Below are 141,054 nucleotides of genomic sequence, written 5' to 3'. Positions count from 1 at the left end.
CTTCAGTGTTCCCCAGGATTTTGAAAATATGAATAATGTGCCGCGGCTCAAAAAAGGTTGGGAAACACTGAAAAAAGCAATGAAGAAGCAATATTAATAAAAATCTTAGGATATAAGCATTTTGTTCAGTCATAACCAGCTAATCCACCTTAAGCACTATATTTGCCAAAATATAGTCATTATTTATATAATTTCTGTTATATGTGGTCAACAAGATTTACTTGACAATTCAGGGATCAAATAGGAAATCTACTTCCTGTAATTTAGAAACTGTATTTCCATTAAAGCAGCTTAAAATTGTAATTGCTTTCTGTTGAATCACTGCACCAGAGACTTCAGTTGAATCATAACACGTTTATTCAGAGGAAAGACAAGAGCAAGTGTTCTCCAGCAATGCAACTCCCAACAAGGGCAACGGCTAACCCGTTTCCCTATTTATACTATTTCCAAAGCGTGGGCTTTTCTAACTGATAACCGTTTAACTTTGGCGGCTTTTTCCAACTAGCCGCGTTTTAACCAATCAGTGAATTTCTCGAATTATTTCAAGCGAACACAACACTTTCTGTTGTCTCAGAGTCTGTTTAATTAGAATTCAATCCACCCCTCTTTTAAAGTACTATTACTGCTCTAGGTATTTTATAAACCCATACTTACGCATCTGAATTATCTTTGGTTGCATACAGTTGTATTTAAATGTGTTAATTTTTCATTTTCTGCTATTTTTGCATTCTATTAAATTTTTATGAATCCGGTTTATGTTTTCTAAGTATGAATTATCCTACCCAGTCTTGAGATATCTGTAAATTTGTTAAAACATTCTTCATATAACTTATTAATTAAGTTGTTGAAGAATACAGGATTCACAACTGAATACTGTATTTGATGAATGATTATCACTCTTTGAGGATAATTTTTAAGTCAGCAGTGCGCTCAATTAAACTTCACATAACCAGGGATAGGTTCTTGTCACTGGTTCACTTGTCACTTCTTCCCAAGCCACGTGACTGCATGTACATTGTGTGCTGCATGGCTGCACCATGTGGATGTGGATCCTTTTTTCAATCATGTGCAATGCTGAAAACTCAGCTTCTGAATACCCAGCAAAATATAGGGGGGGGGGGGGGGAAGCCAAAAACAAGATAGCAGCATATGCGCAGTGCCAAAAACTCAGCTTCTGCACATGAATAGAAGTATAAAAAGAGCAAAAAATAAAAAAATAACAACAAGATGGCAGCATCCATGGACTTGAACTGACAGAACTGGCTCTGTGAGATCACCACCAGTTTACTACAGGTTCTGTAGAACCGGTGCGAACCGGGAAGATCCCACTTCTGTACATAACCTATACACTAATGTCCTGCTGTACAAAATAAAATACACTGTCAACTGCTTTTTAAAGAAAGCAAGATATATTAACTTCACAAAATTCCTACAGTCCACTTACTAAGAAGGAAAGTATCTAAAAAAATATTAACTAAAGCAAGACAGATTTCTAGTAATTCTTTTCAAAGTGTTGAATGATAAATCCTTTTATGATAACAGTACGAACTCTTAAATTTTTAGGAGTATCAACATAAGAGTAACTAGTCAGTATCTTGCTGTGTTTTCCTTTTCCTTCTTTTTGAATATTAGAATAACATTTGGTCTTATTCAGTCATCTGCCAGTTCACCCGGATCTCTCAAACATAATTCAGAAGGGATCAGGAAAAAAAAATCATGTAACGGTTGCAATTTAATCTGATATTAGAAGTTTAAATACATTGAAGAAATAAATGTTTTCATCCCATCTTAATCTTGCCCTGACATTTTGTTATAAAAAAGTTCCTGATGGAATGCAACCACTACACATATAATAGCTATTTATACACTTATATTATCCGCAGAGATTGTTAATGTTATATAATTATTTATCTTTGTTATGTGCATCAAAGCGTTGTCTAAGAGCATGCAATAGGCTTCCTGGGATTTTCTGGTGCTTGTCCCGTAAATCTTCTATTGCCCTTCGAGTCTGTTGGAGCAGTGGAGTGGCAAGAGGTGGGATGGAATGGAAAAGAAAAAAAATATTTAATTTAGATTTATGGTTCAGGAACTATTGAGAGAACATTCTGGAACTAAATACACCGTATACGGACTCTATAGAACATACCATATATTTAATATATATAGTGGAACCTCGGTTAATGAACGCCTTGCACAGCAAACATTTCGGATAACAACCAAAAATGTTGTTAAAACTTTGCACCGGGTACTGAACAAAAATTCGGATATCAAACAGAAATTTTTGATTGTTATTCGAACTGTTACACCCATTGTCTCTCACTCCCCTGGCTCTCTTTACCTCTTTACCTCTTGCCTCTCTGCGTTCGTGTCCTCGCCAGGGGAACAGCAAAGTGTTGCTTTGGCTATGACAAGGCAGGCACTGAGTTTGCTGGTTCTGGGGGTGGTGGTGGCAGCAACTGCTGAGGCAGCTCTAGCAGCTTCCTTTCGAGGAGTAGCAGTGCCGGGGACATCACATCCATGCCCAGGCCCCCAGACCCTCGCCCCCGCCGGTGCTACTGTCCTAGAAAAGAAGCCATTGGAGCTGCCGCCAGAGCCGCCACCGCTGGCCTCAAAGAAAAGCCCCCCTGGGACCAGCAAACTCAGCGCCTGCCGAGGAGACAAAGGCAGAGAGACAAGAGGTAAAGAGGTAAGGGGGGCGAGTGAAGGACAAAAGGTGTGTGTGGGGAGAGATAAAACCTTTATCATGGGTGCTCCTGGAATGGAACACCCGGGATAAACAAGGTATCAGTTTTTCCCATAAGAAATAAATGCTGGGAACCAATTAAATCCATTTCCTTTATTTCTTATGGGGAAAATTGTTTCATATACCGAACATTTCGGCTAATGACCAACATTCCAGAATGGATTATAGTAATTAGCCGAGGTTCCACTGTATATAGGATTTTAACTTGCTATTTGCCTCTTATACTCCTAAAAATATGGTAGTTGATTGATATTTACTTGTTTTTAAGTTTATTTCTTCATTTTTACAGAATACAAAAAAATGATATACATCTCAATTGTCCTTTACAGATCATAGACTGTTTTGTTGTATTTCTTATTTACAAATCTTATTTACAAATTCAAAGATTGGAATAATAAATAAGAGAGATATGTGGTAAATATTTGCATTTATAAACATATAGAAATATCAGTATCATTCTAGCTTATTTCTATCTTGGTCCATTTATACCAGATTATCCCATATCTTGTCAAATTCTTTGTCATTTGTTCCCTTAATTTCTAGGGTCATTTTATTCATCTCTACACATTTATAGATTTTATTCATAATGGGATTTTTTCATTTTTCCAAAAATGGGCATATGATATTCTAGCTGCAGTTATTATAATTGGATAATGGGTTTGCTTAGAATATTTTTTCCTCCAAATTCCTAACAACATGCCTTCAGGAGTGAGCTCAATTTCCTCCTTTGTGATTTCTGATGGACTCATATGTATTGTATTCCAAAAACCTTTAACTTTGGGACAGGACCACCATAAATGAAAGAATGTGCTGGTCTCTTTGTTACATTTTCAACAATTTGCATTTCATTTTGGGTACATTTTAGCTAATATTGAGGAGGAAGGTACCATCTGTAAAATAATTTGTAATAATTTTCTTTATATGCTGCGGATTTTGTTATTTTACAGTTGGTGTTCCAAGATTTTCCCCAATCAGCTAGGTGGATATCATGTCCGACATTTTTTGCCCATGCCACCATGGGCCCTTTTACAATTTCTTCCATCTTATCAAATTCTAACAAATATTTATATAACTTCGTGATTATTTTATCATCTGGTGCTATCAAGATTTTTTTCTAATAGGTTTGTGGCTGTATCAGTACATATACCTTCTTTATCTTTGTTATATCTTGATTTGATTTGCATGTAAGTCCACCAATTAATCTTATAGTTTTGGTTTTATTTGATTGATATTTTTATTTATGCATGCTGTTAATCAGATTGTGTAGTTTGAATAACTGCTGCTTAAATAGTATGGGATGGATGATAATCTTACATTTATGTACCAAACAATATTTTTGCACATCTACTAAATGTATTTCAATAGCTGTTTACAAATAGTGAGTATAATGTTTATAATTTCATAAAGAATGAATGGATATTTGAATTTGAATGGATATTTACACCTTACAATAAAAATACACTTACTTGTTCAACTAATTTTTCAGGAGTTATATCTGGATCATATGGAATTGGTTTTCCAATATGAGTTATAAGTTTGACTGGAAACAATCCACATAATGGAAAGATTAACCATCGGTTTCGTTCATATAACCATCTCATTGGTCCTAGGTACAAATTTTAGAAAATCTCAGATGTGCATATTAGCAGATTGCCAAGAGTTTAAGACTTTGTTAGAAGCCTTATTTAAATGCAATAATTAATACCAGTGCTGGAATCAATTAATGTAAAGTTTTTGCAATATACCAAGAAAAGAAAATAAGCCATCATGTTTGAAGCCTTACAGTTTGCAAAATGCAACTTAGATTTAAAAGTTATGAAAAAAATAGAATTAGGAGAACAAGCTAATCCTGACACATAAATAGACATACAAATACTGTACAAGTTGCCTGACAGGTAGAAGACTGATATATAAGTAGATAGATAAACAGATAAGCCAGGCAGTCTTTTGAGGATAAATACCAATTCATTTAAAGAATATGGATAACTTTGCTAAATTTCCATAATTTCCGGGTCATCCCTGTGCCTTGTAATTCCATGACATCACGTCAGTTATGGGAAAGGTATTAAATTAGTTTTTCCACCAAATCTCTGGAATTCTGGAGTATGTACATATGCATGTATATTTACAGTATATGTGTATATAACTGTATATGTGTATGTCTTTGTATATGTCTATAGAGCTATAGACTTATAGGTAGGTAGGTAGGTAGGTAGGTAGATAGATAGATAGATAGATAGATAGATAGATAGATATAGACATACAGACAGACAGACAGACAGATAGTTATAGCTAGCTATCTAGTTAGATATCTGAAGTGAGACCATATACAGTATTTTCTCATTCTAGGAGAAAACTCATATATACCACCCCTTAAACAGTTTTCCTAGCAATAAAAAATAAGCTCAAATTAATCTATCCTAATTATATTTTTAGTTTATTCTTGCTTGAATCATTCAAATTAAACATGGTAAGCAAAGATGCAGCTGTACAAACGTATAGTCTTAAATAAATAACATTCCCAAGAATAAATAAAGTTTTACATACTTATATTTAAATATGACATATATCCTTCTCTAATATTTTGTGTAAACATAGGAATGATTGGCTAGAAGAAATAAAGGAAACAGATAATGAAATTATTTTAGTTACAGTACATGAAAGAAATGAAATGTATTGCTTAGAGATAAAAAAACACTAATTAAAAGGTTATTTTGATACATTAATATGAATAATATATTGTATAAGATAATTATACTTTTATAACTCCTATCTGTTATTTTCAGCAGAGGGTTGTGTTTAACCACAAGGGGCAGGAGTTGATATGGTCAGTTTGATGTCATTCATGTCACGGACACCTGTGGTGGTCTGAGTGCTTTGCTGGAGAAAACGGGCCCCCAAACATAGTTTTTAGCTGCTACAGCCTCCTGCAACCTTCTGTTAGTGAAAGCGGAGTTCAGGAAACAGCACACGGCCTTCTCAAGGTCCATTTTCACTGACAGAGGCACCGTGGTAAAGTCTTTTGCTTTTTTCAGGGCAGCTATGTTGGTCAGATCTAAGCAGCCTCTGGGCCAGATCCGGGCCCTAGACTTTGAGTTTGACACCCCTGACCTTTGGGGGAAGGTGATGATTAAGAAATCTTCCAGTGACCGGTTACAGCAAACCACCTTCCCAAGCTGAAGGAGATCAGCAATTGGCAGATGACCTGAATGTGTTTGACTGCAGGTTTGATAAGAAACCACAGCCACTTATCTGCACAACCTCCACCCCAGACACACCAACAACAGCCAAATCTTCTACAACTGAACCCATCCCACTGGGTTTACAACCCATAGTGATCACAGAAAAGGAAGTGAAAGATTTATTATACAAACAGAAGCCTGGAAAAGCACCAGGCCCAGACAAGATTACTCCTTCTTGCTTAAAAGTCTGTGCTGACCAATTGGCCCCCATCTTCACCCAAATCTTCAACAAATCACTAGAGTTGTGTTATGTTCCTTCTTGCTTCAAATACTCTTCCCAGTGCTGAAGAAGCCCCCCATCAAGGAACTGAATGACTAAAGACCAGTTGCTCTAACATCTGTAGTTATGAAAACATTTGAAAGGCTAATGATGTTTGAAAACCATCACAGATCCACTGTTAGATCTCCTGCAATTTGCATAACGAGCAAATAGATCAACAGATGATGCTGTTTATATTGCTCTACACTACATCCTTCAACATCTTGAATCTCCAATGACCTACATTAGGGTCCTCTTTGTAGACTTCAGTTCAGCATTCAATACCATCATGTCAGACATTCTCTTAACCAAACTAAATCAGCTAGCGGTACCTGAACACACTTGTAAGTGGATCACAAACTTCCTAACAGGAAGCAGCAGGTGAAGCTAGGAACAATCACATCAGATACATGTACAATTAGCACAGGTGCCCCCCAAGGCTGTGTACTCTCACCACTTCTCTTCTCTCTATACACTAATGACTGCATCTCAAATGATCCATTTGTTAAACTACTGCAGTTTGCAGATGATACAGCAGTCATCGGACTCATTCGAGACAATGATGAATCTGCATGCAGGCGGGAGGTTGAACAACTATCCTTGTGGTGTGATCAGAACAATCTAGAACTGAACACACTGAAAAGTGTAGAAATGGTAGTAGACTTTAGGAGAAACCCTTACACCTTTCCGCCTCTCACAATACTAGACAACACAGTATCAACAGTAGAGTCCTTCAAATTTCTAGGTTCTATCATATCTCAAGACCTAAAATGGTCACCTAACATCAAAAACATCATCAAAAAAGCACAACAAAGAATGTTCTTTCTGCGCCAGCTCTGGAACCTCAAACTGCCCACAGAGCTGCTGATACATTTCTACAGAGGAATCATTGAGTCTGTCATCTGCACCTCTATAACCGTCTTCAGAGGATAATCAGAACTGCAGAAAAAAACAATTGCTGCCAACCTGCCTTCCATTGCGGACCTGTATACTGCATGAGTCAAAAAGAGGGTGGGGAAAATATCTTCTGACCCCTCACATCCTGGACACAAACTGTTTCAACTCCTACCCTCAAAACGTGGCTACAGAGCACTGCACATCAAGACAACTAGACAGAAGAACAGTTTTTTCCCAAACATCATCACTCTACTAAACAAATAATTCCCTTAACACTGTCAGACTTTTTACTAAATCTGCACTTCTATATCTACTAGTTTTTCTCATGATTCTTATCATCCTTTTCCTCCCACTTAGGACTGTATGACTATAACTTGTTGTTTGTATCCTAAGATTTTTATTAATATTGATTGCTTCTTCATTGCTTATTTGACCCCTATGACAATCATTAAGCGTTTTACCACATGATTCTTGACAAATGTATCTTTTTCTTTTATATACGCTGGCAGCATATGCACCAAGACAAATTTCTTGTGGGTCCAATCATACTTGGCCAATAAAAATTCTATTCTATTTTATTCTAAAAATGAACTAGAACTTTCATTTTTTCCTGCATTTCAGATACATTATGGTTGAAAATGTAGCTAGATGTAAGAGTTGGACAGCCAAAACTCTGTCCGGAATTGCGATCTGGAATTTGCCCAAATGTACACCCTAAAGCTAATTTTTTGGAGTAGATGGGAAGAATTGTCAATTTTATAGGCACTTGCAATCAACTGGGAGTCATTGGTTCCCTAGCGGTGGAACCTCTTCTTTTTAACCATTTTGGAGTTTTACTTTTTATTGTTTCTTGAAGACTGAAAATTCTTCAGCACTTCAAGTTTACCATTTGCTAAATGCGTTAAACTTTAAGATGTTTAAGAAGAAAAACATATTTCTTTCCAGCTTTGTGAGATCTTTATTTGTTTGCATCCCCCCTATATACAGTAAATATGTGATTTTTTTTTGAAACTTTTAAAAATGCTAAGACTTTGTAAAATTGATTCAAAGAAAGAATTTAAAATTAATCACATCTTCCAGTGTGGGAAAAGAAGTGCTATTTTCAAGACTACAGAGCAGTGATGGCGAACCTATGGCACGGATGCCATAGATGGCATGCGGAGCCATATCTGCTGGCACACGAGCCGTTGCCCTAGGTTAGCTCCAATGTGAATGTGTGTGCTATCCAGCTAATTTTTGGCTCACACAGAGGCTCTGGGGGTGCATTTTTGGCTTACAGAGAGCCTCCGGAGGGATGGGGGGGGCTTTTTACTCTCCCTGGCTCCAGGAAAGCCTTTGGAGCCTGGGGAGGGAGAAACATGAGCCTACTGGGCCCACCAGAAGTTGGGAAACAGGCTGTTTTTGGCCTCCAGAAGGCCTCTGGGAGGTGGGGGAAGCTGTTTCTATCTTCCCCAGACATTGAATTATGGGTCTGGGCTCTTGTGCAAGTGTGATAGCACGCACACACGCTCTTTCGTCACCCGAGGAAAAAAAGGTTCACCATCACTGCTATAGAGATTCACAGTCATACAGGTCACGATTCTCCCAAATGTGCTTTTTCAAGAGGCAATTGGAATTTCTTGTTTTTATTTGAAAACATTTTGCTTCTCAAAAGAAACAAAACATCTTCAAAGACAATCTAGAAAGTCCAGTTTTTTTGGGGGGGGGGAGTGCAGGGGAGAAGCATAATTTTTAAGATTTATAGGGCAATGATTTTATTTCTAATTTTATGACACTTGTATTACTTATCGTTTTATTTTCTTCATTTTTTTCAGGAGAGGTGGCAAGTGAAGGATACTTTCTATTACAATCAAGTTTGGCATAGATGGATAAGTCGTAAGCTCTGTTTTCCTATGCACTTCCTATCTAATAGTTGATGCCATTGTGTGTGGATTGTATGGATTGCTAATGGTTGGATAGACACATTTTACTAGAGCAAAAAGGAAGGTACGGTCTTCCTTCCTATTTTAATTATTACTTTTATTTTCACTACTTCTGAAGTTACGCTATTTGTATGCATGGCTACATAATGTTTAATGTATGCATTTATATTTTCAGTGTTTTAAATAGTTTAGCATAATAAAATGATAAAAATAGAAAAGGGATTTGAATTATGTGAATTGAAAACCATAAGATTTTCTATTTCCTGGCCTGGCAAATCTGATTTTTGGTTGTACGCACCCTCCTGTGCATTAGCAAATAGCTTAAAAGTAAATAGTGGTATTCACAAATGCATATTCCACTTTAAAAGCATTACAAAAAATATAAAGAGAAATGGCTTACCACTTTGGCATCAATAGCCAAATGAGCAAATCCTTTACGTGCTTTCCATATTAATTTATACTGGTTATTTCCATAGTTTTGCTCTCTTAGTCCTCCTGGTGCAAGTCCAAGTAAGTGCCCTTGCTTCAGAATATTTAAACAGCTTTCTCTTGTAGGACAATCACACTGATTAACGGAACTGAATTGTTTTAGTCCTGCAAAAGCAGACCTAAGAAATCATTCTGTTCTTGCTTGTAAGATAAAACAGAATACTTGTACTTCCATCATGACATAAATCCAAACAAGAACTTTAAAGAAGAAAGATTGGACTTCATAGGTTAGTGAATCAATTTTATTAAAGACCCCCCCCCCCCCCCAAACCCCTAAACATAGTAATTCTTTTACCTGGTAATTGCAAGATACACTTTTCTACCACGGAATAGCAGTGTCTCCCAGTGAGTCTATACAACCTCATTACAAAACAGTAATAGTCCAATGGAAGGGCTCCATGATAATAGACAATAATTGCTGGTCCTTTAGGTATGTTTTCTATTCCAGAAATCTCATAACCTGTTAATGGGAGGTTAAAAGTCTTTAAAGGAAAAAAGTTTCCTATAGAAGATCACATAAAAATGGCATATTTTTCATATCATGATAACATTTTAAATCAAATGTGTTTTTGGAACTATCACTGATCCTCAAAATAAAAAATGAAAAGAAATAGAATCTGCTGAGAAATCAGTGTTACTGCTTTTTTGACCTCACATTTGGTCTATTTCCTATAAGTTACTTAGATTCATGTTACTTAGCGACATCAAACCTTTCTCACAAATGTCCATGTCTTTAGAGATTTTGTCCATTCTAAAGTCTCATTTTTAAAAAGACATTCTGGGCTTCAGATAGCTTCTTCCAGCTTTAGCGAAAGGTATAGTTAATGATAATGTTTAACAGCCTAAGTCCGTGGGGGTGAACCAATGGCACGTGAGACTTTGCCCTGTTTCAGCTCTAGTGTGTATCTACACTGGCTAATTGATTGTTGGCCTTCGGAAAGGCCATTTCAGCCTCCAAACACTTCAGGGACACTTCTGTGAAACCCCGGAGGCAGGGGTGGGCTGCTGCCCAGACGGGAGGGAATGCAGTGGGGAGCAAAAATGGAGTTCCACCCCAGAACACCAAATTTGTATTGAAAGCTGAAAGAAATTACAGGGCATCCTGTATAAACCACCCACATTGTGGCAGTAAGGCAAAAGAAATCCCCTAACAGACAAACGGGAATTTCAGAAAAACACACTTCTAGTTTGCTGTTATGCTGTTTTTTGCACTCCAATGGGTCATGGAAGCTTCCCGGAAGCTCTGTAGTGCAACAAACCTCTGCAACCTCATATAAATATATTACAACTGTCCAGCCATATATATAGCTAGTAACAAATAGCATTCAATGGGCAAAAGTAAAGCAGAGCCAGGCCTCCACCCCCTTCCCTGTTAAAGGCTTTTTCTTGTTCGCCGCTCACCCAGCCTACAAGCCAGCCAGCCTCCCTCCCTCCCTCCCTTGGTGCACTCTTTGGGTTCAGTGACCGCAACAGTCCTGCATTCCAGAGAAAGGGGAGCTGCTTTGCCAACAATGACCCTTTTCTGCATTCACACGAGATATGAAAGCAAAGCCTAATGCCAAAATCCGGGTTGCTACATCACACCGCAATCAAAGGGGCTTCCCCAAATCCATTTTTTCCTGAACAAAACAGGCATCTGGGGAAAAGGTTCCAAGGTGGGGTCCCACGAAGGAAGTCTCTCTGCCCTCTCTCTTTCTGATTTTCTCTTTCTCTTTTCTTCTCTTTCTCTTTCTTCCTCCTTCCCTCCCCTTCCCCTCCCCTCCAAGAAATCAGTGCCGGACTGCCCAGGCTGGGAGGAACATGATCCCTCAGTCCACAGAGTGGGGGGGGGGGGAGAGAAGAGAGGTGTGAAGTGCATGTGGTTGTCTTCAAACAACTTCTAGCCGTGGACCCCTTTGTCTAAGGGACGAAGCTGAGCAGGGTCTCTGGAGATAGAGAAGGGGCAGCTCAGCAGTGACCGCATGCTCCCCCACTGAAGTTAATTCTGCATGACAGCCCAGAAAAGCAAGAAGAGCCACTAGGCCTTTTTTTTCCCTTTGTTCCCCTTACATTCACCTTCAACATAATCCATTGTGCAAAATTTACCAGCCGAATAACAGGGAGGGGCTGTAATATCCCCGCCACCACTTAGGCGGAGTCACCAAAGCTTTTCCTAAAAACAGGGAACATCAGCTTGGGGTCAATTTTGATCCTGAGGGGTAGTTGAGTGCTTGCAAACTGTGGCTGAGGCATGATCCTAGGAGAGAGCGATCCTGCCGCTGAACATTTGCTGCTTTGCTGCCCTAACTTTTAACCCAGAATATTTGTGTTTGTGGCAGCTTTACCTTGCAGCTAATACCGCCTGCCATTGGCTTGCTCCCTATTTTTAGAAAAAGCTTCAGCAAACTTCATGCAAGGGAGGTTGTCAAAGGGAAGCAGCTAAGTTTTAGGTAGGATGCCTGTCTCGCTGCCTGCCAAGTCCCTGCCCAGCCCCCACCCAGCCCCTGCTCCACTTCACCTGACCTGACCTGTCACCCCCCAAAACACACATCCTACCTGACCCTTGTAGCTCTGTTGCATTCCTGGTGCATTCCTGGGCAGCCCATTCTAAAAGAAAACGTCTAGCGAATTCGAGAACTTTGATTATCTTTTCAAGAAACATATGATCACATATAAGGATTGGCCCCAAGAATGATGTCTATGAGTGAAAATAAATTCCTTAACTCTGGTTTAAAGAATGAACGAAGAATATCTTACTTACTGTGCAGTATCTTTCCAATCAAGTCTGACATCAGTGCATACGTTTTCTTTGGCATATCCCATTGTTTGCAATTGACATCCTCTGGCAAATTACCAATTTTTTTCCATACTGTATATACTAGATTAGTGGCATAGAAGATAGAAAAGGCAAAAAGGAGTGGATAATATAACAGTATCAATATCACTAACGCTGTTATGGGATATACCATAAAGCCTGCACATTCTTCCAAAATGTAAGTTGACCAGATGGAATATTCTTTTCCAGAGGCATAGGATATATTTTCTGCAGTCATGTTTAAAGTCATGAATAAATGTACAAAAATGCTCTCTACCTGAGGAAAAAAAATACAAACATGCTTTAATATGTTTTCATGTTTAATGTCATTTACAACCCCTCACTATTGTTAAGGAATGTGCAGAACCCTTGAGTTGTCAAGGTCACGCACAGAGGAAAAGATGGGATTCCAGCACATATCAGACATACATTACAGCTTACTTCTTCATGCTTTCTGGCTCCCCCCTACAGCAATTTGCATTATCTCTTCAAGCTATAGTACTTCAACACAAACAAACATTCATTGTTAGCTTCTTTATATATTGCAAACCCAACTGTTAGTATGCGGTACTAACAACTATCCAACTGTTCTGCGATGAAAATATCACACTGAGAAAGAAAAGTTGTACATTTATTAAAAAATCAGAACATTCTGATTAAAAATAGAAGAGATTAACCCCTCTCGGTATTGAAAAAAAGGAGATAAATTTCACCTACATGCACAGTCATTACCTCTGTCACACAGCTTGCTTGGAAGATCAATTTTACACTGATGAAATATGGTATTAAACGAACAAAGGATACCTTCTCCTCCCTCAGTGGGTGGAGTGAGAGCAAACTCAAGCTTGGAGAGAGAAGAATGACAGAGAACCCTAATCCTACCGGGCAGGCAGGGCCGCCGATAAGCCAGTATTACTGCTACTGGCGTCAGGGGCCTGGCCAAATTGAAAAATGGGGGGGGGCATTTTGGCCCGCCACCGTGTGCCGGCCCCCTGGCGCCCGCAGCAGTCATTGTGCCCAGTGAGCAGTGCCGAGCTCCAGCTTCTCTCACAGGCACAGTACTACCCGTATTGAAGCCAGCGAGCGGGTAGTACTGCACGGTGCAATTGGCAAGAGCGCGGAGCTCAGGACTTCTTGCCGTGGGAGGTGCGTTGGAGGACACCAGGCTCACCGGAGAAGGAATGTTAGAGGCAGCCCAGCGGGGAAGAGAACAGGAAAGGATATGGCGGCGCGTGTGAACCGGGACTCAATGCTGAGGAGAGTCCGGTGGGAGGAGCTCCGTGAAAGGCCGAGAAGACGAGGCGGTGGTGGAGCGGGAGAAAGGAGGAGTGGAGCAAAGGGGGTGGGGTGAAGTATCCACTGGCAGCAGGCTGGAGGAGTTTTCTCCCCCTTCAGCTGGACGGCGCAGTGTGGAGGTGCTGCTCGTCCATGCGCGGTTGCGCTTTTGGGTAAAGCTGGAACTTTATGGCAGGGTTTTAATTTTTTTGTGAAAGGTAAATTTAATACATAACTGGTATGTTGCAAAATAAAGTAGTTTTAAAATGGTGGTGGGGGACAGACACTTAGGCTGTATGGGGCTCCAAAATTCCTGATGGCGGCCCAGCAGGCAGGGAGGGGGAGAGAGATAAAAGGGGCGAGTACAAGTGCACTAGAGCGCCTCCCGTCCCCTGTCCTAGTGCTTTCCTATATCTCCTATACCTTTTCTTCTATTCCTTTATCTTTTCCTCTATTCTTTCATTGATATGTTCTATTACTATACCTTCTTTTCTATTATTTCTTAGATATATTTTACTATGAGTATCTCCTCTATAACCTTCATCATGTATTTTACTATGTGTATATAGATATATACCCACTAAAACCCTCATTGTGTATTGGACTAAATAAATAAATAAATAAACAAACAAACAAACAAACAAACAAACAAACAAACAAACAAACAAACAAACAAACAAACAAACAAACAAACAAACAAACAAACAAACAAACAAACAAACAAACTTTGGAAGCCTTTCTAGCTTTTTCCTTGGCTTGCCAAGAGGACGGCCTGGGTGGGTCTTCCCCTCCCCTTCTGCCCACTTCAGCCAGGAGAGCCAAAAGATGGCTATGACCACCTCCAGCCCCAGTCTCTGCATCACAGAAGCGTGAAGAATCTGAGTCGTGTCTCTCAGCTCCGCTTCATGCAAAGATGAAGAGTCTGGGAGCCTTTTCCAAAACAATCCATAGTGCAGACTTGCTACCTTCATTTCTCTGTTATTTCCTTCTTCCCCCCTCCTTCTCTCTCTCTCTCCTTTTTAAAAAAAGTTTATTTAAGCTTTTATTATTTTAAAGAAAAAGTCAAATCGTTGTTCTTACAGATCCAATACTGTTTCTGTTATCACATCATTATTACATTATTACAATTTTATTTTATTTATTCCTTTCATTGTGTCATGAGCAAACCAAATACAGTACAAATAAAATCCTGATATCAATATCATATGCTGCAATGTCCTGCCTGTGTGCGACTACTTCAGCTTCACACAAGAGCACACAACAGATTTAAACTTAATATTAACCGCTCCAAACTTGACTGTAAAAAATATGACTTCAGTAACCGAGTTGTCGAAGCGTGGAACTCATTACCGGACTCCATAGTGTCATCCCCAAACCCCCAACACTTTACCCTTAGATTATCCACGGTTGACCTATCCAGATTCCTAAGAGGTCAGTAAGGGGCGAGTACAAGTGCACTAGAGTGCCTTCCATCCCCTGTCCTATTGCTCTCCTATATCTCCTATTCCTTTCTTCTATTCCTATATCTCTTCTTCTATTCATTCATTGATATGTTCTAATATTATATCTTCTTTTCTATTTTTTCATAGATATATTTTATTATGAGTATCTCCTCTATAACCTTCATCATGTATTCTACTATATGTGTGTGTGTGTGTATATATACAGTGGTACCTCATGATACGAACCCCTCGTCATACGAACTTTTCAAGATATGAACCCAGGGTTCGGAATTTTTTTGCCTCTTCTTACGAACTTTTTTCACCTTATGAACCTGCCGCCGGCCGCTGGGATGCCCCACCTCCAGACTTGAGTTCCTCCCATTTTTTCCCCACCCTTGTTCCCCCCCATTTTCCCCTCTGGATCTCCACGGGTTTCCTCCGTTTTTCATTACCCTGTCCTGCACCATTCTCCCCTCTGGATCTCCATGGGTTTCCCCCGTTTTTCTCCACTCTGTCCTGCCCCATTCTCCCCTCCGGATCTCCATGGGTTTCCTCCGTTTTTCTCCACTCTGTCCTGCCCCATTCTCCCCTCTGGATCTCCATGTGTTTCCTCCGTTTTTCTCCACTCTTTCCTGCACCATTCTCCCCTCTGGATCTCCATGGGTTTCCTCCATTTTTCTCCACCCTGCCCTGCCCCATTCTCCCCTCTGGATCTCCATGGGTTTCCCCCGTTTTTCTCCACTCTGTCCTGCCCCATTCTCCCCTCTGGCTTTCCTGCCTCATTCTCCCCTCTGGATATCCATGGGTTTTCCCCGTTTCTCTCCACTCTTTCCTGCCCCATTCTCCCCTCTGGATCTCCATGGGTTTCCCCCGTTTTTCTCCACTCTTTCCTGCCCCATTCTCCCCTCTGGATCTCCATGGGTTTTCCCGTTTTTCTCCACTCTTTCCTGCCCCATTCTCCCCTCTGGATCTCCATGGGTTTCCCCCATTTTTCTCCACTCTTTCCTGCCCCATTCTCCCCTCTGGATCTCCATGGGTTCCCCCCGTTTTTCTCCACTCTTTCCTGCCCCATTCTCCCCTCTGGATCTCCATGGGTTTCCTCCATTTTTCTCCACTCTGTCCTGCCCCATTCTCCCCTCTGGATCTCCATGGGTTTCCCCCGTTTTTCTCCACTCTGTCCTGCCCCATTCTCTCCTCTGGATCTCCATGGGTTTCCTCCATTTTTCTCCACTCTGTCCTGCCCCATTCTCCCCTCTGGATCTCCATGGGTTTCCTCCATTTTTCTCCAGTCTTTCCTGCCTCATTCTCCCCTCTGGATCTCCATGGGTTTCCTCCATTTTCCTCCAGTCTTTCCTGCCTCATTCTCCCCTCTGGATCTCCATGGGTTTCCCCCGTTTTTCTCCACTCTTTCATGCCCCATTCTCCCCTCTGGATCTCCATGGGTTTCCCCCATTTTTCTCCACTCTTTCCTGCCCCATTCTCCCCTCTGGATCTCCATGGGTTTCCCCCGTTTTTCTCCACTCTTTCCTGCCTCATTCTCCCCTCTGGATCTCCATGGGTTTCCCCCGTTTTTCTCCACTCTTTCCTGCCCCATTCTCCCCTCTGGATCTCCATGGGTTTCCCCCGTTTTTCTCCACTCTTTCCTGCCCATTCTCCCCTCTGGATCTCCATGGGTTTCCCCCGTTTTTCTCCACTCTTTCCTGCCCCATTCTCCCCTCTGGATCTCCATGGGTTTCCCCCGTTTTTCTCCACCCTGTCCTGCCCCATTCTGCCCTCTGGATCTCCATGGGTTTCCTCCATTTTTCTCCACTCTGTCCTGCCCCATTCTCCCCTCTGGATCTCCATGGGTTTCCTCCATTTTTCTCCACTCTTTCCTGCCTCATTCTCCCCTCTGGATCTCCATGGGTTTCCCCCGTTTTTCTCCACTCTTTCCTGCCCCATTCTCCCCTCTGGATCTCCATGGGTTTCCCCCGTTTTTCTCCACTCTTTCCTGCCCCATTCTCCCCTCTGGATCTCCATGGGTTTCCCCCGTTTTTCTCCACTCTTTCCTGCCTCATTTTCCCCTCTGGATATCCATGGGTTTTCCCCGTTTCTCTCCACTCTTTCCTACCCCATTCTCCCCTCTGGATCTCCATGGGTTTCCCCCGTTTTTCTCCACTCTTTCCTGCCCCATTCTCCCCTCTGGATCACCATGGGTTTCCCCCGTTTTTCTCCACTCTTTCCTGCCCCATTCTCCCCTCTGGATCTCCATGGGTTCCCCCCGTTTTTCTCCACTCTTTCCTGCCCCATTCTCCCCTCTGGATCTCCATGGGTTTCCTCCGATTTTCTCCACTCTGTCCTGCCCCATTCTTCCCTCTGGATCTCCATGGGTTTCCTCCGTTTTTCTCCACTCTTTCCTGCCCCATTCTCCCCTCTGGATCTCCATGGGTTTCCTCCATTTTTCTCCACCCTGCCCTGCCCCATTCTCCCCTCTGGATCTCCATGGGTTTCCCCCGTTTTTCTCCACTCTGTCCTGCCCCATTCTCCCCTCTGGATCTCCATGGGTTTCCTCCATTTTTCTCCACTCTGTCCTGCCTCATTCTCCCCTCTGGATCTCCATGGGTTTCCTCCATTTTTCTCCACTCTTTCCTGCCTCATTCTCCCCTCTGGATATCCATGGGTTTTCCCCGTTTCTCTCCACTCTTTCCTGCCCCATTCTCCCCTCTGGATCTCCATGGGTTTCCCCCATTTTTCTCCACTCTTTCCTGCCCCATTCTCCCCTCTGGATCTCCATGGGTTTCCCCCGTTTTTCTCCACTCTTTCCTGCCCCATTCTCCCCTCTGGATCTCCATGGGTTTCCCCCGTTTTTCTCCACTCTTTCCTGCCCCATTCTCCCCTCTGGATCTCCATGGGTTCCCCCTGTTTTTCTCCACTCTTTCCTGCCCCATTCTCCCCTCTGGATCTCCATGGGTTTCCTCCGTTTTTCTCCACCCTGTCCTGCACCATTCTCCCCTCTGGATCTCCATGGGTTTCCTCCGTTTTTCCCCACCCTGTCCTGCCCCATTCTCCCCTCTGGATCTCCATGGGTTCCTCCCGTTTTTCCCCACCCTGTCCTGCCCCCTACAGGTATGACGGTCTTGGTATATTCGGGTTTCTTCCCGTGTAGGATTTGGAAATTTCTGGCGACGTTTCAACGAGGTCTCACTCGTCATCTTCAGGCTCGTGTTTCTGTCCTTGTTGTCAGGCGAACACATAGTTTTCAGGTCCAATCTGCCGGTCCCATTCTCACGTTTGAAAACTTCCCATTCCTTTGGGGGCATTAGGTTTTTCCCTCCTAGCTATTCCTGGAGATCAATCTTTCGGCATTTAATAAGCTATTTCTTGAGATGGATACTGTTGCTAACTGTTACTTTACAATAGGAGAGGGTGGACCTCAAAACTATATTCTACATTGTTAATTCTCCTTGCCCCACAGTCCCTTCCCCCCTCCAAGACTTTCTCCTGTCCTGGGAGAAAGTTTGATCTCCAGGGATAATGTAACATCCCCAAAAGAATGGGAAGTTTTCAAATGGGAGAATAGGACTGGCAGATTGTTCCCATTCCTTTGGGGGCGTTATTTTTTTAATTTTTTCCCCTAGTTATTCCTGGATATCAATCTTTTTTGGGATATTAGAAAAAAATTCTCTTTCAAAGGCAAGGGGAAACTTAGCGTGGGTGGGAAATTTTCCGCACGGCTTTGCAAATGGGATAATAAGAAGTTTTCAAATGGAATAATAATGAAATGGTCATAAGTGTGAAAAATGGTCATAAGTAACCTTTTTCAGTGCCATTGTAACTTTAATAGTGTTAAAGTTGTAACAGTAACTATTGTAAGTCGAGGATTACCTATATTCTGTCAAATGTGGCCGGCATCTTCAGAGCCAAGTTGCTCTGTTCCTGGCATCTAACTCAGTTGCCTGTGGTTTGTTGCCCAACATTGCTCAACCGATGCTGAATGCGAACGCCTATACCAGCAAAGTTACGTGATGCTGGAAAAGGATTATGTGTATTTCAGCACTGATTTGTCAGTAAATATATTAAGATGTGGCCTTCCTATTGCTTTGATCTTTGATCTATTAGAAAATCTTTAATGAGGACATTGTTTATTTGATAGAACGAAATGTTCATGTGTTCTTGTTCCACATTTAGAAATGATCACTTTTCTTGCTTTTTTACCTAACCATATATATTTTAATATTACCTTGTCTAATTCTTTAAAGAAATTTTTACCTGGGTTTATTGGAATTGTCTGGAAAGGGAAGAGGAGCTTGGGAAGGACACTCATTTTAATCGAATTAATTCTACCTATTAATGAGAGTTGTAAATTTTGCCAGTTTTTAAAATCTACTTTGATTTGATTTATTAAACTTGTATAATTATCTTCTTTTAATGTTGATGTTTTGGCTGTAAGCCATATTCCTAAATATTTCACTTTTTTGACTACTTGCATATTGGTAATTTGTTCTAGATATTTTATTTGGTTTTTTTGTGCAATTTTTGGTGATTATTTTTGTTTTTTGATTGTTTATTTTGAGTCCTGCTACTTGACCAAAATCTTTTTCAGTGCTGTTGTAACTTCAAGCGGCCACTAAATGAACTGTTGTGAGTCAAGGTTTACGTTGGTAAATACTTTCAGTGCATAATTTAGTAGGATACAGGTGGGGCAGGGCATGTTGCAAGTATCCAGCATAAACCTGGAGTCATTAATCTCCAGGTTTATGCAATATCCAGGGTTGTAGCTGAAATGACTCTTGCTCCATAAAATCCTATTTTCATTACATTTATGGCACATTGCATAAATAGTCAAATAAGTTTTGCCCAGCTAATTCAGAAGTATTCTAATTCATTGTTGTCAAAGCTTTGTGAACCTTATTTGGTCGTTTTAGACATTCTTATATACCGAAATTATCAAGGTCATATCTTTCTAGAAATGATGAATGAGGAGGTGAATAATTTTGTTACGTGAGTAATTAGGATATTGCACGAGGGGCTTCCAATAACTCAGAGTCAGTACTGTGAGGGCTCTCATTTCAAGCAATTCCATCTTTCAAGAACATCAACCCAATTTCAGGCCCCATTGTGGTATTTCTCCTAAAGTAACTAAATAGACGTTTCCAGCAGGAGCAGTAAGAAGACAAGGCCAGAAGAAGCAAGTTGTCATTTAGAATAGAATAGAATAGAATAGAATAGAATTTTATTGGCCAAGTGTGATTGGACACACAAGGAATTTGTCTTGGTGCATATGCTCTCAGCGTACATAAAATAAAATATACATTTGTCAAGAATCATGTGATACGACACTTAATGATTGTCATAGGGGTCAAATAAGCAATGAAAAAGCAATATTAATAAAAGTCTTAGGATATAAGCAAGAAGTTACAGTCATAACCAGCTAATCCACCTTAAGCACTATATTTGCCAAAGTATAGTCATTATTTATATAATTTCTGTTATATGTGGTCAACAAGATTTACTTGACAATTCAGGGATCAAAGAGGAAATCTACTTCCTGTAATTTAGAAACTGTATTTCCATTAAAGCAGCTTAAAATTGTAATTGCTTTCTGTTGTCTCAGAGTCTGTTTAATTAGAATTCAAACCACCCCTCTTTTAAATTACTATTACTGCTCTAGGTATTTTATAAACCCATACTTACGCATCTGAATTATCTTTGGTTGCATACAGTTGTATTTAAATGTGCTAATTTTTCATTTTCTGCTATTTTTGCATTCTATTAAATTTTTATGAATCCGGTTTATGTTTTCTAAGTATGAATTATCCTACCCAGTCTTGAGATATCTGTAAATTTGTTAAAACATTCTTCATATAACTTATTAATTAAGTTGTTGAAGAATACAGGATTCACAATTGAATATTATGTGATGCTCGGTATTTGATGAATGATGATCCCTCTTTGAGGATAATTTTGAAGTCAGCAGTGCACTCAATTAAATTTCACATAACCAGGGATAGGTTCTTGTCACTGGTTCACTTGTCACTTCTTCCCAAGCCACGTGACTGCACACACATTGTGTGCTGCATGGCTGCACAATGTGGATGTGGATGCTTTTTGCAAGCATGTGCAATGCTGAAAACTCAGCTTCTGAATACCCAGAAAAATATAGGGGGGGGGGGAGCCAAAAACAAGATGGCAGCATATGCGCAGTGCCAAAAACTCAGCTTCTGCACATGAATAAAAGTATAAAAAGAGCAAAAAATTAAAAAAAAGAACAAGATGGACTTGCACTGACAGAACTGGCTCTGTGACATCACCACCAGTTTACTACAGGTTCTGTAGAACCAGTGCGAACCGGGAAGATCCCACTTCTGCACATAACCTATACACTAATATCCTGCTTTACAGAATAAATACTCTGTCAACTGCTTTTTAAAGAAATCAAGATATATTAACTTCACAAAATTAGGTTTAGGTTTAGGTTTATTGGATTTATATGCCGCCCCTCTCCGCAAACTCGGGGCGGCTCACAACAATAATAAAAAACAGTACAGTACACAATACCAAATCCAATGCTACAGTCCACTTACTAAGTCCAAATTCCTACAGTCCACTTACTAAGGAAACTATCTAAAAAAAATATTAGCTAAAGCAAGACAGGTTTCTAGTAATTCTTTTCAAAGTGTTGAATGATAAATCCTTTTATGATAGCAGTATGCACTCTTACATATTTAGGAGTATCAACATAAGAGTAACTAGTCAGTATCTTGCTGTGTTTTCCTTTTCCTCCTGTTTGAATATTAGAATAACATTTGGTCTTATTCAGTCATCGGCCAGTTCACCCGGATCTCTCAAACATAATTCAGAAGGGATCAGAAAAGAAAAATCATGTAATGCTTTTGGCATTTTAGGAAGCAATTTAATCTGATATTGGAAGTTTAAATACATTGAAGAAAGAAATGTTTTCATCCCATCTTAATCTTGCCCTGACATTTTGTTCTAAAAAAGTTCCTGATGGAATGCAATCACTACACATATAATAGCTATTTATACACATATTTTATCCACAGAGATTGTTAATGTTATATAATTATTTATCTTTGTTATGTGCATCAAAGCGTTGTCTAAGAGCATGCAATAGGCTTCCTGGGATTTTCTGGTGCTTGTCCCGTAAATCTTCTATTGCCCTTCGAGTCTGTTGGAGCAGTGGAGTGGCAAGAGGTGGGATGGAATGGAAAAGAAAAAAGAAAAAAATATTTAATTTAGATTTATGGTTCAGGAACTATTGAGAGAACATTCTGGAACTAAATACACTATATACAGACTCTATAGAACATACCATATTTTTTAATATATATAGTGGAACCTCAGTTAACGAATGCCTTGCACAGCAAACATTTCAGATAACAACCAAAAATGTTGTTAAAACTTTGCACTGGGTACCGAACAAAAATTCGGATACCGAAAAGAAATTTTTGTTTGTTATTCGAAGTGTTACACCCATTGTCCCTCACTCTGCCGGCTCTCCTTACCTCTTTACCTCTTGCCTCTGTGCGTTCGTCTCTCTCTTTTTTTTTAAAAAAAAATAATTTTTATTAATTTACAAAGAGTTATATACAAAGGGAGGAAGATACATCTTAATTGACATCATTATGGTAACATGTACTTGCGAGTATAATATGATTGTTCTATTCATTTACATTTTGTCTAGTCAATATACATATCAAAATCATACCCTATTATGACTAAAGTACTATATTTCTATAGTTCAATTTCCTTTAAATCATCTGGGTCTTCCTCCCAACCCCTTCCCCCCACTGAACTATAATAGTTCTAAAAGATTTAGGTTGTTAATTGGGCGGCATATAGTTGCCGCGGTTTTGCTATCATTTTATTTTTATCAATTTATTTCTAAGTTATACTTGAGAAGAAATCATGTTGGATTGATCAGAGTATTCATAGTAATCCGATATAACCATTCAGAGCTTTATGTTTTTGTCATTATAACCATTTCTACCCTATCCATTAATGTATTTTGATCTACATTTTATATTGTTTCGTTGTTTTTCTTTCCTTTCTCTATTTGTTTTTTATTTTTTACCCAGTCATAAATTTTTCCCCAATTCTTGTAGAATCTCGAATCTTCTTTATTTTTAAGTTTTTGGGTGAGCTTCTCCATTTCTGCACAGTCATAATTTTTTTAAATGATTTCTCTTTCATTTGGTGTAATGTCTCTTTTCCAATTTTGTGCTATTGTGATCCTTGTAGCTGTAATTATATGATGTATTAGGTATGTGTCTTCTTTTTTATTTTTCGAATCTATTATGCTCAGGAGGAATATTTCTGGTGTAAGTTTTAATGAGATTGCTGTGATTTGTTGTATCCATGTTTGAATTTTTCTCCACAGTTTTTTTATGGGAGGGCATGTCCACCATAGATGAAAGAAGGATCCGGTTTTGCTATTGCATCTCCAACAGTTTGGTTTTAAGTTGGGGTAGATCTTAGCCAATCTCGTTGGGGGTAAGTGCCATCTGTAAAACATTTTTTGTAGATTTTCTTTATACGGAACTGATTTAGTGATTTTCAAGTTCTTCCACATTTGTTCCCATTGTTCAATATAAATGCTATGACCTATGTTTTTGGCCCAGGTAATCATATTTTCTTTAACTATTTCAGTTTCCATAGTGTGCCCCATTATATAATTATACATTTTAGTTATAAATTTTTTCCCATATCCTAATAATATTTTATCAATTATACTATCTTTTTCTTGGATTCCTTCTTTCTTTTTGTCTTTAGTCCATTTCATCAAAATTTGGGCGTAGGACCACCAATCAATATCGATATTTTGGTTTCGTAGTTGTTGTCTAGATTTTATACCCCCTTTCTCATCTAATGTGTGATTATAATTCAGTACTTTTTGTGTTTGAAATAGGTTGGGATGTCTAAGTGCTTCAAGGCTGGAGTACCATCTTGGGATTTTGAAGTAATGTTCTTTTTTAATTCTTAACCATACATTTATTAAGGAGTCCCTAATCAAGTGGTTTCTAAAATATACTGGAATTTTTTCTTTCTCGCTCCATAGGAAGCTATGCCATCCTTGGAGAATATTATGTCCCTCCAAAGCCAGGAGTCTCTGGTCTTGGAGGGTTATCCATTCTTTTGCCCATAAAAGAACCGATGCTTCGTAGTAAACTTGAAAGTTTGGTAGTCCAAATCCGCCTTGTGTTACCCTGTCTTGTAGAGCTTTAAATCTCACCCTTGGTTTTTTCCCCGCCCAGATAAATTTTGAAGTAGTTGTGTTTATTTTGGTGAAAATTTTTGTGTTTAATTTTATTGGAATCGTCTGGAATAAATATAAAAATTTAGGTAATATAGACATTTTGATTGTGGCTATCCTCCCTGATAATGAGATGTGAATTTTGTTCCACCTGATTAGCTGTTGTTCTGTTTTTTTAATAAGGTGGTCATAATTATCCTTTTGTATTGTACCACACCTTTTAGTTAGTGTTATACCCAAATATTTTACTTTTTGGACAATTTGGATTCCTAAGATTTTTTCTAATTCCTGTTCTTGTTTACTGTCCATGTTTTTGGTTATGATTTTAGTTTTTTGTTTATTGATTTTTAGACCAGCTACCTCTCCATATCGTTGTACTTCTCTCATTAGGTGTTCCCCTGCTTCTATTGGGTCTTCCAGGATAAATGCTAGATCATCTGCATAAGCCTGGACTTTAAATTCCTGGTTTTTTGTCGTGAGACCTGTAATTCTCACGTTGGTTCTTATTTGGTTTAAAAGTGTTTCTACTGCTAAGATGTATAGAAGCGGAGATAGGGGACATCCTTGTTGGACTCCTTTTAGAATTTGAAAAGACCTTGTTAATTCACCATTCAATATAATTTGAGCCGATTGGGTATTATATATAGTTTGAATCATTTTTATCATTTTTGGGCCGAATTGCATTTTTCTAATTAATTCAAGAATAAATTCCCATCTTAAGTTATCAAAGGCCTTTTGGGCATCCAAAAATATTAGAGCTAGTTGTTTTTCTGAGTGTGTCTCATAGTATTCTAAAGTATTGAGAATTATTCTTGTGTTGTTTCTTATGTATCTACCTGGGAGGAAGCCATTTTGATCTTCCTTTATTGTTTTGTTTAGGATTGGTTTAAGTCTTTCAGCTATTATTGTCATGAAAATTTTATAGTCCACATTGAGGAGGGATATTGGCCGGTAGTTTTGTATGTGGTTTTTTTCCCCGGGGTCTTTCGGGATTAAACTTATTAAGGCTTGTGTCCAAGATGTCAGTAACAAACCTTTTTCTAATACTTCATTAAATATTATTACTAGAATTTCTAGTAAGGAATCCTTTAGTTCTTTATAGAATTCGGCCGGTATCCCATCTGTACCTGGGGTTTTACTATTCTTTTGTTTGGTTATTGCATATTCTACTTTTGATATAGTTATTTCTTTATTTAGTATGGTTTCATCTGATTCTGGTATCTTCTGTATTTTCGCTTCCTCTAAGTATTTATTTAATTGGGTTTGATTTGTTTCTTCCTTTTGATATAAATGGGCATAATATTCAACTGCTATATTCTCCCCCCCCCCAGTATATGTTGTGGTTCCCCATTTTTATCTTCTAAGGTTTGTATGTGTCGTTCTTCTTCCTGTTTTTTCAGTTTGCAAGCAAGCCATCTACCTATTTTGTTCGCATTTTCAAATTGGTATTGGTTGGTCTTCCTTAATTTTATGACAATTTCGTCTTGTATTATTAGATTAATGTTGTGTTTTATTGTATCTATCTCTTCTCTTATTTTTTCATTTTGGAGGTCTTTTTGAGCTTCTATTTCTAAGTGTTTTAGTTTGCTCTTAAGTTCGTTTAGTTTCCTATCTTTATGTTTCTTTTTTTTGCTAGGTAAGCTATAGTTATGCCTCTCATAAATGCTTTTGTCGTATCCCAGATGTTCTGAATGGTGGTGTCAGTGTTCCAATTGTCTCTTAGAAATAAGTTGAGTTCTTGTTTGATATGTTTAATATAATCCTGATCTTGAAATAGCAGTTGGTTTATGGACCACCGGTGTTGTCCTGGAGTCGGTATTTTAATTTTCATCAATATTGGTTGATGGTCTGCCCATATATTGGGGCCTATTTCAATCTCATGGATTAACTTCCCAAAATTTTGGTCTGTCCAGATCATATCTATTCGGGACCACGACTTTTGGGGTGGTGAATAAAAGGTATATTCCCGGGCAGATGGGTGTCTTTCTCTCCAGATATCTACCAATCTATATTCCCTTGCTATTTCCTGGAATTCTGATGGTAGTGTTTTTCTATCTTTCAGTTTTTTCTTCATAGATTTAAAATCTTTTTTGATGTCACTCACTGCATTATAGTCTCCAATGATACAGATGTCCCCTTTTTGTATCTGTGCTAGCTGTTCAGCTAATTTTTTGTAGAATTGTTTCTGTTTTGTGTTTGTAGCGTAGATCGCCACTATCACTATTTCTCTGTATCCTATTTTAATTTTTACGATTAGTATTCTTCCATCTTCATCTGAATAGATTTTTTCCGGTTGGTATGTGTCCCTAATGTATAAAGCAATCCCTCTCTTTTTTGAGTCTGTTAAAGCTGTAAATAGTTTACCTAGTTTTTTATTTTCTAAAAGTTTACAATCCTGCTTTCTAATGTGTACTTCTTGAAGACATGATATATCTGAATTTTGTTTTAATAATTTTGTCATTGTCTGGTTTCTTTTTATCGGAGAATTCAATCCATTGATGTTTACAGAGATCAACTCAAGTGTCTTTCGCGTCATTTTCCTCCCTCTCCTCTCCGGTTACTTTCTTTTCCTTTATTGACATTTAGCCGCCGCTCTTGTTGTAACCCTTTGTTCTTTTTGTTGTTCTTCCTTGCCTTGTTCCTCCTCTCCTCTATCCTCCGTCCGTCTCTCCTCCTGTGATAACTCCTCTATAGTTTGACGAATCTCTGTGTCTTGCTCTAAATTTTTTTGAATAAAATAATCTGCTTTCTCGAACGAATCTATTTTGATTTTTTTCCCATTCCATGTTACCAGGAGACCGTCCGGAATTAGCCATCGGAATGGGATTCCCCTTCTCAGTAGCTTTGCTGTAAAGAAGTGGAATTCTCTCCTTTTCTCCCTTATTCTTTTCGGAATTTGTTTGAGGATTATAATTTCCTTTTCTTGATACATAATTTTCCCACTTCTTGTTGATTTATATATTTCGTCCCTAATGGACTTTTTAGTAAATTTTACGTGGACCTCTCTGGGTAATCTGTGGTTCTTAGCATAGTTTGTTTGTATTCTATAGATTTCATCAATATGGTCTTTGACCTCATCTAATTCGATTTGTGTATTATCAGTGATCAGCTGGGCTAATTTATTAAATAGATCTTCGTCTGTATTTTCCGGGATGTTTTGAAAGCGGAGAAAGTAAGCTGCTTTCTCCATCTCCAGGATTGCGATTGAGTTTTCGAGCTCATTATTGGCCGCAATTAATCTTCTTTCTGCTTCAATTCTTCTTTCATCGATTCTTTTTGTGTCTGTTTCAATATTTTGTATCCTCTGCTCGTGGTTAATTATAATTTCTTGTATACCTTCCAGTTGGTTTTCCAAACCTTCAATCTTTCCAGACATCTTTTCAAAGTTTTGTTTCGTTTCCTCATGGTTTTGTCTTATGGTTTCTTGGGTAACTGTGGCTGCCTCTTGGCTGCGAACCATAAACTCTTGAATCAAGTTTAGCGAGGCCTGAATTGATTGCAGAGAAGTTTTGTCAGTGGTTGCCATTTCTGTATTTGGTTTTGCAGTTTGCATCGTCGGAGTTCCTGGTGCAGTTTTTTTTTAATATTTAGAGAAGTTAGTTGTCATACTCCTTATCCAGACAAAAGTGGTTAACAAATTGTCCAAAGTAATGTCCTTTCCACGTATTCAATTAGTTCGTAAAGGAGGAGATGTTATTTAAATCACAGTTCAAGGATAGTCTCGTTTGGGAAGTTGGAATAGTTAAGTTCGTTCTGGCGTAGCTGAATTCTCCGATATTAGTAAAGAGAAAAGTCAAATATAAAATTTCTGATTTCTACTATCTAATTAATTATGTCTATATCTGTCACTTGACTATTCACTTATTACCAGTTAATCAATTAAATAAATAGTATACAACAGTGTTCAATGGAAATATAAGTAAGGTATGGATAGAAATAAAATTTAAATAGACAATTTGAGATAGTTAATCGTTCTTAAAATATACTCTAATATTAATAATAGTCAGAATTATGTAAGTTAGTTAATTCTTAGTTAACAATTAGTGGAAAGTAATAAATAGTATAAATATTATAAATAGTATAAATCTACCTTAAGTTACTCCTAGGCTAGTCTTAAAAATCCTTACAACGTTCTATAAGCACTGTTATAAGCACTATACCTAATAATTAATAGTTAATCCTTAATAGTATTATTTAATATCAATTGTCAAATGTCAATTAATTTAAGGTTCTTGGTGTAACCACTAAGCAAATAATCAATTAATCACTTTTAATTCTTAAATAGAGGGGAATGGGGAAAGAAATGGGATTTCTTAATCTTAATTAGACGAGGGGGGGAGAAAAGAGAGAGGGGAAAAAGGAGATTAGTAAACTAGGGAGAGCAAGTATAAGAGAAGAGATAAAGAAAAAAAATAAAAAAATAAAAAAGAAAGGGAAGAGAAAGAAACGAAAATAATAGTTGCAATAGTAATATTAATAAAGTAGACTAAGAAATAAACAATTAACATAAGTAACGTAAGTAATTATAAATAATTAAGTGAGTAAATACAACACATTTCAGTCGGCTCAAAATTCGCAGCGTTGATTTCAAGTAAGCGTCAGCAGTTCAGTCACTAATTTTCGCCAACACTCGAGGTATCTTGAATGTCGGCAACGGTTTTCCAATTCTCCCACTAGGCACACAAAAGAGAGGGACGTCTTCTCTCCTTCTCTGTCCTTCTCTTTCCTTCAAACACCTTAAATTGTACAACCCCCACAGACCATACCGAAGCAACAAGCTTTTAGCCCTCCTTCACCCTCTTTCGCTTCCTCTCTGTCGTCTCCCAGCCAAGTTTCTTTCTTCTCCGTAGTAATGGTGGCTGGGTATCTGGGGTCGATGGAGGGGAGGAGGGACAAATAACGCAGAGAACAAGCGGCGGTTGTCTCAGCTCTCAAAACTCTCAAAACTCTCAAAACTCCTGTCGCCGATCCTACTTGTCTCCTTCGGGCTGGTGTACGGCTGTAGAGGGGTCTTCTCAATCCGGCTTCGCTGCGTTCCAATCAATCCAAGCCTCCCGTCTCGTTAACCATTCCCCGGTCTCCGCTTTCGCTCGTTGCAACACTTGTACACATTCACGTTCCGCTGGTTTCTATGGCTGCTCTCGCCTCTGGTCTTTCTCCTCTTATCACCAACCACGCCGACCATACAACTCCAGGCCCTCCGTCAATCTATCTTCCTTCGCACAGAACTTAAACTCTCTAGCCAGCTGCAACCACTTCCGCCCACCATCAGCAACTTACTTTTCCCTCAAAACAATGAAACGCTCCGCTCTCTTCAATTGCCGCTTCTTAGTTACAGGAGACTGTATAAACTCGTACAAAACCATTGTTTTCCACCTCTAGATACTGGGTAAGTATTATTAATATTATTATATATATATATTTTTTTTTTTCCCCAAACCGCTGCTGCTGCCGCTCTATTTTTTTACTTCCTTGATGACAACTTAGTAAGCCAGGCCTTCGGGCTGAGGACAAACCCCGGCTTTCCCCCCCGCCAAAATACGGGGTTTTCCCACCCGCTAAGGGGGGAGTTGCGAACCCCCGATAGCTGGGTGCTTCCCCTAACTATAACTCTTCTCACCAAGAAGAATTAACACCACTAATTGGTTTTTTAACGGGAAATCTCGAGTACAAACCAGGAGCTCCTGACTTGCACGTCGCTTCAGTCTGGCTCCACCCCGGAAGTATCCTCTTTTTTTAAAAAAAATAATAAGTTTTTTTATTAAATTTTTCCACAACAAACAAACAAACAAGAACAACAACAAAAAAAACTTAAAGAAAAAGTGCCCAACACCTCCACCATTAGGGGGTTCAGTTATTTACAGTAAATTTCAATTCCTTCCTTGGCCCCGGTTTACATTCCTTTACATACGAAGAGTGATTGAAGTTTATTTTTCACATTGTCGTCAAATATTCTACGTAAAATATCATCTTTCACCTTATTCCATCGTGCCATCAGCTTCTCCAATTTATTTTCATCACAGTTAATTATTCTTGATTCCGTAATTTCAAAGTGAATGTGGTCCACCATGTACCAGTACCAATTTTAGATTGTCCATTTATTGCTGTCCTTCCACCCTAATACCACTACTGCTTGTGCACTTTCCAAGGCTGCTGTTTTGATTTCTCTAAATTCTCGTAATTCCCCATGTTTAACTAGTATTGCTAATTCTTTCGTGATTATCCAATTAATGTTTAACATATTGTTAATTTCATTCTGTACTTCCTTCCAAAATTTTTGAACTTCAGCACATTCCCAGAGCATGTGCATAAAAACTCCTTTTATTTGGCAACCATGCCAACAGTTTCCTTTTCCTTTCCTCTGGAAGTGTGCTAGTTTTACTGGCGTGAAGTACTATTTGTGTAAGATTTTCCTTCTCATTTCTCTAATTCTTGTGTTCTTTATCTTATATATATTTTCTACTACTTCTTCCATCTCGTTTTCATTGATCTGTAATTCGTTTTGCCAGTATCTTGTTAGGCCTTTAATCACTTCCTCTTCCACTTGTAATAACATACTATAAATCTTACTAGCCTGTCCTTTTGAATCATTACTCTTTTCTTTCAGTATTTTCTCTAGACAGTTTTCTTCTCTTAAAAATGCCTCTTTAATCTCCGTTTTATTCAAATATTTGCATATTGCATTAATCTGCAACCATTTTTGTTGGCCCAACCACCATTCGAGGTGAGTTCTGTTAACTCTTCCGTCTGTTTCATATAATTGTTCTATTCTCATTATGCCTTTATCGTTTAATTCCTTTATAACCCTATCTAGGTTAATGTCATTATTTATATTCAAAACATGCAACGTTGATAATTTTGAGTTCCTATTTGCTAATTTCCCTTGCCATTTTGACCAAATATCTACAGCTGCTTTCAAAGGATCGGCTAATCTATTGATTTCAATTTTGCTCCATTTTTTAAATAATATCTCTTTGTTTTTAACATTGTTAATCTCCTTTTCAAGTTTCACCCACTTCTTTTCTGTCAATAATTGTAATTCCATTAATATTTCTATTTGAAATGCCTCTCTATATAATTCTAAATTTGGGTACCCCCATCCTCCATCTTTTTCTCTGGCAATCAGCCATTGTTTCCTTGTTCTAGGTTTTTTATTTCCTTCAATCCAATAATTCATTTTAGTGTCCCATTCCCTTAGTTTTACTCCTGGGAAGGTACCTGGTAAAACTTGGAATAAATACATCATTTTTGGAATAATCATCATTTTAAGAGGTCTTACTTTGGCCATTTTTCTCAAACTTTTATCTTTCCACTTTTTAATTTGCTTTTGCATTTTTTTCCATATTAAGTTATAATTTGCCTCAGCAATTTTATTTGGGTTTTTAAATAACCAAATTCCTAAGTATTTCATTTTTTTACATCCTAATTTCAATCCTGAGTTTTTTCGTATCTCGATTTGCTCTTTGGGACCTATATTCAAACAGAATATTTCTGATTTCTCAGTATTAATTGAGAGACCTGATTGGTCTTTAAATTCCTGAAGTACCACTATTAATTTTCGCATCATTTCAATGGGGGTTTCAGACATTATTATGGCATCATCTGCAAAGAGATTTAATTTCAATTCGAGTTTCCCAATTTGGTAACCCTTCCAATCCCTATCATCTCTAATTTTATTTGCTAGAACCTCAATTGCCATTGCAAACAAAGTGGGGGAGAGTGGACACCCCTGCTTAGTTCCATTTTGGATATTAATTTTCTCTGTTCTATTTCCATTTACCCTAATATAGGCCATATTATCCTTATAAATTTCTTTTATAATTTGACAGAAGTTTTCTCCCATATTTAATTCCTTACAAAGTTGAAACAGGTAATTATGATTAACTTTGTCGAATGCTTTGTACACATCTAATTTCAGAACACATAATTTCTTTTTGGTAGTGGTAGCATGGTGTAACACATTAACAACATTTCTAATTGGTTCGTGAATCTTTCTTCCTTTAACAAATCCATATTGGTCTTCACCAATAATTTTTGGTAAGATACTCTCTATCCTATTTTCATAATTTTCATAAATATTTTATAGTCCTGGTTTAATAAACTGATGGGGCGATAGGATCCCGGATCTAACAAATCACGATCTGGTTTTGGAATAGTGATAATCTTGGATGTCTTCCATGACTGTGGAATGTTGAAGGTTTGAAGTATGTTATTAAATAGTTTCCCCAAATGAGGTAATAATTGAGTCCCAAAAGTCTTATAATATTCCCCCGTAAGTCCGTCTGGGCCTGGAGTTTTGGCAGGTTTCAGTCAATTAACAACTCTAATAATTTCATCATTTGTTATTGTCCCGTTTAGCATTTGTTTATCTTCATCAGTTAGTTTCTCCTTAGTCTCTATCTTTTGCAAAATAATCTGATCTTTTTTATATAACTCTTCATAAAACTCTTTCATTATTTTTTGCAATTCATCATTACTACGTTTTGTAACACCTTTCTTGTCCCTTAAAGATTTTTCTTTTCTTTTTTAAAAATAATTTGCCATTTGTTTCATTGATTTATTGCCCCATCCCAAAATTTTCTGCTTTACAATCAATCTCATATTATTCCATATTTGTTGATCCATAAGTCTCAGTTGTTGTTTTTTAATTTTTAGTAAATTGTTCCACTCCCCATTTCTTGTACTTTTCAATCTTTCTTGAGTTAATTCAATATCTTTAATTGCTTTGGCTATGACAAGGCAGGCGCTGAGTTTGCTGGTATTGGGGGTGGCGGTGGCAGCAACTGCTGAGGCAGCTCTAGCAGCTTCCTTTTGAGGAGTAGCAGTGCCGGGAACATCATATCCTAGCCCCGGCAACCAGGCCTTCTCCCCCACCGGTGCCACTGTCCTAGAAAAGAAGCCGATGGAGCCGCTGCCGGAGCCGCCACCGCTGGCCTCAAAGAAAAGCCCCCCTGGGACCAGCAAACTCAGTGCCTGCCTGTCGAGGAGACAAAGGCTGAGAGACAAGTGGTAAAGAGGTAAGGAGTGGGGGAGTGAAGGACAAAAGGTTTGTGGAGGGTGAGATAAAACCTTTATCATGGGTGGTCCTGGAATGGAACACCCGCGATAAACGAGGGATCAGTTTTCCCCATAGGAAATAAAGGCCGGGAACCAATTAAATCCATTGCCTTTATTTCTTATGGGGAAAATTGTTTCATATACCGAACATTTCGGCTAACGACCAGCATTCCAGAATGGATTATGGTCATTAGCCGAGGCTCCACTGTACAGTGATCCCCCGTTTATTGCGTCCCCAACCATTGCGAACAGGGTACTTCGCTATTTTTCAACCCGGAAGTCAAAATACCATCTACGCATGCGTGTATGGGCACGCATGCGTAGATGGCAACCGGGAGATCAGCTGCTGGGCGGCTTCCCTGAGTCTTCCCCCTCTTGCTGGCGTCAGCGAGGAGTTTCCCCACCGCCCACGCAAACTCCTCGCTGCCGCCCGCCCTTCGCCCGCCCACGCCGTTCATTCTCGCCGCTTTTGAGCTGAGTCCGGGAGCGAATTCGCTCCCGGACTCAGCTCAAAAGCGCCGATAGCAAGCGGCAAGGAACGGCTTGTCTCGGCGCTTTCGAGCTGAGTCCGGTCAGCTCGAAAGCGCCGAGACAAGCCGTTCCTTGCCGCTTGCTATCGGCGGTTTTGAGCTGAGTCCGGAAGCGAATTCGCTTCCGGACTCACCTCAAAACCGCCGATAGCAAGCGGCAAGGAACGGCTTGTCTCGGCGCTTTCGAGCTGAGTCCGGGATCGAATTCGCTCCCGGACTCAGCTCGAAAGCGCCGACAGCCAGCGCCCCCCGGACCCCCAACCCGGGTTTGGGGGGCTGCTAGGAAGCCCTCCATGCCGGCGGCAAACAGCCGCCCCGCCCCCAATCTTCGGCTCCTCGCTAGCGCTGTGGGAGTAAAAACACCATCTGCACATGCGCAGATGGTGTTTTTACTTCCGCAGCGCTACTTCGCGAAAACCCGCTCGTTGCGGGGGGTCCTGGAACGGAACCCTCGCAACGAGCGGGGGTCTACTGTATATAGAATTTTAACTTGCTATTCGTTACAGTTTTTAACATATATTTTAAAATCAATGTTATCTTTGATTTTATCTTATGACAAAGATTTTTCTGTCTTCCTACTCATGCTATACAATTCATAATAAAATAAATCACATTTTCCTATAAATATATAAATATATAGTGTACAACCATCTGTCTCTTTTTGTATACTGTAACCAAGAGTAAATTCATATGGGAATTCTACAGAATGGCTTGAGATATTCCTCTACAGCCTCTTATCCTGACCTAGGCTAAACGGTCTGCTGCACACAGCAGTATAATTAAAAAGTAGAAAGCATGCTGATGCCTCTTATTTTATTTGCTCCTAACTGTGGTTTGTTGAATAAACAAGAATTAAATGAATCCATCTTTTACTTGAAAATATAAACTTATTTGATAGGAAGAGGTTGAGCCCTCCATGATGAATATATACTGTATTTTTCAGTGTATAAGACACATCAGTACATACACCTTCTTTATCTTTCTTATATCTTGATTTGATTTGCATGTACGTCCACCAATTAATCTTATAGTTTTGGTTTTATTTGATTGATATTTTTATTTATGCATGCTGTTAATCAGATTGTGTAGTTTGAATAACTGCTGCTTAAATAGTATAGGATGGATGATAATCTTACATTGACATTTATGTACCAAACAATATTTCTGTACATCTACTAAATATATTTCAATAACTGTTTGCAAATAGTGATTATAGTGTTTATAATTTCATAAAGAATGAACTGGTATTTGAATTTGAATGGATATTTACTCCTTATAATAAAAATACACTTACTTGTTCAACTAATTTTTCAGGAGTTATATCTGGATCATATGGAATTGGTTTTCCAATATGAGTTATAAGTTTGACTGGAAACAATCCACATAATGGAAAGAATAACCATCGGTTTCGTTCATATAACCATCTCATTGGTCCTAGGTACAAGTTTTAGAAAATCTCAGATGTGCCTATTAGCAGATTGCCAAGAGTTTCATACTTGAGTTTGTTAGAAGCATGTATTTAAATGCAATAATTAATACCAGTACTGGAATCAACTAATGTAAAGTTTTTGCAATATACCAAAAAAAAAAGAAAATAACCCATCATGTTTGAAGCCTTACAGTTTGCAAAATGCAATTTAGATTTAAAAGTTATTAAAAAATTAGAATGAGGAGAACAAGCTAATCCTGACACATAAATAGACATACAAATACTGTACAAGTTGCCTGACAGGTAGCAGGCTGATATATAAGTAGATAGACAAACAGATAAGCCAGGCAGTCTTTCTAGGATAAATACCAATTCATTTAAAGAATATGGATAACTTTGCTAAATTTCCATAATTTCTGGGTCATCCCTGTGCCTTGAAATTCTATGACATCACATCAGTTATAGGAAATGTATTAAATGTTTAGTTTTAAATAAGGGTTTTAAATTATTTTAAACATTAGATTTGTTATATGCTGTTTACTACTGTTGTTAGCCGCCCCGAGTCTATGGAGAGGGGTGGCATACAAATTAAATAAATAAATAAATAAATAAATAAATAAATAAATAAATAAATAAATAAATAAAATAAATAGTTTTTCCACTAAATCTCTGGAATTCTGGAGTATGTATATATGCATGTATATTTACAGTATATGTGTATATAACTGTATATTTGTATGTCTTTGTATATGTCTATAGATCTATAGGTAGGTAGGTAGGTAGGTAGGTAGATAGATAGATAAATAGATAAATAGATAGATAGATAGAGAGAGAGAGAGAGAGAGAGAGACAGACAGACAGACAGACAGACAGACAGACAGTTATAGCTAGCTAGCTAGTTAGATATCTGAAATGAGATCATATACAGTCTTTTCTCATTCTAGGAGAAAACTCATATGTACCACCCCTTAAACAGTTTTCCTAGCAATAAAAAGTAATCTCAAATTAATCTATCCCAATTATATTTTTAGTTTACTTATAACCCATATTTAGCTATTCTTGCTTAAATCATTCAAATTAAACATGGTAAGCAAAGATGCAGCTGTACAAACATATAGTCTTAAATAAATAACATTCCCAAGAATAAATAAAGTTTTACATACTTATATTTAAATATGACATATATCCTTCTCTAATATTTTGTGTAAACATAGGAATGATTGGCTAGAAGAAATAAAAGAAACAGATAATGAAATTATTTTAGTTACAGTACATGAAAGAAATGAAATGTATTGCTTAGAGATAAAAAAACACTAATTAAAAGGTTATTTTGATACATTAATATGAATAATATATTGTATAAGATAATTATACTTTTATAACTCCTATCTGTTATTTTCAGCAGAGGGTTGTGTTTAACCACGAGGGGCAGGAGTTGGCATGGTCAGTTTGATGTCATTCATGTCCGGGACACCTGTGGTGGTATGAGAGCTTTGCCAGAGAAAACGGGCTCCCAAACTTAGTTTTTAGCTGCTACAGCCTCCTGCAACCTTCTGTCAGTGAAAGCGGAGTTCAGGAAACAGCACACGCCCTTCTCAAGGTCCATTTTCACTAACAGAGGCACCGTGGTCAAGTCTTTTTCTTTTTTCAGGGCAGCTATGTTGGTCAGATCTAAGCAGCCTCTGGGCCAGATCCGGGCCCTAGACCTTTAGTTTGACACCCCTGACCTTTGGGGGAAGGTGATGATTGAGAAATCTTCCAGTGACCGGTTACAGCAAACCACCTTCCCAAGCTGAAGGAGATCAGCAATTGGCAGATGACCTGAATGTGTTCTACTGCAGGTTTGAAAAGAAACCAGAACCACTTATTACACAACCTCCACCCCAGACACACCAACAACAACCAAATCTTCTACAACTGAACCCATCCCACTGGGTTTACAACCCCTAGTGATCACAGAAAAAGAAGTGAAAGATCTATTTCACAAACAGAAGCCTGGAAAAGCACCAGGCCCAGACAAGATTATTCCTTCTTGCTTAAAAGTCTGTGCTGACCAATTGGCCCCCATTTTCACCCAAATCTTCAACAAATCACTAGAGTTGTGTTATGTTCCTTCTTGCTTCAAATGCTCTTCCCAGTGCTGAAGAAGCCCCCATCAAGGAACTGAATGACTAAAGACCTAACATCTGTAGTTATGAAAACGTTTGAATGGATAATAATGTTCCACTTGAAAACCATCACAGATCCCCTGTAGATCCCCTGCAATTTGCATAACGAGCTGTTAATATTGCTCTACACTACATCCTTCAACATCTTGAATCTCCAATGATCTACGCTAGGGTCCTCTTTGTAGACTTCAGTTCAGCATTCAATACCATCATACCAGACATTCTCTTAACCAAACTAAATCAGCTAGCGGTACCTGAACACACTTGTAAGTGGATCACAAACTTCCTAACGGACAGGAAGCAGCAGGTGAAGCTAGGAACAATCACATCAGATACATGTACAATTAGCACAGTGCCCCCCAAGGCTGTGTACTCTCACCACTTCTCTTCTCTCTATACACTAATGACTGCATCTCAAATGATCAATTTGTTAAACTACTGCAGTTTGCAGATGATACAACAGTCATTCGAGACAATGATGAATCTGCATACAGGTGGGAGGTTGAACAACTATCCTTGTTGTGTGACCAGAACAATCTAGAACTCAACACACTCAAAACTGTAGAAATGGTGGTAGACTTTAGGACAAACCCTTCCACCCTTCCACCTCTCACAATACTAGACAACACAGTATCAACAGTAGAGTCCTTCAAATTTCTGGGTTCTATCATATCTCAAGACCTAAAATGATCACCTAACATCAAAAACATTGTCAAAAAAGCACAACAAAGAATGTTCTTTCTGCGCCAGCTCAAGAAGCTCAAACTGCCCAAGGAGCTGCTGATAGATTTCTACAGAGGAATCATTGAGTCTGTCATCTGCACCTCTATAACTGTCTGTTTGGGGCTGCAACCCAACAGGACCGACACAGACTTCAGAGGATAATCAGAACTGCAGAAAAAACAATTGCTGCCAACTTGCCTTCCATTGGGGACCTGTATACTGCATGAGTCAAAAAGAGGGTGGGAAAAATATTTTCTGACCCCTCACATCCTGGACACAAACTGTTTCAACTCCTACCCTCAAAACGTGGCTACAGAGCACTGCACATCAAGACAACTAGACACAAGAACAGTTTTTCCCCGAACACCATCACTCTACTAAACAAATAATTCCCTTAACACTATCAGACTTTTTACTAAATCTGCACTTCTATTTCTACTAGTTTTTCTCATGATTCTTATCATCCTTTTCCTCCCACTTAGGACTGTATGACAGTAACTTGTTGTTTGTATCCTAAGATTTTTATTAATATTGATTGTTTCTTTATTGCTTATTTGACCCCTATGACAATCATTAAGCATTAAGCATGATTCTTGACAAATGTATCTTTTTCTTTTATGTACGCTGAGAGCATATGCACCAAGATAAATTCCTTATGGGTCCAATCACACTTGGCCAATAAAAATTCTATTCTATTCTATTCTAAAAATGAACTAAAACTTTCATTTTTTTTCTGCATTTCAGGTACGTTATGGTTGAAAATGTAGCTAGATGTAAGAGTTGGACAGCCAAAACTCTGTCTGGAATCGCGATCTGGAATTTGCCCAAATGTACACCATAAAGCTAATTTTTGGGAGTAGATGGGAAAAATTGTCAATTTTCTAGGCACTTGCAATAAACTGGGAGTCATTGGTTCCCTAGCGGTGGAACCTCTTCTTTTTAACCATTTTGGAGTTTTACTTTTTATTGTTTCTTGAAGACTGAAAATTCTTCAGCACTTCAAGTTTACCATTTGCTGAATGCGTTAATCTTTAAGATGTTTAAGAAGAAAAACATATTTCTCTCCAGCTTTGTGAGATCTTTATTTGTTTGCATCGCCCCTATATACAGTAAATATGTGAATTTTTTTTTGAAACTTTTAAAAATGCTAAGACTTTGTAAAATTGATTTAAAGAAAGAATTTAAAATTAATCATATCTTCCAGTGTGGGAAAAGAAGTCCTATTTTCAAGACTACAGAGCAGTGATGGCGAAACTATGCCATAGATGGCATGCGGAGCCATATCTGCTGGCACATGAGCCGTTGCCCTAGGTTAGCTCCAATGTGAACGTGTGTGCTATCCAGCTAATTTTTGGCTCACACAGAGGCTCTGGGGGGGGGCATTTTTGGCTTACACAGAGCCTCCGGAGGGATGGGGGAGGGCGTTTTTACTCTCCCTGGCTCCAGGAAAGCCTTTGGAGCCTGGGGAGGGAGAAACATGAGCCTACTGGGTCCACCAGAAGTTGGGAAACAGGCTGTTTTTGGCCTCCCGAAGGTCTCTTGGGAGGTGGGGGATGCTGTTTCCATCTTCCCCAGACACTGAATTATGGGTCTGGGCTCTTGTGCATGTGCGATAGCACGCACACACACTCTTTCGTCACCTGAAGAAAAAAAGGTTCACCATCACTGCTATAGAGATTTACAGTCATACAGGTCACGATTGTCCCAAATGTGCTTTTTCAAGAGGCAATTGGAGTTTCTTGTTTTTCTTTGAAATCATTTTGCTTGTCAAAAGAAACAAAACATCTTCAAAGACAATCTAGAAAGTCCAGTTGCCTCTTGAAAAAGTGTCATGCTTATATTTCATTCTTTAAAAAAACTTTGAAGATTGATTACTAGACCACAGATGTCCTCTATTAGATGTATGATCTGTGGATTGAAAAATCTTTGTATTCTCAAGATTAAAAATTGCTGAATGGGTTGATTTTCAATCAATTGAAAAGCTAAATTCCACAATTTTCATATTCACTCTCATAGCCATTTCTCAGTAGCTGCCACCAATTTCATTTTTTTAAGGAAAGGCAATGATGGAACTTTTTTGAATGTGAACCAGTCATATATGGATATTCCTACTAGTCAAAACATTCACTCATTCACTCTCTTTCTCTCTCACACACACACTCACTCATCTGGTTTGAGATCTGATAAAAGGAATTAACACAGAATACAAGTTAACTGCCTGATTCCATTGCACCAAATTTTATGTACCAATGATTTTGTGTTTTTTTTGGGGGGGGGGGAGTGCAGGAGAGAAGCATAATTTTTAAGATTTATAGGGCAATGATTTTATTTCCAATTTTATGACACTTGTATTACTTATCATTTTATTTTCTTCATTTTTTTCAGGAGAGGTGGCAAGTGAAGGATACTTTCTATTACAATCAAGTTTGGCATACATTGATAAGTCGTAAGCTCTGTTTTCCTATGCACTTCCTATCTAATAGTTGATGCCATTGTGTGTGGATTGTATGGATTGCTAATGGTTGGATAGACACATTTTACTAGAGCAAAAAGAAAGGTACGGTCTTCCTTCCTATTTTAATTATTACTTTTATTTTCACTACTTCTGAAGTTACGCTATTTGTATGCATGGCTACATAATGTTTAATGTATGCACTTATATTTTCATTGTCTTAAATAGTTTAGCATAATAAAATGATAAAAATAGAAAAGGGATTTGAATTATGTGAATTGAAAACCATAAGATTTTCTATTTCCTGGCCTGGCAAATCTGATTTTTGGTTGTACGCACCCTCCTGTGCATTAGCAAATAGCTTAAAAGTAAATAGTTGGTATTCACAAATTCATATTCCACTTTAAAAGCATTACAAAAAATATAAAGAGAAATGGCTTACCACTTTGGCATCTATAGCCAAATGAGCAAATCCTTTACGTGCTTTCCATATTAATTGATACTGGTTATTTCCATAGTTTTGCTCTCTTAGTCCTCCTGGTGCAAGTCCAAGTAAGTGCCCTTGCTTCAGAATATTTAAACAGCTTTCTCTTGTAGTACAATCACACCGATTAACGGAAAAGAATTTTCTTAGTCCTGCAAAAGCAGACCTAAGAAATCATTGCTTGTAAGATAAAACAGAATACTTGTACTTCCATCATCACATAAATCAAAACAAAACTTTAAAGAAGAAAGATTGGACTTCATAGGTTAGTGAATCAATTTTATTAAAGACCCCAGCCCCACAAACCCCTAAACATAGTAATTTTTTTACCTGGTAATTGCAAGATACACTTTTCTATCACGGAATAGCAGAATCTCCCAGTGACTCTATAAAACCTTGCTGTAAAATACTTATAATCCAGTGGAAGGGCTCCATGATAATAGACAATAATTGCTGGTCCTTTGGGTATGTTTTCTATTCCAGAAATCTCATAACCTGTTAATGGGAGGTTAAAAGTCTTTAAAGGAAAAAAGTTTCCTATAGAAGATCACATAAAAAATGGCATATTTTTCATATCATAACATTTTAAATCAAATGTGTTTTTGGAACTATCACTGATCCTCAAAATAAAAAATGAAAAATGAAAAAAATCAGAATCTTCTGAGAAATCAGTGTTACTGCTTTTGTGACCTCACATTCGGTCTAGTTTCCTATAAGTTACTTAGATTCATGTTACTTAGTGACATCAAACTTTTTTCACAAATATCCATGTTTAAAAAAAACCCTTTCTATTGACAGTTTCTAAACTTCTTAAAAACATATAGAATGTATGGGTTTCAGATAGCTTTTCCCCTCTTTATCAAAGGTATAGTTAATGATAATGTTTAACAGCCTTGGTCCGTGGGAATGAACCAATGGCAAGTGAGACTTTGCCCTGTTTCAGGTCCAGCACACATTTGCACTGGCCAATTGATTGTTGGCCTTTGGAAAGGCCATTTCACCCTCCAGACACGTCAGGGACACTTCTCTGAAGCCCCAGAGGCAGGGGTGGGCTGCTGCCCAGACGGGAGGGAACACAGTGGGGTGGCAAAAATGGAGTTCCACCCCAGAACACCCAATTTGTAATGAAAGTTGAAAGAAATTGCAGGGCATCCTGCATAAGCCACGTCCACAGTGTGGTAGTAAAAAATTTGGTAGCTCTTCACTGCCCGGAGGCAAAAAAAATCCCCTAACAGACAAACGGGAATTTCAGAAAAACGCACTTCTAGATTGCTGTTATGCTGTTTTTTGCACCCCGAAGGGGTCAGGGAAGCATCCATGAAGCTCTGTAGTGCAAACAATTTCTGCAACCTCATATAAATAGATTACAACTGTCCAGCCATAAATATAGTCAGTTAGAAATAGCATTCAATGGGCAAAAGTAAAGCGAAGCCAGGGTGGCAGCCTTGGGGAATGCAAGTAAATAATTCAACTCCTATTTGGGCTGGTTAGGAAATAATCCCGTGTTAGGATACTGATACTAGGATCCCGTTTTCTCTATTTAGAAAAGCCCACCCCGTTCAAACAGGTGCGCCTATTGTACAACTGCAGACAATAGAACTACTTCTCGGGGCACTTTAGTGAAGAAAAGGCATAAAAAGGCCTCCTCCCCCTTCCCTGTTAAAGACTTTGTCTAGCTCACCGCTCACCGCTCACCCAGCCTACAAGCCAGCCAGCCTCCCTCCCTCCCTCCCTCTTGAGCTCGGCACAGTCTCCAGGACCAGTCCAGGATCCGAGAGAAAGGGGGGCTGCTTTGCCAACAATCACTCTTTTCTGCATTCATATAAGATACAAAAACAAAGCCTAACGCCAAAATACCTCTCAGTACATCACACCGCGATCAAAGGGGCTTCTCCAAATCAATTTTTTTCCTGAACAAAACAGGCATCTGGGGAAGAGGTTCCAAGGCGGGGGTGGGGCACGAAGGAAGTCTCCTCCCTCTTTCTGATTTTCTCTTTCTCTCTTCTTATCTTTCTCTTTCTCCCTACTTCCCTCCCCTTCTTCCTCTCTCTGAGCAGTCAGCGCCAGACTGCCCAGCCAGGGAGAAACATCACTCAGTCCACAGAATGTGGAATCGGGGGCCGGCGGGGGCGGGGAAGAGAGGTGGGAAGTGCACGCAATTGTGTTGACACAGCTTCCAGCCATGGGCCCCTTTGTCTGAGGGATGAAGCTGAGCAGGGTCTTTGGAGAGAGGAAAGGGGCAGCTCAGCAGTGACAGCGTGCTCCCGCACTGAAGTTAATTCTGCACGACAGGCCAGAAAATCAAGAAGAGCCTCTTGGATTTTTTCCCTTTGCTCCCCTTACCTTCACCTTCAACAGCTTCCTTTGTGCAAAGTTTGCCAGCCGAATACTGGGAGGAGGCTGTAGTATCCCTGCCATCACTTAAGCAGAGTCACCAAAGCTTTCCCTAAAACTAGGGAGCATCAACTTGGGGTCAATGGGATGGCACAGGCAGGGTGGAGAAGGGCGACTCTGGCCATCATTGCCCTCAAGGTCACAAAGTTGGGCAGTTCTGACCCCGGGGGGTAGCTGCGTACCTGCAAACTGTGGCTGAGGCATGGTCCTAGGGGAGAGCGATCCTGCCACTGAACATTTGCCACTTTGCTGCCCTGGCTTTTAACCCAGAATATTTGCGTTTGTGGCAGGTTTGCCTTGCAGCTGATACCGCCGGCAGTTGACTTGCTCCCTATTTTTAGGAAAAGCTTCAGCAAACTTCACGCAAGGGAGGCTGCCAAAGGGAAGCATCTAAGTCTTAGGTAGGATGCCAGTCTTGCAGCCTGCTAGCCCCTGCGCAGCCCATGCCCAGCCTCCACCCACCTCCTGTTCCACTTTGCCCGAGCTGACCTGTCACCCCCCAAAACACACATCCTTCCTGACACTTGTAGCTCTGTTGCATTCCTGGTGCTGTGTCCAGGGCAGCCCATTCTAAAAGAAAATGTCTCACGAGTTCGAGAACTTTTATTATCTTTTCAAGATACAAAATATCGCATATAAGGATTGGCCCCAAGAATGATGGTCTATGAGTGAAAATAAATTCCTTAACTCTGCTTTAAAGAATTAATGAAGAATATCTTACTTACTGTGCAGTATCTTTCCAAACATGTCTAACATCCACATGTATATATTCCTTGGCACATCCCATTGTTTGCTATTGACATCTTCTGGCAAATTACCAATTTTCCCCCACACAATATATACTAGATTAGTGGCATAGAAGAAAGAAAAGGAAAAAAGGAGTGGATAATATAACAGTATCAATATCACTAACACTGTTATGGGATATACTATAAAGCCTGCACATTCTTCCAAAATGTAAGTTGACCAGATGGAATATTCTTTTCCAGAAGTATAGTATATATTTTCTTCAATCATGTTTAAACTCATGAATAAATGTACAAAAATGATTTCTACCTGAAAAAAAAATACAAACATGCTTTAATATAATTTCAATCCAATATTGAGCTTTCAAAAAACAGCAGAATATCAGAATGGCACTGAATACATTGTAATGACACTTTCAAATAGCCTTAGAGAGATGGTAAAAAAAATTAAATCAAATCTTAGTACAATCAATCAAACTATTGATACTTTTAATGAAATATTACTGGTATAGTTAGAGGTTTAGGCTAAACTTGTTTTTTTTTTAAACCAACCCAGACATAAATGGTTTGAATGGCCAGCCAACGGTGTCTATTTAGAAAGAAATCCTTGATTTTTGAAAAAATATTGTGTTTTTTTTTGTGCACACCCAGACAAAACTGGAAATTCTCTGTTAAAAAAATCTGTCATGGAAACTTTTTATTCCTGGCTGAGATCTCCCTGAGCTTCTACACCCCTCATAGACACATAGAAACATAGAAGTCTGACGGCAGAAAAAGACCTCATGGTCCAGCTAGTCTGCCCTTATACTATTTCCTGTATTTTATCTTAGGATGGATATATGTTTATCCCAGGCATGTTTAAATTCAGTTACTGTGGATTTACCAACTACGTCTGCTGGAAGTTTGTTCCAAGGATCTACTGCTCTTTCAGTAAAATAATATTTTCTCATGTTGCTTTTGATCTTTTCCCCAACTAACTTCAGATTGCGTCCCCTTGTTCTTGTGCTCACTTTCCTATTAAAAACACTTATCTCCTGGACCTTATTTAACTCTTTAACATATTTAAATGTTTCGATCATGTGCCCCCTTTTCCTTCTGTCCTCCAGACTATACAGATTGAGTTCATTAAGTCTTTCCTGATACGTTTTATGCTTAAGACCTTCCACCATTCTTGTAGCCCGTCTTTGGACCCGTTCAATTTTGTCAATATCTTTTTGTAGGTGAGGTCTCCAGAACTGACTAAACTTTTAATGAAGAACCTCTACCTCCCCAAGTCAATGGTGTCCTTCTTTAACAATGTAAAAATCTGGTCACTTTAGCAAAGAGAGGTCATTGTGCTTTCTGGCCACCTCTTACAGCAATTTGCAATACTACCTCTTCAAGCCATAGTACTTCAATACAAACAAACAATCATTGTTAGGTTCTTTATATATTGCAAACCCAACTGTTAGTACATGGTACTAACAACTATCCAACTTTTCTGCAATGAAAATATTACACTGAGGTATCACATTGAGATCCACTATTAAGACTTTAAAAGAAAAGTTGTACATTATAAAAAATCCGAACATTCTGATTAAAAATTGAAGAGATTCACCCCTCTCGGTATTGAAAAAAAGGAGATAAATTTCACCTGCATGCACAGTCATTACCTCTGTCACACAGCTTGCTTGGAAGATCAATTTTACTCTGATGAAATATGGTCTTAAACGAACAAAGGATACATTCTCCTCCCTCAGTGGGTGGAGTGAGAGCAAACTCAATTCAAACCTAGAATTAACCATTCTTTTAGCCAATGCCAACTAACATTCATCTTTAAGTGAAGAATGAGCAGTTTAAGAAATGAGCATTAAGTCTGCTCTAACTGTTTTCATGGTGCCTCTGTTTAATCCACCTCAGATGACTCCTGGTTTTATATTTTCCTCAGGCTGACATTTCACTTGGATCAGCAGGAGCAGATTGCTCTGAATCTGAGTCCTGGGCCATGATACCATTTGGAGCGTATAATGTAATCTAATCTGACACAGGAAGGAATTTTGTAGGAATATCAGTTTTTGATATTCCACAAAGGAATATCATCTGATGGTATGATTATTTTTGTTGTGACATCTATCCTTTGGAATTTCACTCTTCCTGAAGGCTGGGCGAGACTTTTCCAGTACTGCACATGCTAAAACATGCAGTTGTAGTTAAAATGATGGAGACTCTACTCAAAAAGAGGATAAATCAGCACCTAAAAAACAATAACTTATTAGACCCAAATCAGCATGGCTTTACTGAAGGCAAATCATGTCAGACTAATCTCATTGATTTCTTTGACTATGTCACAAAGGTGTTGGATGAAGGTGGTGCCGTGGATATTGCCTACCTGGACTTCAGCAAAGCCTTTGATACGGTTCCACATAAAGAGCTGATAGATAAATTAGTGAAGATTGGACTTAATCCCTGGATAGTTCAATGGATTTGCAGCTGGCTGAAGCGTAGACATCAGAGAGTTATTGTTAATGGCGAGTATTCTGAGCAGAGTCAGGTTACAAGCGGTGTGCCACAAGGATCTGTTCTGGGTCCTATTCTTTTTAATATATTTGTGAATGACATAGGGGAAGGTTTGGTAGGGAAGGTTTGCCTATTTGCCGATGACTCTAAAGTGTGCAATAGGGTTGATATTCCTGGAGGCGTCTGTAATATGGTAAATGATTTAGCTTTACTAGATAAATGGTCTAAGCAATGGAAACTGCAGTTTAATGTTTCCAAATGTAAAATAATGCACTTGGGGAAAAGGAATCCTCAATCTGAGTATTGTATTGGCAGTTCAGTGTTGGCAAATACTTCAAAAGAAAAGGATTTAGGGGTAGTGATTTCTGACAGTCTCAAAATGGGTGAACAGTGCAGTCAGGCGGTAGGGAAAGCAAGTAGGATGCTTGGCTGCATAGCTAGAGGTATAACAAGCAGGAAGAGGGAGATTATGATCCCACTATATAGAATGTTGGTGAGACCACATTTGGAATACTGTGTTCAGTTCTGGAGACCTCACCTACAAAAAGATATTGACAAAATTGAACGGGTCCAAAGACGGGCTACAAGAATGGTGGAAGGTCTTAAGCATAAAACGTATCAGGAAAGACTTAATGAACTCAATCTGTATAGTCTGGAGGACAGAAGGAAAAGGGGGGACATGATCGAAACATTTAAATATATTAAAGGGTTAAATAAGGTCCAGGGGACACAATCTGAAGTTAGTTGGGGGAAAGATCAAAAGCAACATGAGAAAATATTATTTTACTGAAAGAGTAGTAGATCCTTGGAACAAACTTCCAGCAGATGTGGTAGATAAATCCACAGTAACTGAATTTAAACATGCCTGGGATAAACATATATCCATCCTAAGATAAAATACAGAAAATAGTATAAGGGCAGACTAGATGGACCATGAGGTCTTTTTCTGTCGTCAGACTTCTATGTTTCTATGTTTCTATGTCTCTGTCATTCAAAGATGGTTGCATCAGTATTCTTTTTATACATCTGCTAATTTTAATATTTTCCATTTGAATGTGCCTTCCCTTCTACTGTTTCTCTGCAAACCCGCTGTTTAAGATTTTTTTGCCTCTACTTCCGAACCATTTTCTTTTTTCTTTTTAAATATTTTTTATTAATTTTCATAAAAGACAGATAAAACAAACATATATTTAACATTTTCTACTTACGAACCCGAGCCCAGATGCCTGTGCTCTCCTACTGCGCGTGTGCTCTCTTACTCCCCCACCACTAGGATTTACCCTTAGCTTGCCACCCCCGCCGGGATACCCCGCCTCCAAACTGCCAATGCCGACTATTGCCAGCCAAAGCGCCTGGGATTTCCCCTTTGCTTGCGGCGGCAGTCCGAAGGTGGAATCCTACCAGGTGGGGTGGGGGGATAAAGGAAGGCAGAGCGAAAGAAAAGTAACCTGGCTCCAATTCCTTTCAAGCATCATTGCTGTCACGAATGAGCAGCTTCCTTACTTAGTCTCGCTTGGAAAGTGTGTGTGTGTGTGTGGGGCGGGATTTAAAGCTGGCCCAAAGCTTTCTTTTCTTTCACTCTGCCTTCCTTTAGTTTGGAAAGCTTGGAGAGAGGAGAATGATAGAGAACCCTAATCCTATCAGGCAGGCAGGGCCGCCGATAGGCCAGTATTACTGCTACTGGTGTCAGGGGCCCGGCCAAATTGAAAAATGGGGGGGGGGGGTTTGGCCCGCCACTGTGTGCCGGCCCCCTGTCACCCGCAGCAGTCATTGTGCCCAGTGAGCAGCGCCGAGCTCCAGCTCCTCGCGCAGGCGCAATACTACCCGTATTGAACCGGCGAGCGGGTAGTACTGCAATTGGCAAGAGTGCAATTGGCAAGAGTGCGGAGCTCAGGGCTTCTTGCCGTGGGAGGTACATTGGAGGACAGCAGGCTCGCCGGAGATGGAATGTTAGAGGCAGCCCAGCGGGGAAGAGAACAGGGGAGGATGTGGTGGCGCGTGTGAACCGGGACTCGTTGCTGAGGAGAGTCTGGCGGGAGAAGCTCCGCGCAAGGCCGAGAAGAGGAGGCTGCGGCGGAGCGGGAGAAAGGAGGAGAGGAGCAGAGGAGTTGGGGTGAGGTATCCACTGGCAGCTGGCCAGAGGAGTCTTCTCCCCCTTCAGCTGGACAGCGCGGTGTGGAGGTGCTGCTCATCCGTGCGCGGCTGCGCTCTTGTCTAAAGCGGGAACTTTATGGGCCCGGGAAAGTGGGACCAGGCAGAGCAAGTGCGCTTTGGCACCAACAACCCCCTCCAGCCGGCATGAGGTGCACCAGACGAAGAGCAGGAAAAGGGGGAGAGGAGCAGACACCAGGTGAGCGGGAAGGCAAAACGCCATGAGGTGGAGTTGAAGGACAAAGCGGGGGGGGGCACCTCAGAATGCGGATAGGGAAAGTTTGAAGGGCGACGGCGCTGACTGCAAGCCGAGAGAGAAAGAGAGGCGGCCCTCAAAGCACCAACCGTGCCATTTGCTAGCTATTTGGGGTTGAGGGGAGGAATTCGGCTCGGGAAGGGGAACGAGGTGGGACTGTTTTACAGATCCCGCATCGCAAAAAATGACGACAAATCCTCGTCCCCCTTTCTGAACTTGGTGCCCCCACAATTATTTCGCCCCCTGTTCTAAGGAAACTTCGGTTCAACCATCACCGGTTTCTAAATTCGTTATGTTGGGCGGCGGGGGGGAAATGTTTACAGTTCACTGTGCTTTCCTTTATGATGTCATATTTGCACTATATTAATAAACATACTTGACCAAAAGATTTAACAAAATGACTCATATATCTGTCAAGTGTACCTTGTTGTAGTGGCAGGGTTTAATTTTTTTTTGTGAAAGGTAAATTTATTACATAATTGGTATGTTGCAAAATAAATAAACTGTAGTTTTAAAATGGCAGGGGGGCAGACACTTAGGCTGTATGGGGCCCCAAAATTCCTGATGGCGGCCCTGCAGGCAGGGAGGGGGAGAGAGATAAAAGGGGCGAGTACCATCCCCTGTCCTATTGCTTTCCTATAACTCCTATACCTTTCTTCTATTCCTATATCTCTTCTTCTATTCTTTCATTGATATGTTCTACTACTATACCTTCTTTTCTATTATTTCTTAGATATATTTTACTATGAGTATCTCCTCTATAACCTTCATCATGTATTTTACTATGTGTATATAGATATATACCCACTAAAACCCTCATTGTGTATTGCAGAGGTCCCCAACCTTTTTTGCACCAGGGACCGGCTTTAAGCTAGACCAGTTTTCCATGGCCCGGTGGGGGGGGGGGAGCTAGCTGTCAGCGGCGCCGTAAAAGGGGCGATCAAGAGAGGAATGGGTGAATGAATGGACGGAGGGTGGGAAGGAAGGAAGGAAAGAGGGAAGGGACAGGAACAAAAGAAGGGTGCAAAGGAAGCAAGGAAAGGTGTGAAAGGGGAGAGTAATAGAGGAAGGAGTGAAAGAAGGGAATGACGGAGGAAAGAAGGGAGGAAGGAAAAGGAAAGCAAGAAATGGAGGGAGGAAAGGAAGGAAAGAAAGAAAGAAAGGGGGAAGGGACAGGAACAGAGGAAGGAAGCAAGGAAACTTATGAAAGGGGAGAGTAAGGGAAGAAGGTAGGAAGGAGAAAGAAAAGAAGAAATAGAGGAAGGGAAGGTAAAAGAGAGAAAGAAAAAGAGCAAGAAAGAAAGCAAGAAAGAGAAAGAAAGAGGCAACTGAGCATCTCTCACTCTCTCTCTCTTTCTATCCCTCTTTCTTTCTTTCTCTTCCTTTCTCTCTCTCCTCTTCCTTTATCTCCTCTCTCTCTCCCTCTCTCTTTCTCTCCCCCCTCTCTCCCCCTTTCCCTCTCTCCCTCTCTTGCTATCTCTCCCCCCTCTCCCTCTCTCTTTCTCCCTCTCCCTCTCTTTCTCTCTCTCCCCCCTCTCTCTCTCTCTCTCCCCCTCTTTCTCTCTCTCTCCCCCTCTTTCTCTCTCTTCTTCTCACTTTCTCTCTCTTGTTTTCTTTCTGTCTCTTTTGCTTTCTCTCTCTCTCACTCTTTCTTGTTTTCTTTCTCACGCTCTTTCTCTCTCTTGTTCTCTCTCTTGCTATCTCTTTCTCTCCCCCCCTTCTCACTCTCTCTTTCTCACTTTCTCTCTATCTTGCTGTCTGTTGCTCTCACTCACTCTCGTTCTCTCTCCGTTCTTCTCAGCGATGACGCGCGCACGCCCTGCCCGCCTCACCTTTGCGAGAGCACTTTCGCCCCGGGCTCTCAGCAAGGGGGTTTGCAGGAGAGGCGGGGCCGGCGAAGGTGATATTGAATGTCGGGGGAGAACGGGCAGTTGCACGCGCTCCCTATCTCCCTGCTAGCCCACTCGGAATATTCAAAATAAGAAAAGCCTTCGCCGGCAAAGGTTTTTCTTATTTTGAATATTCCGAGTGGGCTAGCAGGGAGATAGGAAGCGCGTGCAACCGCCCGTTCTCCCCCGACATTCAATATCAGCTTCGCCGGCCTCCGCTGAGGAAAGCCTTTGCCGGCATTTCCTCTCGCCGTCAAGGAGGCGCAGCGGCGGGCGGAGAGAGGGAAGGGGGGGGCAGCGGCGTCCCTCCTGGCCTTGGCGGGCCGCCCAACCCTCCCCACCTCCTGCAAACGCGGCGGGCGGCGGGGGGAGAGCGAGGAGCCGGTTCCGGCGGGCGCGGGGCTTGGCTGGCTGGCGGGGGGAGCGCCGCTGGTGGTGCGGAAAGGCCGAGGGGGCCCTGGCGCCGCGGACCGGCTGAAAAGCCCCAACGGCCCGGGCCCGGTCCGCGGACCGGCGGTTGGGGACCTCTGGTGTATTGGACAAAATAAATAAAAAAATAAAAAAATAAAATTTGTAAGCCTTTCTAGCTTTTTCCTTGGTTTGCCAAGAGTACAGCCTGGGTGGGTCTTCCCCTTCCCTCCTGCCCACTTCAGCCAGGAGAGACAAAAGGTGGCCGTGACCACCTCCAGCCCCAGTCTCTGCATCACAGAAGCGGGAAGAATCTGACTCATTTCTCTCAGCTCCGCTTCTTGCAAAGATGAAGAGTCTGGGAGCCTTTTCCAAAACAATCCATAGTGCAGACTTGCTACCTTCATTTCTCTGTTATCTCCTTCTTCCCCTCCTCCTCCTCTTTCTCTCTCCTTCTTTTTTTTTTAAAGTTTATTTAAGCTTTTATTATTTTAAATAAAAAGTCAAATCGTTGTTCTTACAGATCCAATACTGTTTCTGTTATCACATCATTATTACAATTCCTTTCATTGTGTCATGAGCAAACCAAATACAGTGCAAATAAAATCCTTATATCAATATCATATGCTGCAACGTCCTACCTGTCGGCGACTACTTCAGCTTCAACCACAACAACACAAGAGCACACAACAGATTTAAACTTAATATTAACCGCTCCAAACTTGACTGTAAAAAAAATGACTTCAGTAACCGAGTTGTCGAAGCCTGGAACTCATTACCGGACTCCATAGTGTCATCCCCAAACCCCCAACACTTTACCCTTAGATTATCCACAGTTGACCTATCCAGATTCCTAAGAGATCAGTTGCGGCCCTATCTGGACCGGGAGTCATTGCTCACAGTCACTCATGCCCTCATCACCTCGAGGCTCGACTACTGTAACGCTCTCTACATGGGGCTACCTTTGAAAAGTGTTCGGAAACCTCAGATCGTGCAGAATGCAGCTGCGAGAGCAATTATGGGCTTCTCCAAGTATGCCCATATCACTCCAACACTCCGCAGTCTGCATTGGCTGCCGATCAGTTTCCGGTCACAATTCAAAGTGTTGGTTATGACCTATAAAGCCCTTCATGGCACCGGACCAGAATATCTTCGGGACCGCCTCCTGCCGCACGAATCCCAGCGACCGGTTAGGTCCCACAGAGTTGGCCTTCTCCGGGTCCCGTCGACTAAACAATGTCGTCTGGCGGGACCCAGGGGAAGAGCCTTCTCTGTGGGGGGCCCCGACCCTCTGGAACCAGCTCCCCCCTGAGATTAGGATTGCCCCCACCCTCCCTGCCTTTCGTAAACTCCTTAAGACCCACCTTTGCCGTCAGGCATGGGGGAACTAAAACACCTCCCCCCCCATGTTGTTTTGTTGATTGATTGACTGTGTGCCTGTTTTTTATATATACTGTTTTTATGAGATTATTAATTTAAATTGTAACTGGATGGGTGGGCATTGGATTTGGTATTGTGTACTGTACTGTTTTTTATTATTGTTGTGAGCCGCCCCGAGTTTGCGGAGAGGGGCGGCATATAAATCCAATAAACCTAAACCTAAACCTAAGGGGCGAGTACAAGTGCACTAGATTGCCTTCCGTCCCCTATCCTATTGCTCTCCTATATCTCCTATTCCTTTCTTCTATTCCTATATCTCTTCTTCTATTCTTTCATTGATATGTTCTATTATTATATCTTCTTTTCTATTCTTTCATAGATATATTTTACTATGAGTATCTCCTCTATAACCTTCATCATGTATTTTACTATGTTTATATACCCACTAAAACTCTCATTGTGTATTGGACAAAATAAATAAATAAAAATAAATAAATAAATAAATAGAAGGCAGAGCGAAAGAAAAGAAAGCCTTGGGCCAGCTTTGAATCCCTCGCCACACTTTCCAAGCGAGACTAAGCAAGGGAGCTGCGCTTTCATGACGGTTCTGATACTTGAAAGGAATTGGAGCCTGGCTTTTTCCCCCTTCGCTCTGCCTTCCTTTATCTCTCCCGTGCCCTGCAGGGTAGGTTTGGGCTGTTTGTCATTCTTCTCGCTCCAAGTTTTCCAAGCTCCATTGCTTAGTCTCACTTGTGTGTGGGTTTAAAGCTGGCCCGAGGCTTCCTTTTCTTTCGCTCAGCCTTCCTCTATTTCAACCCCCCCCTCCGGCCACCGGATAGGATTATGGCTCTCTGTCATTCTTCTAGTTCAGTCGTATAACCAACGTTTTTTGCTCAAGCTATTATTGTTTCCTTTACTTGTTCTTCTAATTTAATGCTCAGTGATTAATTATACATTTTTTTCTCTACCTCTCTTCTGTTCCTGTTAATATCTTATGTAATTCTGTTAATTCCATATAAAAACCATATAATTTAGCATCTTTTTCAAACTTAGATTGTATTTGTAATACTGTATACAAGACCATATGGATCCCTTATTTTTCTAATTCTTGTTTTGTTTTGAGCTGCCCATTTTAAGTCAAAATATCTTTATATATAATAATATTTTCCATATTAATAATATTTGGAAAATATTGTTGATATTATTATTATCAAAAGCCAAACTGGTATCTTTAAGTAGTGTTGTTCCTAATTTTCTTGCATAGTAACAATAAAGCATTTTTATATAATATCTTTGAAAGTAACCATGTATCTTACCTTTTCCATACCACAAAAAGGCATTCCAATCCAATGGTAAATCATGTCCCTCCGTTGTCAATAATCTTGTATTTCTCAAAACAATCCATCCATTCATCCATGTTAACTCTGCTGCCTGATAATATACTGTAGTTAATAATTTGGTAATCCAAAACTTCCTCTAGTTCTTGAATCATACAACACCTTTAAGTTAATTCTTGCTTTTTTCCCTTGCCAAATATATTTTAGTATTATTTTATTACGATCTTCAAAATACTTTTTTGCCAATCTTATTGGATTTGTTTGAAACAAATATAACAATCTAGGTAATACATTCATCTTAATTGTAGCTATTCCTATTAATAATAGTTGCAAACTTTTTCCAGATCTGTATTTTTTTGTTTCATCAGTTTATAATAATTATCTTCCTTGATCATTTACACATCTTCCTGTTAAATGAGTTCCCAAATATTTAACTTCCTTTTTAATCTTAATATCTAATCTCTCCATTAACTTTCTTTTTTGGTCTTCTGTCATATTCTTTGCTAAAATCTTATTTTTTTCTTTGTTTATTTTCAGACCGGCCACTTCACTATATTCCTCTTTTTTTAAAAACAATTTTAGCCGTGCTTCTTGTAGATCTATTAAAAACCAAGTCATCTAATAATAAGGACAGAGGTCATCTCTGTCTTGTGCCCTTCCTTATGCTAACCCTTTCAGTCATCTTTCCATTTACCGGCACATCACTTCCACTGCTTCGTTGACTTGACTTGGGGTGGAGATGTACAACTGGGTATCATCAGCGTACTGATGATACCTCACCCCATGCCCCTGGATGATCTCGCCCAGCGGTTTCATGTAGATATTAAATAGCAGGGGGGAGAGGACGAACACCTGAGGCACCCCACAAGGGAGAAACCTAGAGGTCAACCTCTGACCCCCCACTAACACCAACTGTGACCGACCTGAGAGGTAGGAGGAGAACCACTGAAGGACAGTGCCTCCCACTCCCAACCCCTCCAGCTGGTGCAGAAGGATACCATGGTTGATGGTATCGAAAGCCACTGAGAGGTCAAGAGGCACTAGGACAGAGGATAAACCCTGTCCCGGGCCCGCCAGAGATCATCCATCAATGCGACCAAAGCAGTTTCTGTGCTGTAGCCGGGCCTGAATCCTGACTGCTGAGGGACTAGATAATTGGCTTCTTCCAAGGACCGCTGAACATGGAGAACCACCACCTTCTCAACAACCTTCTCCATAAAGGGAAGGTTGGAGACTGTACAATAGTTGTTGAAAATGGCTGGGTCCAAGGAAGGCTTCTTGAGGAGGGGGCACACAAGTGCCTCCTTGTAGGGATCTGGAAAGGACCCCCTCCCCAAAGAAGCGTTGACAATCTCCTGGACCCAGCTTCATGTCACCTCCCTGCTGGCTGAAACCAGCCCGGAGGGACATGGATCCAGTAAACAGGTGGTGGAACTCACAGCTCCAATGGCCTTGTCCACTTCATCAAGTGTCACCAGATCAAACTCTTCTCAGACCGATGGACAAGTACGGGCCCCAGTCACCTTGACTGACTCGTTGTCAGTCGACTCTGTTATCCAATCTGAGTCGAGGTCCGCCTGGATTTGAGCGACTTTATCAGCGAAAAATGTGTTAAAATCCTCAGCACTACAATGCAAGGGCTCCCCAACTCCCCCCTGGCTAAGAAGGGAGCGGGTCACCCTAAACAGAGTGGCCGGGCAGGATTCCGCTGATGCAACAGGGTCTAGTGCCGCGGAGAGGTCACAACGGCGCCATTTGGTCAAGAGCCTCCGCTGCAGCCTTGTTCCAGTCCTCAGCAAGAGACTCTGCCGAACTGTGGACGAATGCATCTGGAATAACCCCAAGCGCCCTCTGAAAGCCTTCTGGGTCCATCAGGCTTCTGGTGCGGAACCACCTAGTCGGTTCCGCCTCCCTGCGGGGAAGGATTGGAGCCAGGAAATCAAGCCACAATAGAAAATGGTCTGACCATGACAAAGGCAACACTTCTAAGCCCCTTAGTCTCAGACTATTACTCAGTTGCTCAGAGAGGAATACCATGTCGGGTGCGTGCCCCCCCTCGTGAGTCGGACCCTGTACTACTTGAGTCAGGTCCATGGCCGTCATGGTGGCCATGTACTCCTGAGCTAACCCAGAGGTTTCGCCGAGCGACGGTAGGTTAAAGTCCCCCAAGACAATAAGTCTGGGGAACCCCACCGCCAGCCCGACTACCTCCTCAAGCAGCAGAGGCAAGGCTGTTGACACGCAGCTGGGAGGCAGGTACGTGAGCAACAAGACCACCTAAACCCCTAAGTCCCACTTCACCAGGAGGGACTCACAGCCCACAATCTCTAGAGCAATGAGTCTACGCAGGCAAAGGCTCTCCCTGGTTATAATAGCCACTCCTCCACCCCTTCCCTGGGGTCGAGGCTGGTGCCATACCTGAAACCCAGCTGGGCAAATTTCAGAGAGAGGAACTCCTGCCTCCAGGCCCAGCCAGGTTTCAGTCACACATGCCAGGTCAGCCTCCTCATCCAGGATCAAATCCCGGATGAGGAGAGCTTTATTTACCACCGACCTGGCATTGAGTAGCAGCAGTCTTAGCCCAGGGCCAGAATTACACTTGTCACCAGTACCCTGGGTTAAGCTCACAGAGCCACAACACAGGATCACTTTTAAGCAGCGATCCCTCCTTCCCCTGGAATGGCTAGCTCCGTGGCTCCCACCATTTCTGCCTCTCCCCAGCAACACTGGGATATCCTGACCCTCTGCCACCTCAGAGATAGGTGTCCCCTCCTCTCCTGCCTCTCCAGTGCCAGGTGGGCCAATTATGTCAATCACACCATTTCCATTCACCTCATCCATGCCACACTCCCACCCACCCCACCCATCCCACTTATACCAATCATTCATTCCATATATATTCCTAGACCTGCCCCAATTCTCCATCACTTAAACCCATCCCCAATAATTTAATTAAGATATAGATTAATTATTAAAACAAGGAATAGAAAATATAAAAATATAAAAATATAAATAAGTTCTGAGTTATTAGAATGTTCAGAGTCCCGAAGGGGAATGTCTCAGTCATGGGTAAAAAGTCTCTTCTTGATGTTAATTACCTTTTTTCCAGCTCTTTGGTGCCGGCCAATGCCACTGGCCAACACTCCCAGGTTTCCCCTCGGCCACCGGCTTCTTGGCTCCCATAGGACCCCGGATCTCACTGGTCGCTCCCCGATAGCTTCCAAAGGCGTTGCTGATTTCCGAGCGATATCTCTGGTTCCCTATCTGCCAAACGGCACTGCATGGCCTCCAGATGTTCATAGTCCAGCGGAGCAGCGTCTCCTAACGTCCTCCTATTGCCCCACCGGAACCGCAACCAGCTAGCAGCCCCCTCCAGTATGCTCTCAGCTGGGCTCCTCGGGTGCCGCCCAGGTCGCAGCGGCTCTCATCCGCCCCCCACACTGGGCGTCTTAGATGGTCCTTAGATTTGCCTAAATATTCATAAAATAGGCCAAGACTGCAAGTTAGCTGCAGAGATAGCAGTCCCAATGAAATTAGTAATTCTATGACAATAGCAGAGACATCAAACCTGTAAAATCAGTCATGATTTTAAGTCCTGAAATGAGAATCCTAGTCCAAGGCTGAACCTTAATATTTGGCACAAGATATTTTTGATATGGACCCTCAAATCATCCTGACTCCTTTTATGAGTAAGATGATCTTACAATCTCTGCTTTCTAGCCCAGCATCTTCACCACTGCACCCAACTGGTTCTAACATGTTATTATGGTTCTCTTAATATGTTATGCGTTTCATTGTAACAATATGACTGTTTTACAAAATCAAAAGCATAAGAAGTTGAAAATGATCTAAACATTCATGTTTAAGACATGAAATGCAATAGCCATGTTTACATATTACACAAACTGTAATAGACCTAGTAGGACAATTGTGGTAAGAAAATTCAATCAACTGCATTTCATTCCATGAACCAAGATGACAGAATTCATGACTATTCAATACAGGCTTCAATTAATAAGATGTCTGCCCCCACTTTAGTTATAACATCAGTTGTTTTCATATTTTTAGTGATCTCATTTCTGGTGTATTCAAATGAAATTCCATTTGATCTCTGCAATAAGAGTGAATAGTGTCCCAATTTTGGTTAGCAAGAGGTGTATCTTTACAAGAATTAATACAGGGTGCGTTCCAAAAGTAATGCAATTGAATTTCCCACGCCACTCCTATTGGCAAGAGAGGGTCGGGAAGAGGTTCATGACAAACAACGCTCTGGGCAGCTGTCAACCAGCAAAACCGAAAACAATGTGGCTTGTGTTCAACAATTGTTGGACTCTGACCATCGATTGAGTATCAATATGGTTGCAAATGAACTGAACTTGTTGTCTACTGTTGTGTTTCACATTGTTACTGAAGATTTAGCAATGAGGAAAGTGTGCACCAAGCTCGTGCCCAAGGTGTTGTCAGATGACCAGAAGACCAACCAAACGGAAATTTCAAGTGAACTTTTGCAACATATAGAAATTGAACCTGATTATTTGGACAATGTCAGCCCTTGTGATGAAACGTGGGTTTTTGAATAAGACCCAGAAACAAAACACCAAAGCTCTGAGTGGCACACGAACCAGTCCAAGCCCAAAAAGGCAAGAATGAGCAAATCAAAAGTGAAAACAATGCTCATTGTCTTTTTTGACAGTAAAAGAGCGTTCAATAAGGAGTTTGTTCCTCAAGGACAGACAGTTAATGCTGCTTACTACCTGGATGTGCTGGAAAGACTCTGAAAAAGGGTCATCAGGACGAGAAAAGACATCTCCACTACCTGGCAACTCCATCACGACAGCATGCGTTGCCACAACGTGCTACGAGTCCGCGGGTTCCTAGCCAAACACTAGGTGCCAACGCTGCCCCCTTCTAGTCCTGACGTTGCCCCAGCAGACTTCTTTTTGTTACCTCGGATTAAGGCAGCCCTGAAAGGAACCCGTTTTTAATCCATAGAAGAGATCTTGAGGCAAATTGTTGGTTTCAAAGGTATCAGAGATCACCAAGGACCCCAAACATACCCTATCTATTGTGAGTCACACTTGCTTTCAAGAATAAAAATCCAGAGCTCATAATGTACACGTGAGTACAAGGGTTTTAGAGAAACTTAAAAACATAGAAGATTGACCTCATGGTCCATCTAGTCTGCCCTTATACTATTTCCTGTATTTAATCTTAGGATAGATATTTGTTTATCCCAGGCATGTTTAAATTCAGTCACTGTGGATTTACCAACCATGTCTGCTGGATGTTTGTTCCAAGCGTCTACTACTCTTTCCGTAAAATAATATTTTCTCATGTTTCTTTTGATCTTTCCCCCAACTAACTTCAGATTGTGTCCCCTTGTTCTTGTGTTCACTTTCCTATTAAAAACACTTCCCTCCTGAACCTTATTTAACCCTTTAACATATTTAAATGTTTCAATCATGTCCCCCCTTTTCCTTCTGTCCTCCAGCCTATACAGATTGAGTTCATTAAGTCTTTCCTGATTCATTTTATGCTTAAGACCTTCCACCATTCTTGTAGCCCGTCTTTGGACCCATTCAATTTTGTCAATATCTTTTTGTAACTGAGGTCTCCAGAACTGAACATAGTATTCCAAATGTGGTCTCACCAGCACTATATATAGCGGAATCACAATCTCCCTCTTCCTGTTTGTTATACCTCTAGCTATGCAGCCAAGCATCCTACATGCTTTTTCCTACTGCCCAACCACACTGCTCACCCATTTTTAGACTGTCAGAAATCACTACCATTAATTCCTTCTCTTCTGAAGTTTTTGCTAACACAGAATTGCCAATACAATACACAGATTTAGGATTCCTTTTCCCCAAGTGCATTATTTTACATTTGGAAACATTAAACTGCAGTTTCCATTGCTTTGACCATTTATCTAGTAAAACTAGATCATTTACCATATTACAGACGCCTCCAGGAATATCAACCCTATTGCACACTTTAGAGTCATCGGCAAATAGGCAAACCTTCCCTACCAAACCTTCCCCATGTCACTCACAAACATATTAAAAAAGAATAGGACCCAGAACAGACCCTTGTGGCACACCGCTAGTAACCTGTCTCTGCTCAGAATACTTGCCATTAACAACTCTCTGATGTCTACGCTTCAGCCAGCTGCAAATCCACTGAACTATCCAGGGATTAAGTCCAATCTTCACTAATTTATCTATCAGCTCTTTATGTGGAACTGTATCAAAGACTTTGCTGAAGTCCAGATACACAATATCCACGGCACCACCTTCATCCAACACCTTTGTGTCATAATCAAAGAAATCAATGAGATTAGTCTGACATGATTTGCCTCCAGTAAAGCCATGCTACAATCCTCAGGAACATCTCCTGTTAACAGGGATTAGTTAAACAAATCAGTCAGCGGGGGTAGCAATGACAAATCTGAGTTTTTAAAGAACTCTGGGGTGGATGCCATCTGGACCCATTGCCTTATTTATCTTTAATCATTCAAGTTCTTCTAAGACATCGGCTTCTAAGATCACTGGAACTGAATCCGTACAGCAGGAAGCAATGCTATATCCATCTATAGTATTATATTGTAAGGTGTCTTTTGAGAAAACTAAATAGAAGTAGCTATTGAAATGGTCAGCGACCTCCTAATTCCCATCAATGTATGTATTATTGCCGGTACTAAGCTTCGTGATGCTGCAGTTTTTCTTCTTCCTATCACTAATATCCCCCTTCTTTACAGATTTAGCGATTTCTTCCTCTTTTGAGGCTTTAGCAGCATATCTTATCTGTTTTGCCTCCTTCTGTCTCATTTTTTACACCTCTCTATCAGCTATACTTTCAGACTCTTTATACCTCCTATAGACAGCCTTTTTTTCATTGACTATCGTCCTTACATCATTGCTAAATCATAGCGGTTTCTTCTTCCTTTTACCTTTAGTTATTTGCCTTACATACAGTCCAGTTGCTTTTAAAATGGCCTTTTTTAATACAGTCCACTCGGTGCTCACTCCTGCCATTTTATCCCTCCCCTTTAATTCATTATTTAAATATTCCCCCATTGCATTAAAATTTGTTTTTCTGAAATCTAATACTTTGGTTGCAGTATAGGATTGCTCACAATCAGTTTTTACATCAAACCACAAACATCACTGCAACCTAAATTTTCTCCCACCTTAACCTCTGAAACCCAATTCCCATTCGTAAAAACTAAATCTAGAATATTCTCCCCTCTAGTCAGTGTCTTAACCAGCTGTGCCAGAGCTGCTCCTGTAAAGTCCTCTACTATATTCTTACTTTTGCATGTAAGGGCACTGGGGATATTCCAGTCAACATCAGGCATGTTGAAATCACCCATAACCACAATATCTCCCTTTACTGCCATTTGGGTAATTTCATCCACCATCTTGTTGTCATATTCCTCTGATTGCCCTGGAGACTTTCTGGAATGAAAAGGAATACAGCTTAAACTTAAGGTCCAATACCTTACAAAGTCTATTACATTGTACTTTCTGACATTTGCAAATATTGTACAATTTCATCCTTCATCAGTTTAACAACTTGAGAGAATTCAGGGCAAAGGATCTTCTACAGCTGCAACCAGATTTTCTTGCTATGCTTATTGGTTTGCTTCCTTGCCTCTGGAAGTTGGCTCTTAGCCATTAAGCTGAGCTTGATTACATACCGTATATACTCGAGTATAAATTGACCAGAGTATAAGCAGAGGCACCTACTTTTGCCACAAAAACTGGGAAAACCTATTGACTTGAATATAAGCCCAGGGTGGAAAATACAGTGGCTACTGGTAACTTATAAAAATGGAATATTCTTCTATTGTAGCTTCTTAAAATTGTTTTTGTAGGAGAATTAAAAAAAACATATGAAGAATGGTTGCAAGAACTGGGTATATTTAATTTAAAGAAAAAAGGACCAGGGGAGACATGATAGCATTCTTCCAAAATCTCAGGGTTTGCCACAAAGAGAGTCAACCTATTCTCCAAAGCACCTGAGGGCAGAACAAGAAGCAATGGGTGGAAACTAAACAAGGAGAAAAGCAACTTAGAACTAAGGAGAAAATTCCTGACAGTTGGAACAATGAATCTGTGGAACAGCCTGCCACCAGAAGTTGTGAATGCTGCAACACTGGAAGTTTCTAAGAAGATGTTGGATACCCATTTGTCTGAAGTAGTGTAGGATTTTCTGCCTAGGCATGGGGTTGGACTAGAAAACCTCCAAGGTCCCTTCCAACCCTGTTGTTATTGTTATGTAACTTTTTTCCTTCCAAAATGTTTTTTATTTCTTGCATCTTTCTTCCTCTGCTTCCAAAATCTTTCTTTTTTTAAATTCCAAAAACCTCTTAAAATATCTTTAGGAATGTTATCTTAATCTTAAAACCTGTTATCTTATTCTTCATTACAATATCATTATAATTTTCTTAATAATTGGGATATCATATATTCTTTCAAACAATTGCTTAAATCAAACTTCCATATAATAAATATTCAGATTTTCCATTTAAAACATCTTTCATAAGTTAAAATCATTACTATCTCAATAGATCAGTAAATAACAATTGGGAGTTACTCAATCATTAATTGTAAAACCTTTCTTCTACATGATATTTATCTTGCATAAGGAGAAACCATACTCTTAAAAAAAGGTAAATCTATTCATATTCATTATGTAGAACAAATGATTAATGACAAAATTGATACTATTATATTATCCTAACCTCTTAGGTATGATAAGTACAGTTGGAAGAAAAAGTTTAATTACACAGTTATCCCCACTTGAAGCAACATTTTCTTACAAAATAACCTATCCTGTTAATCCAATTTAAATGGGTAACTTACATTTTACTTGTACATTTTATTTACTTGTGAAATATTGTTGCTGGCTTGATCAGAAGAGAAAGCCATGGTTCCTTCATTCTGAAAGTCTCTTCAACCCTCCCGCCCCTTCCCCCAGTGCTTCCTGTAGAGGAGGAGCTGTGATTGTTAGAGCCTGCTGCCAATCAGATAGCTCTCTCACTGCCTCCTTTCTGTGTAGAGGAGGAGCTGTGATTGGTGCAGCCTGCTGCTAATCAGGCAGCTGAGGGGTATTGGCAGTTGGACTGTAGCAAGAGCAGAAAGGGGAAAAAACCTAGTGTTGCCAGCCATGAGGTTTCGTTCCTCCCTGCCTTTCACATCGGAACTGTGGAGCTTTGGAAAATGCTGCATGGCAGTTTTCAGGTCAGTGAAAGTCAGTGACTCTAGTATAAGTCAAGGTTGGATTTTTGAGCACATCGAGTATATACGGTAATTATCATAAGTGCAATTACCACTTACTAAGGCCAGAAAAAAAGATAAAATTTCCAAATCCACTAAGTGGGTTAAAAATAATTGTTTCTATTCCATTGAATTTGATAATCTAGGAACTTTTTTCTAAATGCCTCTTCAAAATGAAGCAACAAAACCACTTTCATAACCTTCTCTCCGTAGGTCACTTAGAAATGATTCTACTAGATTTAGTACCCATAATATTGTCTAAGATCCCAGTTTTATTAGAATAAATTCAATCTAAAATATATAAAACAACATAGGAGCAGATTCTTCAAATCCACCTCACACTTCTTTTTCCTATCCTACACAAAATTATTGATACAAAACTCATTTCCCTTTTGAAGGATATGATAAATCACTCAACATTTTATAGAGTTAAAAGTGTGTTTCAGCAGTTGTAGTTATTTTGCATATTAGAGTCACGTATGTGTTGATCACTACGAGAATGAGCTTTCTAAAGAGAATTAAATAACAGAAGCAAACAAAATTCTCCAGCTAATGGCAAACACCCCCCCCCCCCATTTCACAGAAAAGTCTAAATTTCTTTAGCTGGGATGTACACCTTGGTGATATCAATAACCTCCTGACATAAGTGATTGAAAAAGCAATATCCAAACCTGAGTTATGATAAAAGTTTGTAGGTATTACTACATTTGAAATCTTTCCGTCTTCATTTTAAAGAGTGAACCTTAAGTTTCTTTTCATTCCACAGTGCGATTTTTCTTTGTTCTTTTTAGTCAGAAAGGAAAAAGACATGAAAAGGAGACTACTAATGAAGCATAGACTATGGTAATACAGTAATACCTTGTCTTACGAACTTAATTGGTTCCGGGACGAGGTTCGTAAGTTGAAAAGTTCATAAAATGAAACAGTGTTTTCCATAGGAATCAATGGAAAAGCAAATAATGCGTGCAAGCCCAAAACTCATCCCTTTTGCACATTAGTGCCAGCATTCCTATCGTTGTTCGGGGCTGGGGGGCGGGGGGTAGTGGACCTGACATTCCCAGCGCTGTTGCTGCTTCTGAAAGGAAAACTGCCGCCACTGCCACCACAGCCACCACTGCTGCCACTATCGTCTTGTCCTGGCGGGAGGGTGGGGCTGGAGCAGAGGGGCATCTGTGAAGGGACTGGCACTGCGAAAGCGCTCCCAGCAAAGGGGCTGTGAGAGGGTTTTCTCCCAGTGCTTCAGGAATGCCTGCCCCGCCCCTCTCGCAGCCCCTTCACTGGGAGTGCTTTCATCCAGGGCTATCAATGAAGGGGCTGCAGGAGAGGTGGGGCAGGCATTCCAAAGCTCTCGGAGAAAGCGCTGGGGGTCCCTGTCCGCCGCTTTCTCCCCCCCAAAAAAGATGTGCGCATGCAACGCCCAGACCGTACACACCCATCGCAACCCAACCTCCTTCAGTGGTAGCGGCAGTAGCCACCCTCCTTTGCACTGCTCCGGCTCTGCCCATCCGCCTGTCCGCTGCCACCTTGCCTCCCTCCTCTCTATTGTTTAGACCGGCTTTGCTTTGGACATCATAAGTAACCATTGTAACTTTAATAGTGTTAAAGTTCTAACAGTAACAGTAACTATTGTAAGTCGAGGATTACCTATATTCTGTCAAATGTGGCCGGCATCTTCAGAGCCAAGTTGCTCTCTTCCTGGCATCTAACTCAGTTGCCTGTGGTTTGTTGCCCAACATTGCTCAACAGATGCTGAATGTGAAAGCCTATACCAGCAAGGTTACGTGATGTTGGAAAAGGATTATGTGTATTTCAGCACTGATTTATCAGTAAATATATTAAGATGTGGCTTCCTATTGCTTTGATCTTTGATCTATTAGAAAATCTTTAATGAGGACATTGTTTATTTGATAGAACGAAATGTTCATTGTTCTTGTTCCACATTTAGAAATGATATTTCCAGGTAAAGAATTTCATCACAGAGATATTCATTGTGTAATACAAATGATAAATATGAATGATGTATATTTTTCCTCCTAACCTTAACTGTAACTATTGCTTATAGATTTTAAAAGCTCCATGAAAGAGAACCAGGAGAGGTTAATTTGTGGGTTTTTTTTTAAAAAAACCCCCTAGTCTGTAATTAGCCTCAGGCTGGGAAAAATCTTAATTTCATACTTTCCAGTATCAGTAACTCTTCCTCAAATCAATCTGACACATCCATAGATAAAGTTTTCATATTATCCATGCATATCGTGCCACACATATTTTGGTATCTTTGCAGTTAGTAAACTGTGACACCTACAGCAACATTCATTTTTATATTCTACATGACTCCAGGACACTGCAGTTGCCATAAATTTGAGTCAGTTGTCAAGCATCTTAATGTAAGTCACATGATCAGGGGGAATGCTGCAACAGTCACAAGTATAAAAAATGGTCATAAGTCTCTGTTTTTCAGTGCTGTTGTAACTTCAAGCGGCCACTAAATGAACTGTTGTGAGTCAAGGTTTACGTTGGTAAATACTTTCAGTGCATAATTTAGTAGGATACAGGTGGGGCAGGGCATGTTGCAAGTATTCAGCATAAACCTGGAGTCATTACTCTCCAGGTTTATGCAATATCCAGGGTTGTAGCTGAAATGACTCTTGCTCCATAAAGTCCTATTTTCATTACATTTATGGAACATTGCATAAATAGTCAAATAAGGTTTGTCCAGCTAATTCAGAAGTATTCTAATTCATTGTTGTCAAAGCTTTGTGAACCTTATTTGGTCATTTTAGACATTCTTATATACCGAAATTATCAAGGTCATATCTTTCTAGAAATGATGAAAGAAGAGGTGAATAATTTTGTTCCGTGAGTAATTAGGATATTGCACGAGGGGCTTCCAATAACTCAGAGTCAGTACTATGAGGGCTCTCATTTCAAGCAATTCCATCTTTCAAGAACATCAACCCAAATTCAGGTCTCATTGTGGTAGTTACTCCTAAAGTAACTAAATAGACTTTTCCAGCAGGAGCAGTAAGAAGACAAGGCCAGAAGAAGCAAGTTGTCATTTAGAATAGAATAGAATAGAATTTTATTGGCCAAGTGTGATTGGACACACAAGGAATTTGTCTTGGTGCATATGCTGTCAGGGTACATAAAATAAAATATACATTTGTCAAGAATCATGTGGTACGACACTTAATGATTGTCATAGGGGTCAAATAAGCAATGAAGAAGCAATATTAATAAAAATCTTAGGACATAAGCAACAAGTTACAGTCATAACCAGCTAATCCACCTTAAGCACTATATTTGCCAAAGTATAGTCATTATTTATATAATTTCTGTTATATGTGGTCAACAAGATTTACTTGACAATTCAGGGATCAAAGAGGAAATCTACTTCCTGTAATTTAGAAACTGTATTTCCATTAAAGCAGCTTAAAATTGTAATTGCTTTCTGTTGTCTCAGAGTCTGTTTAATTAGAATTCAATCCACCCCTCTTTTAAAGTACCATTACTGCTCTTGGTATTTTATAAACCCATACTTACGCATCTGAATTATCTTTGGTTGCATACAGTTAAATGTGCTAATTTTTCATTTTCTGCTATTTTTGCATTCTATTAAATTTTTATGAATCTGGTTTGTTTTCTAAGTATGAATTATCCTACCCAGTCTTAAGATATCTGTAAATTTGTTAAACCATTCTTCATATAACTTATTAATTAAGTTGTTGAAGAATACAGGATTTACAACTGAATATGATGTGATGCTCTGTATTTGATGAATGATGATCCCTCTTTGAGGATAATTTTTAAGTCAGCAGTGCACTCACTTAAACTTCACATAACCAGGGATAGGTTCTTGTCACTGGTTCACTTGTCACTTCTTCCCAAGCCACGTGACTGCACACACATTGTGTGCTGCATGGCTGCACCATGTGGATGTGGATGCTTTTTGCAAGCATGTGCAATGCTGAAAACTCAGCTTCTGAATACCCAGCAAAATATAGGGGGGGGGGGGAGCCAAAAACAAGATGGCAGCATATGCACAGTGCCAAAAACTCAGCTTCTGCACATGAACAGAAGCATCCATGGACTTGCACTGACAGAATTGGCTCTGTGAGATCACCACCAGTTTACTACAGGTTCTGTAGAACCGGTGCGACCCGGGAAGATCCCACTTCTGCACATAACCTATACACTAATATCCTGCTGTACAGAATAAAATACTCTGTCAATCGGTTTTTTAAAGAAAGCAAGATATATTTACTTCACAAAATTCCTACAGTCCACTTACTAAGGAAACTATCTAAAGAAATATTAGCTAAAGCAAGACAGGTTTCTAGTAATTCTTTTCAAAGTGTTGAATGATAAATCCTTTTATGATAACAGTATGCACTCTTAAATTTTTAGGAGTATCAACATAAGAGTAACTAGTCAGTATCTTGCTGTGTTTTCCTTTTCCTCCTTTTTGAATATTAGAATAACATTTGGTCTTATTCAGTCATATGCCAGTTCACCAGGATCTCTCAAACATAATTCAGAAGGTATCAGAAAAAAATATATCATGTAATGCTTTTGGCATTTTATGATGCAATTTAAACTGATATTGGATGTTTAAATACAGTGGTACCTCGAGATAAGAGTTTAATTCGTTCCGGACCTGCGCTCTTAAGTCGAGCAGCTCTTATCTCGAACGACTTTTCCCCATAGGAATTAATGTAAATAATTTTAATTGGTTCCAGCCCTCAAAAAACTCACAAAGTTAGTCTAAATTATGCAAAAAGACATGTTTTTAATGAAGAAATGTACATGTACATATAAATGAATAATGAAGTTTCTTTCACTTAACTTGTAAACTTTCTTAAACTTTTAAATTTACATATGTTCAACTTCTCTGCCACCCAATCCTGTAGGACAGAGGTCTCCAACCCTTTTTGCACCAGGGACCGGCTTTAAGCGATCAAGAGAGGAATGGGTGAATGAATGGACGGAGGGTGGGAAGGAAGGAAGGAAAGAGGGAAGGGACAGGAACAGAGGAAGGAAGCAAGGAAACTTATGAAAGGGGAGAGTAAGAGAGGAATGAGTGAAGGGAGGGAGGGAAGAAGGTGGGAAGGAGAAAGAAAAGAAGAAATAGAGGAAGGGAAGGTAAAAGAGAGAAAGAAAAAGAGCAAGCAAGCAAGCAAGCAAGCAAGCAAGCAAGAAAGAAAGAAAGAAAGAAAGAAAGAAAGAAAGAAAGAAAGAAAGGGGGAAGGGACAGGAACAGAGGAAGGAAGCAAGGAAACTTATGAAAGGGGAGAGTAAGAGAGGAATGAGTGAAGGGAGGGAGGGAGGGAAGAAGGTGGGAAGGAGAAAGAAAAGAAGAAATAGAGGAAGGGAAGGTAAAAGAGAGAAAGAAAAAGAGCAAGAAAAAGAAAGCAATAATAATAATAATAATAATAATAATTATTATTATTATTATTATTATTATTATTATTATTATTATTATTATTCCCAGAATTCCTCCACCAATCATGCTACTTTAGGAATGGGAATTGAAGTCTATAAGCCTTAATCTTGCCAGGTTTGAAGACCCTTGCACTTCTAACGCTTAACTCAGGGATCTTCAAACTTGACGGTTTTAAGATTAGTGGACTTCAACCCTCAGAATTCCAAAACAAGGATTCTGGCGCCACCTAGTGGACGCTCGGCTCGTATCCCGAATTTGAGCTCGTAACTTGAACAGAAATGTCTCTTCCTTCCTAGCTCGTATCTGGAAATGCTCGCATGTAGAGCAGCTCGTATCTTGAGGTACCACTGTACATTGAAGAAATAAATGTTTTCATCCCATTTTAATCTTGCCCTGACATTTTGTTCTAAAAAAGTTCCTGATGGAATGCAATCACTACACATATAATAGCTATTTATACACATATATTATCCACAGAGATTGTTAATGTTATATCATTATTTATCTTTGTTATGTGCATAAAAGCGTTGTCTAAGAGCATGCAATAGGCTTCCTGGGATTTTCTGGTGCTTGTCCCGTAAATCTTCTATTGCCCTTCGAGTCTGTTGGAGCAGTGGAGTGGCAAGAGGTGGGATGGAACGGAAAAGAAAAAAGAAAAAAAGATTTAATTTAGATTTATGGTTCAGGAACTATTGAGAGAACATTCTGGAACTAAATACACCGTATATGGACTCTATAGAACATACCATATTTTTTAATATATATAGTGGAACCTCGGTTAACGAATGCCTTGCACAGCAAACATTTCGGATAACAACCAAAAATGTTGTTAAAACTTTGCACTGGGTACCGAACAAAAATTCAGATACTGAACAGAAATTTTTGATTGTTATTCGAACTGTTACACCCATTGTCCCTCACTCCCCCGGCTCTCCTTATCTCTTTACCTCTTGCCTCTCTGTCCTCGCCAGGGGAGCAGCAAAGCATTGCTTTGGCTATGACAAGGCAGGCACTGAGTTTTCTGGTTCTCGGGGTGGTGGTGGCAGCAACTGCTGAGGCAGCTCCGACAGCTTCCTTTCGAGGAGTAGCAGTCCCGGGAGCATCACGTCCATGCCCAGGTCCCAGGCCCTTGTCCCCGCTGGTGTCACTATCCTAGAAAAGAAGCCGTTGGAGCCGCCACAAGAGCCACCACCGCTGGCCTCAAAGAAAAGCCCCCTGGGACCAGCAAACTCAGTGCCTGCCTGTCGAGGAGACAAAGGCAGAGAGACAACAGGTAAAGAGGTAAGGGGGGGGAGTGAAGGAGAAAAGGTGTGTGTGGGGAGAGAAAAAATCTTTATCGTGGGTTGTCCTGGAATGGAACACCCGCGATAAATGAGGGATCAGGTTTCCCCATAAGAAATAAAGGCTGGGAACCAATTATATCCATTTCCTTTATTTCTTATGGGGGAAATTGTTTCGCATACTGAACATTTCGGCTAATGACGAACATTCCAGAATGGATTGTGGTCATTAGCCAAGGTTCCACTGTATATAGGATTTTAACTTGCTATTTTCACCTTACAAACCCACCGCCGCCGCTGGGATGCCCCACCTCCGGACTTCCGTTGCCAGCGAAGCACCCGTTTTTGCACTGCTGGGATTCCTCTGAGGCTCCCCTCCATGTGGAACCCCGTCTCCGGACTTCCGTGTTTTTGTAATGCTGTAGGAGAATCCCAGCAGCGCAAAAACGGGCGCTTCGCTGGCAATGGAAGTTCAGAGGTGGGGTTTCCCAGCAAGGGGAACCTCAGTGAAATCACAGCATCGCAAAAACACAGAGGTCCGGAGGTGGGGTTTCCCATGGAGGGGAGCCTCAGGGGAATCCCAGCAGCTGAAAAATTTATTATTTATTTATTTATTATTTGGATTTGTATGCCGCCCCTCTCCGAAAAATGGGTGCTTCGGCTGGCATAAGGGGTGAATTTTGGGCTTGCACGCATTAATTGCCTTTCCATTGATTCCTATGGGAAATATTGTTTCATCTTACAAACCTTTCACCTTAAGAACCGCGTCCCGGAACCAATTAAGTTTGTAAGACAAGGTATCACTGTATACTGTATTTTTCAGTGTATAAGACATATCCTTTTCCTCCCTAAAATAGGCTGATAGTTAGGGTGCGTCTTATACTCTGAATGTAGCTTTTTTCAGCCCTAGCTAGCTAGCTAGCTGCTATACTCTGAATGTAGCTTTTTTCAGCCCTAGCTAGCCCTAGCTAGCTGCTAATGATCTTCCCAGCTTTTATCTTGAAGGCTCTTTCATTGTTTCTCTCTGCAAAGATTGTTTTCCAAGCCCTAAGTCTTTGCAAGTTTTTTTTCATTGTTCTAACTTGCTCTGAGTAAGTTTCTTTCTAGCCCTAACCAGGTGCTAAAAATGTTCCCAGCTCTTACCGACTTGCAAGCTCTTTCATTGTTAATCTAAGCCAAGATTGTATTCCAAACCCTGTCTTTGATTTTTTTTTCATTCTCTATTTGCTCCAAATGTTTCCTTCCAGCCCTAACCAGGTAGTAACAATGTTCCCAGATTTTACTGGCTTACAAGCTCTTTCATTGTTACTCTCTACCAAGAATGTATTCCAAACCATGCTTTTGTAGGTTTTTTTTACATTGCTTTACTTGTTCAAGATATTTCTTTCCAGCCCTAACCAGGTGCTATTAATGTACCCAAGTTCTTTCATTGTTACTCTCTATGAATAATATTTTCCAAGCCCTAAGACTTTGAAGGGTTTTTTTCATTACTCTAACCTGCTCTGAGTAGGTATCTTTCAGCCCTAACCAGGTGCTAACAATGTTCCCAGCTTTTACTCGCTTGCAAGATCTTTCATTGTTACACTGTGCCAAGAATGCATTCCAAACCCTGTCTTTGTAGGGGTTTTTTTCATTGCTTTACTTGTTCCAGATATTTCTTTCCAGCCCTAAGCAGGTGCTATTAATGTACCCAAGCCCTTTCATTGTTAGTCTCTACGAAGAATGTATTCCAAATCCTGTCTTTGTAGCATTTTTTTAATAGTTTTACTTGCTTTGAATGTTTCTTTCCAGCCTTAACCAGGTGCTCTTACCCGCTTGCAAGCTCTTTCACTGTTACTCTCTGCAATAAAAAGAATGTTTTCCAAGCCCTAAGGCTTTTCAGGGTTTTTATCATTGCTCTACTTGCTCAGACCGTTTCTTTCCAGGTGCTAATGATGTTCCCAGCTTTTACTGGCTTGCAAGCTCTTTCACTGTTACAGAATAATAAAAAAAAGACCTTAACCAGGGGATAAAATAATGTGCTGAAGCTGCCCAAACTAAGGATGCTAGCCAGATGAATACCTGGTAAACAGATTCCCCCTCTATTTCCCTCCCCCAAAACTAAGGTGCGTCTTATACTCCTAAAATATGGTATTTGATTGATATTTTCTTGTTTTTAAGTTTATTTCTTTATTTTTACAAAATACAAAAAATTTGATATGCATCTCAATTGTCCTTTACAGATCAGAGACTGTTTTGTTGTATTTCTTATTTATAAATCTTATTTACAAATTCAAAGATTGGAATAATAAATAAGAGAGATATGTGGTAAATATTTGCATTTATAAACATATAGAAATATCAGTAAACCTAGCAGGTAAAGAAGTAGGTACACATATAAATAGTTTGCTCTGCTTATCCTCTTGTTTTTGAATTCTTTTGAACATTATCAATATCAGTGTTGGATATATGTCTATTTTTATCGATACTAGCTCATTGTATCATTCTAGCTTATTTCTATCTTGGTCCATTTATACCAGATTATTCCATATCTTGTCAAATTCTTTGTCATTTGTTCCCTTAATTTCCACGGTCATTTTATCCATCTCTACACATTTATAGATTTTATTCATAATGTTGTTTTCCAATGGGATTTTTTCATTTTTCCAAAATGGGGCATATGATATTCTAGCTGCGGTTATTATAATTGGATAATGGGTTTGCTTAGAATATTTTTTCCTCCAAATTCCTAACAACATGCCTTCAGGAGTGAGTTCAATTTCCTCCTTTGTGATTTCTGATAGACTCATATGTAATGAATTCCAAAAACCTTTAAATTTGGGACAGGACCACCATAAATGAAAGAATGTGCCAGTCTCTGTTACATTTCTAACAATTTGCATTTCATTTTGGGTACATTTTAGCTAATATTGAGGAGGAAGGTACCATCTGTAAAATAATTTGTAATAATTTTCTTTATATGCTGCGGATTTTGTTATTTTACAGTTGGTATTCCAAGATTTTTCCCAATCAGCTAGGTGGATACCATGTACAACATTTTTTGCCCATGCCATCATAGCCCTTTTACAATTTCTTCCATCTTATCAAATTCTAACCAATATTTATATAACCTCATGATTATTTTATCATCTGGTGCTATCAAGATATTATCTAATGGGTTTATGGCTGTATCAGTACATATACCTTCTTTATCTTTGTTATATCTTGGTTTGATTTGCATGTAAGTCCACCAATTAATCTTATAGTTTTTGTTTAATTTGATTGATATTTTTATTTATGCATGGTGTTAATCAGATTGTGTAGTTTGAATAACTGCCCCTTAAATAGTATGGGATGGATGATAATCTTACATTGACATTTATGTACCAAACAATATTTCTGCACATCTACTAAATGTATTTCAATAACTGTTTGCAAATAGTGATTATAGTGTTTATAATTTCATAAAGAATGAATGGATATTTGAATTTGAATGGCTATTTACCCCTTACAATAAAAATACACTTACTTGTTCAGCTAATTTTTCAGGAGTTATATCTGGATCATATGGAATTGGTTTTCCAATATGAGTTATAAGTTTGACTGGAAACAATCCACATACTGGAAAGACTAACCATCGGTTTCGTTCATATAACCATCTCATTGGTCCTAGGTACAAGTTTTAGAAAATCTCAGATGTGCATATTAGCAGATTGCCAAGAGTTTCATACTTGACTTTGTTAGAAGCCTGTATTTAAATGCAATAATTAATACCAGTATTGGAATCAACTAATGTAAAGTTTTTGCAGTATACCGAAAAAAGAAAATAATCCATCATGTTTGAAGCCTTACAGTTTGCAAAATGCAACTTAGATTTAAAAGTTATGAAAAAATTAGAAGTAGGAGAACAAGCTAATCCTGACACATAAATAGACATACAAATACTGTACAAGTTGCCTGACAGGTAGCAGGCTGATATATAAGTAGATAGACAAACAGATAAGCCAGGCAGTCTTTCTAGGATAAATACCAATTCATTTAAAGAATATGGATAACTTTGCTAAATTTCCATAATTTCCGGGTCATCCCTGTGCCTTGTAATTCCATGACATCACATCAGTTATGGGAAATGTATTAAATGTTTGGTTTTAAATAAGGGTTTTAAATTATTTTAAACATTAGATTTGTTATATGCTGTTTACTACTGTTGTTAGCCGCCCCGAGTCTATGGAGAGGGGCGGCATACAAATCTAATAAACAAACAAACAAACAAATAAATAAATAAATAATAAATTAGTTTTTCCACTAAATCTCTGGAACTCTGGAGTATGTACATATGCATGTATATTTACAGTATATATGTATATAACTGTATATTTGTATGTCTTTGTATATGTCTATAGATCTATAGGTAGGTAGGTAGATAGTTAGAGAGAGAGAGAGAGAGAGAGAGAGAGAGAGAGAGAGAGAGTCAGACAGACAGATAGTTATAGCTAGCTAGCTAGTTAGATATCTGAAGTGAGATCATATACAGTCTTTTCTCATTCTAGGAGAAAACTCATATGTACCACCCCTTAAACAGTTCTCCTAACAATAAAAAATAATCTCAAATTAATCTATCCCAATTATATTTTTAGTTTACTTATAACCCATATTTAGCTATTCTTGCTTGAATCATTCAAATTAAACATGGTAAGCAAAGATGCAGCTGTACAAACGTATAGTCTTAAATAAATAACATTCCCAAGAATAAATAAAGTTTTACATACTTATATTTAAATATGACATATATCCTTCTCTAATATTTTGTGTAAACATAGGAATGATTGGCTAGAAGAAATAAAAGAAACAGATAATGAAATTATTTTAGTTACAGTACATGAAAGAAATGAAATGTATTGCTTAGAGATAAAATACACTCATTAAAAGGTTATTTTGATGCATTAATATGAATAATATATTGTATAAGATCATTATACTTTTATAACTACTATCTGTTATTTTCAGCAGAGGGTTGCGTTTAACCACGAGGGGCAGGAGTTGGCATGGTCAGTTTGATGTCATTCATGTCCGGGACACCTGTGGTGGTCTGAGTGCTTTGCCAGAGAAAATGGGATCCCAAACTTAGTTTTTAGCTGCTACAGCCTCCTGCAACCTTCTGTCAGTGAAAGCGGAGTTCAGGAAACAGCACACGGCCTTCTCAAGGTCCATTTTCACTGACAGAGGCACCATGGTCAAGTCTTTTGCTTTTTTCAGGGCAACTATGTTGGTCAGATCTAAGCAGCCTCTGGGCCAGATCCGGGCCCTAGGCCTTGAGTTTGACACCCTGACCTTTGGGGGAAGGTGATGATTGAGAAATTCCTTGTGGGTCCAATCACACTTGGCCAATAAAATTTTTATTCTATTATATTCGAAAAATGAACTAAAACTTTCATTTTTTTTCTGCATTTCAGGTACATTATGGTTGAAAATGTAGCTAGATGTAAGAGTTGGACAGCCAAAACTCTGTCTGGAATCGCGATCTGGAACTTGCCCAAATGTACACCATAAAGCTAATTTTTGAGAGTAGATGGGAAAAAATGTCAATTTTCTAGGCACTTGCAATCAACTGGGAGTCATTGGTTCCCTAGCGGCAGTGTTCTCTCTAATTTTTTTGGGGGGTGGGCGGAAAAGTATAGTGTCTGAGCGGCAGTCCCTTCGGGACTGGGCGGCACAGAAATAATAATAAAATTTCCCTCTCGGCTTCTGGGCAGGTTTGGAAAACTCTGAGCTGCTGCTGATTTTTAAGTGAGCGATTGCTCACTGCTCAGCTTAGAGGGAACTATGCCTAGCGGTGGAACCTCTTCTTTTTAACCATTTTGGAGTTTTACTTTTTATTGTTTCTTGAAGACTGAAAATCCTTCAGCACTTCAAGTTTACCATTTGCTGAATGCGTTAAACTTTAAGATGTTTAAGAAGAAAAACATATTTCTTTCCAGCTTTGTGAGATCTTTATTTGTTTCCATCCCCCCTATGTACAGTAATTATGTGATTTTTTTTGAAACTTTTAAAAATGCTAAGACTTTGTAAAATTGATTTAAAGAAAGAATTTAAAATTAATCACATCTTCCAGTGTGGGGAAAGAAGTCCTATTTTCAAGACTACAGAACAGATGGCAAACCTATGGCACGGGTGCCATAGATGGCATGCGGATCCATATCTGCTGGCACACGAGCTGTTGCCCTAGGTTAGCTCCAATGTGAATGTGTGTGCTATCCAGATAATTTTTGGCTCACACAGAGGCTCTGGAGAGGCATTTTTGGCTTACAGAGAGCCTCCGGAGGGATGGGGGAGGGCGTTTTTACTCACCCTGGCTCCAGGAAAGCCTTTGGAGCCTGAGGAGGGAGAAACATTAGCCTACTGGGCCCACCAGAAGATGGGAAACAGGCTGTTTTTGGCCTCCCAAAGGTCTCTGGGAGGTGGGGGATGCTGTTTCCATCTTCCCCAGACATTGAATTATGGGTCTGGGCTCTTGTGCATGTGCGATAGCACGCACACATGCTCTTTCGTCACCCGAGGAAAAAAAGGTTCACCATCACTGCTATAGAGATTCACAGTCATACAGGTCATGATTGTCCCAAATGTGCTTTTTCAAGAGGCTATTGGAGTTTCTTGTTTTTCTTTGAAAACATTTTGCTTCTCAAAAGAAACAAAACATCTTCAAAGACAATCTGGAAAGTCCAGTTGCCTCTTGAAAAAGTGTCATGCTTATATTTCATTCTTTAAAAAACTTTGAAGATTGATTTCTAGACCACGGATGTCCTATATTAGATGTATGATCTGTGGATTAAAAAATCTTTGTATTCTCAAGATTAAAAATTGCTGAATGGGTTTATTTTCAATCAATTTAAAAGCTAAACTCCACAATTTTCATATTCACTCTCATAGCCATTTCTCAGTAGCTGCCACCAATTTCATTTTTTTAAGGAAAGGCAATGATGGAACTTGTTTGAATGTGAACCAGTCATATATGGATATGCCTACTAGTCAAAACATTCACTCATTCACTCTCTCTCTCTCACACACACACTCACTCACCTGGTTTCAGATCTCATAAAAGGAATTAACATAGAATACAAGTTAACTGCCTGATTCCATTGCACCAAATTTTATGTACCAATAATTTTCTTTTTTTGGGGGGTGGGTGGGTGGAGTGCAGGAGAGAAGCATAATTTTTAAGATTTATAGGGCAATGATTTTATTTCTAATTTTATGACACTTGTATTACTTATCATTTTATTTTCTTCAATTTTTTCCAGGAGAGATGGCAAGTGAAACATACTTTCTATTACAATCAAGTTTGGCATAGGTGGATAAGTTGTAAGCTTTGTTTTCCTATGCACTTCCTATCTAATAGCTGATGCCATTGTATGTGGATTATATGGATTGCTAATGGTTGGATAGACACATTTTACTGGAGCAAAAAGAAAGGTACGGTTTTCCTTCCTATTTTAATTATTACTTTTATTTTCACTACTTCTGAAGTTACGCTATTTGTATGCATGGCTACATAATGTTTAATGTATGCACTTAAATTTTCATTGTCTTAAATAGTTTAGCATAATAAAATGATAAAAATAGAAAAGGGATTTGAATTATGTGAATTGAAAACCATAAGATTTTCCATTTCCTGGCCTGGCAAATCTGATTTTTGGTTGTATGCACCCTCCTGTGCATTAGCAAATAGCTTAAAAATAAATACAGTGATCCCTCGATTTTCGCGATCTCGATCTTCGCGAAACACTATATCGCGATTTTTCAAAAAATAATAAAAATACTCCCCGTTTTTTTTGCTATACTGTACCATGGTTTTTCTCACCCGATGTCGTCTTTTTTTCTATCATTTCTCTCTCTCTTCCTTCCACTCTTCTCTCTCTCTTTCTTCCTCTCTCACACTCTCTTCCTCCTTCTCTCATCTCTTTCGGGGGGGGCGGCGGGCGGGCGGGTGGCTACGGGGGACGGTGCCCGCCAGCGCTGGACTCGGCGGTGAGAGGGGCGGGTAGCGGCGAGTGAGCGGGTGGGCGAGTGGCGGGCGGGTGGGTGCTTACGGGGAACGGTGGCCGCCAGCGCTGGACTCGGCGGTGAGAGGGGCGGTAGCGGCGAGTGAGCGGGCGGGCGGGCGAGTGGCGGGCGGGTGCTTATGGGGAACGGTGGCCGCCAGCGCTGCTGCAGGAGGACTCGGCGGTGAGAGGGGCGGTAGCGGCGAGCGGCGAGTGGACGAGCAGCGGGCGGGTGGGCGTCGGACAAGCAGCGGGCGGGCGTCGGACAAGTGGCGGGCGGGCAGGCGGCGGACAAGCGGCGGGCGGGCAGGCGGCGGACAAGCGGCCGGCGGCCGGCAAGCTGTATGTAGCGGAAGTAAAAACACCATGGAAAAGTGGCGCGCATGCGCAGATGGTGTTTTTACTTCCGCACCACTATATCGCGAAAAATCGAGTATCGCGAGGGGTCTTGGAACGTAACCCTCGCGATACTCGAGGGAGCACTGTAGTTGGTATTCACAAATGCATATTCCACTTTAAAAGCATTACAAAAAATATGAAGAGAAATGGCTTACCACTTTGGCATCTATAGCCAAATGAGCAAATCCTTTACGTGCTCTCCAAATTATTTTATACTGGTTATTTCCATAGTTTTTCTCTCTTAGTCCTCCTGGTGCAAGTCCAAGTAAGTGCCCTTGCTTCAGAATATTTAAACACCTTTCTCTTGTAGTACAATCACACCGATTAACGGAACTGAATTGTTTTAGTCCTGCAAAAGCAGACCTAAGAAATCATTCTGTTCTTGCTTGTAAGATAAAAGAGAATACATGTACTTCCATCATGACATAAATCAAAACAAGAACTTTAAAGAAGAAAGATTGGATTTCATAGGTTAGTGAATCAATTTTATTAAAGACCCCCCCCCAAACCCCTAAACATAGTAATTTTTTTACCTGGTAATTGCAAGATACATTTTTCTATCACGGAATAGCAGTGTCTCCCAGTGAGTCTATAAAACCTTGTTATAAAACAGTGATAGTCCAATGGAAGGGCTCCATGATAATAGACAATAATTGCTGGTCCTTTGGGTATGTTTTCTATTCCAGAAATCTCATAACCTGTTAATGGGAGGTTAAAAGTCTTTAAAGGAAAAAAGTTTCCTATAGAAGATCACATAAAAAATGGCATATTTTTCATATCATGATAACATTTTAAATCAAATGTGTTTTTGGAACTATCACTGATCCTCAAAATAAAAAATGAAAAATGAAAAAAATTAGAATCTGTTGAGAAATCAGTGTTACTGCTTTTTTGACCTCACATTCGGTCTATTTTCCTATAAGTTACTTAGATTCATGTTACTTAGTAACATCAAACCTTTCTCACAAATGTCCATGTCTTTAGAGATTTTGTCCATTCTAAAGCCTCATTTTTAAAAAGACATTCTGTTAACAGTTTCTAAAATTCTTAAAAACATATAGAATGCATGGGCTTCAGATAGCTTCTTCAAGCTTTAGCCTAAGGTATAGTTAATGATAATGTTTAACAGCCTAAGTCCGTGGGGGTGAACCAATGGCACATGAGACTTTGCCTGTTTCAGCTCTAGTGTGCATCTACACTGGCCAATTGATTGTTGGCCTTTGGAAAGGCCATTTCACCCTCCAAACACTTCGGGGACACTTCTGTGAAGCCCCAGAGGCAGGGGTGGGCTGCTGCCCAGACGGGAGGGAATGCAGTGGGGTAGCAAAAATGGAGTTCCACCCCAGAACACCCAATTTGTATTGAAAGTTGAAAGAAATTGCAGGGCATTCTGCATAAGCCACACCCACATTGTGGCAGTAAGGCAAAAAAAATTCCCCTAACAGACAAACGAGAATTTCAGAAAAACGCACTTCTAGTTTGCTGTTATGCTGTTTTTTGCACTCCAAATGGGTCATGGAAGCTTCCCTGATGCTCTGTAGTGCAACAAACTTCTGCAACCTCATATAAATATATTACAACTGTCCAGCCATATATATAGCCAGTAACAAATAGCATTCAGTGGGCAAAAGTAAAGCAGAGCCAGGCCTCCACCCCCTTCCCTGTTAAAGGCTTTTTCTTGTTCGCTGCTCACCCAGCCTGCAAGCCAGCCAGCCTCCCTCCCTCAGTGCACTCTTTGGGTTCAGTGACCGCAACAGTCCTGCATTCCAGAGAATGGGGAGCTGCTTTGCCAACAATGACCCTTTCTGCATTCACAGGAGATATGAAAACAAAGCGTAATGCCAAAATCCGTATTGCTACTGAAGTAAACCTAGAGACAGGGTTAGGTTGAGAATGGTACCTTTATTCAGCTCAGAAAAGGTAAGTGACTTTCAGCTAGTACCGTCTGCCTTGCCTGGGAGAAACCGCTCCTTTTATATATTTGCGGTTCCCGCCAAAGCAAGAGCAGCCGCGTCTGAGCCAATCAGGAGCGACTTCCTGATTCTAGCTCAGACAGCGCTTTAACAAGCAATAAACTATTTACAGAGATACAAGGTAGCCATTACAGGATGCAACACCCCTCCCTCCTTAGTTTGGATACATCCATCACGAAAGCCATGTGACGAAGTCCTCCAATCTGCTGGGTCTCCGCGAGGCTCGCTCCGACCTGCGCAGTTCAGTTGTGTCCTCGCTACCGATGGTGGAGGTCGGCTCGCTGTTGCTCTCCCGGCGCGGCTGGGGCCTGTTTGGGGCTCCGGCCTGCTGATTCGGCCTGGCAGGCACAACGCTGACTTCGGAGGAGGAAGAGGGTTCAGCGTCGCTGGAGGATTCTCTCTGACCCGATAAGTCCATTTGAATGTCTATACACTTGGGTTGCGTGTTAAAGTCTTTTGAAATGGGAGAGTCTGTGTCAGCGGTTTGCTCCAGGGAGTTTTCCATGCGTTTCCGTACGTGGTCAATGTGCCGCTTCCACATTCGACCATCCTCCAGTTTTACAATATATGTTTTAGGAGCGGTTTGTTTAACAATAATTCCCTTCATCCAGTTTACACCTCCATCAAAATTTTTTACAAACACATTTTGTCCCAAATACATTTGCCTTTCAGGGTTTACATACATTGGGTTATTTGTGCAAAACCTTGGGTGTAACCTATCTAATGGGGACCTTAGTTTCCTTCCCATTAGTAACTCAGCAGGGCTTACGTGTGTGTGAGTGTTTGGGGTAATGTGCTGGGTTAGTAAAAACTGGTCCAAATTCTGTTGTACATCTCCAGGGCCTGACCTGAGCAATGCTTCCTTTGCCACGCGAACGTAGCGTTCTGCCAACCCATTAGCCCAGGGCAAGTAAGGTGAGATGAGTTTGTGTCTGACCCCAAGATTATCTAAGAACAATTCAAACTGCCTGGCCGTTAATTGTGGCCCATTGTGAGACACTAGGATATCAGGGCAACCATGGGTAGCAAATAGCCTGCGCAGCACCTTGATGGTGGCACTTGTGGTTATGTTGTTCATTGCTATGATTTCCACCCATTTGGAGAATGCATCAACCACTATTAAGAAGTATTGTGACCCCACTGGCCCTGCAAAATCAATATGGACCCTGGACCATGGCCCCGCAGGTTGCTCCCACTCTGCTGGAGTTGTTTTGGGGGGGGTTAGGCCGTGATTCTTGGCATGGATCACATTTGGCTACCCAGTTTTCAATATCAGCATCCAAACCTGGCCACCATAAGTGCCCTCTAGCTAGGCCTTTCATCCTGACAATCCCAGGATGGCCCACATGTAACATTTCGAGTACCTTTACCCTTAGGCTTTTAGGAATGATCACTCTATCTCCCCACAACAGACAACCCTTTACATATGACAGTTCTAGTCTTTTGGTTTTGAAGTCACACAATTCAGGTTTCACAGAGTCATTTTGCCATCCCTTAAGTACACAGTTTACCACCTGTTTTAGGATTGGATCTTGCTGCGTGTGTGCAGCCACCTCCTTTGCAGTGGTTAGTGGGTTGTCCTCGAGTTCTATCATTAAGACATCAGCAGATGGGGCAGGGTCCTCTACTAACTCTGCCATGGGGCACCTACTGAGACCATGGGGCACCTACTGAGACCATGGTTGATGGTTTTACCCCCTTTATGGATGAGCTCGTACTGGTATCCTGAGAGGAAAAGGGCCCATCTGATTAGTCTTGGGGACATAAATGGAGGAGTAGGCTTGTTAGGGGCTAGGAGACCTAGTAAGGGCTTGTGGTCGGTAACCAATTCAAAACTTCTCCCAAAAAGGTAATTATGAAACTTCTTCACCCCTGCCACTAAAGCTAGAGCCTCCTTATCTAGTTGGCTATAATTTCTTTCAGTATTGGTCATCGTTCTGGAAAAGAAAGCAATTGGGGCCTCTGTATTATTAGGCAGAACGTGAGCCAAAACTCCTCCTACGCCGTACGGGGAAGCGTCGCACGTCAGCCTGATGGGTAGCGAAGTACTATACTGGACTACCACACTTTTAGAAGTTATTAATTGTTTTATCTGTACAAAGGCTTCGTGTTCAGTTCTCCCCCAAGTCCAAGGGGTTTCTTTCTGGAGTAAGCGGTGTAGAGGCTCTGCTGCTGTTGCCTTCTGTTTTAAAAAGACGGAGTAAAAGTTAAGAAGGCCTAAAAAAGCTTGCAATTCCGTCTTGTTTTGTGGCTCTGGGGCTTCTCTAATGGCTCTCAGTTTCTCGGTCGTGGGGTGGATGCCTTCCTTATCGATTTTATAACCTAGGAATTCTACACTGTTGGTTCCCCAAATGCATTTATCAGGCTTAATTCTTAACCCTTTGTCCTGAAGTCTCTGAAGTACTTCCCTTATTCTTTTGTTTAGCTGTTCTTGGTTTTCCCCTGCAATTAAGATGTCATCAAAATAGGGAATGGCCCCTTTAATCCCTGATAACAATCGTTCCATTATGCTTTGGAATATCCTTGGGGCTATGCTTACTCCAAACTGTAATCTGGTACATTTAAAGGCCCCCCTGTGGGTCACAATTGTTTGCGCGTTTGCTGTCGGTTCATCGACAGGTAACTGTTGATAAGCTTGCGCGAGATCAATCTTTGCAAACCTTTTCCCTTCCCCCAGGGAGTGCAGGAGTTGTTGTACCACCGGAATGGGGTAAGGGTGATGTTGGAGGGCCTTATTTAGCGTGGATTTATAGTCAGCGCAAACTCTTAAGGAGCCATCTGGTTTTAGAGGCGTGACTATGGGTGTTTCCCATGGCCCCTGCTCCACAGGAACTAAAATGCCTTGGCAAGTTTGGGGAGGAGCGGAAGGGGTACCCTGCGAGGTTTGAGCCGGACAGGCGGGACCTTGGGGTCAATAGAAAACAAGATAGGGGGCCCTTTATACGATCCCAAGGTGGGGCTAAACACTTCAGGGAACTCCTGTAGAAAGTTAGGCATGCTATCACAGTTAACAGTACAAATACCAGAAATTTCAATTCCCAAAGGTTCCATCCAAGCCAACCCCAGGAGAGAGTGCTTAGCCCCTGTAACAACAATCATAGGCAGGGTATATTTAACATTCTTAAACACGATAGGTACATTCACTTTGCCCAGAACAGAGATTATTCCCCCTTGAAAATCTCTAATTACCAATGAGGTTTGCAATAGCTCAGATTTAGATAGGCTAGGCATGTACAATTTAAGCTTTTCCCATGGCATAATGGTGTATTTAGACCCCGTGTCAAGCTCCATAGAACATGGCTTGTTGTTCAGTAGTAATGAAATTACAATCTTGCCCCCATTTTTTGTTGCCGTGTTTTTCACGGAAAATTTAGTGTTACCTCTTGAGTAGTCGCGGTTAGCGGCTGAGTAGTTCTTTCGGCCCGAAAAACGGAAAGGTCGGTTTTCTCGCGGTTGAGGTGTTTGATTCTGGGGTCGTTGATGGCACGGAGCGGAGAAGGTTTCCTCCGGTGCAGCTGCTCTGCCGGCTTCGGCGATGTGGCCGCGTCGGTTGCAGCGGCGGCATATGGCGTCCCGGAAGGGGCATCGTTGGCGCTGATGGTTTCCTCGGCAGCCGGCGCAGGGGGCGGCAGGGTGAGGAAATCTGTGTTGTCTCGGCTGGTCTTGCAGCAGGAAACAGCTGTCCTCGTTGCGAGCTGGTGGGCTGAGGTCGTCTGGGTCATCGGCGCGGGAAAACGTGGAGTCTATCTTTCCGATGACTTCTTGTCTTTCGTGTTCCTTCAGCTCTTTTGCAGCGGCGTCGGCGACCTCTGCGGTTTGTGCTAGCTTAATTACTGTTTGTAGGGTCGGTTCGTCTTCGGTGAGGAGTTTGTTCCTGACCGAGGCGTTTCTCATGCCGAAAACTAAGGCATTGGTGAGGCGAGCTTCCGGGTTGTCAAACTTGCATTTCGCAAGTACCGTTCGAAGTCGCGTTGCAAATTGGTTGATTGATTCCGCTTTGCGCTGAGCCATTCTGGAGAACTGGTGCCGGAAAACCATAGCTGGTTTTGTTGGCTTGAAATGGCTCGCGAGCTTGGCTTGCAGGACGTCCCAAGCGACGGATCTTGCTGGCAGCGGGTCGGTGAGAGTCTGGGCGAGGGCGCGGATTTCTGGACCACAGTAGTTTAGGAAGATAGCCCGTCTCCGATCGGCGTCGGCGTCCCGTATTCCTTCTGCCTCGAGGAAGATCTCGCAGTTGGCTAAGTAGTCATCCCAGGAAGTCTTCTCGGGATCGAAGAACTCCGGAGCCCGGCTGATTTGGAGGTTGTTCATGTTGCACGCGTGGTTTCTTTCGTCCGTCGTCGCCAGTGAAGTAAACCCAGAGACAGGGTTAGGTTGAGAACGGTACCTTTATTCAGCTCAGAAAAGGTAAGTGACTTTCAGCTAGTACCGTCTGCCTTGCCTGGGAGAAACCGCTCCTTTTATATATTTGCGGTTCCCGCCAAAGCAAGAGCAGCCGCGTCTGAGCCAATCAGGAGCGACTTCCTGATTCTAGCTCAGACAGCGCTTTAACAAGGAATAAACTATTTACAGAGATACAAGGTAGCCATTACAGGATACAACAGCTACATCACACCGTGATCAAAGGGGCTTCCCCAAATCCATTTTTTCCTGAACAAAACAGGCATCTGGGGAAGAGGTTCCAAGGTGGGGTCCCACAAAGGAAGTGTCTCTGCCCTCTCTCTTTCTGATTTTCTCTTTCTCTTTTCTTCTCTTTCTCTCTCTTTCTTCCTCCTTCCCTCCCCTTCCCCTCCCCTCCAAGAAATCAGCGCCACCGGACTGCCCAGCCAGGGAGAAACATGATCCCTCAATCCACAGAGTGGGGGGGAGAAGAGAGATGGGAAGTGCATGTGGTTGTATTGACACAACTTCTAGCCATGAACCCCTTTGTCTAAGGGACGAAGCTGAGCAGGGTCTTTGGAGAGAGGAAAGGGGCAGCTCAGCAGTGACCGCATTTTCCCCCACTGAAGTTAATTCGGCATGACAGCCCAGAAAAGCAAGACGAGCCACTTGGCTTTTTTTCCCTTTGCTCCCCTTACATTCACCTGCAACATAATCCATTGTGCAAAATTTACCAGCCGAATAACAGGGAGGGGCTGTAATATCCCCGCCACCACTTAGGCGGAGTCACCAAAGCTTTTCCTAAAAACAGGGAACATCAGCTTGGGGTCAATCCTGATCCTGAGGGGTAGTTGAGTTCCTGCAAACTGTGGCTGAGACATGAATCTGGGGGAGAGTGATCCTGCCGCTGAACATTTGCCGCTTTGCTGTCCTAAGTTTTAACCCAGAATAGTGGAGTTTGTGGCAGGTTTGCCTTGCAGCTAATACCTCCTGCCGTTGGCTTGCTCCCTATTTTTAGGAAAAGCTTCAGCAAACTTCATGCAAGGGAGGTTGTCAAAGGGAAGCAGCTAAGTCTTAGGTAGGATGCCTGTCTCGCTGCCTGCCCAGCCTCTGCCCAGCTCCCACCCAGCCCCTGCTCCACTTCACCTGACCTGACATGTCACCCCCCAAAACACACATCCTACCTGACCCTTGTAGCTCTGTTGCATTCCTGGTGCATTCCTGGGCAGCCAATTCTAAAAGAAAACGTCTCGCGAATTCGAGAACTTTGATTATCTTTTCAAGAAACATATGATCACATATAAGGTCTGGCCCCAAGAATGATGTCTTTGAGTAAAAATAAATTCCTTAACTCTGGTTTAAAGAATTAACGAAGAATATCTTACTTACTGTGCAGTATCTTTCCAATCAAGTCTGACATCAGTGCATACGTTTTCTTTGGCATATCCCATTGTTTGCAATTGACATCCTCTGGCAAATTACCAATTTTTTTCCATACTGTATATACTAGATTAGTGGCATAGAAGATAGAAAAGGCAAAAAGGAATGGATAATATAACAGTATCAATATCACTAACACTGTTATGGGATATACCATAAAGCCTGCACATTCTTCCAAAATGTAAGTTGACCAGATGGAATATTCTTTTCCAGAGGCATAGGATATGTTTTCTGCAGTCATGTTTAAAGTCATGAATAAATGTACAAAAATGCTTTCTACCTGAGGAAAAAAAATACAAACATGCTTTAATATATTTTTATGTTTAATGTCATTTACAACCCCTCACTATTGTTAAGGAATGTGCAGAACCCTTGAGTTGTCAAGGTCACGCACAGAGGAAAAGATGGGATTCCAGCACATATCAGACATACATTACAGCTTACTTCTTCATGCTTTCTGGCTCCCCACTACAGCAATTTGCACTACCTCTTCAAGCTATAGTACTTCAACCCAAACAAACATTCATTGTTAGATTCTTTATATATTGCAAACCCAACTGTTAGTATGCAGTACTAACAACTATCCAACTGTTCTGTGATGAAAATATCACACTGAGAAAGAAAAGTTGTACATTTATTAAAAAATCAGAACATTCTGATTAAAAATTGAAGAGATTCACCCCTCTCGGTATTGAAAAAAAAGGAGATAAATTTCACCTGCATACACACTGAGGTATCACATTGAGATCCAGTATTAAAACTTTAAAAGAAAAGTTGTACATTTATTAAAAAATCAGAACATTCTGATTAAAAATTGAAGAGATTCACCCCTCTCGGTATTGAAAAAAAGGAGATAAATTTCACCTGCATACACAATCATTACCTCTGTCACACAGCTTGCTTGGAAGATCAATTTTACTCTGATGAAATCTGGTCTTAAACGAACAAAGGATACATTCTCCTCCCTCAGTGGGTGGAGTGAGAGCAAACTCAATTCAAACCTAGAGTTAACCACCCTTTTAGCCAATGCCATCTAACATTCATCTTTAAGTGAAGAATGAGCAGTTTAAGAAATGAGCATTAAGTCTGCTCTAACTGTTTTCATGGTGCCTCTGTTTAATCCACCTCAGATGTCTCCTGGTTTTATATTTTCCTCAGGCTGACATTCCACTTGGATCAGCAGGAGCAGATTGCTCTGAATCTGAGTCCTGGGCCATGATACCATTTGGAGCGTATAACGTAATCTAATCTGACACAGGAATGATATTTTGTAGAAATATCAATTTTTGATATTCCACAAAAGAATATCATCTGAGGGTATGATTATTTTTGTTGTGACATCTATCCTTTGGAATTTCACTCTTCCTGAAGGCTGGACCAGACGTCGCCAGCACTGCACATAAAAGAACACGAAGTCCCTGTCATTCAAAGATGGTTGCATTAGTATTCTTTTTATACATCTGCAAATTTTAATATGTTCCATTTGAATGTGCCTTCCCTTCAACTGTTTCTCTGCAGGAAGTCAGAATCAATCAGCATGAAGTTTTGCTCTTCTGCCAAAATGTAATTCAGGTTTGGGAGGTACAGTGATACTTCTACTTATCGGCGCCTCTACTGACGAACTTTTTGAGATACAAACGTGCTGTTTAAGATTTTTTTGCCTCTACTTCCGAACCATTTTCTTTTTTAAAAAAAATATTTTTTATTAATTTTCATAAAAGACAGACAAAACAAACATACATTTAACATTTTCTACTTACGAACCCGAGCCTAGGTGTCTGTGTTCTCCTACTGTTACTCCCCCACCACTAGGATTTATCCTTAGCTTGCCGCCCCCGCCGGTATACCCCGCCTCCAAATTGCCAATGCCGACTATTGCCAGCTGAAGCGCCTGGGATTTCCCCTTTGCTTACGGTGGGAGTCCGGAGGTGGAATCCTACCAGGCGGGGGAGGGGAGGATAAAGGAAGGCAGAGCGAAAGAAAAGTAACCTGTCTCCAATTCCTTTCAAGCATCATTGCCATCATGAACGCGCAGCTTCCTTACTTAGTCTCGCTTGGAAAGTGTGTGTGTGTGTGTGTGGGGGGGGGGGGGTTTAAAGCTGGCCCAAAGCTTTCTTTTCTTTCACTCTGCCTTCATTTAGTTTGGAAAGCTTGGAGAGAGAAGAATGACAGAGAACCCTAATCCTACCAGGCAGGCAGGGCCGCCGATAGGCCAGTATTACTGCTACTGGCATCAGGGGCCCGGCCAAATTGAAAAATGGTGGGGGGCGGTTTTGGCTCGCCACTGTGTGCCGGCCCCCTGGCGCCCGCTGCAGTCATTGTGCCCAGTGATCAGTGCTGAGCTCCAGCTCCTCACACAGGCGCAGTACTACCCATATTGAAGCTGGCGAGTGGGTAGTACTGCATGGTGCAATTGGCAAGAGCGCAGAGCTCTGGGCTTCTTGCTGTGGGAGGTGCGTTGGAGGACACCAGGCTCGCCGGAGAAGGAATGTTAGAGACAGCCCAGCGGGGAACAGAACAGGGGAGGATGTGGTGGCACATGTGTATTAAATAGCAAAAGGATAATGAGAATTGAACAATTATATGAGAAGGACGGAAGAGTCAGTAGAACTTGGTTGGAATGGTGGCTTGGTCAACAGAAATGGCTGCAGATTAATGCAATAAGTAATTACTTAAATAAAAGTGAGAATAAAGAAGCTTTCTTGCGAGAAGAAAATTATTTAGAAAAAATAATAAAAGAAAAGATCAATAATACAAAAGCTCAAGCTAGTAATATATATAGAATGTTATTGCAAGTGGAAGAGGAAGTAATAAAAAGTTTGACAAGATGCTGGCAAAATGATTTACAAATAGATGAAAGTGAAATGAAAGAAATAGTCTAAAATATACATAAGATTAAAAATACAAGAGTTAAAGAGATGAGAAGGAAAATCTTACACAAATGGTATTATACACCGGCACAACTTGCACACTTCCAGGGGAAAGAGAAGGGTAATTGTTGGCATGGTTGCCAAAAAAAGGGAATCTTTATGCATATGTTCTGGGAGTGTGTAGAAATTCAGATATTTTGGAAGGAAGTGCAGAACGAAATTAATAAAATGTTAAACATTAATTGGACAATTACAAAAGAAATAGCGATTTTAATTAAACAAAGAGAATTAGGAGAATTTAAAGAAATAAAAACTGCAGCATTGGAAAGTGCTCAAGCAGTAGTGGTATTGGGTTGGAAAGAGTCTAAAAAATGGACATTACAGAATTGGTACTGGTACATAGTGGATCACATACATTTTGAAATTATGGAAATAAGATTAAACAATTTTGATGAAAACAAATTGGAGAAGCTGATGGTACGATGGAATAAGGTGAAAGGTTATATGTTGAGTAGAATCTGTGATGTAAATGTGAAAAATAAACTGCAATCACTCTTTTAGTACTATCTAATGCAAGGTAGAGCCAAGGAAATATATACAAACAAACCAGAAAAATTTCGAACCCCTTGTGATGGGTGGTGGTGGTGATGGGGGGGGGGGTTGTTTGTAAGGTGATGGGCACATGCACTGTGCACTGTTCTATGTTTGTTTCTATGTAACCATTATATAAAAATTAATAAAAATATATTTTAAAAAACAACAACATGTGAACCGGGACTCGTCGCTGAGGAGAGTCTGGCGGGAGGAGCTCTGTGCAAGGCCGAGAAGAGGCGGCGGCAGTGGAGCGGGAGAAATGAGGAGAGGAGCAGAGGGGGTGGGGGTGAGGTATCCACTGGCAGCCAGCCAGAGGAGTTTTCTTCCCCTTCAGCTGGACGGCGCGGTGTGGAGGGGCTGCTCATCCGCGTGCGGCTGTGCTGTTGGCTAAAGCAGGAACTTTATGGCCCCGGGAAAGTGGGACCGGGCAGAGCAAGCACGCTTTGGCGCCAACAACCCCCTCCAGCTGGCATGAGGTGTGCCGGGCGAAGAGCGGGCGAAGTGGGAGAGGAGCAGACACCAGGTGAGCAGGAAAGCAAAACGCCGTGCGGTGGAGTTGAAGGATGAAGCGGGGGGGGGGGCACCTCAGAATGCGAATAGGGGCGAGTCGCTTGAGGAACGGGGCAGTTTGAAGGGCAACGGCGCTGACCGCGAGCTGAGATAGAAAGAGAGGTGGCGACGCACCCCTCAAAACACCAACTGTGCCATTTGCTGGCTATTTCGGGTTGAGGGGAGGAATTCGGCTCGGGAAGGGGAACTTGGTGGGACTGTTTTACAAAAAATGATGACAAATCCTTGTCCACCTTTCTGAACTTTGTGCCCCCACAATTATATCCCTCCCTTCAACGAGGGGGCTGTGCTGGGCACCGGTTCTAAGCAAACTTCAGTTCAACCATCACCGGTTTCTAAATTTGTTATGTTGGGCGGTGGGGGAGAACTGTTTACAGTTCACTGTGCTTTCCTTTATGATGTCATATTTGCACTATAGTAATAAACATACTTGACCAAAAGATTTAACAAAATGACTCATGCTATTAATCTGTCAAACAAGTGTACCTTGTTGTAGTGGCAGGGTTTAAATTTTTTTAAAGAAAGGTAAATTTAATACATAATTGGTATGTCGCAAAATAAAGTAGTTTTAAAATGGCGGGGGGGGGGCAGACACTTAGGCTGTATGGGGCCCCAAAATTCCTGATGGTGGCCCTGCAGGCAGGGAGGGGGAGAGAGATAAAAGGGATGAGTACAAGTGCACTAGAGTGCCTCCAGTCCCCTGTCCTATTGCTTTCCTATATCTCCTTTCTGGCCCTGGGCTCAAGCTGCTGCTACTCAATGCCAGGTCGGTGGTAAATAAAGCTCTCCTCATCCGGGATCTGATCCTGGATGAGGAGGCCGACCTGGCATGTGTTACTGAAACCTGGCTGGGTCCAGAGGGAGGAGTTCCTCTCTCTGAAATTTGCCCAGCTGGGTTTCAGATATGGCATCAGCCTCGACCCCAGGGAAGGGGGAGAGGAGTGGCTATTATAGCCAGGGAGAGCCTTGGCTTGCGTAGACTCATTGCTCCAGAGATTGCGGGCTGCGAGTCCCTCCTGGTGAAGTTGGACTTAGGGGTCCAGGTGGGGTTGTTTCTCACGTACCTGCCTCCCAGCTGCGTGTCACAAGCCCTGCCTGTGCTACTCGAGGAGGTAGCCAGGTTGGCGGTGGGGTTCCCCAGACTGATTGTCTTGGGGGACTTTAACCTGCCGTCGCTCGGTGAAACCTCTGGACTGGCACAGGAGTTCATGGTCACCATGACAGCCATGGACCTGACCCAAGTAGTACAGGGTCCGACTCACGAGGGTGGGGTCATGCACCCGACATGGTATTCCTCTCTGAGCAACTGAGTAATGGTCTGAGACTAAGGGGCTTAGAAGTGTTGCCTTTGTCATGGTCGGACCATTTTCTACTGCGGCTTGACTTCCTGGCTCCAATCCTTCCCCGCAGGGAAGCGGAACCGATTAAGCTGTTCTGCCCCAGACGCCTGATGGATCCAGAGGGCTTTCAGAAGGCGCTTTGGGTTATCCCAGATACACTCGTACACAGTTCGGCAGAGTCTCTGGCTGAGGCCTGGAACAAGGCTGCAGCGGAGGCTCTTGACCGAATTGCGCCATTGCGACCTCTCCACGGCACTAGACTCCGTAGAGCTCCATGGTTCAACGAAGAGCTCCGGGAGTTGAAACGCCAGAAGAGACGTCTAGAGAAGCGATGGAGGAAGAGTAAGTCCGAATCCGATCGAACACTTGTAAGAGCACATGTTAAGACTTACAAAGTGGCGCTCAAGGCGGTAAGATGCGCGTATCATTCCGCCTTGATTGCATCAGCGGAATCCTGCCCGGCTGCTCTGTTTAGGGTGACCCGCTCCCTTCTTAATCAGGGGGGAGTTGGGGAGCCCTTGCAGAGTAGTGCCGAGGATTTTAACAAGTTTTTCGCTGATAAAATCGCTCGGATCCGAGCGGACTTCGACTCTAATTGGAATACAGAGTCGACTGACAACGAGTCAGTTGAGGTGACTGGGGCACGTACTTGTCCACCTGTCTGGGAAGAGTTTGATCTGGTGACACCTGATGAAGTTGACAAGGCCATTGGAGCTGTGAGTTCCGCCACCTGTTTACTGGATCCGTGTCCCTCCTGGCTGGTTTCGGCCAGCAAGGAGGTGACACGGAACTGGGTCCAGGAGATTGTCAATGCTTCTTTGGGGAGGGAGTCCTTCCCAGATCCCTACAAGGAGGCACTTGTGCGCCCCCTCCTCAAGAAGCCTTCCCTGGACCCAGCCATTCTCAATAACTATTGACCAGTCTCCAACCTTCCCTTTATGGGGAAGGTTGTTGAGAAGGTGGTGGTGCTCCAGCTCCAGCGGTCCTTGGAAGAAGCCGATTATCTAGGTCCTCAGCAGTCAGGATTCAGGCCCGGCTACAGCACGGAAACTGCTTTGGTCGCGCTGATGCATGATCTCTGGCGGGCTCGGGACAGGGGTTTATCCTCTGTCCTGGTGCTTCTTGACCTCTCAGCGGCTTTCAATACCATCGACCATGGTATCCTTCTGCGCCGGCTGGAGGGGTTGGGAGTGGGAGGCACTGTCCTTCAGTGGTTCTCTTCCTACCTCTCTGGTCGGTCGCAGTCGGTGTTAGTGGGGGTCAGAGGTCGACCTCTAGGTTACTCCCTTGTGGGGTGCCTCAGGGGTCGGTCCTCTCCCCCCTACTATTTAATATCTACATGAAACCGCTGGGTGAGATCATCCAACGGCATGGGGTGAGGTATCATCAGTATGCAGATGATACCCAGCTTTACATCTCCACCCCTTGTCCAGTCAGCGAAGCAGTGGAAGTGATGTGCCGGTGCCTGGAGGCTGTTGGGGTCTGGATGGGTGTCAACAGACTCAAGCTCAACCCGGATAAGACGGAGTGGCTGTGGGTTTTGCCTCCCAAGGACAATTCCATCTGTCCGTCCATCACCCTGGGGGGGAGTCACTAACCCCCTCAGAGAGGGTTCGCAACTTGGGCGTCCTCCTCGATCCACAGCTCACATTAGAGAAACATCTTTCAGCTGTGGCGAGGGGGGCGTTTGCCCAGGTTCGCCTGGTGCACCAGTTGCGGCCCTATTTGGACCGGGAGTCACTGCTCACAGTCACTCATGCCCTCATCACCTCAAGGCTCGACTACTGTAATGCTCTCTACATGGGGCTACCTTTGAAAAGTGTTTGGAAACTTCAGATCGTGCAGAATGCAGCTGCGAGAGCTATCATGGGCTTTCCTAAATATGCCCATGTCACACCAACACTCCGCAGTCTGCATTGGTTGCCGATCAGTTTCCGGTCACAATTCAAAGTGTTGGTTATGACCTATAAAGCCGACCTGGCATGTGTGACTGAAACCTGGCTAGGCCTGGAGGGAGGAGTTCCTCTCTCTGAAATTTGCCCAGCTGGGTTTCAGGTATGGCACCAGCCTCAACCCCCGGGAAGGGGGGGAGGAGTGGCTATTATAACCAGGGAGAGCCTTTGCCTGCGTAGACTCATTGCTCCAGAGATAGCGGGCTGTGAGTCCCTCCTGGTGAAGTTGGACTTAGGGGTTCAAGTGAGCTTTTTGCTCACGTACCTGCCTCCCAGCTGCATGTCAACAGCCTTGCCTGTGCTGCTTGAGGAGGTAGCCGGGCTGGCAGTGGGGTTCCCCAGACTTATTGTCTTGGGGGACTTTAACCTACCATATCTCGGCGAAACCTCTGGGTTAGCGCAGGAGTTCATGGCCACCATGACAGCCATGGACCTGACTCAAGTAGTACAGGGTCCGACTCACGAGGGGGGGCACGCACCCAACATAGTATTCCTCTCTGAGCAACTGAATAATGGTCTGAGACTAAGGGGCTTAGAAGTGTTGCCTTTATCATGGTCAGACCAATTTCTATTGCGGCTTGACTTCCTGGCTCCAATCCTTCCCTGCAGGGAGGAGGAACCAACTAGGTGGTTCCGCCCCAGAAGCCTGATGGACCGAGAGGGCTTTCAGAGGGCGCTTAGGGTTATTCCAGATGCACTCATCCACAGTTCAGCAGAGATTCTTGCTGAGGACTGGAACAAGGCTGCAGTGGAGGCTCTTGACCAGATGGCGCCATTGCCACTTCTCCGCAGCACTAGACCCCGTAGAGCTCCATGTTTCAATGAGGAGCTCCGGGAGTTGAAACACCAGAAGAGATATCTAGAGAAGCGAGGAAGAGTAAGTACAAATCCGATCGAGCACTTGTAAGAGCTCATAATAAGACTTACAAAGTGGCGCTCAAGGTGGCAAGATGCGTGTATCATGCCGCCTTGATTGCATCAGCAGAATCTCACCCAGCCACTCCCTTCTTAACCAGGGGGGAGTTGGGGAGCCCTTGCAGAGTAATGCCGAGGATTTTAACACATTTTTCGCTGATAAAGTCACTCAGATCCAGGCGGACCTCGACTCCGATTGGATAACAGAGTCGACTGACAATGAGTCAGTTGAGGTGACTGGGGCCCGTACTTGTCCATCTGTCTGGGAAGACTTTGATCTGGTGACACTTGATGAAGTGGACAAGGCCATTGGAGCTGTGAGTTCCGCCACCTGTTTACTGGATCTATTTCCTTCAAGGCTGGTTTCGGCCAGCAGGGAGGTGACATGAAGCTGGGTCCAGGAGATTGTCAATGCTTCTTTGGGGAGGGGGTCCTTTCCAGATCCCTACAAGGAGGTACTTGTGCGCCCCCTCCTCAAGAAGCCTTCCTTGGCCCCAGCCATTCTCAACAACTATCGTACAGTCTCCAACCTTCCCTTTATGGAGAAGGTTGTTGAGAAGATGGTGGTGCTCCAGCTTCAGCGGTCCTTGGAAGAAGCCGATTATCTAGGTCCTCAGCAGTCAGGATTCAGGCCCGGCTACAGCATGGAAACTGCTTTGGTCACATTGATGGATGATCTCTGGCAGACCTGGGACAGCGGTTTATCCTCTGTTCTTGTGCTTCTTGACCTCTCAGCGGCTTTTGATACCATCGGCCATGGTATCCTTCTGCACCGTCTGGAAGGGTTTGGGGTAGGAGGCACTGTCCTTCAGTGGTTCTCCTCCTACCTCTCCAGTTGGTCGCAGTCAGTGTTAGTGGGGGTTCAGAGGTCGACCTCTAGGGTTCTCCCTTGTGGGGTGCCTCAGTTGTTGGTCCTCTCCCCCCTGCTATTTAATATCTACATGAAACCGCTTGGCGAGATCATCCAGGGGCATGGAGTGAGGTGTCATCAGTATTCCGATGATACCCAGTTGTACATCTCCACCCCATGTCAAGTCAATGAAGCAGTGGAAGTGATGTGCCAGTGCCTGGAGGCTGTTAGGGTCTGGATGGGTATCAACAGACTCAAGCTCAACCCGGATAAGACGGAGTGGCTGTGTGTTTTGCCTCTCAAGGATAATTCCATCTGTCTGTCCATTACCCTGGGGGGGAATTACTGACCCCCTCAGAGAGGGTCCACAACTTGGGCATCCTCCTCGATCCACAGCTTACATTAGAGGCGAAGGGGGCATTTGCACAGGTTCGCCTGGTATAACAGTTGCGGCCCTATCTGGACCAGCTGTGGCGAGGGGGGCATTTGCATAGGTTCGCCTGGTACAACAGTTGTGGCCCTATCTGGACCGGGATTCACTGCTCACAGTCACTCATGCCCTCATCACCTCGAGGTTCGACTACTGTAATGCTCTCTACATGGGGCTACCTTTGAAAAGTGTTCGGATATTGTGCAGAATGCAGCTGCGAGAGCAATCATGGGCTTCTCTAGGTATGCCCATGTTACATCAACATTCCGAAGTCTGCATTGGTTGCCGATCAGTTTCCAGTCACAATTCAAAGTGTTGGTTATGACCATTAAAGCCCTTCATGGCATCGGATCAGAATATTTCCGGGACCGCCTTCTTCCGCACAAATCCCAGCGACCAGTTAGGTCCTACAGAATTGGCCTTCCCCGGGTCCCGTCAACTAAACAATGTCATCTGGTGGGACCCAGGGGAACAGCCTTCTCTGTGGTGGCCCCCACCCTCTGGAACCAGCTCCCCCCAGAGATTAGGATTGCCCCCACCCTCTTTGCTTTTCATAAACGTCTGAAAACCCCACCATAGGATAACTTTGGATGGCTTATAGTTACATCTAAACTAAAACATAAGCAGTTAAAAACAAACAATAAAACCAAAGACACATGGAGAGAGCAGGGACGAAGGGCAATGTTCCCTCTAATTTTTTTTCTGGGTGGGCGGAAAAGTATAGTGTCTGAGCGGCAGTCCCCTTGGGACTGGGCGGCATAAAACTATAAATAAATAAATACATACATAAATACATACATAAATAAATACATAAATAAATACATACATAAATAAATACATAAATAAATACATAAATAAATACATAAATAAATACATAAATAAATAAATAAATTCCTTCCTTTTTATTAAAAGAAATTAATTAAAAAACAAAACAAAACTATTACTATTAAAACTAAAACAACCAGCAAATCCAAAAACATAACTATTAATAAAAACAGGTGAGGGCTGGAGGGTTTTTTCTCTGTTATTATTTAAGTGCTTTTACCATATGCTTTAAATCAAGAGTCACTTATCTCTGTTTCTCTCTCTTTCCTGTCATTCTCTGCCTCAATCATTTTCTCATTTCTCTTTTTTTCTCCCCTTTATTCTATCATTTCTCTCTGTCTCTCTCTCTACCTTCCACTGTTCTCTCTCTCTCTTGCTTTCTTCCTCTCTCTCACTCTCTTCCTTCCTCTCTCCTCTCTCTCACTCTTTCTTTCTTGCTCTCTCTCACTCTCTCTTCCTTCCTTCCTATCTTCTCTCTCTCTCTCCCTTCCTTTCTTTCCTTCTCTCTTCCTTCCACTTTTTTCTCTTTGTCTCTCTCTCTTCCTTCTTTCCCCTTTCCCCCTCCCTCTCCCTCTCTTTCTCCCTCCCTCCCTTTATATTTATCTCTTCCTTCCTTCCTCTCTTCCTCCCTTCCTCTCTCCCTCTCATTCACTTTTTTCTTCCTTCCTTCCCTCCCTCCTTCCTTCCTCTCCACTTCTCTTTTCCCTCCCTCTCTTTCCCTTCTTTCTCTCCACATCTCCGGCGGGCAGCCGGCTTTGCTGACCAGCACCAGGCTCAAGCCAGCTGCCCCCCCCACCCAGGAAAGAGGTGCAGGAAAGCAATGTGTTTGAAAAGTGCGCTGCTTTCCCGGAAAGTCGGCTTTGCTGGCCGGCACAGGGCTTTCCCACCGCTCTCCCCCGAAAACACAACAGAGGTCCACTGCCACCCGCTTGAGCCAGGATGACAGGCAGGGCGAAGCAGCGTGGAGCAATGGGAGGCTCAAGCTGGTGGCGGCAGACCTCCGTTGTGTTTTCGGCTGGGGGGGGCAGGAGGACCTTTCTAACTCCCTCACCAAAGCTTCGCCCAGGATGACAGGCAGGGTGAAGCTGCATGGAGCAACGGGAGGCTCAAGCAGGCAGCCTCCATGCTTTTCTTTCGGCGGAGGAGCTAAGCGGCCGGAGACTTTAAAACAAAGGGATTAATGCCAGCCTTCGCGCTTTTCTTTCAGCTTTGGACTGGACCGGAAAAGCTAAGCAGCTGGAGACATTGCCAGCCCAGCGGCGCTTTTACATTGATTCCTTTGTTTTAAGGTCTCCAGCCGCTTAGCTCCTCTGCCGAAAGAAAAGCGCGAAGGCTGGCGGATGAAGTGGAGGCAAACAGAATGGGGACAGAGGCGAGGGGAGGAAGCGGCGGCGGGGGAGGCAGAGTTCAGGGCGGGGTAGGCTCCAGGGGGCAGCTCCAAGCACGGCGGCTGGGGGGGAGGCCAACGCCTCCTCCGACGCCACACGAGTGTCTATCATGAGGGGAAGTGGAAGGTATGGGAGGAGGTGTGCGCGGCAGACGGCAAAGCCAAGGAAGCTGGGGCTTTCTCCCCCGCAGACAGCTTGGGGGGGGGGCGGATCAGCTGTCGGTCAGGGAGAAACCGTGCCGGCTCCATGCCAGCTTGGAAAACTCTGGGCTGTTTTTAGGATTTGCCTGCACTCCAGCGCGCTGCGCACCTTACAGGGAACTATGATGAAGGGGGGGGGGGGGAAGTGCAAACTAGTATTATTTCATCAACTATCATCCCAAGCCAACTGGCAAAGCCATATCTGTAAGGCACCTACTAAAAGATAGGCAGCTTGGGGCCAACCTCAATTTGGGGGGGGGCAAGATGTTCCAGAGGACAAGAGCAACAGCAGAGAAAGTCCTCCTCTTGGACCAGTCAGAATAATTGATCTGATGGGACACACGGCCTGCCTCTGCCGACATAAGTGGTACAGACCAATGCTAGTAGGGTGAGATGGTCCCTACTAAGTAATCTGGACCCATGCCATGAAGGGCTTTAAAAATGGTCACCAACACCTTGAATTTCTCCTGGAAGCAGACCAATGCAGCTCATGGGACAGTGGTGTTACAGGGGCTATTATTGGGATGCCCGAAACTATCCACGCTGCCCCACTCTGCACCAGTTGTAACTTCCAAATAACAAATAGTTGTGTCAAATTATTTCTGTATTCTTTTTATTGGAAAAGGTGGTCAAAGACCATAATAAAAATATTAATAAAATTTGATTTACTATACTGATAAATGATGATTTCTTAGGTCCTTGGGAAGAACTTGATATGAAGGTCAACATAAGCTGAAGAACTGGCAGCTGTGACATTTTTGGATAAATAATAACATTCTGTCTGTGAGACACAAACATGATATGGTTATGGAGCTTGTTTGCTCTGACAAACATGAGAGTTACTGTATGTCAGACATGTTGCAGCATATGATATTGATATAAGGATTTTATTTGTACTGTATTTGGTTTGCTCATGACACAATGAAAGGAATTGTAATAATGATGTGATAACAGAAACAGTATTGGATCTGTAAAAACAACGATTTGACTTTTTGTATAATAAAAGTTTAAATAAACTTTTTAAAAAAGGAGAGAGAGAGGAGGAGAAGGGGAAGAAGGAGATAACAGAGAAATGAAGGTAGCAAGTCTGCACTATGGATTGTTTTGGAAAAGGCTCCCAGACTCTTCATCTTTGCAAGAAGCGGAGCTGAGAGAAACAACTCAGATTCTTCGCGCTTCTGTGATGCAGAGACTGGGGCTGGAGGTGGTCACGGCCAACTTTTGGCTCTCCTGGCTGAAGTGAGCAGAAGGGGAGGGGAAGACCCACCCAAGCCGTCCTCTTGGCAAGCCAATGAAAAAGCTAGAAAGGCTTACAAATTTTATTTTATTTATTTATTTATTTTGATCAATACACAATGAGGGTTTTAGTGGATATATATATATATATATATATATATATATATATATATATATATATATATATATATATACACACACACACATAGTAAAATACATGATGAAGGTTGTAGAGGAGATACTCATAGTAAAATATATCCAAGAAATAATAGAAAAGAAGGTATAGTAATAGAACATATCAATGAAAGAATAGAATAAGAGATATAGGAATAGAAGAAAGGTAAAGGAGTTTAGTTTAGTTTAATCAGATTTGTATGCCGCCCCTCTCCGCAGACTCGGGGCGGCTCACAGCAATGACAATACAATGTAAAACAAATCTAATATTTAAGTTAATTTAAAAAAAACACCACAAATTAAAACCAATCATACATACTAGCGTACGATGCATAAATTTTATAAGCCTAGGGGGGAGGGAACATGTCAATTCCCCCATGCCTGACGACAGAGGTGGGTTTTAAGGAGCTTACGAAAGGCTAGGAGGGTGGGGGCAACTCTGATATCTGGGGGGAGTTGGTTCCAAAGGGTCGGGGCCGCCACAGAGAAGGCTCTTCCCCTGGGTCCCGCCAAACGACATTGTTTAGTTGACGGGACCCGGAGAAGGCCAACTCTGTGGGACCTAACTGGTCACTGGGATTCGTGCGGCAGAAGGCGGTCCCGGAGATATTCTGGTCCAGTGCCATGAAGGGCTTTATAGGTCATAACCAACACTTTGAATTGTGACCGGAAACTGATCGGCAACCAATGCAGACTGCGGAGTGTTGGTGTGACATGGGCATATTTAGGAAAGCCCATGATAGCTCTCGCAGCTGCATTCTGCACGATCTGAAGTTTCCAAACACTTTTCAAAGGTAGCCCCATGTAGAGAGCATTACAGTAGTCGAGCCTTGAGGTGATGAGGGCATGAGTGACTGTGAGCAGTGACTCCCGGTCCAAATAGGGCCGCAACTGGTGCACCAGGCGAACCTGGGCAAACGCCCCCCCTCGCCACAGCTGAAAGATGTTTCTCTAATGTGAGCTGTGGATCGAGGAGGACGCCCAAGTTGCGAACCCTCTCTGAGGGGGTTAGTGACTCCCCCCCAGGGTGATGGACGGACAGATGGAATTGTCCTTGGGAGGCAAAACCCACAGCCACTCCGTCTTATCCGGGTTGAGCTTGAGTCTGTTGACACCCATCCAGACCCCAACAGCCTCCAGGCACCGGCACATCACTTCCACTGCTTCGCTGACTGGACAAGGGGTGGAGATGTAAAGCTGGGTATCATCTGCATACTGATGATACCTCACCCCATGCCGTTGGATGATCTCACCCAGCGGTTTCATGTAGATATTAAATAGTAGGGGGGAGAGGACCGACCCCTGAGGCACCCCACAAGGGAGTAACCTAGAGGTCGACCTCTGACCCCCACTAACACCGACTGCGACCGACCAGAGAGGTAGGAAGAGAACCACTGAAGGACAGTGCCTCCCACTCCCAACCCCTCCAGCCGGCGCAGAAGGATACCATGGTCGATGGTATCGAAAGCCGCTGAGAGGTCAAGAAGCACCAGGACAGAGGATAAACCCCTGTCCCGAGCCCGCCAGAGATCATGCATCAGCGCGACCAAAGCAGTTTCCGTGCTGTAGCCGGGCCTGAATCCTGACTGCTGAGGACCTAGATAATCGGCTTCTTCCAAGGACCGCTGGAGCTGGAGCACCACCACCTTCTCAACAACCTTCCCCATAAAGGGAAGGTTGGAGACTGGTCAATAGTTATTGAGAATGGCTGGGTCCAGGGAAGGCTTCTTGAGGAGGGGGCGCACAAGTGCCTCCTTGTAGGGATCTGGGAAGGACCCCCCTCCCCAAAGAAGCATTGACAATCTCCTGGACCCAGTTCCGTGTCACCTCCTTGCTGGCCGAAACCAGCCAGGAGGGACACGGATCCAGTAAACAGGTGGCGGAACTCACAGCTCCAATGGCCTTGTCCACTTCATCAGGTGTCACCAGATCAAACTCTTCCCAGACAGGTGGACAAGTACGTGCCCCAGTCACCTCAACTGACTCGTTGTCAGTCGACTCTGTATTCCAATTAGAGTCGAAGTCCGCTCGGATCCGAGCGATTTTATCAGCGAAAAACTTGTTAAAATCCTCGGCACTACTCTGCAAGGGCTCCCCACCGACGAGTCCCGGTTCACATGTTGTTGTTTTTTAAAATATATTTTTATTAATTTTTATATAATGGTTACATAGAAACAAACATAGAACAGTGCACAGTGCATGTGCCCATCACCTTACAAACAAACCCCCCCCCATCACCACCACCACCCATCACAAGGGGGTTCGAAATTTTTCTGGTTTGTTTGTATATATTTCCTTGGCTCTACCTTGCATTAGATAGTACTAAAAGAGTGATTGCAGTTTATTTTTCACATTTACATCACAGATTCTACTCAACATATAACCTTTCACCTTATTCCATCGTACCATCAGCTTCTCCAATTTGTTTTCATCAAAATTGTTTAATCTTATTCCATAATTTCAAAATGTATGTGATCCACTATGTACCAGTACCAATTCTGTAATGTCCATTTTTTAGACTCTTTCCAACCCAATACCACTACTGCTTGAGCACTTTCCAATGCTGCAGTTTTTATTTCTTTAAATTCTCCTAATTCTCTTTGTTTAATTAAAATCGCTATTTCTTTTGTAATTGTCCAATTAATGTTTAACATTTTATTAATTTCGTTCTGCACTTCCTTCCAAAATATCTGAATTTCTACACACTCCCAGAACATATGCCATAAAGATTCCCTTTTTTTGGCAACCATGCCAACAATTACCCTTCTCTTTCCCCTGGAAGTGTGCAAGTTGTGCCGGTGTATAATACCATTTGTGTAAGATTTTCCTTCTTATCTCTTTAACTCTTGTATTTTTAATCTTATGTATATTTTATACTATTTCTTTCATTTCACTTTCATCTATTTGTAAATCATTTTGCCAGCATCTTGTCAAACTTTTTATTACTTCCTCTTCCACTTGCAATAACATTCTATATATATTACTAGCTTGAGCTTTTTGTATTATTGATCTTTTCTTTTATTATTTTTTCTAAATAATTTTCTTCTCGCAAGAAAGCTTCTTTATTCTCACTTTTATTTAAGTAATTACTTATTGCATTAATCTGCAGCCATTTCTGTTGACCAAGCCACCATTCCAACCAAGTTCTACTGACTCTTCCGTCCTTCTCATATAATTGTTCAATTCCTCATTTATCCCTTTTGCTATTTAATACACATGTGCCACCACATCCTCCCCCTGTTCTGTTCCCCGCTGGGCTGTCTCTAACATTCCTTCTCCGGCGAGCCTGGTGTCCTCCAACGCACCTCCCACAGCAAGAAGCGCTCTTGCCAATTGCACCATGCAGTACTACTCACTCGCCAGCTTCAATATGGGTAGTACTGCGCCTGTGTGAGGAGCTGGAGCTCAGCACTGATCACTGGGCACAATGACTGCAGCGGGCGCCAGGGGGCCGGCACACGGTGGCGAGCCAAAACCGCCCCCCACCATTTTTCAATTTGGCCGGGCCCCTGATGCCAGTAGCAGTAATACTGGCCTATCGGCGGCCCTGCCTGCCTGGTAGGATTAGGGTTCTCTGTCATTCTCCTCTCTCCAAGCTTTCCAAACTAAATGAAGGCAGAGTGAAAGAAAAGAAAGCTTTGGGCCAGCTTTAAACCCCCCCCCCCACACACACTTTCCAAGCGAGACTAAGTAAGGAAGCTGCGCGTTCATGATGGCAATGATGCTTGAAAGGAATTGGAGCCAAGTTACTTTTCTTTCGCTCTGCCTTCCTTTATCCTCCCCTCCCCCGCCTGGTAGGATTCCACCTCCGGACTCCCACCGTAAGCAAAGGGGAAATCCCAGGCGCTTCAGCTGGCAATAGTCGGCATTGGCAATTTGGAGGCGGGGTATACCGGCGGGGGCGGCAAGCTAAGGATAAATCCTAGTGGTGGGGGAGTAACAGTAGGAGAACACAGACACCTAGGCTCGGGTTCGTAAGTAGAAAATGTTAAATGTATGTTTGTTTTGTCTGTCTTTTATGAAAATTAATAAAAAATATTTTTTTTAAAAAAGAAAATGGTTCGGAAGTAGAGGCAAAAAAATCTTAAACAGCACGTTTGTATCTCAAAAAGTTCGTCAGTAGAGGCGCCGATAAGTAGAAGTATCACTGTACCTCCCAAACCTGAATTACATTTTGGCAGAAGAGCAAAACTTCATGCTGATTGATTCTGACTTCCTGCAGAGAAACAGTTGAAGGGAAGGCACATTCAAATGGAACATATTAAAATTTGCAGATGTATAAAAAGAATACTAATGCAACCATCTTTGAATGACAGGGACTTCGTGTTCTTTTATGTGCAGTGCTGGCGACGTCTGGTCCAGCCTTCAGGAAGAGTGAAATTCCAAAGGATAGATGTCACAACAAAAATAATCATACCATCAGATGATATTCTTTTGTGGAATATCAAAAATTGATATTTCTACAAAATATCATTCCTGTGTCAGATTAGATTACGTTATACGCTCCAAATGGTATCATGGCCCAGGACTCAGATTCAGAGCAATCTGCTCCTGCTGATCCAAGTGGAATGTCAGCCTGAGGAAAATATAAAACCAGGAGACATCTGAGGTGGATTAAACAGAGGCACCATGAAAACAGTTAGAGCAGACTTAATGCTCATTTCTTAAACTGCTCATTCTTCACTTAAAGATGAATGTTAGATGGCATTGGCTAAAAGGGTGGTTAACTCTAGGTTTGAATTGAGTTTGCTCTCACTCCACCCACTGAGGGAGGAGAATGTATCCTTTGTTCGTTTAAGACCAGATTTCATCAGAGTAAAATTGATCTTCCAAGCAAGCTGTGTGACAGAGGTAATGATTGTGTATGCAGGTGAAATTTATCTCCTTTTTTTCAATACCGAGAGGGGTGAATCTCTTCAATTTTTAATCAGAATGTTCTGATTTTTTAATAAATGTACAACTTTTCTTTTAAAGTTTTAATACTGGATCTCAATGTGATACCTCAGTGTGTATGCAGGTGAAATTTATCTCCTTTTTTTTCAATACCGAGAGGGGTGAATCTCTTCAATTTTTAATCAGAATGTTCTGATTTTTTAATAAATGTACAACTTTTCTTTCTCAGTGTGATATTTTCATCACAGAACAGTTGGATAGTTGTTAGTACTGCATACTAACAGTTGGGTTTGCAATATATAAAGAATCTAACAATGAATGTTTGTTTGGGTTGAAGTACTATAGCTTGAAGAGGTAGTGCAAATTGCTGTAGTGGGGAGCCAGAAAGCATGAAGAAGTAAGCTGTAATGTATGTCTGATATGTGCTGGAATCCCATCTTTTCCTCTGTGCGTGACCTTGACAACTCAAGGGTTCTGCACATTCCTTAACAATAGTGAGGGGTTGTAAATGACATTAAACATAAAAATATATTAAAGCATGTTTGTATTTTTTTTCCTCAGGTAGAAAGCATTTTTGTACATTTATTCATGACTTTAAACATGACTGCAGAAAACATATCCTATGCCTCTGGAAAAGAATATTCCATCTGGTCAACTTACATTTTGGAAGAATGTGCAGGCTTTATGGTATATCCCATAACAGTGTTAGTGATATTGATACTGTTATATTATCCATTCCTTTTTGCCTTTTCTATCTTCTATGCCACTAATCTAGTATATACAGTATGGAAAAAAATTGGTAATTTGCCAGAGGATGTCAATTGCAAACAATGGGATATGCCAAAGAAAACGTATGCACTGATGTCAGACTTGATTGGAAAGATACTGCACAGTAAGTAAGATATTCTTCGTTAATTCTTTAAACCAGAGTTAAGGAATTTATTTTTACTCAAAGACATCATTCTTGGGGCCAGACCTTATATGTGATCATATGTTTCTTGAAAAGATAATCAAAGTTCTCGAATTCGCGAGACGTTTTCTTTTAGAATTGGCTGCCCAGGAATGCACCAGGAATGCAACAGAGCTACAAGGGTCAGGTAGGATGTGTGTTTTGGGGGGGTGACATGTCAGGTCAGGTGAAGTGGAGCAGGGGCTGGGTGGGAGCTGGGCAGAGGCTGGGCAGGCAGCGAGACAGGCATCCTACCTAAGACTTAGCTGCTTCCCTTTGACAACCTCCCTTGCATGAAGTTTGCTGAAGCTTTTCCTAAAAATAGGGAGCAAGCCAACGGCAGGAGGTATTAGCTGCAAGGCAAACCTGCCACAAACTCCACTATTCTGGGTTAAAACTTAGGACAGCAAAGCGGCAAATGTTCAGCGGCAGGATCACTCTCCCCCAGATTCATGTCTCAGCCACAGTTTGCAGGAACTCAACTACCCCTCAGGATCAGGATTGACCCCAAGCTGATGTTCCCTGTTTTTAGGAAAAGCTTTGGTGACTCCGCCTAAGTGGTGGCGGGGATATTACAGCCCCTCCCTGTTATTCGGCTGGTAAATTTTGCACAATGGATTATGTTGCAGGTGAATGTAAGGGGAGCAAAGGGAAAAAAAGCCAAGTGGCTCGTCTTGCTTTTCTGGGCTGTCATGCCGAATTAACTTCAGTGGGGGAGCATGCGGTCACTGCTGAGCTGCCCCTTTCCTCTCTCCAAAGACCCTGCTCAGCTTCGTCCCTTAGACAAAGGGGTTCATGGCTAGAAGCTGTGTCAATACAACCACATGCACTTCCCATCTCTCTTCTCCCCCCCACTCTGTGGATTGAGGGATCATGTTTCTCCCTGGCTGGGCAGTCCGGTGGCGCTGATTTCTTGGAGGGGAGGGGAAGGGGAGGGAAGGAGGAAGAAAGAGAGAGAAAGAGAAGAAAAGAGAAAGAGAAAATCAGAAAGAGAGAGGGCAGAGACACTTCCTTTGTGGGACCCCACCTTGGAACCTCTTCCCCAGATGCCTGTTTTGTTCAGGAAAAAATGGATTTGGGGAAGCCCCTTTGATCACGGTGTGATGTAGCTGTTGTATCCTGTAATGGCTACCTTGGTTATAATAGCCACTCCTCTCCCCCTTCCCTGGGGTCGAGGCTGATGCCATATCTGAAACCCAGCTGGGCAAATTTCAGAGAGAGGAACTCCTCCCTCTGGACCCAGCCAGGTTTCAGTAACACATGCCAGGTCGGCCTCCTCATCCAGGATCAGATCCCGGATGAGGAGAGCTTTATTTACCACCGACCTGGCATTGAGTAGCAGCAGTCTGAGCCCAGGGCCAGAATTATACTCGTCACCAGTACCCTGGGTTGAGCTCACGGAGCCGGAACAAGGGATCACTTTTAAGCAGCGATCCCTCCTTCCCCTGCAATGGCTAGCTCCGTGGCTCCCACCATATCTGCCTCTCCCCAGCAACACTGGGATATCCTGACCCTCTGCCACCTCAGAGATAGGTGTCCCCTCCCCTCCTGCCTCTCCACTGCCAGGTGGGCCAATTATGTCAATCACACCATTTCCATTCACCTCATCCATGCCACACTCCTAACCACCCCACCCATCCCAGTTATACCAATCATTCATTCCATATATATTCCTAGACCCGCCCCAATTCTCCATCACTTAAAGAACCCCCAATAATTTAATTAAGATATAGATTAATTATTAAAACAAGGAATAGAAAATCTAAAAATCTAAAAATATAAACAAGTTCTGAGTTATTAGAATGTTCAGAGTCCCGAAGGGGAATGTCTCAGTCCTGGGTAAAAAGTCTCTTCTTGATGTTAATTACCTTTTTTCTGGCTCTTTGGTGCCGGCCAATGCCACCGGCCGACACTCCCAGGTTTCCCCTCTGCCACCGGCTTCTTGACTCCCACAGGACCCCGGATCTTACTGGTTGCTCCCCGATAGCTTCCAAAGGCGTTGCTGATTTCCGAGCGACATCTCTGGTTGCCTTTCTGCCAAACGGCACTGCATGACCTCCAGACGTTCATAGTCCAGCGGAGCAGCGTCTCCTAACGTCCTCCTATTGCCCCATCGGAACCGCAACCAGCCAGCAGCCCCCTCCAGTATGCTCTCAGCTGGGCTCCTCGGGTGCCGCCCAGGTCGCAGCGGCTCTCACCCACCCCCCACGCTGGGCGTCTTAGATGGTTCTTAGATTTGCCTAAATATTCATAAAATAGGCCAAGACTGCAAAGTTAGCTACAGAGATATCAGTCCCAATGAAATTAGTAATTCTATGACAATTGCAGAGACATCAAACTTGTAAAATCAGTCATGATTTTAAGTCCTGAAATTAGAATCCTAGTCCAAGGCTGAACCTTAATATTTGGCACAAGATATTTTTGATATGGACCCTCAAATCATCCTGACTCCTTTTATGAGTACAGTGATCTCTCGGTTAGCGCGGGGGTTACGTTCCAAGACCTCCCGCGCTAACCGATTTCCGCGTTATACTGGATGCGGAAGTAAAACCACCATCTGCGCATGTGCGCCATTTTTTTCATGGCCGCACATGCGCAGATGGTGGAGTTTGCGTGTGGGTGGCGGGGAAGACCAAGGGGAGGTTCCTTCAGCCGCCCAACAGCTGATCTGCTCCGCAGCGCGGAAGCAGCGAGGAGCCGAAGATGGGGTAAAGGCAAAGGGGAAACCCCATCTTCGGCTCCTCGCTGCTGCCGCGCTGCGGAGCGGATCAGGTGTTGGGCGGCTAAAGGAACCTTCCCTTGGTCTTCCCGCCAGATCACTTGCCGCTTGCCGCTTGCCAGTCCACGCCCCCCTGGATGAGCGGCCCCGCATGGCCCCAGCGCCGGACTCCGTTGCCGAACGCCGAAACCGGAAGGGGCGAGGTGGGGGAGAACGGGAGGCTCAGCATTCCGTCAGTCGCAGCGCTGGCTGTCAACTTTTCTTTTTAGCACTGGGGAGGCAAGTCAGCTCCTGCCCAGTTTTAAAAAGAAAAGTTGACAGCCAGCGCTGCGGCTGACGGAATGCTGAGCCTCCCGTTCTCCCCCACCTCGCCCCTTCCGGTTTCGGCGGTTTCGCAGCGCTGGCTGTCAACTTTTCTTTTTAGCACTGGGGAGGCAAGTCAGCTCCTGCCCAGTTTTAAAAAGAAAAGTTGACAGCCAGCGATTGTTCCGCTGCCGCCAGCATGGCCTGGCTGGCAGCGCCCAGGATCACTCGGCTGCGGGTGGCAGGAAAGCGAATGTCACGGGGCTGGGCTCGGCTCCATCCTCGGCTCCCCTCCTACCAGCCCCGCCGCGGAACGCTCCATTGTGTTCCCTGCCGGCCCGATTGAGCGGCCGGCGGTCTCCATTCAGGGAACAGAATGGAGCCTTCCGCGGCGGAGCTGGTAGGAGGGGAGCCGAGGATGGAACCGAGCCCAGCCCCGTGGCATTCGCCTTCCTCCCGCCTGCAGCCGAGTGATCGTGGGCTCCTTCGCAACCTCAGAGAGCTTCCTGGTTTTCGTGAGCTTTCATGCCCAGGAAGCTCTCCGAGGTTGCGAAGGAGCCCAGGATCACTCGGCTGCGGGTGGCAGGAAAGCGAATGTCACGGGGCTGGGCTCGGCTCCCCCAGCCCCGCCGCGGAAGGCTCCATTCTGTTCCCTGAATGGAGACCGCCGGCCGCTCAATCGGGCCGGCAGGGAACAGAATGGAGCGTTCTGCGGCGGGGCTGGGGGAGCCGAGGCCAGCCCCGTGACATTCGCTTTCCTGCCACCCGCAGCCGAGTGATCCTGGGCTCCTTCGCAACCTCGGAGAGCTTCCTGGGCATGAAAGCTCACGAAAACCAGGAAGCTCTCTGAGGTTGCGAAGGAGCCCACGATCACTCGGCTGCAGGCGGGAGGAAGGTGAATGCCACGGGGCTGGGCTCGGTTCCATCCTCGGCTCCCCTCCTACCAGCCCCGCCGCGGAACGCTCCATTCTGTTCCCTGCCGGCCCGATTGAGCGGCCGGCGGTCTCCATTCAGGGAACAGAATAAAAAAAAAATTATTTTTTAATATTTTATTTTTTTAAATAATATTTTTTGAAAAACCGCGTTGCAGCGTTTCGCGCTAATCGAGAACGCGCAAGTCGAGGGACCACTGTAAGATGATTTTACAATCTCTGCTTTCTAGCCCAGCATCTTCACCACTGCACCCAACTGGTTCTAATATGCTATTATGGTTCTCTTAATATGTTATGCGTTTCATTGTAACAATATGACTGTTTTACAAAATCAAAAGCATTAGAAGTTGAAAATGATCTAAACATTCATGTTTAAGACATGAAATGCAATAGCCAGGTTTACATATTACACAAACTGTAATAGACCTAGTAGGACAATTGTGGTAAGAAAATTCAATCAACTGCATTTCATTCCATGAACCAAGATGACAGAATTTATGACTATTCAATACAGTCTTCAATTAATAAGATGTCTGTCCCCCCTTTAATTATAACATCAGTTGTTTTCCTTTTTTTAGTGATCTCATTTCTGGTGTATTCAAATGAAATTCCCTTTTGTCTCTGCAACAAGAGTGAATGGTGTCCCAATTTTGGTTAGCAAGAGGTGTATCTTTGCAAGAATTAATACAGGGTGCGTTCCAAAAGTAATGCAATTGAATTTCCCACGCCACTCCTATTGGTCAGAGTGGGACCCAAGAACTTGGAGTAGGTGGGGGGAACGCTAAGCTTTGCCGCAAAACGGTTTAAGTGCTCTCCAAGCTGAGGAAGCGGCAGGACATCAGTTATTGTAAACCTCTGCGCGCTGACCGTGTTTTGAAAAAAAATGGAATCAATGATCAAGCAACGTTACGCGTTAAGTTATGCTAAACTGAAAAATATTTATTGAGGAGACTAACAAAATGATTCGTGAGGCTAACAGGGACTCTGTTCTGTCCTACTCACAAGTTTCGAGGTGGTTAAAGGCCTTTAAAGAGGGTTGGGAAGAGGTCCATGAGAAACAACGCTCTCGGCAGCTGTCAACCAGCAAAACCGAAAACAATGTGGCTTGTGTTCAACAATTGTTGGACTCTGACCATCGATTGAGTATCAATATGGTTGCAAATGAACTGAACTTGTTGTCTACTGTTGTGTTTCACATTGTTACTGAAGATTTAGCAATGAGGAAAGTGTGCACCAAGCTCGTGCCCAAGGTGTTGTCAGATGACCAGAAGACCAACCAAATGGAAATTTTAAGTGAACTTTTGCAACATATAGAAATTGAACCTGATTATTTGGACAATGTCAGCCCTTGTGATGAAACGTGGGTTTTTGAATACGACCCAGAAACAAAACACCAAAGCGCTGAGTGGCACACCAACCAGTCCAAGCCCAAAAAGGCAAGAATGAGCAAATCAAAAGTGAAAACAATGCTCATTGTCTTTTTCGACAGTAAAGGAGTGGTCAATAAGGAGTTTGTTCCTCAAGGACAGACAGTTAATGCTGTCTACTACATGGATGTGCTGGAAAGACTCTGAAAAAGGGTCATCAGGACGAGAAAAGACATCTCCACTACCTGGCAACTCCATCACGATAACGCGCGTTGCCACAACGTGCTACGAGTCCGCGGGTTCCTAGCCAAACACTAGGTGCCAACGCTGCCCCCTTATAGTTCTGACATTGCCCCAGCAGACTTATTTTTGTTACCTCGGATTAAGGCGGCCCTGAAAGGAACCCGTTTTTCATCCATACAAGAGATCTAATCAGCTGTGACAAAGACATTGCGAGAGGTCCCCGAAGTTGCTTTCCAGGGTGCATACCAGTCATTGCAGAATCACTGGAAAAAATATGTAGAGGCCTAAGGACAGTACTTTGAAAAATTTTAACTGTGCAAATCTGTTCAATAAATTACTTTTTTAAAAAATAATTGCATCACTTTTGGAACACACCCTGTAGTTTAGATTGTTAGGAAATGGTATGTAAATTTTGTTTATCTTTACAGTATGTGCCTGTTTATGGCCAACCTGTCTGAGTGAGAAGCTTCTAGGTATTCTGTGGCATTTCTGGACATGTCTAGGATGTTCATAGTTGAAACTATGGTTAAGTGTGTATCCATGTGTTGTATCTGTTCTCCATGTTGTCAGGGCAAGCCACTAGTACATAAAACGAGAACAAACACCACTACCATTTAGCACTGATGAACTTACCTAGTTTGGTAATGAAACATCTGCAAGAACATCTGCAAACTCAGAGATCACCAAGGATCCCAAACATACCCTATCTATGGTAAGTCACACTTGCTTACAAGAATAAAAATCCAGAGCTCATAATGTATACATGAGTACAAGGGTTTAAGAGAAACTTAAAAACATAGAAGATTGACGGCAGAAAAAGACCTCATGGTCCATCTAGTCTGCCCTTATACTATTTCCTGTATTTAATCTTAGGATGGATATATGTTTATCCTAGGCGTGTTTAAATTCAGTTACTGTGGATTTACCAACCATGTCTGCTGGATGTTTGTTCCAAGCGTCTACTACTCTTTCCGTAAAATAATATTTTCTCATGTTGCTTTTGATCTTTCCCCCAACTAACTTCAGATTTGTCCCCTTGTTCTTGTGTTCACTTTCCTATTAAAAACACTTCCCTCCTAAACCTTTTTTAACCCTTTAACATATTTAAATGTTTCAATCATGTCCCCTCTTTTCCTTCTGTCCCCCAGACTATACAGATTGAGTTCATTAAGTCTTTCCTGATTCATTTTATGCTTAAGACTTTCCACCATTTTTGTAGCCCGTCTTTGGACCCATTCAATTTTGTCAATATCTTTTTGTAAGTGAGGTCTCCAGAACTGAACACAGTATTCCAAATGTGGTCTCACCAGCACTATATATAGCGGGATCACAATCTCCCTCTTCCTGCTTGTTATACCTCTAGCTATGCAGCCAAGCATCTTAAATGCTTTTCCTACTGCCCAACCACACTGTTCACCCGTTTTTAGACTGTCAGAAATCACTACCCCTAAATCCTTCTCTTCTGAAGTTTTTGCTAACACAGAATTGCCAATACAATACTCAGATTTAGGATTCCTTTTCCCCAAGTGCATTATTTTACATTTGGAAACATTAAACTGCAGTTTCCATTGCTTTGACCATTTATCTAGTAAAACTAAATCATTTACTATATTACAGACGCCTCCAGGAATATCAACCCTATTGCACACATTAGAGTCATCGGCAAATATGCAAACCTTCCCTACCAAACCTTCCCCTATGTCACTTACAAACATATTAAAAAGAATAGGACCCAGAAGAGACCCTTGTGGCACACCGCTTGTATCCTGTCTCTGCTCAGAATACTTGCCATTAACAACTCTCTGATGTCTACGCTTCAGCCAGCTGCAAATCCACTGAACTATCCAGGGATTAAGTCCAATCTTCACTAATTTATCTATCAGCTCTTTATGTGGAACCGTATCAAAGACTTTGCTGAAGTCCAGATAGGCAATATCCATGGCACCACCTTCATCCAACACCTTTGTGTCATAGTCAAAGAAATCAATGAGATTAGTCTGACATGATTTGCCTTCAGTAAAGCCATGCTGATTTGGGTCCAATAAGTTATTGTTTTTTAGATTTATCCTCTTTTTGAGTAGAGTTTCCATCATTTTAACTACAACTGATGTCAAGCTAACTGGCCTGTAGTTACCAGCTTCTTCTCTACTGCCCTTCTTGTGGATAGGCACAACACTGGCCATTCTCCAATCCTCAGGAACATCTCCTGTTAACAGGGATTATTTAAACAAATCAGTCAGGGGGTAGCAATGACAAATCTGAGTTTTTTAAGAACTCTGGGGGGGATGCCATCTGGACCCATTGCATTATTTATCTTTAATCGTTCAAGTTCTTCTAAGACATCGGCTTCTAAGATCATTGGAACTGAATCCGTACAGCTGGAAGCAATGCTATATCCATCTATAATATTACAGTGATCCCCCGAGTTTCGCGATCCCGATCATTGCGAAAGGCTATATCGCGATTTTTCCACCCGATGACGTCACTCCCTTCCTTTCTCATCTTTCTTTCTCTCTCTCTTTCTCTATCTTGCTTCTTCCTCTCTCACACTCTCTTCCTCTCTCTCTCATCTCTTTCTTTCCTTCTCTCTCTTTCTCTATCTCTCCTCCTCTTGCTCTCGAGCGGCAAGCGAGCTGCCGGGCGGGCGAACGGGCAAGCGGCAAGCGGCCGGTCGGGCGAGCGGGTGACGGGCAAGCGGCAAGCGAGCAGGCGGGCGGGCGAACGGGCAAGCGGCAAGCAGCCGGCCGGGCGAGCGGGTGACGAGCAAGCGGCAAGCGAGCAGGCGGGCGGGCGAACGGGCAACCGGCCGGCCGGGTGACGGGCAAGCGGCCGGCCGGGTGACGGGCAAGCGGCAAGCGGCAAGCGATCTTGGGGTTTCCCCTTTGCCTGGGCGGTGGGGAAGACCGGGGAAGGTTCCTTCGGCCGGCCAACAGCTGATCTGCTCCGCAGCGCGGCAGCAGATCAGCTGTTGGCCGGCCGAAGGAACCTTCCCCGGTCTTCCCCGCCGCCCACACGCAAACTCCACCATCTGCGCATGTGCGGCCATGGAAAAAGGGGCGCGCATGCACAGATGGTGTTTTTACTTCCGCAGCACTACATCCTGAAATATCGATTATTGCGAGGGGTCTTGGAACGGAACCCTCGCGATAATCGGGGGATCACTGTATATTGTAAGGTGTCTTTTGAGAAAACTGAACAGAAGTAGCTATTGAAATGGTCAGCGACCTTCTTATTCCCATCAATGTATGTATTATTGCCGGTACTAAGCTTCGTGATGCTGCAGTTTTTCTTCTTCCTATCACTAATATCCCCCTTCTTTACAGATTTGGCAATTTCTTCCTCTTTTGAGGCTTTAGCAGCATGTCTTATCTGTTTTGCCTCCTTCTCTCTCATTTTTACACCTCTCTATCAGCTATACTTCCAGGCTCTTTATACCTCCTATAGGCAGCCTTTTTTTCATTGACTATCGCCCTTACATCATTGCTAAATCATAGCGGTTTCTTCTTCCTTTTACCTTTAGTTATTTGCCTTACATATAGTCCAGTTGCTTTTAAAATGGCCTTTTTTAATACAGTCCACTGGGTGCTCACTCCTGCCATTTTATCCCTCCCCTTTAATTCATTATTTAAATATTCCCCCATTGCATTAAAATTTGTTTTTCTAAAATCTAATACTTTGGTTGCAGTATAGGATTGCTCACAATCAGTTTTTACATCAAACCACAAACATAGATGGTCACTGCAACCTAAGTTTTCTCCCACCTTAACCTCTGAAACCCAATTCTCATTCGTAAAAACTAAATCTAGAATATTCTCCCCTCTAGTCAGTGTCTTAACCAGCTGTGCCAGAGCTTCTGCTTTAAAGGCCTCTACTATATTCTTACTTTTGCATGTAAGGACACTGGGGATATTCCAGTCAACATCAGGCATGTTGAAATCACCCATAAGCACAATATCTCCCTTTACTGCCATTTGGGTAATTTCATCCACCATCTTGTTGTCATATTCCTCAGATTGCCCTGGAGACTTTCTGGAATGAAAAGGAATACAGCTTAAACTTAAAGTCCAATACCTTACAAAGTCTATTACATTGTACTTTCTGACATTTGCAAATATTGTACAACTTCATCCTTCATCCATCAGTTTAAGAACTTGAGAGAATTCAGGGCAAAGGATCTTCTACAGCTGCAACCAGTTTTTCTTGCTACGCTTATTGGTTTGCTTCTTTGCCTCTGGAAGTTGGCTCTTAGCCATTAAGCTGAGCTTGATTGCTGTTGAATACATACCATATATACTCGAGTATAAATCGACCAGAGTATAAGCAGAGGCACCTACTTTTGCCACAAAAACTGGGAAAACTTATTGACTCGAATATAAGCCCAGGGTGGAAAATACAGTGGCTACTGGTAACTTATAAAAATGGCATATTCTTCTATTGCAGCTTCTTAAAATTGTTTTTGTAGAATTAAAAAAAAACATATGAAGAACGGTTGCAAGAACTGGGTATATTTAATTTAATGAAAAAAAGGACCAGGGGAGACATGATAGCATTCTTCCAATATCTCAGGGTTTGCCACAAAGAGAGTCAACCTATTCTCCAAAGCACCTGAGGGCAGAACAAGAAGCAATGGGTAGAAACTAAACAAGGAGAGAAGCAACTTAGAACCAAGGAGAAAATTCCTGACAGTTGGAACAATGAATCTGTGGAACAGCCTGCCACCAGAAGTTGTGAATGCTCCAACACTGGAAGTTTTTAAGAAGATGTTGGATACCCATTTGTCTGAAGTAGTGTAGGATTTTCTGCCTAGGCAAGGGGTTGGACTAGAAGACCTCCAAGGTCCCTTCCAACCCTGTTGTTATTATTATGTAACTTTTTTCCTTCCAAAATGTTTTTTATTTCTTGCATCTTTCTTCCTCCGCTTCCAAAATCTTTCTTTTTTAAATTCCAAAAACCTCTTAAAATATCTTTAGGAATGTTATCTTAATCTTAAAACCTGTTATCTTATTCTTCATTACAATATCATTATAATTTTCTTAATAATTGGGATTTCATATATTCTTTCAAACAATGGCTTAAATCAAACTTCCATATAATAAATATTCATATTTTCCATTTAAAACATCTTTCATAAGTTAAAATCATTACTATCTCAATAGATCAGTAAATAACAATTGGGGGTTACTCAATCATTAATTGTAAAATCTTTCTTCTACATGATACCCTGTTTCCCCGATAGTAAGACACCCCCGATTGTAAGATGTATTGGGGGTTTCAGGGGGGTCGGCTAATATAAGCCGTACCCCGAAAGTAAGACATATGTCTTACTTTCGGGGAAACACGGGGGTATTGCTGCCTCCCTCTCATCTAGCTGCGTGCCGCCTCCTGCCCACGTCCCCCTCTCCATACGTCGCCGCGTCTGCAGGAACGGGTGGTGGGGCGCCACGAAGGGCGGTGCTTGAAAGCCACCACGGCACCATTGTTGTCCTCACGGCGCAAAGCCACACAGTCCCGGATCGCTTGCTTCCCCGGCCAGCAAGCCGGCTGCCTTGGAAAGCGGCGCGCTTTTAAAACACGCGTTTTTCAAATGCGCTGCTTTCCTAGGCAGCCGGCTTGCTGGCCAGGGAAGCAAGCGATCCGGGACTGTGTGGCTTTGCGCCGTGAGGACAACAACGGCGTCGTCGTGGTGGCTTTCAAGCGCCGCCCTTCGTGGCACCCCGCCACCCGTTCCTGCAGAAAGCATGGGAAAGCGGCCAGCAAGCCGGCTGCCTGGGAAAGCGGCGCGCTTTTAAAACGCGCGTTTTTCAAATGCGCTGCTTTCCTAGGCAGCAGACTTTGCTGGCCGGAGAAGGGAGCGATTCAGGACTGCCTGGCTTTGCGCTGTGAGGACAACAACGGCACCGCTTAGAAGCAACAGTGGCTGGTGCCCTCCCACCGGGGCCCCAAAAGCTCACGCCGTCACCGCTAGGGAAGCTCCAATATAAGACATACCCCGAAAGTAAGACATAGTGGGGCTTTTGGGGATAAAAAGAAAGTAAGACACTGTCTTACTTTCGGGGAAACACTGTATTTATCTTGCATAAGGAGAAACCATACTCTTAAAAAAAGGTAAATCTATTCATATTCATTATGTAGAACAAATGATTAATGACAAAATTCATACTATTATATTATCCTAACCTTTGTATTGTTTTAAACAAGTCAGCATTAACAATCCTCTTAGGTATGATAAGTATAGTTGGAAGAAAAAGTTTAATTACACAGAGTTATCCCCACTTGAAGCAACATTTTCTTACAAAATAACCTATCCTGTTAATCAAATTTAAATGGGTAACTTACATTTTACTTGTACATTTTATTTACTTGTGAAATATTGTTGCTGGCTTGATCAGAAGAGAAAGCCATGGTTCCTTCATTCTGAAAGTCTCTTCAACCCTCCCGCCCCTTCCCCCAGTGCTTCCTGTAGAGGAGGAGCTGTGATTGTTAGAGCCTGCTGCCAATCAGATAGCTCTCTCACTGCCTCCTTTCTGTGTAGAGGAGGAGCTGTGATTGGTGCAGCCTGCTGCTAATCAGGCAGCTGAGGGGTATTGGCAGTTGGACTGTAGCAAGAGCAGAAAGGGGAAAAAACCTAGTGTTGCCAGCCATGAGGTTTTGTTCCTCCCTGCCTTTCACATCGGAACTGTGGAGCTTTGGAAAATGCTGCATGGCAGTTTTCAGGTCAGTGAAAGTCAGTGACTCTAGTATAAGTCAAGGTTGGATTTTTGAGCACATCGAGTATATACGGTAATTATCATAAGTGCAATTACCACTTACTAAGGCCAGAAAAAAAGATAAAATTTCCAAATCCACTAAATGGGTTAAAAATAATTGTTTCTATTCCATTGAATTTGATAATCTAGGAACTTTTTTCTAAATGCCTCTTCAAAATGAAGCAACAAAACCACTTTCATAACCTTCTCTCTGTAGGTCACTTAGAAATGATTCTATTAGATTTAGTACCCATAATATTGTCTAAGATCCCAGTTTTATTAGAATAAATTCAATCTAAAATATGTAAAACAACATAGGAGCAGATTCTTCAAATCCACCTCACACTTCTTTTTCCTATCCTACACAAATTATTGATACAAAACTCATTTCCCTTTTGAAGGATATGATAAATCACTAAACATTTTATAGAGTTAAAAGTGTGTTTCAGCAGTTGTAGTTATTTTGCATATTAGAGTCACGTATGTGTTGATCACTACGAGAATGAGCTTTCTAAAGAGAATTAAATAACAGAAGCAAACAAAATTCTTCAGCTAATGGCAAACCCCCCCCCCCCCATTTCACAGAAAAGTCTAAATTTCTTTAGCTGGGATGTACACCTTGGTGATATCAATAACCTCCTGACATAAGTGATTGAAAAAGCAATATGTAAACCTGAGTTATGATAAAAGTTTCTAGGTATTACTACATTTGAAATCTTTCCGTCTTCCACCTTAAGTTTCTTTTCATTCCACATGCATATCCAGTGTGATTTGTCTTTGTTCTTTTTAGTCAGAAAGGAAAAAGACATGAAAAGGAGACTACCAATGAGGCATAGACTATGGTAATACAGTAATACCTTGTATTACGAACTTAATTGGTTCTGGGACGAGGTTCGTAAGTTGAAAAGTTTGTAAGATGAAACAGTGTTTTCCATAGGAATCAATGGAAAAGCGAATAATGCGTGCAAGCCCAAAACTCATCCCTTTTGCATATTACTGCCAGCATTCCAATCATTGTTTGGGGCTGGGGGGGCGGGGGTAGTGGACCTGACATTCCCAGCGCTGTTGCTGCTTCTGAAAGGAAAATTGCCGCCACTGCCACCACAGCCACCACCGCTGCCACTATCCTCTTGTCCTGGCAAGAGGAATGGAATCCGCCGGGACGTGGCAGCCCCGCCCTTTGGGAGGGTGGGGCTGGAGCAGCGGGGCATCTGTGAAGGGACTGGCACGGCGAAAGCGCTCCCAGCAAAGGGGCTGTGAGGGTTTTCTCCCAGCGCTTCAGGAATGCCTGCCCCGCCCCTCTCGCAGCCCCTTCACTGGGAGTGCTTTCATCCAGGGCTATCAATGAAGGGGCTGCAGGAGAGGTGGGGCAGGCATTCCAAAGCTCTCGGAGAAATTGCTAGGGTCCCTGTCCGCCGCTTTCTCCCCCCCAAAAAAGATGTGCGCATGCAACGCCCAGACTGTACACACCCACCGCAACCCAATTTCCTTCAGTGGTAGCGGCGGTAGCCACCCTCCTTTGCACTGCTCCGTCTCTGCCCATCCGCCCGTCCGCTGCCACCTTGCCTCCCTTCTCTCTCTCTATTGTTTAGACTGGCTTTGCTTTGGACGTCCTCCTTGCCCACCTTCTCAGGCAGTTCGTGCCGGTGGTCTCCTCCCCTGGACAAGCACACGCATGCCTCCCCTCCCTGTGGGACTCTTTTGCTCAGACCCCCCCTTGCTCCCCGCCTCCCCCCACCAGAAACACAAAGTCCACCCGAGCCAAACGCACTGGAGGTGGGCAGCGGAAGAGATGACAGCTCCACGTTTGTGGAGCTCTATTGCTGCCACTGGCTTATTGCCATAGAGGGTTCACACATACACACCCATACAGACACACACACACACAACTCCAAGACCGATCTCGCTTCCTTTGAAGGCTCAATTGTTGTTGCGAGTGGCTTGGGCAGGACTTCCTCAGAGGAGTAGGGAAAAGAAGTGCGGGAAGGGCAGAAGGGTGTTAGGAATTAGGTTATGGAATGTAAGTTAGCGTTGGACTTCAGGTTTTAGTGACTATGGCCCGAACAACAAAATTTTCTGACACTATTGGTAGCCCTCAACTTATGATCACAATTGAGTCCCAAATTTATGTTGCTAAGTGAAAGATTTTAAAGTGAGTTTTGTCCCATTTTATGACATTTCTTGAATTACTGCAGTGGTTAAGTTATAACATGGTTGTTAAGTGAATCTGGCTTCCCCTTTGATTTTGCTTGTCAGAAGTTTTCAGAAGGTGATCATAAGACTCTGGAATACTCCAACCATCACAATTATGATTCAATTGTTTTGATGAGTCAATTGTATTTTGATTCCTTGATCATCCAGGGGATAATAATGAAATGGTCATAAGTGTGAAAAATGGTCATAAGTAACCTTTTTCAGTGCCATTGTAACTTTAATAGTGTTAAAGTTGTAACAGTAACAGTAACTATTGTAAGTCGAGGATTACCTATATTCTGTCAAATGTGGCCGGCATCTTCAGAGCCAAGTTGCTCTGTTCCTGGCATCTAACTCAGTTGCCTGTGGTTTGTTGCCCAACATTGCTCAACAGATGCTGAATGTGAAAGCCTATACCAGTAAGGTTACGTGATGTTGGAAAAGGATTATGTGTATTTCACCACTGATTTCTCAGTAAATATATTAAGATGTGGCCTTCCTATTGCTTTGATCTTTGATCTATTAGAAAATCTTTAATGAGGACATTGTTTATTTGATAGAACGAAATGTTCTTGTTCCACATTTAGAAATGATCACTTTTATTTCCAGGTAAAGAATTTCATCACAGAGATATTGTGTAATACAAATGATAAATATGAATGATGTATATTTTTCCTCCTAACCTTAACCGTAACTATTGCTTACAGATTTTAAAAGCTCCATGAAAGAGAACCAGGAGAGGTTAATTTGTGGGTTTTTATTTTTTTGAAAAACCCCTAGTCTGTAATTAGCCTCAGGCTGGGAAAATCTTAATTTCATACTTTCCAGTATCAGTAACTCTTCCTCAAATCAATCTGACACATCCATAGATAAAGTTTTCATATTGAAAGGTACGGATATGTTTATCCACGCATATCGTGCCACACATATTTTGTTATCTTTGCAGTCAGTAAACTGGGACACCTACAGCAACATACATTTTTATATTCTACATGACTCCAGGACACTGCAGTTGCCATAAATTTGAGTCAGTTGTCAAACATCTTAATGTAAGTCACATGATCAGGGGGAATGCTGCAACAGTCACAAGTATGAAAAATGGTCATAAGTCTCTGTTTTTCAGTGCTGTTGTAACTTCAAGCGGCCACTAAATGAACTGTTGTGAGTCAAGGTTTACGTTGGTAAATACTTTCAGTGCATAATTTATAGGATACAGGTGGGGCAGGGCATGTTGCAAGTATCCAGCATAAACCTGGAGTCATTAATCTCCAGGTTTATGCAATATCCAGGGTTGTAGCTGAAATGACTCTTGCTCCATAAAATCCTATTTTCATTACATTTATGGCACATTGCATAAATAGTCAAATAAGTTTTGCCCAGCTAATTCAGAAGTATTCTAATTCATTGTTGTCAAAGCTTTGTGAACCTTATTTGGTCGTTTTAGACATTCTTATATACCGAAATTATCAAGGTCATATCTTTCTAGAAATGATGAAAGAGGAGGTGAATAATTTTGTTACATGAGTAATTAGGATATTGCACGAGGGGCTTCCGATAACTCCGAGTCAGTACAGTGAGGGCTCTCATTTCAAGCAATTCCATCTTTCAAGAACATCAACCCAATTTCAGGCCCCATTGTGGTATTTCTCCTAAAGTAACAATAGACTTTTCCAGCAGGAGCAGTAAGAAGACAAGGCCAGAAGAAGCAAGTTGTCATTTAGAATAGAATAGAATAGAATGGAATTTTATTGGCCAAGTGTGATTGGACACACAAGGAATTTGTCTTGGTGCGTATATAAAATAAAATATACATTTGTCAAGAATCATGTGGTACGACACTTAATGATTTTCACAGGGGTCAAATAAGCAATGAAGAACCAATATTAATAAAAATCTTAGGATATAAGCAACAAGTTACAGTCATAACCAGCTTATCCACCTCAAGCACTATATTTCACAAAGTATAGTCATTATTTATATAATTTCTGTTATATGTGGTCAACAAGATTTACTTGACAATTCAGGGATCAAAGAGGAAATCTACTTCCTGTAATTTAGAAACTGTATTTCCATTAAAGCAGCTTAAAATTGTAATTGCTTTCTGTTGTCTCAGAGTCTGTTTAATTAGAATTCAATCCACCCCTCTTTTAAAGTACCATCAGGGCCGCCATCAGGAATTTTGGGGCCCCATACAGCCTAAGTGTCTGGGCCCCCCCTCCCTTCTTCCTTCCTTCCTTCCTTCCTTCCTTCCTTCCTTCCCTTTTTCTTTTTTTTCTCTTGGTTTTTTTCCCCTTCCTTCCTTCCTCTTTCTTTCTTTCTTCTTTTTCTTTCTTTCCTTTTTTCTCTTCTTTTTCTTTTCCCTCCCTCCTTCCTTCCCTCCCTCCGTCCCTCCTTCCTTCCTTCCTTCCTTCCCTTTTAAATTTTCAAACTGTCTTCTTCATATTCCTGGCTGAGGAATTCTGAAAGCTGCAGTCAACTGTCTTCAGCCATTGTCCAGCCCTGTGCTATGGACCCCTCCCTCCACCCCCTGAAGAGGCTGGGGGCTTCTTTCCAAAGCCAGTGGCAGTGATGCCAGAACCCCCTTCCCTGGGGATGGGAGCAGGGGGGGGCTCCACTGGTCTCCCTCAACAAGACCTTCCGCAACACATCAGCCCTGCTGGGCAGGCCTCTTAGCCCCACCAAAGAAATGGGGGTTAAGGAAGACCCCCACCCCCCACCTTGCCCCAAACACTGGCACTCTGCATAACCCACGCGGGGGCTTTGGCTTCCCCTCTGCAGAACAGAAGCTGGGGACCTCTCCCTCCACATACACTGGATCCCTATGGCCCATCCGAGGGCTGGCAAAATAGGTGTGCCCCCCCACCTGCTTTTCTATCTCTCTCTCTCTCTCTTTCTCTCCCTCTCTTTCTCTTTTTGTCTCTCTTTCTCTCTCTACTTTTCTTTCTCTCTCTTTTTCTCTCCCTTTCTCTCTCTTTCTCTTTATATCTCTTTCTCTCTTTTTTCTCTCTCCCAACCTCTCTCTTTCTCTTTCTATCTCTTTCTCTCCCTCCCTCTCTCTTTCACTTTCTCTACCTCTTTCTCTCCCTCTCTCCCCTTCTCTCTTTCTTTCTCTTTCTCTTTCTCTCCCTCCCCCTCTCTCTTTCTCTTCCTCTTTTTATCTCTCTTTCTCTCTTTTTTCTCTTTTATCTCCCTTTCTCTCTTTCTCTCTCTCTTTCTCTCCCCCTCTCTTTGTCTCTTTCTATCTCTTTCTCTCCCTCCCTCTCTCTTTCTCTTTTTATCTCTCTCTTTCTCCCCCCTCTCTCTGAAGTGGGGAGGGCCGGGTTGGCACCAAGGGAGCTCGAGACGGGGTGCAAAAGCAAACTACTCTGCCTGCCCGGGCCCACATCGGAAGGAAGGAAGGAAGGAATTGTAAAAGGGGCGATCAAGAGAAAGGTTCCCCTTTCTCCCTCGTCCGCATCCTTGCGGCGGGGACTCACCAGGAGAAGTCTGGAGACCCACGCGGCTCCTCTGGGGGCCTTGCGGAAGGCGCTGGCGGAAGCCCCCATGGCCGGCGCTGGGTGTGAGGGAGGATGCTTTCTGCGCGGGCGGAGGCCCACCCTCGCCGGAAGAGCTGGGCAAGGGATGCCTCGGGGAAGGAGGGCAGGGCGGGAAGGGAAGGAGGGGGCTGGCGGGGGTTTAGGGAAGGGGAGCCGAGGCCAGCCTTGCAGTAGTTGAAAGCCACCGGGAGAAGACTGGGCTCAGCAGCAGAAGCGCCGGGCCCGCCCCCCCCATTATTCAGGCTCTCTTCAGGGTTGGGGAGTTTTTGGGGGGCGCCAGGGCCCGGGCCCCCCCAATTTTCCAATTTTCCCCGGGCCCGGGACAGCAGTCCCAGTAATATCCGTCTATCGGCGGCCCTGAGTACCATTACTGCTCTTGGTATTTTATAAACCCATACTTACGCATCTGAATTATCTTTGGTTGCATACAGTTGTATTTAAATGTGCTAATTTTTCATTTTCTGGTATTTTTGTATTCTATTAAATTTTTATGAATCCGGTTTATGTTTTCTAAGTATGAATTATTCTACCCAGTCTTGAGATATCTGTAAATTTGTTAAAACATTCTTCATATAACTTATTAATTAAGTTATTGAAGAATACAGGATTCGCAACTAAATACGATGTGATGCTCTGTATTTGGTGAATGATGATCACTCTTTGAGGATAATTTTTAAGTCAGCAGTGCACTTAATTAAACTTCACATAACCAGGGATAGGTTCTTGTCGCTGGTTCACTTGTCACTTCTTCCCAAGCCACATGGCTGCATGCACATTGTGTGCTGCATGGCTGCACCATGCGGATATGGATGCTTTTTGCAAGCATGTGCAATGCTGAAAACTCAGCTTTTGAATACCTAGCAAAATATAGGGGATGGGAGCCAAAAACAAGATGGCAGCATATGCGCAGTGCCAAAAACTCAGCTTCTGCACATGACTAGAAGTATAAAAAGAGCAAAAAATAAAAAATAATAACAAGATGGCAGCATCCATGGACTTGCACTGACAGAACTGGCTCTGTGAGATCGCCACCAGTTTAGTACAAGTTCTGATGAACCGGTGCGAACCGGGAAGATCCCACTTCTGTACATAACCTATACACTAATATCCTGCTGTACAAAATAAAATACTCTGTCAACTGCTTTTTAAAGAAAGCAAGATATATTAACTTCACAAAATTCCTACAGTCCACTTACTAAGGAAACTATCTAAAAAAATATTAACTAAAGCAAGACAGGTTTCTAGTAATTGTTTTCAAAGTGTTGAATGATAAATTCTTTTATAATAACAGTACGAACTCTTAAATTTTTAGGAGTATCAACATAAGAGTAACTAGTCAGTATCTTGCTGTGTTTTCCCTTTCCTCCTTTTTGAATATTAGAATAACATTTGGTCTTATTCAGGCATCTGCCAGTTCACTCGGATCTCTCAAACATAATTCAGAAGGGATCAGGAAAAAAAATCATGTAATGGTTGCAATTTAATCTGATATTAGAAGATTAAATACATTGAAGAAATAAATGTTTTCATCCCATCTTAATCTTGCCCTGACATTTTGTTCTAAAAAAGTTCCTGATGGAATACAATCACTACACATATAATAGCTATTTACACACATATATTATCCGCAGAGATTGTTAATGTTATATCATTATTTATCTTTGTTATGTGCATCAAAGCGTTGTCTAAGAGCTTGCAATAGGCTTCCTGGAATTTTCTGGTGCTTGTCCCGTAAATCTTCTATTGCCCTTCGAGTCTGTTGGAGAAGTGGAGTGGCAAGAGGTGGGATGGAATGGAAAAGAAAAAAGAAAAAAAAGATTTAATTTAGATTCATGGTTCAGGAACTATTGAGAGAACATTCTGGAACTAAAGTATACGGACTCTACAGAACACACCATATTTTTAAATATATATAGTGGAACCTCGGTTAACGAACGCCTTGCATAGCAAACATTTCAGATAACAATCAAAAATGTTTTTAAAACTTTGCCCCGAGTACTGAACAAAAATTTGGATACTGAATAGAAATTTTTGGTTGTTATTTGAACTGCTATACCCATTGTCCCTCACTCCCCCGGCTCTCCTTACCTCTTGCCTCTCTGCGTTCGTGTCCTCGCCAGGGGAGCAGCAAAGCGTTGCTTTGGCTATGATAAGGCAGGCGCTAAGTTTGCTGGTTCTGGGGGTGGCGGTGGCAGCAACGGCTGAGGCAGCTCCAGCAGCTTCCTTTCGAGGAGTAGCAGTGCCGGGAACATCACGTCCATGTCCAGGCCCCCAGGCCATCTCCCCCGCCGGTGCCACCGACCTAGAAAAGAAGCCGTTGGAGCTGCCACCAGAGCCGCCACCGCTGCCTCAAAGAAAAGCCCCCCTGGGACCAGCAAACTCAGCGCCTGCCTGCCGAGGAGACAAAGGCAGAGAGACAAGAGGTAAAGAGGTAAGGAGTGGGGGGAGTAAAGGACAAAAGGTGTGTGTGGGGGGAGAGAGATAAAACCTTTATCATGGGTGGTCCTGGAATAGAACACCCGCAATAAATGAGGGATCAGTTTTCCCCATAAGAAATAAAGGTTGGGAACCAATTAAATCCATTTCCTTTATTTCTTATGGGGAAAATTGTTTCGTATACCGAACATTTCGGCTAATGACCAACATTCCAGAATGGATTATCGTCATTAGCCGAGGTTCCACTGTATATAGGATTTTAACTTGCTATTCGTTATAGTTTTTAACATATATTTGAAAATCAATGTTATCTTTGATTTTATCTTATGACAAAGATTTTTCTGTCTTCCTACTCATGCTATACAATTCATAATAAGATAAATCACATTTTTAAATAAATATATAAATATATAGTGTACAACCATCTGTCTCTTTTTGTATACTGTAACCAACAGTAAATTCATATGGGAATTCTACAGAATGGCTTGAGATATTTTTCAAGCCTTCTTCTACAGCCTCTTATCCTGACCTAGACTAAACGGTCTGCTGTCCACAGCAGTATAATTAAAAAGTAGAAAGCATGCTGATGCCTCTTATTTAATTTGCTCCTAACTGTGGTTTGTTGAATAGACAAGAATTAAATGAATCCATCTTTTACTTTAAAATATAAACTTATTTGATAGGAAGAGGTTGAGCCCTCCATGTTGAATATATACTGTATTTTTCAGTTGTATAAGACACATCCTTTTCCTCCCTAAAATAGGCTGATAGTTAGGGTGCGTCTTATACTCTGAATGTAGCTTTTTCCCCCCCAGCCCTAGCTAGCTGCTAACGATCTTCCCAGCTTTAACCTTGAAGGCTCTTTCATTGTTTCTCTCTGAAAAGATTATTTTCCAAGCCCTAAGTCTTTGCAAGTTTTTTTTCCATTAGTCTAACTTGCTCTGAGTAAGTTTCTTTCTGGCCCTAACCAGGTGCTAACAAGGTTCCCAGTTCTTACCGGCTTCCAAATCTTGTCTTTGTAGCATTTTTTTCATTGTTTTACTTGCTTTGAATGTTTCTTTCCAGCCTTAACCAGGTGCTCTTACCCACTTGCAAGTTCTTTCACTGTTACTCTCTGCAATAAAAAGAATGTTTTCCAAGCCCTAAGGCTTTTCAGGATTTTTATCATTGCTCTACTTGCTCAGACCGTTTCTTTCCAGGTGCTAATGATGTTCCCAGCTTTTACTGGCTTGCAAGCTCTTTCACTGTTACAGAATAATTAAAAAATTGCCCTTAACCAGGGGATAAAATAATATGCTGAAGCTGCCCAGACTAAGGATGCTAGCCAAATGAATACCTGGTAAACAGATTTCCCCCCCTATTTTCCTTCCCCAAAACTAAGGTGCGTCTTATATTCGGTGTGTCTTATACTCCTAAAAATACGGTATTTGATTGATATTTTCTTGTTTTTAAGTTTATTTCTTGATTTTTACAGAATACAAAAAAATTGATATACATCTCAATTGTCCTTTACAGATCATAGACTGTTTTGTTGTACAGTATTTCTTATTTACAGATCTATGTGTTCAATTCAAAGATTTGTGATTTCTGATAGACTCATATGTATTGAATTCCAAAAACCTTTAACTTTGGGACAGGACCACCATAAATGAAAGAATGTGCCGGTCTCTTTGTTACATTTCCAACAATTTGCATTTCGTTTTGGGTACATTTTAGCTATTATTATTATTATTATTATTATTATTATTATTATTATTATTATTTAGATTTGTATGCCGCCCCTCTCCACAGACTCGGGGAGGCATACAAATATTGAGAAGGTACCATCTATAAAATAATTTGTAATAATTTTCTTTATATGCTGCTGATTTTGTTATTTTACAGTTGGTGTTCAAAGATTTTTCCCTATCTGCTAGGTGGATACCATGTCCGACATTTTTTTGCCCATGCCATCATGGACCCTTTTACAATTTCTTCCATCTTATCAAATTCTAACAAATATTTATATAACTTCGTGATTATTTTATCATTTGGTACTATCAAGATTTTATCTAATGGGTTTGTGGCTGTATCAGTACATATACCTTCTTTATCTTTGTTATATCTTGATTTGATTTGCATGTAAGTCCATCAATTAATCTTATAGTTTTGGTTTAATTTGATTGATATTTTTATTTATGCATGCTGTTAATCAGATTGTGTAGTTTGAATAACTGCCCCTTAAATAGTATGGGATGGATGATAATCTTACATTGACATTTATGTACCAAACAATATTTCTGCACATCTACTAAATGTATTTCAATAACTGTTTGCAAATAGTGATTATAGTGTTTATAATTTCATAAAGAGTGAATGGATATTTGAATTTGAATGGATATGTACCCCTTACAATAAAAATACACTTACTTGTTCAGCTAATTTTTCAGGAGTTATATCTGGATCATATGGAATTGGTTTTCCAATATGAGTTATAAGTTTGACTGGAAAGAATCCACATAATGGAAAGACTAACCATCGGTTTCGTTCATATAACCATCTCATTGGTTCTAGGTACAAATTTTAGAAAATTTCAGATGTGCATATTAGCAGATTGCCAAGAGTTTAATACTTGACTTTGTTAGAAGCCTGTATTTAAATGCAATAATTAATACCAGTACTGGAATCAACTAATGTAAAGTTTCTGCAGTATACCGAAAAAAGAAAATAAGCCATCATGTTTGAAGCCTTACAGTTTGCAAAATGCAACTTAGATTTAAAAGTTATGAAAATATTAGAATTAGGAGAACAAGCTAATCCTGACACATAAATAGACATACAAATACTGTACATGTTGCCTGACAGGTAACAGGCTGATATATAAGTAGACAGACAAACAGATAAGCCAGGCAGTCTTTCTAGGATAAATACCAATTCATTTAAAGAATATGGATAACTTTGCTAAATTTCCATAATTTCTAGGTCATCCCTGTGCCTCGTAATTCCATGACATCACATCAGTAATGGGAAATGTATTAAATGTTTGGTTTTAAATAAGGGTTTTAAATTATTTTAAACATTAGATTTGTTATATGCTGTTTACTACTGTTGTTAGCCGCCCCGAGTCTATGGAGAGGGGCGGCATACAAATCTAATAAATAAACAAACAAACAAACAAATAAATAAATAAATAAATAAATAAATAGATAGATAGATAGATAAATAAATAAATAAATAGATAGCTAAATAAATAAATAAATAAATAAATAAATAAATAAATAAATAAGTTTTTCCACTAAATCTCTGGAATTAGGGAGTATGTACATATGCATGTATATTTACAGTATATGTGTTTATAACTGTATATTTGTATGTCTTTGTATATGTCTATAGATCTATAGGTAGGTAGGTAGGTAGATAGTTAGATAGATAGATGGATGGATGGATATATAGATATATAGATAGATAGAGAGAGAGAGAGAGAGAGAGAGAGAGAGAGAGAGAGACAGACAGACAGACAGACAGACAGACAGACAGACAGACAGACAGACAGACAGACAGACAGATAGATAGTTATAGCTAGCTAGCTAGTTAGATATCTGAAGTGAGACCATACACAGTCTTTTCTCATTCTAGGAGAAAACTCATATGTACCACCCCTTAAACAGTTTTCCTAACAATAAAAATAATCTCAAATTAATCTATCCTAATTATATTTTTAGTTTACTTATAACCCATATTTAGCTATTCTTCCTTGAATCATTCAAATTAAACATGGTAAGCAAAGATGCAGCTGTACAAATATATAGTCTTAAAGAAATAACATTCCCAAGAATAAATAAAGTTTTACATACTTATATTTAAATATGACATATATCCTTCTCTAATATTTTGTGTAAACATAGGAATGATTGGCTAGAAGAAATAAAAGAAACAGATAATGAAATTATTTTAGTTACAGTACATGAAAGAAATGAAATGTATTGCTTAGAGATAAAATACACTAAGTAAAAGGTTATTTTGATAAATTAATATGAATAATATATTGTATAAGATCATTATACTTTTATAACTCCTTTCTGTTATTTTCAGCAGAGGGTTGTGTTTAACCATGAGGGGCAGGAGTTGGCATGGTCAGTTTGATGTCATTCATGTCAGGGACCTCTGTGGTGGCCTGAGTGCTTTGCCAGAGAAAACGGGCTCCCAAACTTAGTTTTTAGCTGCTACAGCCTCCTGCAACCTTCTGTCAGTGAAAGCGGAGTTCAGGAAACAGAACACGCCCTTCTCAATGTCCATTTTCACTGACAGAGGCACCATGGTCAAGTCTTTTGCTTTTTTCAGGGCAGCTATGTTGGCCAGATCTAAGCAGCCTCTGGGACAGATCTGGGCCCCAGACCTTAAGTTTGACACCCCTGACCTTTGGGGGGAAGTGATGATTGAGAAATTTTCTAGTGACCGGTTACAGCAAACCACCTTCCCAAACTGAAGGAAATCAGCAATTGGCAGATGACCTGAATGTGTTCTACTACAGGTTTGAAAAGAAAGCACAACCACTTATCTGCACAACCTCCACCCCAGACACACCAACAACAGCCAAATCCTCTACAACTGAACCCATCCCACTGGGTTTACAACCCCTAGTGATTGATTGATTGATTGATCTATCTATCTATCTATCTATCTATCTATCTATCTATCTATCTATCTATCTATCTATCAATCAATCAATCTATCTATCTATCTATCTATTTATTTATTTATTAGATTTGTATGCCGCCCCTCTCCCTCTGTGATCACAGAAAAGGAATTGAAAGATCTATTTCACAAACAGAAGCCTGGAAAAGCACCACGCCCAGACAAGATAACTCCTTCTTGCTTAAAGGTCTGTGCTGACCAATTGGCCCCCATCTTCACCCAAATCTTCAACAAATCACTAGAGTTGTGTTATGTTCCTTCTCGCTTCAAATTCTCTTCCCAGTGCTGAAGAAGCCCCCCATCAAGGAACTGAATGACTAAAGACCAGTTGCTCTAACATCTGTAGTTATGAAAACCTTTGAATGGCTAATGATGTTCCACTTGAAAACCATCACAGATCCACTGTTAGATCCCCTGCAATTTGCATAACGAGTAAATAGATCAACAGATGATGCTGTTAATAATGCTCTACACTACATTCTTCAACATCTTGAATCTCCAATGACCTACGCTCGGGTCCTCTTTGTAGACTTCAGTTCAGCATTCAATACCATCATACCAGACATTCTCTTAACCAAACTAAATCAGCTAGTGGTACCTGAACACACTTGTAAGTGGATCACAAACTTCCTAACAGACAGGAAGCAGCAGGTGAAGCTAGGAAAAATCACATCAGATACATGTACGATTAGCACAGGTGCCCCCCAAGGCTGTGTACTCTCACCACTTCTCTTCTCTCTATACATTAATGACTGCATCTCAAACCATTCATTTGTTAAACTACTGCACTTTGCAGATGATACAACAGTGATCGGACTCATTCGAGACAATGATTAATCTGCATACAGGCGGGAGGTTGAACAACTATCTTTGTGGTGTGACCAGAACAATCTAGAACTGAACACACTCAAAACTGTAGAAATGGTGGTAGACTTTAAGAGAAACCCTTCCACCCTTCCACCTCTCACAATACTAGACAACACAGTATCAACAGTAGAGTCCTTCAAATTTCTAGGTTCTATAATATCTCAAGACCTAAAATGATCACCTAACATCAAAAACATTGTCAAAAAAGCACAACAAAGAATGTTCTTTCTGCGCCAGCTCAAGAAGCTCAAACTGCCCAAGGAGCTGCTGATACATTTCTACAGAGGAATCACTGAGTATGTCATCTGCACCTCTATAACTGTCTGGTTTGGTGCTGCAACCCAACAGGACCGACACAGACTTCAGAGGATAATCAGAACTGTAGAAAAAACAATTGCTGCCAACCTGCCTTCCATTGCGGACCTGTATACTGCATGAGTCGAAAAGAGGGTGGGGAAAATATTTTCTGACCCCTCACATCCTGGACACAAACTGTTTCAACTCCTACCCTCAAAACGTGGCTACAGAGCACTGCACATCAAGACAAGTAGACACAAGAACAGTTTTCCCCCCGAAAACCATCACTCTACTAAACAAATAATCCCCTTAACACTGTCAGACTTTTTACTAAATCTGCACTTCTATTTCTACTAGTTTTTCTCATGATTCTTATCATCCTTTTCCTCCCACTTAGGACTGTATGATTGTAACTGTTTTTTTGTATCCTAAGATTTTTATTAATATTGATTGTTTCTTCATTGCTTATTTGACCCCTATGACAATCATTAAGTGTTTTACCACATGATTCTTGACAAATGTATCTTTTTCTTTTATGTACGCTGGGAGCATATGCACCAAGACAAATTCCTTGTGGGTCCAATCACACTTGGCCAATAAAAAATCTATTCTATTCTATTCTAAAAATGAACTAAAACTTTCATTTTTTTTTCTGCATTTCAGGTACATTATGGTTGAAAATGTAGCTGGATGTAAGAGTTGGACAGCCAAAACTCTGTCTGGAATTGCGATCTGGAATTTGCCCAAATGTACACCATAAAGCTAATTTTTGGGAGTAGATGGAAAAAATTGTCAATTTTCTAGGCACTTGCAATCAACTGGAGTCATTGGTTCCCTAGCGGTGGAACCTCTTCTTTTTAACCATTTTGGAGTTTTACTTTTTATTGTTTCTTGAAGACTTAAAATCCTTCAGCACTTCAAGTTTACCATTTGCTGAATGCGTTAAACTTTAAGATGTTTAAGAAGAAAAACATATTTCTTTCCAGCTTTGAGAGATCTTTATTTGTTTGCATCCCACCTATATACAGTAAATATGTGATTTTTTAAAAAACTTTTTAAAATGCTAAGACTCTGTAAAATTGATTTAAAGAAAGAATTTAAAATTAATCACATCTTCCAGTGTGGGAAAAGAAGTCCTATTTTCAAGACTACAGAGCAGTGATAGCGAACCTATGGCACGGGTGTCACAGATGGCATGCGGAGCCATATCTGCTAGCACATGAGCCGTTGCCCTAGGTTAGCTCCAATGTGAATGTGTGTGCTATCCAGCTAATTTTTGGCTCACACAGAGGCTCTGGGGGGGCATTTTTGGCTTACAGAGAGCCTCCGGAGGGATGGGGGAGGGCGTTTTTACTCTCCCTGGCTCCAGGAAATCCTTTGGAGCCTGGGGAGGGAGAAACATGAGCCTACTGGGCCCACCAGAAGTTGGGAAACAGGCTGTTTTTGGCCTCCCGAAGGTCTCTGGGAGGTGGGGGATGCTGTTTCCATCTTCCCCAGACATTGAATTATGGGTCTGGGCTGTTGTGCATGTACGATAGCACGCACACACGCTCTTTCGTCACCCGAGGAAAAAAAGGTTCACCATCACTGCTATAGAGATTCACAGTCATACAGGTCACGATTGTCCCAAATGTGCTTTTTCAAGAGGCAATTGGAATTTCTTGTTTTTCTTTGAAAACATTTTGCTTCTCAAAAGAAACAAAACATCTTCAAAGACAATCTAGAAAGTCCAGTTGCCTCTTGAAAAAGTGTCATGCTTATATTTCATTCTTTAAAAAAACTTTGAAGATTGATTACTAGACCACAGATGTCCTCTATTAGATGTATGATCTGTGGATTGAAAAACCTTTGTATTCTCAAGATTAAAAATTGCTGAATGGATTTATTTTCAATCAATTGAAAAGCTAAATTCCACAATTTTCATATTCACTCTCATAGCCATTTCTCAGTAGCTGCCACCAATTTCATTTTTTAAAGGAAAGGCAATGATGGAACTTTTTTGAATGTGAACCAGTCATATATGGATATGCCTACTAGTCAAAACATTCACTCATTCACTCTCTCTCTCTCACACACACACACTCACTCACCTGGTTTCAGATCTGATAAAAGGAATTAACATAGAATACAAGTTAACTGCCTGATTCCATTTCACCAAATTTTATGTACCAATCATTTTCATTTTTGGGTGGGGTGGGGGTGGGGGTGGGGGTGGAGTGCAGGAGAGAAGCATAATTTTTAAAATTTATAGGGCAATGATTTTATTTCTAATTTTATGACACTTGTATTACTTATCATTTTATTTTCTTCAATTTTTTCCAGGAGAGATGGCAAGTGAAACATACTTTCTATTACAATCAAGTTTGGCATAGATGGATAAGTTGTAATCTTTGTTTTCCTATGCACTTCCTATCTAATAGCTGATGCCATTGTATGTGGATTGTATGGATTGCTAATGGTTGGATAGACACATTTTACTAGAGCAAAAAGAAAGGTACGGTCTTCCTTCCTATTTTAATTATTACTTTTATTTTCACTACTTCTGAAGTTACGTTATTTGTATGCATGGCTACATAATGTTTAATGTATGCACTTATATTTTCATTGTCTTAAATAGTTTAGCATAATAAAATGATAAAAATAGAAAAGGGATTTGAATTATGTGAATTGAAAACCATAAGATTTTCCATTTCCTGGCCTGGCAAATCTGATTTTTGGTTGTATGCATCCTCCTGTGCATTAGCAAATAGCTTAAAAATAAATAGTTGGTATTCACAAATGCATATTCCACTTTAAAGCATGACAGAAAATATGAAGACAAATGGCTTACCACTTTGGCATCTATAGCCAAATGAGCAAATCCTTTACGTGCTTTCCATATTAATTTATACTGGTTATTTCCATAGTTTTGCTCTCTTAGTCCTCCTGGTGCAAGTCCAAGTAAGTGCCCTTGCTTCAGAATATTTAAACACCTTTCTCTTGTAGGACAATCACACCGATTAACAGAACTGAATTGTTTTAGTCCTGCAAAAGCAGACCTAAGAAATCATTCTGTTCTTGCTTGTAAGATAAAACAGAATACTTGTACTTCCATCATCACATAAATCAAAACAAGACTTTAAAGAAGAAAAATTGGACTTCATAGGTTAGTGAATCAATTTTATTAAAGCCCCCCCCCCCCCCCCAAACCCCTAAACATAGTAATTTTTTTACCTGGTAATTGCAAGATACACTTTTCTATCACGGAATAGCACTGTCTCCCAGTGAGTCTATAAAACCTTACTATAAAACAGTGATAGTCAAATGGAAGGGCTCCATGATAATAGACAATAATTGCTGGTCCTTTGGGTATGTTTTCTATTCCAGAAATCTCATAACCTGTTAATGGGAGGTTAAAAGTCTTTAAAGGAAAAAAGTTTCCTATAGAAGATCACATTAAAAATGGCATATTTTTCATATCATGATAACATTTTAAATCAATTGTGTTTTTGGAACTATCACTGATCCTCAAAATAAAAAATGAAAAATGAAAAAAATTAGAATCTGCTGAGAAATCAGTGTTACTGCTTTTTTGACCTGACATTTGGTCAATTTTCCTATAAGTTACTTAGATTCATGTAGCTTAGTGACATGAAACCTTTCTCACAAATGTCCATGTCTTTAGAGATTTTGTCCATTTTAAAGCCTCATTTTTAAAAAGACATTCTGTTAACAGTTTCTAAAATTCTTAAAAACATATAGAATGCATGGGCTTCAGATAGCTTCTTCCAGCTTTAGCCAAAGGTATAGTTAATGATAATGTTTAACAGCCTAAGTCCGTGGGGGTGGACCAATGGCACGTGAGACTTTGCCCTGTTTCAGCTCTAGTGTGCATCTACACTGGCCAATTGATTGTTGGCCTTCGGAAAGGCCATTTCATCCTCCAAACACTTCAGGGACACTTCTGTGAAGCCCTGGAGGCAGGGGTGGGCTGCTGCCCAGACAGGAGGGAATGCAGTGGGGTAGCAAAAATGGATTTCCACCCCAGAACACCCAATTTGTATTGAAAGTTGAAAGAAATTGCAGGGCATCCTGCATAAGCCACACCCACATTGTGGCAGTAAGGCAAAAGAAATCCCCTAACAGACAAACGGGGATTTCAGAAAAACGCACTTCTAGTTTGCTGTTATGCTGTTTTTTGCACTCCAAATGGCCTCCACCCCCTTCCCTGTTAAAGGCTTTTTTTTGTTCGCCGCTCACCCAGCCTACAAGCCAGCCTCCCTCCCTCCCTCCCTCCCTCCGTGCACTCTTTGGGTTCAGTGACTACAAGAGTCCTGCATTCCAGAGAAAGGGGAGCTGCTTTGCCAACAATGACCCTTTTCTGCATTCACACGAGATATGAAAGCAAAGCCTAATGCCAAAATCCGTGTTGCTACATCACACCGTGATCAAAAGGGTTTCCCCAAATCCAGTTTTTCCTGAACAAAACAGGCATCTGGGGAAGAGGTTCCAAGGTGGGGTCCCACAAAGGAAGTCTCTCTGCCCTCTCTCTTTCTGATTTTCTCTTTCTCTTTTCTTCTCTTTCTCTCTCTCTTTCTTCCTCCTTCTCTCCCCTTCTCCTTCCCTCCAAGAAATCAGCGCCGGACTGCCCAGCCAGGGGGAAGAGAGGTGGGAAGTGTATGTGGTTGTATTGACACAACTTCTAGCTGTGGACCCCTTTGTCTAAGGGATGAAGCTGAGCAGAGTCTCTGGAGAAAGAAAAGGGGCAGCTCAGCAGTGACCGCATGCTCCCCCACTGAAGTTAATTCGGCATGACAGCCCAGAAAAGCAAGAAGAGCCACTTGGCTTTTTTTCCTTTGTTCCCCTTACCTTCACCTGCAACATAATCCATTGTGCAAAATTTACCAGCCGAATACCAGGGAGGGGCTGTAATATCCCCGCCACCACTTAGGCGGAGTCACCAAAGCTTTTCCTAAAAACAGGGAACATCAGCTTGGGGTCAATCCTGATCCTGAGGGGTAGTTGAATGCCTGCAAACTGTGGCTGAGGCATGATCCTAGGAGAGAGCAATCCTGCCGCTGAACATTTGCCGCTTTGCTGTCCTAACTTTTAACCCAGAATAGTGGAGTTTGTGGCAGGTTTGCCTTGCAGCTAATACCGCCTGCCGTTAGCTTGCTCCCTATTTTTAGGAAAAGCTTCAGCAAACTTCATGCAAGGGAGGTTGTCAAAGGGAAGCAGCTAAGTCTTAGGTAGGATGCCTGTCTTGCAGCCTGCCTAGCCCCTGCCCAGCCTCCACCCAACCCCTGCTCCACTTCACCTGACCTGACATGTCCCCCCCCAAAAACACACATCCTACCTGACCCTTGTAGCTCTGTTGCATTCCTGGTGCATTCCTGGGCAGCCCATTCTAAAAGAAAACATCTCGCGAATTCGAGAACTTTGATTATCTTTCCAAGAACACGGATCACGGATCCAGTAGACAGGTGGCGGAACACACAGGTCCAATGGCCTTGTCCACTTCCTTACGTGTCACCAAGTCAAACCTCTCCCAGACAGATGGACAAAGACGTTTAGCCCCAGTCACCTCGACTGACTCGTTGTCAGTTGACTTTGTTTTACAATTGGAGTCGAGGTCCGCTTGAATCCGAACAATTTTATCAGCGAAAAACGTGTTAAAATCCTCGGCACTACTCTGCAAGGGCTCCCCAACTCCCCCCTGGTTAAGAAGGGAGCGGGTTACCCTGAGCAGAGCGGCCGGGTGGGATTCCGCTGATGCAATCAAGGTGGCATGATACGTTGTCAAAGGGAAGCAGCTAAGTCTTAGGTAGGATGCCTGTCTCGCTGCCTGCCCAGTCCCTGCCCAGCTTCCACCCAACACCTGCTCCACTTCACCTGACCTGACCTGTCCCCCCCCCAAAACACACATCCTACCTGACCCTTGTAGCTCTGTTGCATTCCTGGTGCATTCCTGGGCAGCCCATTCTAAAAGAAAACGTCTCGCGAATTCGAGAACTTTCATTATCTTTCCAAGAAACATATGATCACATATAAGGATTGGCCCCAAGAATGATGTCTATGAGTGAAAATAAATTCCTTAACTCTGGTTTAAAGAATTAACGAAGAATATCTTACTTACTGTGCAGTATCTTTCCAATCAAGTCTGTCACCAGTGCATACATTTTCCTTGGCATATCCCATTGTTTGCAATTGACATCCTCTGGCAAATTAGCAATTTTTTTCCACACAATATATACTAGATTACTGACATAGAAGATAGAAACGGCAAAAAGGAGTGGATAATATAACAGTATCAATATCACTAACACTGTTATGGGATATACCATAAAGCCTGCACATTCTTCCAAAATGTAAGTTGACCAGATGGAATATTCTTTTCCAGAGGTATAGTATATATTTTCTTCAATCATGTTTAAAGTCATGAATAAATGTACAAAAATGCTTTCTACCTGAGGAAAAAAAATACAAACATGCTTTAATATGTTTTCATGTTTAATGTAATGAATAAATGTACAAAAATGCTTTTTACCTGGAAAAAAAAACCATACATGCTTTAATATAGTTGGCGGCAAAGTTAACTTGGAGTAGATGTACAAGAGATGAATATAGTGGAGAGTATAGGGAAAATTAAGAATACAAGGGTTAGAGAAATGAGAAGGAAAATATTACATAAGTGGTATTATACACCTGTACAACTTGCGCACATTTCTAAGAATGCTAAGGCACTCTGTTGGCACTGATGTCAGGAGAGAGGGTTGTTTATGCATATATTTTGGGAGTGTCCGGTAGTACAGAAATTTTGAAAATGATGCAAGATGAGATTAATAGGATGCTGATTATAAAATGGGTGATTACAAATGAAATGGCACTACTAATAACAAGGAGGAATATGGGTGAGTTTAGAGAAATTAAAGAAGCAGCTATAGAAAGTGCCCAAGTGGTAACAGTTTTAGGTTGGAAGGATGCAATTTTTAAATGAAAATTGAGTCCAAACTAGTGTTCACCCATGTAAAGAAAACGTTTTGGAAAGAACTGTGGGAAAACCAACTGTGGAATACAACAAAATTCTATTCTGGGTCTAAAATATTCAACAACAAATAATCCAAAACAAAATGGAAAATATTATAATAACAACTGACATAGTTGCAATACAAGCAAAAAAGATAAAAAACCAGAGTGCACCTGGCTCGATGACTTGCATAGATGCTGGCTAAAATACCTGATCAGTCTCCATCATTACATGGCCACTCAATTTGATAAAATGCTTCAAAATGCAACAAGTGAAGAATAGTTAACATCAGGCCAAACTTATTTGATAATGAAAGATCCAGAAAAGGGTACAGAACCGATCAACTATCATCCAATTACTAGTCTATCAACAATGTTCAAACCTTTTACAAGGATCCTGGCAAATTAAATATTCAATCATCTGATGGAAAACATTTGTATCCAGTAGAACAAAAAAGGAAATTATAAAAAACCAAGAACATTTTGCACTAAAAAATCCAAAATGAAGAAAGAGTCAACACAAAAGGAGGGTCTACAAAATATTAAAATCAAAGCTGAATGCTGGAAACATAATTAAAGCCATTAATAGATGGGCAGTTCCAGTGATATGCTACTCAGCTGGAATAATCAACTGGACTTTTGCTGAACTGGAAAACTTGGATTGGAAAATACAGTGGTACCTTAAGATACGAACTTAATTGGTGCCGGGGGGAGGTTTGTAAGACGAAAGGTTCGTAAGACGAAACATTGTTTCCCATAGGAAACAATGTAAAGTCAATTAATCCGTGCAACCAAAAACCCCCCCGCAAAAAAACGGCTTTCCGCGACTGCTGGGAAGCCGCGCGGCTGTTTTAAAAGGTGACAGCCGGCCTGGGGGGCTTCCCAGCACAGGGTTCGGGGGTGCTGGGAAGCCCCCCAGGCCGGCTGTCACCTTTTAAAAGAGCCGCGCCGCTTCCCAGCTGTCTCCTGAAGCCGAACGCGGAAGTTCGGCTTTGGTGTTTGGCGTTCGGAGACAGCTGGGAACCCAGCGGTCTCCCGAACGCCGAAACCGGAAGGGGCAAGGTGGGGGGGGGAGAACGGGAGGCTCAGCATTCCGTCAGTCGCAGCGCTGGCTGTCAACTTTTCTTTTTAGCACTGGGGAGGCAAGTCAGCTCCTGCCCAGTGCTAAAAAGAAAAGTTGACAACCAGCGCTGCGGCTGACGGAATGCTGAGCTTCCCGTTCTCTCTCCGCCCCCTCGCCCCTTCGCCCCCCTGTGTTCCTAGGAGAAGTGCTGGTGAGGAGCAGAAGGTCTGTCTTGCCTCAATCCCCAGCACTTCTCCTAAGAACACAGGGAGGCGAAGGGGCGAGGGGGGGGGGAGAGAGAACGGGAGGCTCAGGAAGAGAGCTCGGGAAGGAGCCCACGGTCAGTCGGCTGCGGGCGGGAGGAAGGCGATTGTTCCGCTGCCGCCAGCATGGCCTGGCTGGCAGCGGAAGATGTAACGGAGCCCACGGGGGATTCGCCTTCCTCCCACCCGCAGCCGACTGATCGTGGGCTCCTTCGCAACCTTGGAGAGCTTCCAGGGCATGAAAGCTCACGAAAACCAGGAAGCTCTCCGAGGTTGCGAAGGAGCCCACGATGAGTCGGCTGCGGGCGGGAGGAAAGCGAATGCCACGGGGCTGGGCTCGGCTCCCCCCTCGGCTCCCCTCCTTACCAGCCCCGCCGCGGAAGGCTCCATTCTGTTCCCTGAATGGAGACCGCCGGCCGCTCAATCGGGCCGGCAGGGAACAGAATGGAGCCTTCCGCGGCGGGGCTGGTAAGGGGGGGAGCCGACGGGGGAGCCGAGCCCAGCCCCGTGGCATTCGCTTTCCTCCCGCCCGCAGCCGACTGATCGTGGGCTCCTTCGCAACCTCGGAGAGCTTCCTGGTTTTCGTGAGCTTTCATGCCCTGGAAGCTCTCCGAGGTTGCGAAGGAGCCCACGATCAGTCTCGGCTGCGGGCGGGAGGAAAGCGAATGTCACGGGGCTGGGCTCGGCTCCCCCCCTTACCAGCCCCGCCGCGGAAGGCTCCATTCTGTTCCCTGCCGGCCCGATTGAGCGGCCGGCGGTCTCCATTCAGGGAACAGAATGGAGCCTTCCGCGGCCGG

The 141,054-nt window shown here is 42.0% G+C and overlaps 4 protein-coding genes across 4 annotated transcripts; all 4 read right to left on the bottom strand.

Moving 5' to 3' along the window:
- Positions 1-1,886: 1,886 nt before the first annotated feature.
- On the bottom strand, positions 1,887-12,551 carry LOC139165928 (DGAT1/2-independent enzyme synthesizing storage lipids-like). Its single transcript, XM_070749168.1, has 6 exons — positions 12,293-12,551; positions 9,848-10,012; positions 9,464-9,657; positions 5,291-5,351; positions 4,210-4,349; positions 1,887-2,008 (listed from the first exon to the last, which is right to left on the bottom strand). Exons 1-6 carry the CDS (start codon positions 12,498-12,500, stop codon positions 1,904-1,906), a joined length of 873 nt encoding a protein of 290 aa, XP_070605269.1. The 5' UTR covers positions 12,501-12,551; the 3' UTR covers positions 1,887-1,903.
- A 9,013-nt stretch (positions 12,552-21,564) lies between these two features.
- LOC139165927 (DGAT1/2-independent enzyme synthesizing storage lipids-like) lies at positions 21,565-57,472 on the bottom strand. The gene is made up of 8 exons (XM_070749167.1): positions 57,315-57,472; positions 54,196-54,310; positions 44,279-44,395; positions 41,490-41,654; positions 41,118-41,311; positions 36,496-36,556; positions 35,198-35,337; positions 21,565-22,231 (listed from the first exon to the last, which is right to left on the bottom strand). The coding sequence occupies exons 2-8, from the start codon at positions 54,290-54,292 to the stop codon at positions 22,127-22,129; spliced, it is 879 nt and encodes a 292-aa protein (XP_070605268.1). The 5' UTR covers positions 54,293-54,310; positions 57,315-57,472; the 3' UTR covers positions 21,565-22,126.
- Positions 57,473-69,334: 11,862 nt separating this feature from the next.
- On the bottom strand, positions 69,335-78,858 carry LOC139164984 (DGAT1/2-independent enzyme synthesizing storage lipids-like). Its single transcript, XM_070747770.1, has 4 exons — positions 78,790-78,858; positions 74,966-75,026; positions 73,726-73,865; positions 69,335-69,539 (listed from the first exon to the last, which is right to left on the bottom strand). Exons 2-4 carry the CDS (start codon positions 75,012-75,014, stop codon positions 69,435-69,437), a joined length of 294 nt encoding a protein of 97 aa, XP_070603871.1. The 5' UTR covers positions 75,015-75,026; positions 78,790-78,858; the 3' UTR covers positions 69,335-69,434.
- Positions 78,859-125,303: 46,445 nt separating this feature from the next.
- LOC139164979 (DGAT1/2-independent enzyme synthesizing storage lipids-like) lies at positions 125,304-138,460 on the bottom strand. Its single transcript, XM_070747765.1, has 6 exons — positions 138,042-138,460; positions 135,140-135,304; positions 134,757-134,950; positions 129,922-129,982; positions 128,498-128,637; positions 125,304-125,408 (listed from the first exon to the last, which is right to left on the bottom strand). Exons 1-6 carry the CDS (start codon positions 138,343-138,345, stop codon positions 125,304-125,306), a joined length of 969 nt encoding a protein of 322 aa, XP_070603866.1. The 5' UTR covers positions 138,346-138,460.
- Between the last annotated feature and the right edge of the window lie 2,594 nt (positions 138,461-141,054).

The sequence above is a fragment of the Erythrolamprus reginae genome, chromosome 3 (assembly GCF_031021105.1).
Source record: "Erythrolamprus reginae isolate rEryReg1 chromosome 3, rEryReg1.hap1, whole genome shotgun sequence".
NCBI lineage: Eukaryota > Metazoa > Chordata > Lepidosauria > Squamata > Dipsadidae > Erythrolamprus > Erythrolamprus reginae.
This window is presented reverse-complemented; position numbering and strand designations above follow the sequence as displayed.

Excerpts from the sequence above, each read along its gene's own strand:
- LOC139165928 (XM_070749168.1), bottom strand. The coding sequence starts at position 12,500 with ATGGTATATCCCATAACAGCGTTAGTGATATTGATACTGTTATATTAT. Across the intron at positions 5,352-9,463 it reads TGGCTATTGATGCCAAAGTG|CCAATCATTCCTATGTTTAC; the intron begins GTAAGCCATTTC and ends TATTTCTTCTAG. Across the intron at positions 4,350-5,290 it reads TATGTCATATTTAAATATAA|GACCAATGAGATGGTTATAT; the intron begins GTATGTAAAACT and ends ATTTGTACCTAG.
- LOC139164979 (XM_070747765.1), bottom strand. The coding sequence starts at position 138,345 with ATGACTTTAAACATGATTGAAGAAAATATATACTATACCTCTGGAAAA. Across the intron at positions 134,951-135,139 it reads GTGTATCTTGCAATTACCAG|GACTAAAACAATTCAGTTCT; the intron begins GTAAAAAAATTA and ends CTGCTTTTGCAG. Across the intron at positions 129,983-134,756 it reads TGGCTATAGATGCCAAAGTG|CCAATCATTCCTATGTTTAC; the intron begins GTAAGCCATTTG and ends TATTTCTTCTAG.
- LOC139165927 (XM_070749167.1), bottom strand. The coding sequence starts at position 54,292 with ATGAATGGATGGATTGTTTTGAGAAATACAAGATTATTGACAACGGAG. Across the intron at positions 44,396-54,195 it reads CTTTTTGTGGTATGGAAAAG|TATATATTGTGTGGGGGAAA; the intron begins GTAAGATACATG and ends CCACTAATCTAG. Across the intron at positions 41,655-44,278 it reads GTTTGGAAAGATACTGCACA|GTTATGAGATTTCTGGAATA; the intron begins GTAAGTAAGATA and ends TCCCATTAACAG.
- LOC139164984 (XM_070747770.1), bottom strand. The coding sequence starts at position 75,014 with ATGTTTACACAAAATATTAGAGAAGGATATATGTCATATTTAAATATA. Across the intron at positions 73,866-74,965 it reads TATGTCATATTTAAATATAA|GACCAATGAGATGGTTATAT; the intron begins GTATGTAAAACT and ends ACTTGTACCTAG. Across the intron at positions 69,540-73,725 it reads CTGAAAAATTAGCTGAACAA|ACTCGAAGGGCAATAGAAGA; the intron begins GTAAGTGTATTT and ends CTGCTCCAACAG.